Source organism: Haliotis rubra, unplaced genomic scaffold, assembly GCF_003918875.1.
Source record: "Haliotis rubra isolate DU_JTF1 unplaced genomic scaffold, ASM391887v1 Scf1724, whole genome shotgun sequence".
NCBI lineage: Eukaryota > Metazoa > Mollusca > Gastropoda > Lepetellida > Haliotidae > Haliotis > Haliotis rubra.
In genome coordinates this window covers 1-120958 of record NW_025765697.1, presented here as the reverse complement: position 1 = coordinate 120958, position 120958 = coordinate 1, and the positions used below count along the sequence as shown (strand labels likewise).

The following is a 120958-nucleotide window of genomic DNA, read 5'->3' as shown; positions in this document are numbered from 1 at the left end:
TTTAGCAGGTGGTATCCATTCTGGCTGCTAAGAGCCACCCACGCCCAATTGGTCTACTGTTAAGGTTTGAGATAGGCTTACATCCTTCTGTGTAATTTTGTACCTGTATGTGGCTTTACTGGTTTGTTGTGGTTTCAGATTGTCCTTAGTGATAATATTGACAGAACCGTTAGATGATAATTAGATGCATCTGTAAGGGTATGGTTACTGGATTTTTTACACTTCTATTGTCTTTGGTCTTGTTACTTTGGTGAAATGAGACTCTTGTTGAGTTATGTCTTTTAAGTTTTAACAGTGCTGGAAAGTCAAGAAGTTTGATCTTGGTCTGGGAAAAAAATGGAGTTGGCTTTGGTAGGATATATAGGATTAGTAGAAATTTGAACCCTGATAATTCCCATGTAGTCACATACACATAGTGGTAATTTACAACCTTAGACTTGCACCTTAAGTGTTGTTATTACTTTTTACAGCATCGCCTAATCCGCATGGAAGATAATCACCTTTGTGATGCTGATTAAAACAGACTATCATATAATGACATACACACTACAGTTACATGTGTAAAAACAATTGTATGGGAAGATAAACGTGTGCGTAGATCCACGCATTTGGGATAATGATGATATGCTTCAACTAAGTCACCGAGTTTGACCCCATTTCACTTGCTGGCAAATTCAAGGAAAATGCCACCAACCTACGTATACAGCATAATGACAAACCCTTTTCTTTCGAACTTTAATAAGTCGCCTGGTTGGATATCCTTTGCTTTGAATCACGATGAACATCCTGTAAGAGAAAGGATCAGTTGAAAATCAGCTTTGTTTAGGAACTACACTCATTGGCATGCGTATATGAATCACCGCCAAATAATGAAGATATACAGTGATGAAATAATGAAAACAAATGGTACAAATCAAAATAAATGTCTGAGCAAGAGTGAGGGTTAATATTTATTGGCAATATTTCAACCATATCGTGACGTGAACACCACTATTATATAGCAGGTAAAAAATAGAAATTAAAACCCTGTTGTCGAAGAACAATAACACTACTAGAGTATCGCAGATATTAAGGCAGTAGGTATGTAGGTACTAATATGTTATCATAAACGATAATTATCATAAGAAGATATTATCAAAGAGATCAAGACAATATAAAAACAGGCTATACACATCGCCACAACTAAAGGTAAATCACCATACAAGGGGATCATGGGGACTGTGTTTTATACAATATTTATTCATTATTAAATGAACGGATTTAAGTCTCCGAATACAATGCGATGGGAAACATTTTACATACATTCATCGTTACAGACAAAAGAAAACACCATTTGAAGAGTAAAGACTTAATGAAAAAGACATTAGTATAATTAACCAATTAGGTAAAAATCGTTTTGTTAAGGTAAAATAGTCATGTACAGATTTTACAATATTTTCATTGATTTCGTCAGAATTTGAGTAACTTCCACAGAATACAGATTGAATATTAAAACCATTTATGTAATAGAAACACTTCAATGGAATAGTAGTAAAATTTGGACAGATAAATAGAAAAAGAATGGCATCTTCATAATGAAAGACCACTCCGTTAACCCTTTTTCATTAGTTTGTGAAGAGTTATCCCCCTTTGTTGACTTGCTAGCGGACGGCATTTTCAGTGATCCTCAGTATGGATGATTTAGAGAAGAGGAAGTTGATTTGAGAATATTATAACAAGGACATCAGATCAGCTCAAGTGATTTCAAGTAGAACAGGCATCCCTTTGTCCACTGTTTATCGTGTTTTGAAAAATATTGCAAATGGATATGGCATTGAGCACCAGGAGGCCTCAGGTAGGACCAGAAAATTGACTGTCGGTGACAGGAGGCGGCTTGGTATTCTTGTTTCTAAACACAAACGAAGGAGTTTAGGAAACTTAAGGCTGCATATGATTGATAGAGGAAGTGTGGCTGTCTGTAAGGTTAGAACTGAGCTGCATGCAATGAGTTGGCAGAAAAGTCGAGGAATTCCATCACCGATCATGAAACCTGAACAAAAGGAGCGAAGGTTAAACTGGTGCTAACAGCATAGAAATTTTAACTGGGACAATGTGATTTTCTCAGATGAAAGTTCTGTGTGGCTGTTTCCTAATACACTGACATTCTGGACCAAACAAACTGAAAAACCTTTGTATCAGCGCCTAAAGTACAGTCCGAAATTTAACGTGTGGGTTGGCATATCTGTGTTAGGGGCAAGGCCCTTCTGTGTATTTGAAGGGAATATGAACAGTGAGCGGTACACAGATATTCTCCAGGGACATTTACTTCCATCTGCTCAAGTGTTCTATGGAAATGTTTGGATTTTCAAGCAGGACAACGACCCAAAACATCGTTCAAAGCATTCACAGGCCTGGTTTCGGACCCAAAATATGACATTATTAGATTGGCCAAGCTATAGTCCTGACCTAAATCCAATAGACAATGTTTGGGGACTTATGGCGGAAAGTGTCAATAAGAAGAATCTGACAAATATTGCTGAAATGAAAGAAGCGGTTGTCCGATATTGGGACAGCATGGACCACGACTTTCTAACTTCTTTGATCAGTAGTATGCCCCGCCGCATTGAAGCCATGAAGCCATGGTGACTTGGACAAATACTAACTGTTCACCTGTCTTTGAATCTTGAGTTATGTTCTGCTAATATTCACATTTAATACGTGAGTAATGAGTGGCGAAAAAATATATAATCTTAAATTCCTCAATAATTTCTGGTTGTAAATTGTATATATGCTGATAAGTGCATGTTTGTCGGCACCCCAGTTTGTTGCCGCTGATGGCTCGTAATACTAAGTTTAAATCATTTTGACAGGAGTTGACCAAGCTATGAATGTGGGTGTCCATGTCATATGGTGGCCAAAGGTTACCTAAAAAATTTGGCTTCTTTATTGAACCCACTCCCCTCTTGCTTATTTAGGTGTAGTTTTGGGGTATAGTTTTGCATACGCTGTGTTTTGAATAAGATGCCCACGGTTTTTTTTACATTAATATGCACAGTTTTGGATGCCGAAATTCTAACATTTTTGGATTTTAGTGGATGCCTGTTTAACTGAAGCAGAGTGGAAGTCCAAAAACGAAATATCCTCTGTAAATTTGGTTGTGGGATTTGCATTATTTATCGGGAAATATGTCATTAATCATGAAGTTGAATAAAGTAGGGGATAATATGCTCCCTGGGGGTTCCATCTCTAGATGATATGTAAATATCCGAGATGGTGCTGTAAGATTTTGATTGTTATTTGTCCTCGTTTTTAAGAAAGAGTGGATGAAATTCTAGAATCTCGGACCGTGTATGGCATGTCTGGTTGAGCTTTTGTAAGTAGGCCATTGTGCCAAATCATGTCGAATGTTTCTATTAAAATCAATGAAACACCATAGCCCATTGTTTTAAAAGGAGGGTGGGTAGTTGGTGGAGGTGCTTGTGTCCGAAGTAAGGCAGCAAATGCTAGCTTGGTCTCTTGTTTGTGGCCAGGTACGGAAAGCTAAGTGAGATGTATTTCTTGGGGAATGCCCTTTATGGCTTCTTTAAATTTCATTCCATTAGTCAGTCCTACTGTTACGATGAGGCTTCCGTCTTCCAGGGCAGGTCGTGAATTTTCTCCAATGGTTGATTTTTGCTGCCTTGATACGGTTTTGTCTTATTTCTGTAGTTTTGTTTAGCCAAATATAATTTTGTCTGTCCCTTTAGATTGGTTAAGGGCCTTTTTCTAGCCTTTCTGGCACTGATGATTTCTGAGCTCCACCATGGGGAATGTTCTTTTTTTGTGCAGGGGTTGAACCGGAATAGTGGGAATACATTTCATCCAGTGATGTCTAGGATGGTGGCTTGTAAGGTTGCTGTTGAATGTGTCAATGTCTGGGTAGTGGAAGGTTGAGGTGTATTTTGCTTGCAAAATGTAGTGAATTTGGCGCAGTCTATGCTTTAATAAGCTTAATCTGGTTTCTGTGGGTGTGAGGGGGAGATATGTGATGATGATGCAGATCTTGATGGGGCAGTGGCTCACCCCAGTGTCACAGGTATTGGGCACTCCAGATTCACGTGGCATGGATGTAATGTGAGGATGTCTATGGCTAAGGCAGGAAGTTAGCGTGGGAGAGGGGGTAATGGGTGTTGCTGTCGTTTAGAGAATTGAGATTATGTTTGTCTCAGACAGTCAGCAAGGCGGGTCCGCCACCGTAGTCGCACTGTCTGCCCCACAGTGCGTAATAAGCTTTGAAATCTCCGAGTATAATGGTATCGGGGCCTATGAATTTGTGAAAGTGTGTCCAAATCTTGGTTCTTGAGTTTGTTTACAAGGTCCTCTATAAAACGTTAATAAGTAGCGATTTCTTTGTTGTTGAGTTTAGTTTTGGATACCCGGGACTTCTCAAGTCTTGGACATGAATTGCAAACGTCACAAAGTTAGACCATCCCAAAACAAAACTTCTATTCTGCTATCAGTGCAATCAGTCACTCTCACGTTTAGAAAAGTGGGATCCAAATTCCACTCATCCAGCACGGACTGCCCTCTACGACATCCACACGCACCTCTCCACCAAAGGATTTCTGATCCACCACTTTAAATTCCAAACAAAGCAGCCTCTAATTCTTTTCCAGTTCAAGGTACTGGGCCATTCACCCCACGCCCAAAAGGTTTAAGGATGCACTTCTAAATTCCTATCAGCCCTTCTAACATACAGAGACTTTAAGGGTTCCATAGATTCATCAAATCTCCCCAAACCATACACTCACAGAAAAATGGAAGAGGAAAATGTTGCAAGTGTCTAAAGCTCACCCTGGAAACGCTTTAAATCGAAACAAACATAAAAAACGTCCCTCTACCGTAGAGACGCCCTGTAAATAAATAGAGAGATTCACAACTCCTTTGAACCCCCTGGAGATGGACGTAACTCCACCTTTCAGAACATGTTGATAGAGTTCTTCCTCACATTCGTGGAGAGACCAACAATAGAAATCCACCATGTGACAGAATCCCTAATCTAAATACAATGGAATTGCAGTAGAGCCTTTAAGCACCTAATTTTAATTATCTCACACGGCTGTCACAAGATTAAAACCATCAGCCTTTAGCTGCCTATTAGGAGACATACCTGAAAAGTAATACAGATAAATTTGATTTTCTGTCAGCACAATTCATTACATCTGTTTTCAATTCCTCCAGGTGAGAAAGCCACCGGTGGCTCTTTTCAATTTTTTGGTGAGGCAGGGTGACTTCATAGCCCTGTCCCCCTTAAAGGCAATTTTGTGGCCATGGTAAGCCGTCCGGCTCCTTTTACAAAATACCATTAACGCTTTGTCACCCCACTATACATTCCACCATTCGGCTCTTCAGTAGTCCGGACTTCTGTGGACCCTCTTTGACGCAGCTTCCCAAACTCTGTGGGTTATCAAGGAGTGATCTTAAACTGACACAACCCTTTGTGGGGAAATACCAAATGCTAACAATAGGGAAGGAAACCTCGAAGACTTCATTTCTAATAATAGCTTATGCATATTTAATGATGGATCAGCCACTTATTTACATAATAGATTTGGAACTTAGTCTGCACTTGATCTGTCCCCCATATCCCAATATTTATAACGAATTTGAATGGTCAGTCCACGATGACCTGTGTGGAAGTGACCACTTCTTGCCGATACTTTCAGCTATAAACCTGAATGTTGATCCACCTGCAACAAGGTGGAATTTTTAATAAGGCCAACTGGGCCATTATTTCAAACACTGTGTACTGACAACTTGAAATCTGGATGGTTTTACAAATGCTCTAGATGGAATTCAGTTATTCTCTTCGATACACTGGAAGAATATTGCTTTGATGAAACTTTATACCTAAGTCCTCCTGCAATTCCACATATTCGTAAACCATGGTTGAATAATGACTGTAAACAGACAAGAAAGAGTAGGGAAGAAGGCAGATATATATTTTCGCCGACATCCTACAGTCCATAATTTAGATAAAGTTAAAATTTGTACATACCTTCTACTATTACGACATGTAATAACGCAAGGAACCGATTCTAACGTGGGTTTGTTCCTGAACCAAGCTGATTTCCTCAAAACTGATCCTTTCTCAAGCAGGTTGTTTATCGTGATTCAAACCCACGAAAATCCAGGAAGGTGACATAGTAAAGTCTGATAGAAAATTTTATTTCATTTTGCTATATACACAGGTACGTACAATTTTCATTACTTGTGCAAAGTTTGGCCTGCATTTGAAAGGAGGACTATTGGGATTCGAGGACAAATACTCATGAAGTCAATCACTAATTATCTGGCCCATCATATAGCTGCTATTGCTGAGTGCGGCCCTAAACTATAATGAAACAACCAGAATAAACAATTGAAAAATGAGCACGGATCACATAATACCCCGCCTTCCTACTTTGGGACATGGAAACAGAGGAGTAGGAGTAAGTCTTTGTGAGCTACTGATTCTTGGTATCCTTTGTGAGACTTATATATATATATATATATGTAGTCCCTCACAAGGATCAGCAGCTCACAAGACTCTCCCTTGACTCAACCAAACTTTTATATGCATTTTAGATAATAGCTTTGCTCTTGCACTCATTTACATTAATAATTTATGGAAATATTATTTTTGCGGTTTCCCCTGACACTTGACATAACATTGAACTTTGACTGTCTCATGCTGTACATGATGAAGTGGACGTTGATGCAGAGTGTCACTGACTCTCAATGTAGACACAGAAAATACATCACATGCTGCTGGACATGGGAGGAAATACCTAATCTAGATACAGAGATCACATATTGGGCACACATTTAACAGCACCGTGAAAAGGAAGATCACACTTTAAATGGAATCATAATTGGCATAAGCATGACATATGTGGGCCATGATTTACCAGTGATTTACACCATCCTTCCAGCTATTGGTGATGGAAGAGAAATTCAGCCATAAATTAAAAGCAATACATATCTCTACTATGCCAAAAAGCGGCAAGTTTACTTTTAAATGTGTTAGATCTCTATGTACCCCCTCCTCAGGAGTGACAATAATTTTGCCAATATTTCAACCCCCTTTGATGGTGTACAACCACTAACAATCGAAGCTGCATAATCTCAACTAACGTAAACTACCAATTCAGGACACAGAGCGACAGCAGATTCCTAGGAAACTATACGCCGCATAGTCTCCTAGAGTCAGCTTTTAGACCAGTTGAGACGTAAACTCACACCTCATATCAAGTCAGAAAATATTGCAGTGCTGGCGTCCCCTCATATTTTGGGCCACGTATAGTATGAAATTGTATACACCCTCGATAAATAGACTAAGAACAACTTGAGGCACCCTGTTAAGTCGAAGATGCCTTCGGTAGTCTCGTGTTCCTGTCAGTTAAGAAAATCAGGATCGTTAACACTCCAGTCTGATCCACTTTCGCCTAGCAGGAAACCTTCTCCTCTTGTTCTTCTTGTCCGTGTAGGCTGGAATGGGGTTAAGCCATAGTTGCCTTCAGACCAATATGAAGAGTGGTTATCAAACTTGTGTGTTAGGGGTGATTAATATCCCTATCAGGAATATACGAGTTCTTGTCGAGCTAAAGGATAAAGAACGCTGGTTATTCAGGACGCATCATCATCTATAACACACAAGAAAACCACTTGATCATGTCTTTTGTCGTCCAAACCTCATGTTCCTGTGGACTTTCTTTCCATAGGAATATTCCCAACACAATTATACCCCCGCCTACGAAGTAACAGGGTGTATATAGCGTCTGTCCCTGTCCTTCCGCCTTTCAGTCCCGAAACATTATCCGAACATATCTCTTTAAAGTTTGCATGCTAGGTTCACCAAACTTAATACACAAGTTAATCATGACCCACATATGTGCCTTTATGCCAAATATGATTATTTAAAGTGTGTGATCTCTAATTTTCACGGTCTTGTTAAATGTACCAATATGTGGTCTCTGTATCTAGATTAGGTATTTCCTTCATGTCAAAGCAACATGTGATGTATTTTCTGTGTCTACATTGAGAGTCAGTGACACTCTGCACCATGTCCACTTCATCATGTACAGCATGAGACAGTCAAGTTCACGTTATGTCAGGTGTCCAGGGAAAACACAAAATAATATTTCTACAAATTATTAATGTAAATAGTGAAAGGCAAACTATTATCTAAAATGCATATTAAGTTTGGTGGAATCAGGAGGAGGCCTTAGGATAAGTTGATCTCGTGAGACTATATATAGTCTCACAAGGATCATCAGCTCACAAGACTTACTCCTTCACTCCGTAATTTCAATGTCCCAAAGTAGGAAGCGGGGGCATGTGATCCGTGCTCATTTTTCACCTTGTTTATTCTGGTTGTTCATTATAGTTTAGGGCCGCACTCAGCAATAACCCAGCTATATGATGGGCCAGATAATTCTAGTGATTGACTTCATGAGTATTTGTCCTCGCATCCCAATAGTCAATTCTTTCATATGCAGGTAAATTAATGAAAATTGTACGTACCTGTGTATATAGCAAAATGACAAATAATTCCTCTGATGAACTTTTAATATGTCACCTTCCTGGATTTTGTCTTGGTTTGAACCACGATCAACAACCTGTAAGAGAAAGGATCAGTTAAAAAATCAGCTTGGTTCAGGAACAAACCCACGTTAGAATCCGTTCCTTTGCGTTATTATAGTAATAGGTAGAAGGTATGTACAGGTACACTGCGATAGGTCAAGAAAACGCCCAATCAGCTTCTCACAAATTAATATGGCGACAATAGCCAATTCACTTCCACAAGAAACTGCCGAGGGATTGTACGATAATCACTATAGCATTGGCATGTGTTTATGAATTACCGTCATATAAGGAAAGTACCATGTTCATGGAAAGGTGAGCGTATCATGCTCCCCTGGTGGCACCGCATGTCATAAACACAGCAAGCAAAGGCCACTCAGTTGTTCACCAAATGAAAACATGTGATATGATACAAATCAAAATGCACCGGGCATAACCACAGGCCCTCGTGTCTTTGCAAAGATTAATCTTTTTGTTTTGTTGAGATGACCCCCGACTCAAAATGCCACACTCTACTATACATTATGACAACACGTCGGTATACCCCACCCGCTTGCTTTGCCGATCGCTACTCTACCATCGCATGTAATCGATTAAACGTAATGTGAACATGATCATGGATGAAAGGCCTATTGATCCCCACTCATGAAACCTACCAATTTTTTATTGTTATTTCAAGTCCACTGAAACACGATTTTGCCCCTCAACTAACGATCTTGACACAAATGGATGACGAGGAGTCCGCACAGAACGGGGGCGTGGTCGAATCAAGCCCTCTGATTGGTCAACGCATGCAAAGCGGCACATTCTCTTTAAATTCGCGGGAATTTTTCTTTTCATCGAAGGCTTAATGTAAGAATATTTTTCGAGCAATGGTTTCTCAAAAGAAAGCATCAGTTGTAAATGTCTCCTAAACAAGGATGAACCAACCAGAGGGCTTGCTTCGACCACACACCCGTTCTGTGCGGACTCCTCGTCAACCATTTGTGTCAAGATCGATTAGCTTGAGGGTCAAAATGGTGTTTCAATAGACTTGCAGAAATAACAATAAACAACGTCTGTCATGATGCATCAAATTTGGAAATGTCCTCAACATCTTTACAATAAAACTTTGAAATTCTTTTACTGAGGCCTTGAATGTTACAACCTTGATCGGTGAACGTCTGAGCAGGACAATCATACACATGTGTTCGATAAATTCAATTCACTCATTACTGTGTTTACATCAGTATTTGTTTGCACAGTTTCTTTTTGTGACTAGTATGAAAGCATTGGCAGAGTCAACTTGACTTGACTTAAATGCAGGAGATAGAGGAAACAGACACTGAATGATTCGTGGTACAACATCCACTTGGTACAAGACTTAGCTTGTAGATCTTGCTCTGAGAAATATTCCTTTCGAAATCATTTAAAGTGTTGAAAGAAATTATCAGTATCAACTGACATGGACATTTATATCATAAAACTATACACTATCACGGTTCATTGCTTTCAAGGCTAACCTATCGATTTGGTAACCCATGCTTGTCGTAAGAGGCGACTAACGGGATCGGGTGGTCAGGCTCGCTGACTTGGTTGACAAATGTCATCGGTTCCCAATTGCGCAGATCGATGATCATGCTGTTGATCACTGGATTGTCTGTTCCAGACTCGATTATTTACAGACCGCCGCCGTATAGCTGGAATATTGCTGAGTGCGGCGTAAAACTAAACTCACCCACTCAGAAACATTCCACATTAAGGCTCTATACCTTTTATCTGTACACCACTGGCATACACCCATACACAATGGGGACAGGGAGCCTGAAAGTATGGTGTAACAGCAACAAAGAAGATGATGTCGCACACAGAGAGCTATTATGAATTTATGATGTACGCACTTGGACAGAAACCTTAGTCAATATATCACAATATGTATTGCAAAATCTCTTGAATTATTGCAATAAATCGCAATATGAGAATCAGGGCAATATCCAGCCCTAGTCACTAGCTACTGGGTGGAGGGTGACCATGGTCGCGCGACCTGGAACCACTTTCAGACGGTTGGACCTCGCACTACAAACCACGTGGAAGGCTGGCACAGGAAGCTAGGTCTGCAGATTGCAGGAACCAGCCCCAGTCTGTTCAAGGTGGTGGACTTTTTGAAGCAAAATCAGTGTATGTGTTCAATTAAACTCACAATTGTTTTAATGCTTGTTACTGAGGCTAAGGACAACAAGGTGAACCTACAGACAAACTGCTCTATTTGAATCTGCTAGCACCATTTTCACGTCCATATTCAGAATATCTCAATAAACATATTTACACCACTCGCCTGTATGCCCCCGGCCTTCCCATATCTACACCAGGTTGCAAAATGGTCGCAGTTATTTGTGAAGGGTTCATAATCTTTCTCCCCCAGTCGGCTGCGTGCATTCTTCACAATCCGAGACTTACTTTTGGGTCTGAAAACACCGAACGTTCTGTTTTTAAGTTGACATTTTTCCCTCAGCGGAGAAGTAATGTCGGAGTTTAAATCGTAATATTATAAAGCTAGGTTAGCTAGAGGCATGTAACTACAAGTAGGATTTGTTAATAATAAATAATCAAAGAGGAATGCACAAGGCAAGGGTAGCTAGAGACATATAACTACATGTACATGTAGAATGTGCGGAATACATAAAGGTAAACAGAGTATGTACCGTCACCTGATTTGGTCAAATTAAAATGGTTCATGTGATATATGTTTCTGCTTGGAAAGTTTGTAAGTTTGTTTCGGTTCTATTCTATCTTGTGTGTACATATTTAGTGTAGAGATGGACAAGAGGATATGTTTCCTTCACAGGTGCTGGGTGAAGTAAAGGGTTTAAACCATGTAGTGGGACGACTCTGGTTCTCGTCGCCGTGGCGTTTCGGACAATAATCTTTACTCACTCAAACTAAAGATCTATTACTTTTTAAGATTAGTAAAATGGACTTCTTTGATTGGCATTCTAGAAGATGGGTAGATGAAGAGTGAGGGCTATTTTTATGGATATACAACTTCTTTATTCTGTATAGGCAACGTTTCGACATAGATTCTAATGTCGTTGTCAATCAAGCTTGACAACGACATTAGAATTATGTCGTAACGTCGCCTATACAGAATAAAGAAGTTGTGTATCCATAAAAATAGTTCTCATTGACAACGACATAAGAATCTACTTAATGTCCTCATCCGACATTGATGGATTTTAGGCATTGAATAAATCGATTCGGCACCAGAATTGTGCAATGAACTTGGGTCAGGACAACACTATACCGTTTGGTCAAATCACGTAATGTTTTACACTTATGTGACACTTGTCTCATATGACTTATTGTTAGTATTAGAGAAAACGATCAATTGCAAACCTCATTTCCTTATCCCGTCTGTTATCAATGTAGAAACTGCACTGCTGAATCACATCACTCAATTTTTCTCCCACAACTTCTTTATCCTTTGTCCGGTGTATCACCATTCCGTCACCTGAAATTATCCATAGATTTCTTCAAACACATGGCCTTGGAAAGAATTTTTTTCCAAATATGTCAGTGGGTTTCACAAAAGCAAAAAGCGTTTGAGACCTGCATCACTTTTGGCTCGCCTTTACATATAAAGCTGACACGCAGTGTTTTAAGCCAAATATTGTTCAAACCTCTACGCAATTATGTTTACAGGATTAAGTTCTGATTACGAAAAGAAACGTTCATAAATTAATTGTCTCTCATGTAATAAAGCAAATGCATAGAGGAGTGCAATATCAAGCGAGAAAGTACGTTTGTTTGTTTTTTGTTTAACGTCGCGCTCAGCTATATTCCTGCTATACATGGCGGCGGTCTGTAAATAATCGAGTTTATTATAGTGTCACGTCGATGTTTACATAATATATAAAATCTACTGTTTCACATATGAGACATCTGCCCGGCCTTTAAAGGCCTACGAGACACATAAAATCCATAAAAGAATGCATAGATAAAATATATCCCTATACACACATAGTAAAACTTAGAGATAAGATGGATGGTGTAAATAATCGAGTCACAGACAATCCACCATCATAAGCATCGATTCTATACAATTGGGAAACAATGACATGCGTCAACCAAGTCAAAGAGTCTGACCATCCGATCCCGTTGGTCACGTGATACGACAAGCTTGGGTTGCTGAGGATCAATTCTAATCCGGATCTTCACGGGTTTGAAACATACGAAGAACAAAAAATAAGGGAACCCTAGTAACCTGTTTATTGAACCAGGCTTTATATTCCAAAAAATCTTAAACACTTAGGATTTAAGTCATTATAGAGTGTGACCACATATGCAGCAACACATGCGCGGGCATACTTGAGATTATGCGGCGTATCGTTGCCCTAGGAATCTGCTGTCACTCATCCTGAATTGGTAGTTTAGATTATCAACTTTGATTGTTAGTGGCTGTACCCTCAAAGGGGGTTGAAATATTGTAAAATTATTGTCCTCCTGAGAGGGTCCTAACACATTTAAAGTAAATTTAAACTTGCCACTTTTTTAATGGTAGAATATGTGTGCTTTTAATTTATGGCTAGATTTCTCTTCCATCACCAATGGCTGAAGGGATGGTGTAAATCCAACTAGGGTCCATGCAGGTAGCAAAGGTACTGTAAGTCCCCATGGACCCTAGTATGGTGATCTACCTTCAGTTGTTGGTGATCCACCTTCAGTTGTTCGCGATCTATAGCCTATTTTTATATTGTGTTGTCCCCTATAGTTAAAACGTTTTAGATTTAATTACTAGTTTAACATACATATCTGTGATATTCTAGTTGTTTTACTGTCCATCGTCGGCAGGTTTTTATATCATATATATATATTTAATTTCAATATCAAATGTTCTCGTCACGATATATGGCTGAAATATTGCCGATGTGACGTTAAATATTAACTCACTAACTCATCCTGAAGCGCAACACCAAGTGCCTGGAGATTAGCAGGCCCTGGGTGCCGTGCACGAACTCTCCTACCCATCTATCGCACAAGTGTTCCATGGGCGACATGCCTTGAGATCCTGCAGGCCACTGAAGTGTCACAATGTCTTGTTGTCTGACAAAGTCAACCGCAACACGAGCCCTATGGTGTCTTGCTTTATCATCTTGAAAGATGAAGTCTTACTGTTGGACATCGGAGCAACAACGGGGCGCAAGATTTCGTTGACTTAACGCGACCTGTCAGGCTACCGGGAACAAGAAAAAGATCCGTCCTCCGATCGTAGGAAACACCTAACTAAACCATAACACTCCTTCCACCGAAAGAATCATGCTCCATGATCCTAGTGTTACGATTGTATCTCTCCCCCACATCGTCGACAGTTTGCGACCATCAGTAACTGAACCTGGAATCGTCAAAGAACATGAATTGACGCCATCCACGTAAAAGCCAGCCCAGACGTTGTTGACAACAGTGTCACAGTGTGCTGTAGGAAAGTCGTATCCCAGTTCAAGCATGGCATTCTCGCTTCAGTTCTGGCGTAGTAATGAACCGGTTACGAAGTGCAACAATGCATAGCCTTTCGATGGCGTCCGCGACCCCTCCTCATTTTAATGTCACCAGTCTGACGGTGTTGAGCAGCAAGCCTTTGAGATTACGCTTCTTCGACCTCTCTCGAAAACCTCGAAACTTGTACTCGATTCTGGGATTCTCCGGACAACATTCCTATACATTGCCATATTTTAGCTAATGTTAAATAGTGTCGCCGTGGCATTTTGTGTGTTGCGACACTCACCTGCGAATCTTGCCTTAAGTAGCCTTCCATACATGTAGTGCACATGCGCTCGTGATTTGAAAGCATTTAGGGAGACAGTAGTCAGTGTGAAATTGTTCTGGGTTTGGAGTCAGCTTTTAGACCAGTTGAGACGTAAACTCACACTCTCATATCAAGTCAGAAAATATCAGTGCTTGCGTCCCCTTATATTTTGGGGTCACGTTTAGTATGAATTGTATACAACTGATAAATAGATCATGAACAACTTGAGGCACCCCGTTAAGTCGAAGATGCCTCGGTAGTCTCAGGTTCCTGTCAGTTAAAGAAATCAGGATGCGTAAACATCTGTCTGATCCACTTTCGCCTAGCAGGAAACCTTCTCCTTGTTCTTCTTGTCCGTGTAGGCTGAATGTAGTTGTCAGTTGCCTCAGTCCAATATGAAGAGGTTATCAAACTTGTGTGTTTAGGGGTGATTACACGAGTCTTGCCGAGCTAAATAAAAAATGCTTATTCAGGACGTATATCATCCTACAACACACAAGAAAACCACTTGATCAAGTCTTTGTTGTCCAAACTCATGTTCCTGTGACCTTCTTCCATAGGAATATCTCAACATAATTATACCCCCACTTACGAAGTAACAGGTGTATATAGCGTTCATTCTGTCATTCCGCCTTTCCATCTCGAAACATTATCCGGAACATATCTCTTAAAGTTTGCATGCTAGGTTCACCAAACTTAATACACAAGTTAATCATGACCCACATACGTGCCTTATGCCAAATATGATTATTTAAAGTGTGATCTTCACTTTTCACGGTCTTGTTAAATGTACCAATATGTAGTCTCTGTATCTAGATTAGGTATTTCCTCCATGTCAGCAACTTGTGATGTATTTTCTGTGTCTACATTGAGAGTCAGTGACACTTTTCATCAGCGTCCACTTCATCATGTACAGCATGAGACAGTCAAGTTCAATGTTATGTCAAGTGTCCAGGGAAAACACAAAAAATAATATTTCCATAAATTATTAATGTAAATAGTGAAAGGCAAAACTATTATCTAAAATGCATATAAAGTTTGGTGGAGTCAAGGAGAGTCTTGTGAGCTGCTGATCCTTGTGAGACTATATATATAGTGTCACAAGGATACAAGGATCAGCAGCTCAAAAGACTTACTCCTTCACTCCGTAATTTCCATGTCCCAAAGTGGGAAGCGGGGGTATGTGATCTGTGCTCACTTTTCAATTGTTTATTCTGGTTGTTCATTATAGTTTAGGGCCGCACTCAGCAATAATCCAGCTATATGATGGGCCAGATAATTTAGTGATTGACATCATGAGTATTTGCCCTCGCACCCCAATAGTCACTCCTTTCAAATGCAGGTAACTTTGCACAATTAATGAAAATTGTACGTACCTGTGTATATAGCAAAATGACAAAAAAGTCTTCTGTAGAACTTTAATATGTCACCTTCCTTGATTTCGTCTTGTTTTGAATCACGATAAACAACCTGTAAGAGAAAGGATCAGTTAAAAATCAGCTTGGTTCAGGAACAAACCCACGTTAGAATCCGTTCCTTGCGTTATTATGTCGTAATAGTAGAAGGTATGTACAGGTACACTGCGATAGGTCAAGAAAACGCCCAATCAGCTTCACAAATTAATATGGCGACAATAGCCAATTCACTTCCACAAGAAACTGCCGAGTGGATTGTACGATAGTCATAATAGCATTGGCATGTGTTTATGAATTACCGTCAAATAAGGAAAGTACCATTTTCACGAAAAGGTGAGCGTATCCTGCTCCACTGGTGGCACTGTCATAAACACAAGCAAAGGCCACTCAGTTGTTCACCAAATGAAAACACGTTTTATGGTACAAATCAAAATGCGCCGGGCACAACTTCTGTCATGATGCATCAAATTTCGAAATGTCCTCAACATTTTTACCATAAAACTTTGAAATTCTTTTACTGAGGCCTTGAATGTTACAACCTTGATCGGTGAACGTCTGAGCAGCACAATCATACACATGTGTTTGATTCAATTCACTCATTACTGTGTTTACATCAGTATTTGTTTGCACACATTTTTCTTTCCCGTGTGCACAGTTTCTTTTTGTGACTAGTATGAAAGCATTTGCAGAGTCAAATTGACTTGACTTAAATGCAGGAGACAGAGGAAACAGACACTGAATGATTCGTGGTACAACATCCACTTGGTACAAGACTTAGCTTGTAGATCTTGCTCTGAGAAATATTACTTTTAAAATCAAATATTTAGTTACAGTGTTGAAAGAAAATATCAGTATCAATTGACATGGAAACGTATTTTAGTTATTTCACGTTTCCTTACATTCTGAGATATTTTAGGTATAAGTATGGTAAAACTTTTGAAGAGATTGTGTTTGTTTATTTCAATCCATTAGAAAATTAAGCTATGTGACGTCACTGTCCCCAAACTACTATCTTTGAGTATACAGACGGGTATTATGTTTGTTGCAACCGAATTGGATGTATGGTTTCTGATTTGAGCCATCGCTTTATCAGCCTGAAAAATCCATGTTCTAAATAATGTTAACACGACACTGCGATATGGTGATAACGCGCAAGGGCGGTAGGTATTGTGATATGATGACACGATTTGGTGATGTATCGGCATTGCGATATGGCGATCTTGCTCAGTTGCATGTATAAAAGCGCGTACGTTGATTCATACTTAACATCAAATAATAGGAGAAGTTAGGTTTAATACGCGCATGAATACGAATCGGCTGTTTGAGGCCACAGGTCCTGTCTCTGTGTGGTTTTTATTTCGTGGTTTTTCTTTTTAAATTACATTATGGGTAATAAATAGAATAACCAACTCGGTACGAGTGATTACGGGAGGTATGCCCTCGTTAAAATAATGTTCAGTGACTCGCCAAGGCTCGGCACTGTGAACATTATTTCAACTCGGGCAAATTTCTCGTAATCACTCGTACCTGGGTGGTTATTCTCTAAATAGGTCAAGTTAACGCCCCATCTGCTTCCCAAATTATCATGGCGACAAAGCCTTTCAACTTCCACATGATAGTCGATTGTGCGATAGCCACTCTCATTATTGGCGTGTGTTTAGAATTACTGTCAAATAATGAAAATACCATGTTCACTGAAAGGAGTGCGTACCAGAATTGATAAATCTCCTTTATATATATTTGAAATTCTACACAATGCAAAAGGCGGGTCAATAAACATTCTAGGCGTAGGAATACATTTTGTCACGTTGCATGAATTTGGTGACTGATAAATGTTCCCTAATGAAGGAACAAGGTTATCGGTATTGGGAGACACACCAAGAAACAAAATCATGACAAAACTGGGATTAGAACCAGTTACTAAGGATGTTGCACGTTGGACAATACAATCTATTAAATGTTACAAATTCGGTCTTTTTATAGGCAGATATATTATATTTGGGAAACGCTTTCTTTCAGAACTACAAACAATTTTGGGGATGTAGTCCAATCTGAGATTCAAACCCGAATCGCTTAATCACCAGTAAACAGTCAATTACATTACGCACTCAGCCATCAAGGCCTTCACAAAATGTGAGTCTGACAACTATTATTTCTGATCACGCATTTTGTGTAGCCCTCTGATAAGTGTAAATGGACACTGCTCCTATGGCCGAAAGCTATGGATGCGAAATATATGTCTATTCACAACAAACTTTGTCTTACAGCAAATACATATTAACTCCAAAAACATGGTTGCCTCCCTTGGATCCGTCCGATGCACACGTAGGTGTGAGACCTCTCGCCAAAAACGTCCGAAAGTGATGGTTGAATAACACTTGATGAATTGAAAGACACCAAAAAAAGTGAGTTCGTGTACATTCAAACATTATTTCTCCAAAAAGAATGAATAAAAGTCTTTGTAACGGCTTTCATATTCACACCTGTAATCAAGACAGGTCAAAGGTGAGACCGTGCAGTACATGCGGTTTCACCTGTCATATCACTCAATGCAACCTGACGACACGTTAATCAGTGCTGTGTAAACTTGGATATTGATACTAAAAGCATGGCTCCTAAAAAGTCTGAACTTGCAGAAGTAACCCAAGAACTTTCAGATATCCAACAGGCTTTGTCAGAAATGCTGAGAAAGTCGGATTTAGAGGAATGAATTACCTCAGCGGTGGACACAGCTGTACAGTCGATAAGAAACAGCGTCAAGGCTGAACTAAAACGTGAGCTTATTGATGAACTCGGAATTTACCAACTTTGTGACGAAATGTCCGACTTAAAAGCTAAAAATGACAAGCTGTCCGTACTACTTAATAATCAGCAGAAAGAAAATTCCGAATTAAGGGCACTCTGTGAACAATCAATCCACCAGTCAAATGCAACATTCCGCCTGGCTAATAAAAACGAGCAATCCTCGCGAAAAAATAACATCAAAGTGTTCAATTTTACACAAACCAAAGATGAAGATTTGTTTAATACTTTCTCACGTGTGCTCAAAGAGAAAGGTGGTGTTTCTGTTAACAGAGAGGAGATTGTGGCGATTCAACGCATTGATCACGCAGACATAAGTATCACCAAGCCTGTGCTAATCCAACTTATATCAACAGAAGTGAAAATGAGAATAGTTAGCACAAGGAAACAACTGAAAGAAAATAAAGCTTTCAAATTAGCAGATGACGTCACGAGAGCGAACGTGATGCTGATTAACCGACTCAAGTCACGCCGACGCATTAACAATGCATGGTACTTCAATGGTAGAGTGTATGGTGAATCAGTGGACGGGAAGAAGTTTAAATTTCAACCATTCGACAAAGTGGACGTTGTGTCCTTGGTAAACCTTGACCTCGAGCCATTTTCACGCTTGCATTTTACATTTTACGAACGCACTCAGGACTTTATTGTGACAATGACTTGAAATCGTTTGTCTACTGTTGTTCTCACAACGTTTCTATTTGTTCACTGCTCTTTAATTTTAATATTGAAAAATATTGTGGACATCTTTTCTTTTCGTATGCAGGTTTTATTCTTCACTCAAAGTTGGAGTTGTATAACGTGCGTATATAGTGGAGACATGGTTCTACCCGTCTACCTGTAAAACATTTCATGATTTTTTAGCTTTGCGCGCTTTTTTCTCTATCTCTCTCACACACTTTTTATGTTTTCTGATAAGCCAGACAAGCACAAGTATGAAGTGCTAACTGAGTGTTTAGTCTGATTGTGCATTATATTTTCCTCACCTAACACTCTTTTGTCACACTTGGTTATTTTATGAACGCATTCATGACATAATTGTTTACTTTATGAATTAATAATACATTGATTAATCCATAGGTTATCCATATGATATTCTATATTGCTATATTTTCACACTTTGGTTAGACAATTCATGCCCGGAAATACTAGTAGGTATTTTGTTCGTCTCGCCAGTTTGCAGTTTTTGACCTGCTCTTAACTACACTGACATTTAATCAGGACATTCTACAATTCTCATCTGCGTAAGCAATATGATAGTGTTTGTTTGTTTTGCTGGTTGTTTATTTACTTTATTGGGGTGGGGTTGGGGTGTGTGTGTTCTATCAAGATTTTGATATTTTGGACCGAATTATCTCTACATTCCATATCTCCCCATTCCAAATCGGAGTGCACTTAGCCATTCCTTTTATTTTTAATCTCCCTTCTTTCAATCATGCATCATACTTTTCAATTCCGTCTTTTATAAGGCTAGGCACACATTTTACAAGCACTCAATTAATTATTAGATATGGCTGACTTATCAATCCTATCTATGAATGTAAAGGGTCTCCAGTCTGATGCCAACAAGCGAAGAGATATATTTAATTTTACTCGTAAGAAGTCATCTATAATATTTCTGCAAGAAACGGACAATACTGCTAAAGATGAACATAACTGTGGTTATGTTCATCTGAATGGGGTTGTCGATGTTATTTTGCACACTATGATACTAATTGAGAATATTTTTGAGTATGTTATTCATGAAACCGTTCAAAATCCAAACGGACGGTTTATAATATAAGAAAAATATCGATTTTCTGTGTTGAACATTAATGCCCCAAATAGCGACTCCCCAAATTTCTTTGCACAGTTAGGGGAAAAGCTAGAACAACTACTAGGTGCCATTTTCTGGGCTGGCGATTGGAATGTTCAAAAGTATTTTTTAGATACATTTTATTATACACATAGGAAAAACCAAATGGATAATAAAAAGATATGCGATATACAGGAAAAAAAGGAACTCGTCGATCCTTGGAGAATATTAAATCCGGATAAGTGTCAATATAAGTGGAGACAAAAAGTAAATTAAAACGAGGTTGCTTAGATTATTTTCTTATCTCAGATGATATTATGTCTCTCGTCAAAAGTTGTTTAATATGACTTAGTTATAAATCGGATCATTTATTTATTACCCTCGAGTTAAAATTACACCCAAATGAACGGGACCCTGGATATTGGAAATTTAATTCATCTCTTCTTCGAGATCTTCACTACGCGCGGTTGGTGAAACAGGCTATAAATGATACTATAGGCGAATATAAGACAGCATATGTAACCGAGTTGAGCACCGCGCATGTCTACGCAGTAAATGATCAGCTTCTATTTGAAACTATTAAGAATAGAATAAGGTCTGAAACAATTATTTATTCGACGGCAAAGAAGAGAAGAACTGTCGGAAATAGAAAAAAACTGTTTATTTTCACATGTATCTCTACAATTTATCTCGTTGATATGTGAAAGTGTGAAATGTCTGTTAAAATAAGTTCGGCCTAACCACAGTCTCAGTCGTAGGGAGATAGGAAACGGGAAAAAAAGGATTTTACTGAGGAGAGATTAGTGCAGAAATGATCAATGCGTCCAAAACGACTTATTTGGAACAGACCATGGCTTTATGCAAATGAGTGTGTGATGATATTGTGTTACAAAGGACACTTTTTGAATGCCCATTTTGAAATTAGACTTAGCTTCATTATAAACTTTCATGCTGAAACTATTAAGGATGTAGCTATCATGAAGTCTCACTGTCACTATAAAAAGAAACAGATAGGAGGGGTCGTCTCAAAAGCAAAACCAGGACGAGTGCCGCAGACGATGGTTGGGGTCGGGCTGAGATATCAGCTATGATAAGATAATCCTTTAGGGGAATTATACTGGGGAAGTACACAATATGTGTGTCATAACAATTTACAAATAATATCCAGTCCTTTCGATCTTCGGGTGGTCATGCCACCTATATATTTTGAGACATTTAATACGATGCTTTTCAATGGTTATCAGGTATCATACTCTTTTACATAACTCAAAATTAACTTTATGAAGGAAAGACACGTAAGATGTTAATCAATAGATGAGACACATGAAAAAGCACAAAATATCTTTGAGATGACCCCTTGTGCCGTCGTCATACCCGGCTGAGCGACCTAATTGCCATATATAGTCTGATCTATTGTTTTCAGCAGCTATTCGTATTTTTTCTAAGTTCTTCCGATTATACGAGTAAACATGCTTTTCTGGATATCCTCTTACGCATCCCACTGAATGCCTAGTTAGGCCGAAGTGGGTTATTTCGACATATGCTGTTTGTAGTTGTGTAAATTTTAGGGATACTTTAGAAAGAACAATTAACGAAATGGAAACAATTTATAACTCTTTAGGGAACGATGAAATTAAAATACTTTTAGATTATAGAGGTGAGGTGGGGTGGAATTGGGTTTCACGTCGTGCTTGAGAATATTTCGCTCATATGACGACGTGCATGCGTGTGTATGTCTATGTGCGGCTGCTTGTACTAGCCCAGACTTAAGATGGTTTTATAGTGCTAGCCCACTGAGATACCATGCCGCAGTGAAGCATGAATACCCCACTCAGACACATTATACTGACTCCGAGCCGACCAGTCCTTGTTGTACCCATTAATGCCGAGCGCCAGGCAGGGACCAACAAGTACCATATTTTAACGTCTTTTGGTATGACGCGGTCGGGGATCGAACCTGCGACCTTCCACTCTCCGGGCGGACGCTCTAACCACTACTCCACGGAGGCGGTCTTTTAGATTATAGAGAAAAATTGGAAACAATAAGAACAGAGAAAAGAAAGGGCAGTATTTTTAAGAAGTGAGGGTAAGTGATATGAAGAAGGTGAAAAGAATAGTGAATATTTCCTAAACCTTCAAAAAAGAAATTAAATCAATAAAAATATGGCTGAAATAATCAACGATAGGACTGACTGAGTTCGGTTTTACGCCGCTTTTAGCAATATTCCAGCAACATCACGGAGGGGGACACCAGAAATGGGCTTCACACATTGTACCCATGTGGGGATTCGAACCCGGGTCTTCCACGTGACGAGCCATCGCTTTAACCACTAGGCTACCCCACCGCCCAATCAACGACAGGAAGGAGATACTTACTGATAAAATAGACATACTTAAAGAAAGTTCTTCTTTTTATGAAAACTTATATCAGACGCATCAGGATGATCATTGGGATACCACTATTAACAAATTCACTGATATTGACGTAAAACTAACACAAGAGGAACCAATGTCATGTGAAGGTCCGATAACTATAGGAGAATGTGACGAGGTTTTACAAAATAGAAAGAGTCCTCGATCAGACGGTTTCACGGTCGAATTTTATAAATATCTCAAGGTATCATTACTTGTATACCAAAGGGAGGTAGGGACCGCAGATATCTAAAAAAAAAAACTGGCGCCCAAAAATCTTATTAAACGTAGACTACAAAATCGCGTCCGGTGCATTTGCTCGTAGAATCAAAACGGTGTTACCAAATATACTAGCCACATAAAGAAACTGTGCATTGTCAAAATATTATCCCAGTTGATAAGTACGATAACAATGTCAAAGGTACATATAAACTTTAATTGAGGGATCATGAGACCATAACAAGTCGGGAGAATTTCAATTGAAAAGTCAATCACAATGACGTCACGAGTCCACAAGCGGGACAGGGGTCAAACGACCAAGTCACAAGCTCAATAACGGGTATGTCCACCATCGGCACTGAGAACAGCAGTGACCATCGACGACGCATAGAGCCTATCAAACATGCAAGGAAGGCTTGTGGGATGTCACGCCAGATTCGCTCAAGTTCTGTTGCAAGGTCAAGGACGTTATCTGGCGGATGAGGAAGACGGCATAGACGTCGATCCATCTCGTCCTAAACATGCTCTATTGGGGAGAGATCCGGTGAATTTGCAGGCCAAGGCAGTAAGTCAACGTTGTGGTGTTGCAAGACATCCATAGCAACCCTTGCCGTATGAGGGCGGGCATTGTCCTTTTGAATGTTAACCCAGGGCCATGACGTTTCAGAAAAGGATGTCACAGGTCGAAGAATCTGATCCCTGTAGCCCACACTAGTTAAGTTGCCCTGAACAATCACCAAAGGAGTTTTTTGGGGTGTTGTTATTCCACCCTAAATACACCACGGAACCACCACCAAAGCGATTCCTCTCGAAGACACAGGCCTGTACATAACGTTCTCCCAGGCGTCTATAGGCACGTTGACGTCCATCACTATGGGAAATGGTAAACCTGGACTCATCGGTAAAAACGACATTTCTCCACCAAAACAAGGGTCTGCGGACATGATTTCGGCACCACATTCGGCGAGCTTGTCGATGACGTTGTGTCAGGATAGGCCGTATGGCGGGACGTCGTGGTATGATCCCGTGATGACGTAAACGTTGTCGAACTGTGTTGGGGTGGATACGGCGAAGTCCTGGGATGGTTCGGGCAGTCATCACTGCAGTCTGAAACCTGTGGCGAAGATGGGCCACCCTTATCCATCTGTCCTGTCTTGGCGTTATAACACGTGGACGTCCAGAACGTGGCCGATCGATGACGTCATTTGTGTTCTGGTAGCGTCTCACCAGTGCAGAAATGGTGTTCCGGTGGCAGTGGAAATGTGCAGCCACTTGTTGAGACATTCCCCCCCACGGACCATCCCAATGGCCTCATGACGTTGTGCAGACGTGAGCCTTGGCATGCTATGCGTTTCAATAGCCATTGAATTTTTTGAACGATCGCAAGGGCAGGGGTTGAGCTTTCCAAAGTGACAGTACTGTGTGGCATTCATTTGCTCTGTTTCTCTTTCCCGGAATGCACGTGCAACAACGTTTTGCACGTCTCAAGGATGAACCCACTGACGTCACGGAACGTGGCACGTGCATGCATGTTGGATACATGTCACTAATCTCTGAGTTTAAATCCTTATGTGTCTACTCAGGTTTGATAAATTTAGATTTTAAATTTTTGTATGCACAGTTTCTTTATGTGCCTAGTATATAATAAGTGAAACAAAACCTGGTTTTATGAAGGGCATATTTATTGGAGAAAACACAAGACTTTTGTACGATTTGATAAATCACTGTGAAGTGCATAAACTCCCCGGACTTATAGTAACGGTTGATTTTGAAAAGGCATTTGACTCTTTAGAATGGGAATTTATCGATGAAGCGTTTAATTTTGGCCCCCCTCCGTTAGAGAATGGGTTCGACTTTTAACTCAAAATAGCCGTAGTGCTAAAATAAACTCGGGACATATTTCCATTTTTTCAGCCTGGGTCAGGGATGTCACAGGGGAGATCCTTTATCGCCTTACCTATTCATAATATGTGTACAACTGCTTGCTATTTCTATTAATCGTAACAAAAATATAACCGGGATTAATGTCTATTTTTCAATATGCAGATGATGGTAATTTCTCGCTAGACGGATCAGATCAAAGTCTAGCAGAAGTCATGAAGACTCTTAAAGAATTTGCTCAGGGTAAAAAGTCAATCATGACAAAAGTTCAGCCGTTTGGATTCGACCCAAAACTTGTTCGTCTGATAAACTGTCGCCTCATATACTTCTTTATTGGTCCAAAGAACCCTTTAAGATTCTAGGAATTACATTTTCAACAAATCTGAAGGAATTGTTAGATTTAAATTTTGATAAACAATTTACAAAGGCAAGAAAAGTGTTATTCAGATGGTCAAATAGAACGTTAACTCTGCGAGGAAAAATTGTTATAATAAAACCTCAAATTTTACCCTTATTTACTCACCTTTTTACGTCTCTACCTGATCCATCTCCTAAGTATTTTAACGAGTAAACTCCTTGCTATATAGTTTTATATGGTATGGTAAAAGAGATATAATAAAAGAACTATGTTGATTAATGACTATGAGAAAGGTGGATTAAAAATTGTAGATGTCTTATCATTTTGTACTTACATGAAAATAAAATGCGTGAAGAAGCTACTTTCCTCAAAGGAGTTATGGGAACACCTTGCCCACTGTGAATTATATCCACTTGATTATGTGAACATATATTCTCGAAAGATTTTATGAGACACTTAATCAAATTAAGTACATTCAAAAATTAGGCAATCCTCAACGTCAAAACAATTTTACAACTACCAATAATTAATTTCATTCCACACAAAGACATTAAAGAGTTTTCAAATTGGTTAAAACGTGGTGTAAAAGCAATGAGATATCTATTTGCAAGAATGGGTGAATTAAAAGATTTCAAAACTCTTTAAGCCAAATTTGATTTAAGTGGTACTTTCTTGCTGTACCACAGACTTTTAAAATATATTCCTAGAAACTGGATTAACAGGATGCAAATTTATCTTAGTAAAGAGCACAAACAAAGTTCGGATTCTCAAAACCTAATGCACAATTTGATATCCATTAAGGGTCCTAAGTTCATTTATCGGCAAATATGTGAAGATGTACAAAGTGATCTCTCTGAACTTAGTAATAAATGGGAAACAAAATTCAATACACCTGTAACTAAAGATTATCTGTCCAGCTGCTTTAAAATTAATCAATTATGTACTGGAGAAAACAAGCTGCGAAATTTCCGATATAAAATCTTACATAGCATTCTAACAACCAACGTTTTCTTGTTTAGATAATGATAATGATTTTGGCAGTTTTTGTAAGACTGAACGTGAAACAATAGAACATATATCTTTTGTGTGTGATAAAGTGAGTGCATGTTTTACCTGTTTCAGTAATTGGTATGATTATATTACAACTGAAAATATTAATATCTCTGACAGGGCGATCATTCTTGAAGACCCCGATAAGAGTATTCTTATCAATCATCTCTTTCCGATAATGAAAGAATATATGTATATTTGTAAGTGTAGAGAAAGTTCTCTACAATTAAATCTTCTCATTGCCCGAATACGATATTATTGTCGAATAGAAAAATATCTCTATCAAGAAAGAGTTTCATATATACACAAATGGTCTGTACTGCAACTTGACAAATAAGTGTGTTTAGTGTCTTTTTCCAATCATATGAACTTTCATTACCCTAGCCTTACCAGCTGGCCATCCTAAGCCACAGCATGTGTATATTTCTTTTCCGCAAAGAACCCACAATCTCTAGCCACGTGGATATGTGAGGAGCATTATATAAGCGTGGCCAGCATTTTCGCATTAATACAAAATTACAAAACGAATACATTCACACACATTCAAAAAAATAAAATACAATAAAACTTTAAACATTTTTTTTAAATAAGTAAATAACTCCACAAAGATAAGTTAGAAAACAAAGACTTTGCCCTCCATATCTTTCTTCATGAAAATGCTTAGACCAAATATAAATACACACCCGTACACCTTCTTCAGTAGGAGGGTGTCTATTGTCGTTCGCACCAGTTGCAGATGGCTTATGATTGGAAGAGTCGTCGGTGGCGGGTGGTGCAGAAACAGCTGATACGTTACTGTGTTCACCTATAGCTGTCTCTACTCTCGGACGGGAAGCCTCCTGCAGTGTAGTCCTTTCTGTGACAACATGGCAATCTAATAAACATGTTGTTTATGCAACATGCTCACTGTCTTTAATACTTTCGAGGGTTCTGTTAAAAACAATCGCACTAGTTAAAATATATTTGTAAATATTTAGACTTCAATTGGCTTTATTTATTCTTGCCTACGTATTCATTATTTCTGGATAAAACCGTTGCAAAAGTGATAATAAATGTCCAAACCTGTCTCAATGCCTTGTTCTTGGCCCTGGGAGTAAATAGAAACCCGATCGATGACGTCATTTGTGTTCTGGTAGCGTCTCACCAGTGCAGAAATGGTGTTCCGGTGGCAGTGGAAATGTGCAGCCACTTGTTGAGACATTCCCCCACGGACCATCCCAATGGCCTCATGACGTTGTGCAGACGTGAGCCTTGGCATGCTATGCGTTTCAATAGCCATTGAATTTTTTGAACGATCGCAAGGGCAGGGGTTGAGCTTTCCAAAGTGACAGTACTGTGTGGCATTCATTTGCTCTGTTTCTCTTTCCCGGAATGCACGTGCAACAACGTTTTGCACGTCTCAAGGATGAACCCACTGACGTCACGGAACGTGGCACGTGCATGCATGTTGGATACATGTCACTAATCTCTGAGCTTAAATCCTTATGTGTCTACTCGGGTTTGATAAATTTAGATTTTAAATTTTTGTATGCACAGTTTCTTTATGTGCCTAGTATATAATAAGTGAAACAAAACCTGGTTTTATGAAGGGCATATTTATTGGAGAAAACACAAGACTATTGTAGGAGTTATAAAGGAGTTATGGGAACACCTTGCCCACTGTGAATTATATCCACTTGATTATGTGAACATATATTCTCGAAAGATTTTATGAGACACTTAATCAAATTAAGTACATTCAAAAATTAGGCAATCCTCAACGTCAAAACAATTTTACAACTACCAATAATTAATTTCATTCCACACAAAGACATTAAAGAGTTTTCAAATTGGTTAAAACGTGGTGTAAAAGCAATGAGATATCTATTTGCAAGAATGGGTGAATTAAAAGATTTCAAAACTCTTTAAGGCAAATTTGATTTAAGCGGTACTTTCTTGCTGTACCACAGACTTTTAAAATATATTCCTAGAAACTGGATTAACAGGATGCAAATTTATCTTAGTAAAGAGCACAAACAAACTTCAGATTCTCAAAACCTAATGCACAATTTGATATCCATTAAAGGTCCTAAGTTCATTTATCGGCAAATATGTGAAGATGTACAAAGTGATCTCTCTGAATTTAGTAATAAATGGGAAACAAAATTAAAGATTATCTGTCCAGCTGCTTTAAAATTAATCAATTATGTACTGGAGAAAACAAGCTCCGAAATTTCCGATATAAAATCTTACATAGCATTCTAACAACCAACTTTTTCTTGTTTAGATAATGATAATGATTTTGGCAGTTTTTGTAAGACTGAACGTGAAACAATAGAACATATATCTGTTGTGTGTGATAAAGTGAGTGCATGTTTTACCTGTTTCAGTAATTGGTATGATTATATTACAACTGAAAAAATAATATCTCTGACAGGGCGATCATTCTTGAAGACCCCGATAAGAGTATTCTTATCAATCATCTCTTTCCGATAATGAAAGAATATATGTATATTTGTAAGTGTAGAGAAAGTTCTCTACAATTAAATCTTCTCATTGCCCGAATACGATATTATTGTCGAATAGAAAAATATCTCTATCAAGAAAGAGTTTCATATATACACAAATGGTCTGTACTGCAACTTGACAAATAAGTGTGTTTAGTGTCTTTTTCCAATCATATGAACTTTCATTACCCTAGCCTTACCAGCTGGCCATCCTAAGCCACAGCATGTGCATATTTCTTGTCCGCAAAGAACCCACAATCTCTAGCCTCGTGGATATGTGAGGAGCATTATATAAGCGTGGCCAGCATTTTCGCATTAATACAAAATTACAAAACGAATACATTCACACACATTCAAAAAAATAAAATACAATAAAACTTTAAACATTTTTTTTTAAATAAGTAAATAACTCCACAAAGATAAGTTAGAAAACAAAGACTTTGCCCTCCATATCTTTCTTCATGAAAATGCTTAGACCAAATATAAATACACACCCGTACACCTTCTTCAGTAGGAGGGTGTCTATTGTCGTTCGCACCAGTTGCAGATGGCTTATGATTGAAAGAGTCGTCGGTGGCGGGTGGTGCAGAAACAGCTGATACGTTACTGTGTTCACCTATAGCTGTCTCTACTCTCGGACGGGAAGCCTCCTGCAGTGTAGTCCTTTCTGTGACAACATGGCAATCTAATAAACATGTTGTTTATGCAACATGCTCACTGTCTTTAATACTTTCGAGGGTTCTGTTAAAAACAATCGCACTAGTTAAAATATATTTGTAAATATTTAGACTTCAATTGGCTATATTTATTCTTGCCTACTTATTCATTATTTCTGGATACAACCGTTGCAAAAGTGATAATAAATGTCCAAACCTGTCTCAATGCCTTGTTCTTGGCCCTGGGAGTAAGTAGAAACCAAACATATTAACAGCATTTATATGGAGATACAGTGATGCCTGGTAGCACTGTACTGCAATCAGACACTTATATCAGTTACCGTTGTCTGTGAGTGAATTTGGATCTATTCAACCAAATGATACTAGACTGTAATCTTATACGTATTGTTGTGAGAGTGTGTGTTTTTGAAATTTGTATTAACATTGATTAGGTGATAGTTATTATGGGTCACAATGTTTAAAGTTTTGAGTGTGGGTTGTTTGTCAAAGTCAAAGATGTTTATTGTACAAAAGGCCTCCGGGCCCATATACATTGGAGTTATACATATACATTATACATATGGTGCAATAAGTAGTACTTAGTGATCCAAACAGCAAATCATGATACAGTCAGTAAATTATGTACAGGTAGTGAAATACGATGGACCTACAACACCTTTTATCAGATTGTTACGTTTAATAAGCGCATAATTGATATAGTACGACAGCTTTATTATTACATGCTGGTCAGTTGATGAAAGAAGTAGTTTAAATGCTAATGTAGGTGGCTTACATAGATAATATTCAGCTATATATTTCGTACGCAAATCTTTATACAAAGGACATACAAGTAAAAATGGATTTCATTTTCCACAACTATATTACACAGTGGGCACATTCTCTTGCATCGTTCAATATAAAAACGTCTTCCTTCGTTTACCAGTATGTTGATCAAACCTAACCTAAAACGTATAAATGAATATCTTAACATATCTGATGTTAAAAACGACAGATATTTCTCCGGCTGGAGTAGTGATTTGTATATTCTATAAGAGTCGTACCGTGAACTATTATGTATTACTGAATACCATTCTTGATTAAACATATTAAGACTTCTTTCTCGAAACTGAGTTAAAAACAAACTTGCATCACCAACTGACTGACTTAACCATACAAAACCATAACCATGTGAAAACAGAAGATTTCTTACATAAGATGCCCACGTCACTTTACCAATGTTGTCCAAATGAACAAGTATAAGCCTTTTTGGGTAATCTATGTTCTTGCATACACAATATCTTAAACCAGAATTTTATACATCGAATATGAGCATTTATATACAGGGGATACCTCCCACATTCACCGTACACCATACAATACGGTGTAGTGGGTCCTACATTTAAAAATTTCTTACAGGCCATCAGATGTATTTTTTCTATGCATTCATATCTCTGGAATCCCCAAATCTCGGATCCATACAAAAGAATAGGCTGAATTTGACAATCAAATAGTTTAAAGTAAATACTGGGCGTCAACACACCAATTTTACACAAGGCAGATAAAAGACTTATCAATGCTTTCTTAGTTTTCAATGATAATTCAGTAACAGATGTTTTCCAGTTCATAGCAGACGTAAACTTAATACCAAGATAAATGTAATGATCAGAGACAATTACAGGTTGGTCATTAAAGGACCACCTTACTTTAAAAGATATCCGGCCACCTTTTCTAAATATAACAATATTAGTTTTATCTAGGTTAACGGATAAATCCCATGTTTTAGTATACCGTTCCAAACAGTATTTAACTGGGTTTGTAGTCCAACTACAGATTCTGATAAAAGAATTACGTCATCAGCAAATAAAAGAATAAAAAGTTCTAAGAGATCTGGAAATATTTGGATGCCATCCTTACCATTTGCGATAATATCGTAGTACAATTCGTTGATAAACAGGGAAAATAGAATTGGACTCACAACACATCCTTGTCTTAAGCCAACGGGGCAATCGAAAAAATCTTATCATCACCACAACGTACACAAGTTATCACATTAGTATACAATCAACGAAAGCTACATATAATTTGTTTAGCATCATGTATGTTCAATGGCAATGCTATTTTTCGCGGAAAGCCTATTGGATAGCGCTTTAGAGTTGCCTCCCTTGACTATCTAATTAACGGCTTTCATCATGTCGTAAACACGTTGCCGTTCGCGAAAGTACTGAGTGAATAATGATACAGCCATGCTTTGCTCGAATGGCACTGTGTCAGTATATATAAAGGGTGATTGTTGTGTTGACACACACGCACGGAATTACACGGGACGTTTCATATCACTGGAGATATACATCTGTCTGCCTTCGTCAACATCGTCTGACCCTGACACTGCGTGCCTGACTACTGTCACTGTAAACTACCTTCATTCAGTATATCTGCTCTAATTGTAAATGTCAAGACTCCCGTGAGTTGATATCTTATATTTGTGACCCAATACTTTAGATTTCTGACTCAACTGCATTGTACTAGAAATCTGTATTGTGATTCATTGCAGCTTGTTCATTGTTACCTCAATACACTATTAAATATTTTAGACTTGTCTATGTTATATTTTGCTGGTTCAAAGGGGAGTCTTAAACCTTTTGTCACGGCAATTTATTAACCGTAACAATATGGAAATGAGTATCATGACACCTATGCATTTAAACTCCCTTTTAGACAGATATATTCATATCATAATTCTATTTGTTTGTATGATTATTTTGACACTTTGGTCACACCATGGAATGATTTTAGATATGCACATGCTACGATCAAAGGCGAGCGTCACATGTAATACGTGTACCCGCCATTAACCAAAGATCAAGTTTCAGTTAACTGTTCTTACAGTGAAGTAATTTGGCCCATCAATTTGATTTCGTTGACAGCTGACAACTGTTCAAAGATTGCAAGTTATTGGTATGTGGATTGCTGGTGTGTGACTGAGGGTTGTTATAGGAGATGCTGGCTGTCATACATATATAGCCGATTGACCGAAATCATTATCAAAATAATGACGTTAATTAACAACACCTTCTTATTAGCTTCTGTTTGGCTACCGGCACAAAGGTGATACAATAGCCGTATTCGAAACTGCTGGCACCATTTGTCACTTCCATATTGAAAATATCACAATGAACTAATAAACATCACTCGCCTGTTGGCAGTCTTCATATCTACACCAGTTTGCAAAATGTTCGCAGTTTCTTGTGAAGATGTCATGCTCTTGTCTCCCCAGTTGGCTGCGTGCATCCTTCACAATCTGAGACTTACTTTGGGGGCTGAAAACACGGAACGTTCTGTTTTTAAGTTGACTTTTTTCCCTCAGTGGAGAAGTAATGTCCTACACCTGAACCACCACCAAGGACTTCACGTCGTGAGAGGAGACCACCGGAATGGCAGCGCTCAGGGGATTACGTCATGAGCCAGACCACAATCAACGACTGCGACCTAGTAGAGCGCTTGGCCTCAGCATGTGCATTTGAGCAATTTGGTGGTGCTATGTCACAGTTTGTTGTGAACCTTCTTCACCCTAGTAAGTGACAAGGACGTCATTTGTGTGGAGGGGGAAGTATGTGGCAGAGTCAACTTTGTGTATATATCTTTTATAGATATAAATACAAATGTATATAGTTTTGTGAATAAACATATGAATCTTTTATCTATATCTAACCATTTTATCAATTATTTTACACTCAACGCTCAACATTCAACATTAGCTTTCTAAACATCAATCTAATCTTAAAGTAATCCATTTCAGCAATACTCATGTAACAAGTACAAAACAAGTGTGTAACAAATACAAGTGTGTAACAAGTACAGAATATACAAATTGTAAAATGTTCTGGAAAAGCAATCTATATTAATATGTCTTGTCTTATGTTCCTGAATCAATTCATAATACTTTAAACAATAATACAATTGTCAGTGAAAAGGTTTACATTTTCACAAGTCCGTGATTTGTTTATAGTCATCACTGGGTCATGGGGTCGAAAGTTGTTCCTTTGCAAATTAGCCAAGTCTTAAGGAAGTCAGGTCTGCTGTCTTGTCCTTTGTTTTCATTGGCTGAAGATGTGCAGCATCTTGATTGGATGTTGAATTTAGTTGCATTTAGAAAGTGTGAAGTTTGTTCACTTGCTGTCTTTCTCCCAACCTGGAAAGGTGGTTTGAAAGTCATGGATGGAGGATTGTGACTGTGGTGAATTACAGGTTAGTTACATTTGGTTTTATATAAAAGGAATAAACACAAAAATATGTTAAATTGTTGATAGGTTAAGTCAGTATTTATTGTAGCTGAATTTATGTATTTGGTGGAGGTATATTTTGACCTATGGTTAGAAGTTGTTGGTGTCAATAATTTCACTTACAATTGATTCGGATTAATGTTTGAGTCCAAACGGATTGTTCGTTTACTTTATTGGTAAGAATTAGCATTTCCATGCTAATTAAAACATGCATATTTTAGGTCCTTGGTTGGTGTTTTGTTGGTGCCTCACAACATGTGGCCAGTTTGAAACAAGTTGTCCCAAAGATGGTAAGACACGCTGATAGTTCATTGTTTTGAAGATGCCATATGTGTTCCATAATTGCACTTCTAAGAATCTCAATATGTAACTGAAGCATTGATTTTGTCATGTCCATTTGTTTTGAGTTGTTGTTATACGTTCAATGGTAGTACTGCAATTAATAATGATCTGAACAATGTGCAATGAAATGAATGTGATAAAATAGATATTTTGATGGCGATTTATATATTCATATACATTGTTTCAGACTTGTATTTTACTATACAAACTACAGTAATAAACAAGGAACGAGCCATCCCCGTTACACTCATTTGCACTGCATGCTTTTCTCCCCGCAAACCCTTCTAAAGCATGTCTCTTGCTCAGGCTAGTGTGGGTTCTATTGTTCTCTGTCCATCCAAGCGTATACGGTAGTAAGGTATTTAAAGGTTATTTCATCTAGTCTCCTAGTCAGTCTCTTATGTGGTTGTGGTTTGTCCAAATATTATCTATCATCGAGATCATGGTGATCTGGAGTGTTTTACATGCATATATAAGGTTAGTAATCTCTAGTCTTGTGTATATATTTATTGTGGTTTTGTGTGTGTATTTGATAGTTGATGGTTTTATTGGTCATAGTTTAAAGTATGCTTCATTTCGGTATCCACTTTCTATTATGTATGAATATTTTATGTGGTGGCTACTCACAGTATAGTGAGTTATGTTATTGCCATTAGCGTAGATTGCAACTCGCATTAGAGTGAGTTATACTGTTGTTTTAGTATGTGTTTAGCTCACAGTATAGTGAGTTAGGTTAATGTTAAGATTAAGTTTTGACTCACAGTACAGTGAGATGTGTAAGTGTTATATTATATAATTATAGCATTACATATAATCATTAATTTCTATGTCATCTAAGTGTAATATTTAGCAATAACCTTACTTCCCATATTCCTATTATATTAAAGCATTATTACTATTAGCACTATTATCCCTACCGTAAATGAATGCGTGTGTGGATGTATGTGCGAATGTGTGGTAAGATGTGGTTGTATGTAGCTTTTACCGTAGTTACTGTTTTAATCATTTGTTGTAAATATCATCTGCACATGGCATTTATTCATCCTGCAGATGACATAAACACCAGCAGTGTCACCTATGAGTTGACTGCAGAAGCTCAAATCATACCAACCTGGTATGTTATCAATGTTATTTTATATGCATGTATCTTTGTACATTATGTGATACCTGTCACATGTGTAATATTGATAGAGTCTATGCCATGTAATATAATTAATACATTTGTATCATTCAAGTCTATCCGTAAAAAATGTGTTTTACCATTGTAATATTCATTTACATGTATATATCTATGTTGTCATGGTAATGTGCTAGCAACAGTAGTTACGATTAGTATGTGTGTGTGTGTGTGTGTGTGTGTGTGTTTGTGTATAAATATATATATATACGTGTTTGTGTGTGTTTAATTAAGTATTGAGATACGTCAATTATTATTATTATGTTTTACAGATTAAAGATAAAAATGCAGCAGAGAGAGTTCGGGTGATCCTGGCACAGTCAGGCTAGTAAGGCTCATCATCAGCTCAGGGCCCTTGCCTCCTCTACACGCAGCCCAGACAGCGAATGGGACTTCTCCCAGGAAACACTGCCTAGTCGAACCCACCAAGAACATTCTGGAGACTATATAGACTCCCCAACACTGCAGCCTTCTCCATTACGCAGAGTGTCAGAAGGGCTGTGCTCCCGGTGGAGAACCCGGGCACTCTCCTGATCTGCGCCAAGAGATCAGGAGGTACCAAACCAAGGGCACCGAGAACAATGGGGAGCCTGACGACAGTGTACTTGGGATGCAAGCGAGAAATTTCAAAGGCGAGGTCGGCATATTTATCATGCTTTTCCTGAATCTTGCCAATCGCATTGCTGTCAAAAGGGACAGAAAATTCAATGATATAAATAAATTCATTGGCTTTATCAAAAATACAAGATCAGGTTTGTTGGCAGGAATTCTTCTGAAGCTGTATATGGGCCTGTTTAACAAAACTTTGAAAGCATCATTTTCCATGATGCCCTGGACATGTTCAGGGTCGTACCATGGATGGATCTCGGAGTCAAAGCCACAGGCATGGCGAAGACGGTAGGAAAAGCAGCGAGCCATGCCATCATATCTCTTAAGATATGCTGTTTGTGCCAAGGAAGGGCATCCACTAACAAGGTGCTGGACAGTCTCCGTAAATTCATTACACAGTCGACATTTCAGTATTTTCATCACTTTTGGGCGATCATCAGTGGGAAGTGATCATCAGCCTGAAATTTCCAGATTCATCCAGTCCAAGTCAATTGCTATTCTGCCACACACTGCATGTACACACGATGCAGCTTCTCAGCTTTCCACAAAAGACATCTGGGCAGACTTGACTTCATGCATCCCATCGCTGTACCGAGCAGATCATCATCGATAAATAAATTTCAGATTCTGTCCAACAATCTTACACGCTTAAAATAGAATTCTTGCTCAACATGAACATGAGAGGATCATCCGATAAATAAATATGTGCAAAAACGTACACAAAAGAATTCTGTCATGAAGAGCCTCCACATTAATCAGACCCCGACCTCCAGAATTGATTGGCAATCATAAACGGTTAAGAGAGGAACGAGTGTGGTGGGCTCTGTTATCAGACATGATCCTTCTCGTCAGGCGGTAAAGACCCTGGATGTCTTGTTTTGTCCAATCAACTACTCAAAAGGAATAGGAGAGGACTGGCTCAGCAAAAGAATTGGTGGCTTTGACCTTGTTTCGAGCATTTAGCTGTGAGCTCCAGATTTTCTTTAATCGAGATTTGTACTCTGCCCGAAGTTTTTCTTGAATCTGGGCATTTTGGAGCTTGTCTCGAACTTGCATTCCAAGATAGGTGTAGGCCTGATCTTCCACAAGATGCTCAATAACTCCTCCCCCTTGTCACTTGACCGATCCATCATTAATTACCTTGCCACGTTTCAAATGAAAAGTATTACATTTGTCAAGTCCAAAAGTCATGCCAATATCATTAGAAAAGGACTCGACAAGGAGAACCTGCTTTTTCAAGTTGGTATCTCCTTTGGCCAGGAGCTCGATGTCATCCATGTAAAGGAGATGAGTAAGCGGTGTTGGGGATCTGTGCTGAGGAGGTCCAGGATGGTAACCCTCATCTCTATTGAGCAGAAAGCTCAAAAGATTTAAGGACAAACAAAAAAAACCAAAGGACTAAAGGAGTCCCCCCTGGAAAATTCCCCTTCTGATTGGAATAGATTCCGAAGTCTGCACCTGCCCTTGCGAGTACATCTCAAGTTGAGTCGTCCAGCAACTCATTAAAGACTTGAGTAAATCAAGTAGTCACTCCGTGAGGTCAATACAATGAAGAGACTTCAGAATCCATTCATGAGGGACAGAGTCGTATGCTTTTTTGTAGTCAATCCAGCACATTGAGAGGTTGCGATGATATGTTTTAGCCTCTTCCAAAGGCACCCCCAAGATCCCTTTCTCGCCCCCTTCTGCTCTCTGTAAATTGTATCATTGGAAGAGCAGTAAGATGACACGAGACTTGTTAAACAACCTGTGAAGATTGTATACTGTGTATTCAAACATGTGATAGGGCGGAAGCTTTTAGGATCGGTCAAGTCTCCTTTTTGTGGAAGGAGTATTGTGCGACCTTTGCAGAACCATGGAGGAACATCACCTGTGTCCACGAGAGTATTGAAGCAGTGAAGTAATGGTGTTTGGACACAGGGGAACAGTTTCCAGTACCGGCTTCGAATGCCATCAGGCCCTGGAGCTGCATTAGATTTGGACTTTTCTTATAACACTTTTCAGCCAATCTGGTGAGTTGTAGCAGACAAACGACCTAGTTAATTTCTAATGCACTGCATGGTCATAATCACTGACCCATGGTGCCTCCAGGTTACAGTCGCCGGGTACAGACCACAACTGTTTCCAGAAACTTTCACTGGCATCCATGGGAGGCCGCTTATCATGCTCACCATCACCGTTTGTTTTAAGTTGCCTGTAGTAGTGTTTTTCATTATTTCTAAAAAGTTTATTTTGCTTGATGAATTTATTTTTCTTTTCCCATTTTTTCTTAATTTCAGTCCAAACCTTTATTTTGGCCTTAAGGGAATCGACAATTTGGAGAAGTATTTTTTCTTTTGTTGTTTTGTATTTTAGTTTTATTTTTTTCCAAATTGCCTTTTGTCGTTTTGACATTGGCCTCCCTGGTGATCTTAACTTCAGGCCCAGCTCTATCTAGGAAATGTATTTTCTTGTTTCAGTTAATTTATTATTATTATGTCGTAATGCGATTGATGTCAATTGCTGATTGGATAAACTTATATTGTTGTTTTACCATGTTTCAGGCTAAAGCTTTTGTTTAATTACATTCTTGTAATAAATGCCAATCGCCTCACAGCCTAGTGGCTTTTTGGTTCTTGTAACTACATCCTAACACTACCGCAGGAGCTTAAATCGTAATATCATAAAGCTAGGTTAGCTAGAGGCATGTAATTACAAGTAGGATGTGTTATAATCTATCAAAGAGGAATGCACAAGGCAAGTGTAGCTAGAGACATATAACTACATGTACATGTAGAATGTGCGGAATACACAAAGATTATCACGATATCTACCGTCATCTGATTTGGTCAAATTACAATGGTTCATGTGATATATGTTTCTGCTTGGAACGTTTGTAATTTTGTTTCGGTTCTATTCCATCTTGTGTGTACAGATTTAGTGTAGAGATGGACAAGATGATATGTTTCCTTCACAGGTGCTGGGTGAAGTAAAGGGCCCAAACCATGTTGTGGGACGACTCTGGCTCTCGTCGCCATGGCGTTTCGGAAAATAATCTTTACTCACTCGAACTACGGATCTATTACTTTTTAAGAATTAGGTAATTGTTGCTGAAGGCCATTGATGGATTTTAGGCATTTTAGAAATAGATTCGGCACCAGAGTTGTGCAATAAACTTGAGTCATGACCAGGCCATACCGTTTGGTCAAATCACGTAATGTTTTACACTTATGCAACACTTTTCTCATATAACATATTATCAGTAATATAGAAAACGATCAATTGCAAACCGCATTTCCGAATCCCGGCTGTTATCAATGGAGAAACTGCACTGCTGAATCACATCGCTGAGTCTTTCTTCCACAATTCTTTTATCATGTGTCTGGTGTATCACCATTCCGTCACCTGAAATTATTCATAGATTTCTTCAAACACATGACCTTGGAAAGAGTGTTTTTTTGTCCAAATATGTCAGAGGGTTTCACAAAAGTAAAAAGCGTTTGAGACCAGCATCACGTTTGGCTCGCCATAACATTCTAAGCTGACACGCAGAGTTTTAAGTTCAATAGTGTTCAAACTCAACGCACTCATTGGCTCGAGATATACTTTAACACAGTCATGTTAGGTCACCTAGCTCCTATCTTGTTGTGCATCACTTAGTAAAACAGTCCTGCAAACTTGAAGTCTACAATTATGTTTTCAGGATTAAGTTCTGATTGAAAGAAACGTTCATAAATTAATTGTCTCTCAAGTAATAAAGCAAATGCACAGAGGAGAGCAATATCAAGCTAGAAAGTACGTTTGTTTGTTTCTTGTTTAACGTCGCGCTCAGCTATATTCCTGCTATACATGGCGGCGGTCTGTAAATAATCGAGTCACAGACAATCCATTAATCACCATCATACGCATCGATTCTACACAATTGGGAAACAATGAGATGTTTCAACCAAGTCAGCGAGTCTGACCACCCGATCGCGTTAGTCACGTGATACGGCAGGCTTGGGTTGCTGAGGATCAATTCTAATCCCGATCTTTACGGGTTTGAGACATACGAAGAACAAAAAATAAGGGAACCCTAGTAACCTGTTTATTGAACCAGGTTTTATATTCCTCCAAATCTGAAACAATTATGAATTTTTGTCATTATAGAGTGTTACTACTGATGCAGCAACGCATGCGCGGGCATACTGAAGATTATGCGGCGTATTGTTGCGCTAGGAATCTGCTGTCATCCTGAACTGCAACACCAAGTGCCTTGAGATCAGTACGTCCTTGGTGCCGTGCACGAACTCTCCTACACAACACATCCCACCAATGTTCACTGGGCACCAGGTCTGGAGATTAGGCAGGCCAAGGAAGTGTCACAATGCCTTGTTGTCTGAAAAAGTCAACCGCAACACGAGCCCTATGGTGTCTTGCTTTATCCTCTTGAAATGGAAAGTCTTACTGCTGGACATCGGAGGAACAACGGGGCGCAAGATTTCGTTGAGGTAACGCTGCCCTGTCAGACTACCGGGAACAAGAAGAAGATCCGTCCGCCGATCGTAGGAAACACCTAACCAAACCATAACACTCCTTCCACCGAAGTGAGTGAGTGAGTTAATATTTAACGTCACATCGGCAATATTTCAGCCATATCGTGACGAGAACATTTTACTTTGTAATTGAATATGTATATATTATAAAACCTGTCATCGAAGGACAGTAAAGCAACTAGAGTATCACAGATATATATATGTAAAACTAGTAATTGAATCTAAAACATTTTAACCATAGGGGACAACACAATCTAAAAATGGGCTATAGATCGCTAACAACTGAAGGTAGATCACCATACTAGGGACCATGGGGACTTACAGTACATTTGCTTCCTGCATGGGCCCTAGCTGGATTTATATCATCCCCCTCAGCCGTTAGCAATTAAGACATATCTAGCCATACATTAAAATTACAAATATTCTACGATTAAAAAACGGAAAGTTGAAATTTACTTTCAATGTTTTGGGACTTACGTACCCTCTCAGGAGGACAATAATTTTACAGTACTTTAACCCCCCCTCGAGGATACAACCACTAACAATCTATGTTACGAATTCAAACTTCCAATCATAAAATATTTAGCTATTTACAAATCTGTTAACAAATTTAATTCTTTTAAAAAAGCAATAATTAAATGAGGACTTATATTTAGTAAAAAGATCCTTCATAGTTCGGGATTTGAAATAGATATCCCTTGTGATGGAGTACTCAACACAGTCAAGCAAGACATGCTTGACCGTGATTCGTTCATCACAAGGGATACAAAACGGAGGATCCTCACCTTTTAATAGGTACTCATGCGTATATCTAGTGTGGCCAATACGACATCGTCGCATAATGACCTCTTCAAATCTGGACTGACAACCCAAGTAAGTGTAACCGATATAGGGTTTTATTGCATGTAATTTATTGATACCTACTTGGGTGTCCCACTTCTTTTGCATCAGATCACGGATATAAGATCTTATAGCAGCTTTGTAATCAGAGTATGGGATCAGAAGTGGTGTCACAGAATTGTTGAGTGCTGCCTTAGCAGCAATATCAGCCATTGTGTTCCCAGAAATGCCAACGTGGCTGGGTAACCAACAAAAAGACGATGTCGCATTGGCCAGTAGCAAGTTCATTGTACAATTCAATAATCTCTAATAAAAGTGGATGTTTGCAAGAAAGATTTTTAATAGCCTGAAGACTCGAAAGAGAATCTGAAAAGATGATATATTGTTTATATTTACGGTGTTTATTAATATATTTAAGAGCTGTTAGTATTGCGTTGCTTCTGCTGTGAAAATTGAACTGTCATTGGGTAGTCTGGAAGATATTGTTTTGGACCCAATGACAGTGGCACAAGCAACTGCGCCACCATCCTTGGATCCATCTGTATATAAGGATTTATAGGTATTATATTTATTTCTTAATTGACTAAATTCTTGTTTATACTGTAGATCATTAGTTTCTGATTTTTTAAATGTGGTTAATGTTAAGTCAACTTCTGGCCTCACCAATTGCCAAGGAGGAGAAGAAAGAAGACGAGAAGGAGATATATTCTCCAGCTCAATGCCAGCAGCAGAAAGGAATGGTTTAATTCTGTGCCTGTGCCCAAGAGGCGGAACAAGAGAAGGCTTTTTGTTATACAAAACCTCATAAAGAGGATTGAAGACACAGGTAAATGCAGGATTAGATTCGTTTGAATATAGTTTGGTAATATATTGTAAAGATAATTTAATACGGCGTTGGGAAAGAGAAGGCTCATCTGCCTCAACATAGAGACTATCAACTGGAGAGGTTCTAAATGATCCAAGACAGAGTCTTAGACCTTGATGGTGAACAGAATCAAGTAGTTTAAGGTTGCTTTTGCAGGCTCCGCCATATACGATCGAACCATAATCAAGTTTAGATCGTACCAATGATCGGTATAAGTGAAGGAGCGTAGTTTGATCCCTTCCCCACTTTGAATTGGAGACAACCTTTAACAAATCGAGTGCCTTCAGGCATTTAGCTTTAAGGGATTTAATATGTGGCAGGAATGTTAAATGGGAATCGAAAATTAGGCCCAAGAATTTGGCCTTCTTTACAACTTTGATGGGAGTGCCATTTAAAGATAGTTCAGGATCTTTATGCGGTTTATATTTTCTACAAAAGTGTAGACAATTAGTTTTGGATTTGGAAAATTTAAAACCGTTTTCAAGACACCATTTATTTATTTTATTTAAACACAACTGCAATTGCCGTTCAATAGTATGCATATTTTTACCACGACAAGAAATATTAAAATCATCCACAAAATCATCAATTGAGTCATTTAAAACCTTTGATAAACTGTTAATCTTAATACTAAACAGTGTGACAGACAAAATACTGCCTTGTGGAACACCCTGATCCTGATTGTAATGATCAGACAGGGTAGAACCTACTCGGACTTGAAAGTGTCTGTCATTTAAAAAGTTGGATATAAATTGAGGCAAACGGCCTCGTAATCCAAAGTCATGTAAATCTTTTAAAATCCCATGTTTCCATGTCGTGTCGTATGCCTTTTCCAAATCGAAAAAGATAGACACTGCATGTTGTCTATTAATTATGGAATTTTTAACAAAAGATTCTAAACGCACTAAATGATCGATTGTACTTCTGTTTTTACGGAAACCACATTGTATATCTGTTATGAGGTTTCCAAGTACCAAACAAGGCGATTATTTATCATGCGTTCCATGGTCTTGCAAACACAGCTAGTTAGTGAAATTGGTCTATAATTGGAGGGATCAGTATGATCACGTCCAGGTTTAGGGATTGGCACAATTATGGCATCGCGCCACGAGGAAGGAAAATTGCCAGATGTCCAAATGTCATCCAAAATATGTAAAAGTGTCTCTAAACATGAATCCGGTAGGTGTTTTAGTAGTTGATAATGTATACCATCAGCTCCTGAAGCAGTATCGTGAGCCTGATCAAGAGCCATGTGAAGTTCATGTATCGAAAAGGTTTCGTTATAATCTTCCCCATTATCTGAAGTAAAATTAATAGATTTCTTTTCTTGCTGATTTTGATATTTTTGGAATTCAGGCACATAATTAGATGAGGAAGAATGCTTGGCCAAAGTCTCACCAAGTTTGTTAGCAATATCTGATTTATTAGTCAATAATTGATTCCCATCTTTCAAATGGTGAATGCTAGATTTAGAACCCTTACCTTTGATTTTCTGGATCATGTTCCATACCTTTGACATTGGCGTACGTGAATTTATTTTTGAAACATAATTTTGCCAAGACTGACGTTTGTTTTGTTTAAAAGTATGCCTTGCTTTAGCATTAAAAATTTTGAACTTATTTAAATTATGGACCATAGGATGGGGACGGAAATACTGTTCAGCTTTCTTCCGCGCCTTCCTAGCTTGTTTGCAGTCAGCGGTAAAGCATGGTTTACGTATGTGTGGATTGGAAGAGGACTTCGGAACACATTCATCAGCTATTTTAAGAAATTCGTTAGAGAAGAGTGTTACAGGATCGGGAACATCAAGAAAAGCACCAGGTGTTAGTTTAGTAGAACAACGAATTTCATACAAATCCCAGTTAGCTTTAGCAAAGTTCCATCGTGATGATGGAGGAACATCAGAAGGTGTCACAGACTTCAATATGGTGGGAAAATGGTCACTTCCACAGAGGTCATCGTGAACTGACCATTCAAATTCACTCAGTAAAGTAGAGTCAACAATGGATAAATCCAGACAAGAGTAAGTTCCAGTTCCTGGATGTAGATATGTATGAGAACCATCATTAAATATGCGTAAATCGTTGTTTAAGAAAAAATCCTCCAGTACTTTACCTTTTGCATTGATGTCATTACTACCCCAAAGTGGGTTATGACCATTTAAATCTGCCATTATGACACAGGGTTTAGGGAGCTGGTCATATAGTGCCTGAAGATCGGACTGTTGAAGGCAAGTCGATGGTGGAATGTACAAAGAACATAATGTGAAAACAACATTTAATGTTATTCGAACTGCAACAGCCTGGAGAGGGCTATTGAGAGTAACAGGACTATGAAGGATGCCCTGCCTCACCAAAACAGAACAACCTCCAGCGGCTTTATCACCTGGGGAAGAAAAGCGGTGGTAAGAGTTGTATCGTCTTAAATCAAATTTATCGGTGATTTTAAGGAAAGTTTCTTGTAAACAAAGGGCAGATGGTTTTAAGTCTTGGATTAATAGCTGAAGATCAGAAAAATTGTTCCGAAGACCTCGGCAGTTCCATTGTATCAAACTGTGATGGCAGGTCATGGGGGCACAATAGGAGATCGTGTGTGAGAAAGTCCTTTACGCTGTAATGGCAGCGATGGAGTAACCTCCATATCCAGAGGTTCAAAGATATTATGAACCTCCAGAGGAACAGTCAGGGGTAAAGGTACCTCAATATGTTTGAGGCCCTTTGATTCTTTTTTCTTTAGTTTTCGTTTTTCCTTCTTTGTAAGCGAAGCGTTTCGTTTTATCTCAATAACAGGTTCAGATTGACTTTCGGTTTCAGGCACAGTTGTTGATTCGGGTATTGTTTTAGCAGACACGGTGGTTTGTGAAGCTGATGTAGATTTGGAAGGCAAGACTTCAGCATCTACTTCATAAAGAATGGTCTGTACATCAGATACCCAGTTAATTGATGTTTGACATCCTTGATCAACCTTGAGATTTGAGGAGGAAACTGCAGCAGAGTAGGACACTGTAGAAGTGGACGAGAAAGTCTCCTTTTCTACTAATTTCTTTGCCTCAGTAAAAGAAATATCTTTAGAATATTTGATTGTGAGAATTTTATTTTGTTGCACATAGCAAGGGCATGATTTTGAGAAGGACATGTGGTCGCCGCTGCAGTTTGCACACTTGACCATATCTGTGCAGTCGGTACTGTCATGTTTTTTACCGCAGCGGGAGCAAACTTGGGAATTACGGCAAGATTTTGCACCATGTCCAAACTGTTGACATCGGAAACACCGGAGTGGATTTGGTATATATACATCCACTCCGATGTTGAAATACCAAGCTTTGATTGATGAGGGGATTTTCGATAGAGCAAACGTGAAGAGGTAAGTATTGGTATTGATAATTCTCTCACCATCTTTCCTAGTGAACCTTCTCACATGCGTTACACCCTGACTTTGTAACTCATCTGCAATCTCATCCTCAGACATGTCCGAGAGGCACTTTGCACGGTCGCGTACAATACCTCTGCACGAATTTAAAGTTTTGTGCACTGAGACAACGATCTCAGTATTTGCAAAATGATGTGCTTTCAGCAGATTCAAAGACTGTTGCCTCCGCGCACATTCCACGAGCAACAAACCAGAACGTAGACGGGTAACATTCTGTACGGTACCGCATATACCTTCAATTGACTTAGAAATTACAAAAGGGTTGATTTTGAGGGGCTCACCATCAACACCTGCTACGACAAGAAATCTTGGCCAATAATCAGAATTATGTACATATTCCTCATCTGAAGAATTAGTAATATCAGAATCAACATGTCTTCTCTTAGTTTTTGACCGAGAACCAGTTAATTGTGGGGTAGCCATAATGAAGGAAAATATATTCAACAGCCCTGCTCCCCACCCACCATGGAGTGTCAACAGGGACGGCGATGTAGTGGAAGCCAACTACAGACATCAGGGTTACAGGGACGCTATACTCCAGCAAAGTGGACACAGGTAGCTATTTTTGCCAAACAAGGTAAAAGTCCGGTTGGTTCTGCCCTAGACAGATCCCTGAAGACAAACAGAACCCGGAGGTCAAAATTGCCAGATTGGCCCATGAGCCACCGCCTTCTGGCATAGGACTCTAGGCAATGTAGTAGAAGAATAATTTGATTACTGAAAATCGAAATGTCCAAGACCCAGTAACAAAAACGTGCAGAGAATAATCACCATGCACAGGGCTTGGCGTGACTAGCCGATTGATAGAACCGGGCCAGTTCTACCACCCGTCTAGGTGAAGTAAGGGCCAAAGTGGTGTGTTGGGCAAAAGGAACACGGTTCCAGGCTCCCAGTGCCCTCAACCACCAGACTACCGTCCTCCACCAACACAGGGGCGCAACCCACGGCAAACGGGTTGGTGGACCAAATATCCCCCCGGGTCCACAACGGGGGGTTGAAGGGCGCTTAGCGTGACCCAGCACCCACCACGAGGAGGTGGCCCTTCATGGGTGCCCCCTTCCACCGAAGGAATCATGCTCCATGATAGTGTTACGATTGTATCTCTCCCCCACGTCGTCGCCAATTTGCGGCCATCAGTAACAGAACCTGAAATCGTCAAAGAACATGACTTGACGCCATCCACATAAAAGCCAGCCAAGACGTTGTTGACACCACTGTAGACAAGGTTCATTCGCAGGAAGGCAACTTTTTAGTTTTAGCTCTTCGCACGAAGGCAAAACACGGTACCCTTTGATGTTTAGTGTTGTTACAGTAATGTTTGTGTAAGGGCTTACCGGGGGTGGCGACTAAATTTGTACTAATTTCTACCTGAACACAGTTCGTGGGTCGTTCATGCTGACACTGATTTTGTGAACATATTTTGCAGAAACTGTTATTTACAACTGATTGGCTATCATAAGAATTGTGAGTTCGTATCAGTCGCATAAAACAACAATGTCAACAGTTTCATATAAATATGCCGGTACAAGAGTACCAAGTATCAAGAACAAACAACAACCTTGAAGGTTGGCATGGGCGCTTGAAGAAGTTGGTTGGCAAGGAAATTAAATCAGCATGTTAGATGATACTTTGTACATATTTTAATGATTAAGAACGACAGTGGAAGTGCAATATTTTGTACATATGTATGTCGCCATCCTCTGGCATTAGGGTTCTTGTGTAAACAACCCAACCCATTGTTGCAAATGTCCACCCTTTTCGCACGAACGAAAAACGGCCCATGTTTTTACATGCCCCCCAAGAGTCGCTTTCCTGCGAAGACACCGTAGACAAGCGCGTCTATGGGCCTAGGACATGATAACGCCACGATGCCATACGTCCCACTAGTCATACGGGTTAAAACAATATATGGTATGGTTGACTGCGTCAACAACTACCTTTGTACTACTTTTGTAAAACTAAAGTGGAAAAATCCAGGAAACAAAATGGTCCAGGAAACAAATGTACAGCTTCAGATCTTCAGCATGGTATACATGCATAATCTGATCTTGAGCACAGTATACATACATAATCTGATCTTGAACATAGTATACATAAATTATCTATACACTTAAACGGTATCAGTAACACATTATTCTCTATTTGAAAACTTCAATAACTTCAATAACTTAAATTCACAATTTTGCAATTAATGGTGAGTTGGGTAGAGGTGGCCATCAGCATCCGGAAATTGAACTGATGTTACAGTCTCAGGTAACTTCCTAATTCTATATCTTGGAACTTCTTTAGCACCACTGGCGGTTTGCACAACGAACACGCTAAAAGCAATTTAGAGGTTGTGCAACACTGATAACACGACCCTTCAGCTGCCCATCTATCTGAACGAGACTGTTGACTGGGATGGGAGAAGCCATCTTGTTGTCGTCTGTGATTATGTTAACTTATCAAAATCTAAATTAATGTTTACTCATGAAGTTTGTATTTTTCTTGAAATCACATATTAATAAACATGTGTGAAAAATTGTTCTTCTGTAATAAAAGGGTTTATTACATGTGTGCAACATATGATTTTTATGTACTCGGTAATGTTTCACTGTATGGATAATAATTTACTTTAATAACATTTGTTTATGTTTTGGTTACCAAAGACTGGCATTTTAGTGTTAGAAATTAAACTAACCTCAGTCTCTCTAATTAGCGGACTAGTCCATTTTGCGCAAAGGGTATATGCCTGTTGTTGTTTTAATTACTCCCTCGTTTACTGTATGACTAGTGGGAGTAGGACTAATGGGCATGACCAGTCAAGCCTCACTGAGTCACAGTGTGCTGTAGGCAAGTCGTATCCCAGTTCCAGCATGGCAATCTCGCTTCAGTTCTGGCGTAGTAATGAACTGGTTAAGTGCAACAACGCATAACCTTTCGATGGCGTCCGCGACCCTTTCTCATTTTACAGTTACCAGTCTGACGGTGTTGAGCAGCAAGCCTGGAGATAACGCTCTTCGACCTCCCCAAAAAATTGAAACTTGTACTCGATTCTGTGTTTGCCCGGACTGCAACATTCCTATGCACTGTCATTTTTGAGCTAGTGTTAAATACTATGGCTGTGGCATTTTGTGTGTTGCGACACTCACCTGCGTATCTTGCCTTAAGTAGCCTTCCATACATGTAGTGCACGTGCACTCGTGATTTGAAAGCATTTAGGGAGACAGTAGTCAGAGTGTGAAATTGTTCTGGACTTGAAGTCAGCTTTTAGACCAGTTGAGACGTAAACTCACACTCTCTCATATCAAGTCAGAAAATATCAGTTTTGGGGTTCCCTTGTGTTTTATGAATTGTATACAACTGATAATAGATCATGAACAACTTGAGGCACCCCGTAAAGTCGAAGATGCCTCGGTAGTCTCAGGTTCCTGTCAGTTAAGAAAATCAGGATGCGTTAACATCTGTCTGATCCACTTTCGCCTAGCAGGAAACCTTCTCCTTGTTCTTCTTGTCCGTGTAGGCTGAATGTAGTTGTCAGTTGCCTCAGATCAATATGAAGAGGGCTATCAAACTTGTGTGTTTAGGGGTGATTAATATACCAAAGTCCTGTTCCTGTCTCTAACACAACATTGACGAAATACTATACGTACTCCTGGAATATGAGAATTAATAATATAACATCAGTAATGTTTCTGTTGGGTTGACAACAACTCCGACTAAAGCATGTGTTTTTCATCAGTGATAGAGAGAATCAGTGACTTTCTTCCATAGGAATATCTCAACATAATTATACCCCCGCTTACGAAGTAGCAGGTGTATGTAGCGTTCATTCTGTCCTTCCGCCTTTCCGTCCCGAAACATTATCCGGAACGTATCTCTTAAAGTTTGCGTGCTAGGTTCACCAAGCTTAATACACAAGTTAATCATGACCCAAGATGTGTCTTATGCAAAATAAGGAAGTGTGATCTTCATTTTTTACGGTCTTGTTAAAGGTACCATTATGTAATCTCTGTATCTAGATTAGGTATTTCCTTCATGTCAGCAACATGTGATTTATTTTCTGTATCTACACTGAGAGTCAGTGATACTCTTCATCGGCGTCCACTTCATCATGTACAGCATGAGACAGTCAGGTTCAATGTTTTGTCAGGTGTCCAGGGAAAACACAGTAACTAATGTTTCCATAAATTATTAATGTAAATAGTGCAAGTCAAAACTATTATCTAAAATGCATATAAAGTTTGGTGGAATCAAGGAGAGTCTTGTGAGCTGATCCTTGTGAGACTATGTATATGGCCTGACAAGGATCAGCAGCTCACAAGACTTACTCCTTCACTCCATAATTTCCATGTCCCTTAGTAGGAAGCGGGGGTATGTGATCTGTGCTCATTTTACACTTGTTTATTCTGGTTGTTCATTATAGTTTAGGGTCGCACTCAGCAATAATCCAGCTATATGATAGGCCAGATAATTTAGTGATTGACATCATGAGTATTTGTCCTCGCATCCCAATAGTCACTCCTTTCAAATGCAGGTAACTTTGCACAATTAATGAAACTTGTACCTACCTGTGTATATAGCAAAATCCTGAAACCATTTTCTTTTGAACTTTAATATGTCACCTTCCTGAATATCGCCTTGGTTTGAATCACGATAAACAACCTGTAAGAGAAAGGATCAGTTAAGTCAGGAACAAACCCACGTCAGAATCGGTTCCTTGCGTTATTATGTCGTAATAGTAGAAGGTATGTACAGGGATACTGTGATAGGTCAAGATAACGCCCAGTTATTATGGCGACAATAGTCTTTTCGCTTACACAAGAAACTGCCGAGTGGATTGTACGAAAGTCGTAATAGCATTGGCATGTGTTTAGGAATTACCGTCAAATAAGGAAAATACCATGTTCACGGAAAGGTGAGCATATCCTGCTCCACTGGTGGCACCGTCATAAACACAAGCAAAGGCCACTCAGTTGCTCACCAAATGAAAACATGTGATATGGTACAAATCAAAATGCACCGGGCACAACCACAGGCCCTCGTGTCTTTGCAAAGATTTTTTTTTTTGTTGTTGTTGGATGCCACATACTACTATACATTATTACAAGGCCGGACACGTCGGTATACCCCACCCGCTTGCTTTGCCGATCGCTACGCTACCATCGCATGTAATCGATTAAAACGTAATGTGAACATGATCATGGATGATAGGCCTATTGATCCCCACTCATGAAACCTACCAATTCTTTATTGTTATTTCTGCAAGTCCACTGCAACACGATTTTGACCCTCAATTAAACGATCTTGACACAAATGGATGACGAGGAGTCCGCACAGAACGGGGGCGTGGTCGAATCAAGCCCTCTGATCGGTGAACGTCTGAGCAGGACAACCATACACATGTGTTCGATTCAATTCACTCATTACTGTGTTTACATCAGTATTTGTTTGCACATATTTTTATTTCCCGTGTGCACAGTTTCTTTTTGTGACTAGTATGAAAGCATTGGAAGAGTCAACTTGACTTGACTTAAATGCAGAGAGAGATGAAACAGACACTGAATGATTCGTGGTACAACATCCACTTGGTACAAGACTTAGCTTGTAGATCTTGCTCTGAGAAATATTCCTTTCGAAATCATTTAAAGTGTTGACAGAAATTATCAGTATCAACTGACATGGAAAAGTATTTTATTTCACGTTTCCTTACATTCTGAGATATTTTAGGTATAAGTATGTTAAAACTTTTGAAGAGATTGTATTTGTTTATTTCAATCCATTAGAAAATTAAGCTATGTGACGTCACAGTCCCCAAACTACTATTTTGAGTATACAGACGGGTATTAGGTTTTTTGCAACCGAATTGGATGCAAGGGTTTCTGATTTGAGCCATCGCTTTATCAGCCTGAAAAATCCATGTTCTAAATAATGTTCACACGACGCTGCGATACGGTGATAGCCGCAAGGGCGGTAGGTATTGTGATATGATGACGCGATTAGGTAATGTATCGACATTGCGATATGGCGATCTTGCTCAGTTGCAAGTTTTGAAATGTGTAAAAGCGCGTACCGTGATTCATGCTTAACATCAAATAATAGGATAGCTGGACGTATGTGAGATAAACGGACTCGTAAAACAATCCCATAAACTGATATAGAAAAGACGAGGGCACGTTGGCAACCGTGACCAGTTCGTTGTAATTCCACTGCATATTTGTTTCGATCCTAATTGTAAGATGTGTAATGAGCCTTAACTAAGCGATTGGTCTGTAAACAGGCCCGTATCGTAAGTATACTCACTACCTGTAAGTTGATAATCTTGTTACCTGTATCTGAATAGCAGATCTATTTACACGTATTTCTTCTGATGCATTTCGGTATGCTCCATTTATATCATAAAACTATACACAGTCACGGTTCATTGCTTTCAAGGCTAACCTATCCATTCGTTGCTGGTCACTAACAGTAAAATCCTGTGTTCGGCTTTCTCGGCAATCGCATGTTCTAATATGCTGTCACATGAAACTGAATTCCTGAGGAACACAAAAAATCTCCAGAAATGCAAAACGCCGCAAACGTCTTTCTTGAACAAGTAAATAATGGACACGATGTCAGTCGACACATGCAGAAAATGACATAATGTGGCAGCCTGGTGAGATCCATTGCTTTGAACTTAGCACTTCAACTTGGAAGCAACTAAACTACTAAACTGGCAATTTTATAAATACAAGTTCAAATTGTTCATTCGTAACATACCCTTATAAATCTGGTGTAAGTTTGTACTACAGTGGAATCTGTCTATTACACACTTTTCCGGGACCGACGTTTTTGTCCGTTACCGAAGACACTAGTCGGCTTATATATGGGTTACACTTTCGTCAAACTTTTAATTCAGGGTAAGAAAACAACGAAAGACGATTTAGTCAGTAAAGACATCAAATTTGCAATTAAGCATCACTAGTCAAGATAATTTACCCTTTCAGTTCTAATTTGTTTTTGCTAGACATTGTCTTATATGCAGGGATTAAGATTAAGTCTCGACTAGTAGTATAATGGGAATTCTGCATTGGAGTATTTTTTTATATTTTTTTCAAAATTTAAAAATGTTTTCTACAGTTCCACTCCTGTGACTTAGGTTGTTTTGGCAAGGAATGGATCTAACATGTTGATAGGATGTTTTATTCCTACTAAATTGGTTTCAAAGAATAATTAACATGTTTTGAAGCGGAGGATGAAAAGCTTAAGCACTATTACATATCTCACCTTTCAAATCTTTTGTTAAAGGGTAGTAAAATCTCGTTATTTGTTGATATATAATGCTTTTCACTCATTCCGAAGTACAATGAAAACTTCTGTTTCTTTCATGTCTCTGAAGTCGTGATGAATAGTCTTCTTACTGATGTTTTGATAGAGACCTTTCAGTACTCTGAACCGACGATCTTATTCAGGGATGTAGCGTCCATCTGTAGACGTTGGACCGAGATTTCTAGAAGCCCACCACTTTGGTCGAAATATACTAGGCACATAAAGAAACTGTGCATACAAAAATTTAAAATATAAATTTATCAAACCTGTGTAGACACATAAGGATTTAAACTCAGAGATGAGTGACATGTATCCAACATGCATCAACGTGCCACGTTCCGTGACGTCAGTGGGTTCGTCCTTGAGACGTGCAATACGTTGTTGCACGTGCATTCCGGGAAAGAGAAACAAGCAAATGAATGCCACACAATACTGTCACTTTGGAAAGCTCAACCCCTGCCCTTGCGATCGGTCAAAAAATTAAACGGCTATTGAAACGCATAGATTGCCAAGGCTCACGTCTGCACACCGTCATGAGGCCATTGGGATGGTCCGTGGGGGAATGTCTCAACGACAAGTGGCTGCACATTTCCACTGCCACCGGAACACCATTTCTGCACTGGTGAGACGCTACCAGAACACAAATGACGTCATCGATCGGCCACGTTCTGGACGTCCACGTGTAACAACGCCAAGACAGGACATAAGGGTGACCCATCTTCGCCACAGGTTTCAGACTGCAGTGATGACTGCCCGAACCATCCCAGGACTTCGCCGTATCCACCCCAACACAGTTCGACAATGTTTACGTCATCACGAGATCAGACCAAGACGTCCCGCCATACGGCCTATCCTGACACAACGTCATCGACAAGCTCGCCGAATGTGGTGCCGAAATCATGTCCGCAGACCCTTGTTTTGGTGGAGAAATGTTGTTTTTACAGATGAGTCCAGTTTTAACATTTCCCATAGTGATGGATAGAGCATGTTTGGGACGAGATGGTTCGACGTCTACTACGCCGTCTTCCTCATCCGCCAGATAACGTCCTTGACCTTGCAACAGAACTTGAGAGAATCTGGCGTGACATCCCACAAACCTTCCTGGCACGTTTGATAGGCTCTATGCGTCGTTGATGCAGTGCTGTTCTCAATGCCGATGGTGGACATACCCGTTATTGAGCTTGTGAAATGGTCGTTGGACCCCTGTCCCGCTTGTGGACTCGTGACGTCATTGTGATTGATTTTCAATTGAAATTCTCCCCACTTGTTATGGTCTCATGATCCCTCCATTAAAGTTCATATGTACCTTTGACATTGTTATCGTACTTATCAACTGGGATAATATTTTGACAATGCACAGTTTCTTTATGTGGCTAGTATACATCTACCTCAATCTTCAAAGTTGTGTCTGTCTTTCAAAATCAGATGAGCATCATGAGTTTACCAACTATATACCAATATGCACCAATGTGGGGAAGCGTCTGCTCAATAGCGTACATTTATGCTCATTGCAGTCATTGCATGTGCTATAAAAGTTTAATGAGATCACCTTTTCCGTCTGGTTACATGACAACACTGAGGATGTATGTCATTGAAAAATTTTCATAATCTTCCCTTATCAGTAACCCAACATGTATTTGATGTTAAGATTTCACCTATCATGTTGTATGGTTGTGAAGTCTGGGGCATTCATCACTCACCTAACATTATTAATGTTTATGATAAATTTTGTAAGTCAGTTTTACATTTATAAAGGAACACTCCCAATGTTGTGAAGGGTGAACTTGGGCGTTACTCTGTAAAAGTTAATCGGTTTGTAAAAATCATGAAATATTGGTTATGGCGTTTGTCTCAAGAGAAAAATCTAATATTGAAACATGTTTATTATCAACGCAAGATGGCTTCCAAATGTATCAACTGTTGGGCTGTAGATGTAAATAATTTATTATTCAAATATGGATTTGGTCACATTTGGCTTGATCAGGGGGTTAATTATGTTGATTATTTTATTAGACAATTTAAACAGAGATGCATTGATAGTGATATTTAAGAATGGTTAAGTTCTTTGAAAGTTTATTCTAAGCTAAATTTATATTAGACTATCAAGTTGAGGGGTAATTTTGAAGAGTATCTGTCACTGGTTAAGGTTAATGTTTTCCGTTTTGCTTTGAGTAAGTTTCGTTGTTCAGACTATCCTTTAATGTTGGAATATGGGATAAAAATAAATAAAAAACAACATGAGCAATTCCACCCTCTGTGTATTGTACGTACCATTTAATCAGAGTACCACTTCTGCATTGAATGCACATTTTACTGTGATCTGAGAAACAACCTGCTCCCACAATACTACATAAATAATCGACGTGAAACTAAATTTATCAGCTTATTATTGTCTTGACTGACTGACCTATTCTCCCCCGACATTTTCTTATAACGAAGAGTGTAAGATTCACCAGAGTGTGTACTTTGATACTCTGAGGTTGTGTTCTTGCTTCAAATGCTTTTTAAATTTTCAGCGACATGTATTTGTTTTCAGAATAGAGCTTGTTGATAGACTGACTTACAAGGTTCTTTGGAAAGTTGTCCAAATGTTTTAATTTGTGTGATTTTGACACGACCCCTACCTGCTTCGCATCACCCTCACAATCTTTGCGTTCCAGAACATTTGTCAGTACCCTTGCTGATACTCCTAAAGCTTTTTCTGCCCGCTTACGGAATTTCTTAATGGCATAAAATGGTTTGCCCCTTTCGGCTTCAGCACGGAAAAAATCGTACACTTTCATCATCAACTGATTCACGTCAGCATTCAACTTCATTCTTCATCAGGCATGTGTATCCCGTGCACGACGATATACTGGCTGTTCCGTTTCTGCGGTTTCACCCTGCCGCGACAGATAACAACTTTAGCGTTTTCAATGATGATAGTTTCTTGAACGAACGTTTTGGCTGGAGTCCGGAAAATTTTCAAATATAAGAAAGCTGTTGGGTATTAGTAAATGATAAACATGTGTACTATTTATATTTATGTGGCAATTTTGTACAATGATAAAATTTGCAATTCATCGGTCCGTTTCTGACTCAAACGGACTGTAAGTCACTTTTGCAACTTTACAGGAGAGACGAAAAACGGTATTTTCATTTTTACCAGAGATAACGAGGCGGAAATGGGCTCAAATCATAACATGAAACATCATTTGTAACTTTTCATTACCCGCCAAAACAACCTAAGTCAGCACAAGTTTCCATGCCAAAACAACTTAGGTCATAAAAGTTACAAGCCAAAATAAACTTAGTCACTAAAATACTTAATTATTTTGATTATTTCAATGTAAATTACCCTGATTATGGTTGTAAGTATATTCATTGTTTTATTTCAATGCTAAATGATAACAGTGACAATAGAATAGGTCCTGGTATCGGCCTGTAAGCCTAATGGAATATGCAGTTCCCGATTCAATAATGATTGCCACTTAAAAAAGATGCCATTGTCATAGGAGGAGCCTCACACTGTGATAAGCAAGGTCATGGAGTGTGGAACAAATCGTTTCCGTAAAAAAATATGATGGAGTTCAACAATATATCCTGAATCTTACATTTGACTAGCGGTTGCTGAAAATGTGTACTCATGAGACAGAATCTTTTAGTACTCTGTCATTTCTGTATCAGTGTATTTTATTTCTGTAACCACAATATGGTCAATGACAATAAAAAACAGACTTTACAATAATGTAAACTTTTAATTTCCAGTTAGAAATATAAACAACAGCTCATCAAATGTCATAAAACAACAGGATTTCAGCAGTGTCTATCATGAAGGGTTTCAAGAAGTGTCTTTACTCAAAATTAAAGCAATGTATTTGAACACATTAAAAAGAAAATGCAGTATGTTTCTTTTTGTTGTTTAGGTAACAACAAAATAAGATAATGCAATACTAATTCAGTCTCGTAGAAAAATCCATTTGACATGACCTAGCCGCGATAAGGATCGCGATCAGGCTCCTAGACTGAAGTGCCTTCACGATTTCATTCTGCAGGTAACGTATAAAAGAACTGGAACTTACATTATTGAGGATGAAGATATAAACTCATCTTAAAACTTAAAACTTTACATTTCAAGAACTTTAAGAGAGAAAGTTTATTTCGTACAGGGGTCACCGACCCATTATACAATTACAAAGATGGCAATCGTATAATCCAGCGACATACATAACAGAAGCTATGTGCTAACATGTACAATGTCTCATTTAGTTTTATACTCTATATTCAGAAACTTCGCTCTTTCTTCCATAAATATCAACTTCGCAGGATTGTTTACAGTTGTAGGATTGCAAGACAATAATAAGCTGATAAATTTAGTTTCACGTCGATTATTTATGTAGTATTGTGGGAGCAGGTTGTTTCTCAGATCACAGTAAAATGTGCATTCAATGCAGAAGTGGTTCTCTGATTAAATGGTACGTACAATACACAGAGGGCAGAATTGCTCATGTTGTTTTTTATTTACTTTTATCCCATATTCCAACATTAAAGGATAGTCTGAACAACGAAACTTACTCAAAGCAAAACGGAAAACATTAACCTTAACCAGTGACAGATACTCTTCAAAATTACCCCTCAACTTGATAGTCTTATATAAATTTAGCTTAGAATAAACTTTCAAAGAACTTAACCATTCTTGAGTATCAATATCAATGCATCTCTGTTTACCTTGTCTAATAAAATAATCAACATAATTAACCCCCTAATCAAGCCAAATGTGACCAAATCCATATTTGAATAATAAATTATTTACATCTACAGCCCAACAGTTGATACATTTGGAAGCCACGTGCACCTTGCGTTGATAATAAACATGTTTCAATATTAGATTTTTCTCTTGAGACAAACACCTTAACCAATATTTCATGATTTTAACAAACCGATTAACTTTTACAGAGTAACGCCCAAGTTCACCCCTTCACAACATTGGGAGTGTTCTTCTATAAATGTAAAGCTGACTTACAAAATTTATCATAAACATTAATAATGTTAGGTGAGTGATGAATGCCCCAGACTTCACAACCATACAACATGATATGGGAAATCTTAACATCAAATATATGTTGGGTTACTGATAAGAGAAGATTATGAAAAATGTTCAGTGACATACATCCTCAGTGTTGTCATGTAACCAGACGGAAAAGGTGATCTCATTAAACTTTTATAGCACATGCAATGACTGCAATTAGCATAAATGTACGCTACTGAGCAGACGCTTCCCCACATTGGTGCATATTGGTGTATAGTTGGTAAACTAATGATGCTCATCTGATTTGAAAGACAGACACAACTTTGAAGATTGAGGTAGATATATACTAGCCACATAAAGAAACTGTGCATTGTCAAAATATTATCCCAGTTGATAAGTACGATAACAATGTCAAAGGTACATATAAACTTTAATGGAGGGATCATGAGACCATAACAAGTGGGGAGAATTTCAATTGAAAAGTCAATCACAATGACGTCACGAGTCCAGAAGCGGGACATGGGTCAAACGACCATGTCACAAGCTCAATAACGGGTATGTCCACCATCGGCATTGAGAACAGCAGTGCATCGACGACGCATAGAGCCTCTCAAACGTGCAAGGAAGGCTTGTGGGATGTCACGCCAGATTCTCTCAAGTTCTGTTGCAAGGTCAAGGACGTTATCTGGCGGATGAGGAAGACGTCGTAGACGTCGAACCATCTCGTCCCAAACATGCTCTATCGGGGAGAGATCCGGTGAATTTGCAGGCCAAGGCAGTAAGTCAACGTTGTGGTGTTGCAAGAAATCCATAGCAACCCTTGCCGTATGAGGGCGGGCATTGTCCTGTTGGAATGTTAACCCAAGGCCTTTACGTTGCATAAAAGGAATTGCCACAGGTCGAAGAATCTGATCCCTGTAGCCCACACCACTTAAGTTGCCCTGAACAATCACAAAAAGAAGTTCTTTGGCGTGCTGTTATTCCACCCCAAATCATCACGGAACCACCACCAAAGCGATTCCTCTCCAAGACACAGGCCTGTGCATAACGTTCCCCCACGCGTCTTTAGGCACGTTGAGCAGGGGTTGAGCTTTCCAAAGTAACAGTATTCTGTGGCATTCATTTCCTCTGTTTCTCTTTCCCGGAACGCACGTGCAACAACGTATTGCACGTCTCAAGGACGAACCCACTGACATCACGGAACGTGGCACGTGCATGCATGTTGGATACATGTCACTCATCTCTGAGTTTGAATCCTTATGTGTCTACACAGGTTTGATAAATTTATATTTTAATTTTTTGTATGCAAGTTTCTTTATGTGCCTAGTATATTTCGACCAAAGTGGTGGGCTTCTAGAAATCTCGGTCCAACGTCTACAGATGGACGCTACATCCCTGAATAAGATCGTCGGTTCAGAGTACTGAAAGGTCTCTATCAAAACATCAGTAGGAAGACTATTCATCACGACTTCAGAGACATGAAAGAAACAGAAGTTTTCATTGTACTTCGGAATGAGTGAAAAGCATTATATATCAACAAATAACGATATTTTACTACCCTTTAACAAAAGATTTGAAAGATGAAATATGTAATGGTGCTTAAGCTTTTCATCCTCCGCTTCAAAACATGTTAATTATTCTTTGAAACCAATTTAGTAGGAATAAAACATCCTATCAACATGTTTGATCCATTCCTTGCCAAAACAACCTAAGTCACGGGAGTGGAAAAATGGAGTTTACAGGCCTAAATTAATAAATTCAACGTTCAATCACAAATTTTGTATAATTTTGGTAACAGTGTTCATCATAAATTATCATTTCATATAATTTATACGTACCTTTAAGCTGTTTTAACTCCAGAATTGTCCTCATTTTTAGTTACTTATGCGATCGGAAGACTTTTGTACCTCCTTCCTGAAGAGTGTACGGCAGTTCCATGTCAAAACAACCTAAGTCACCACTGTTGTCAGCCAAAACAACCTTAGTCATATCAGTAGGTCATTTTGGCACCGAGTATCATATTTTAAAATCTATTTTCTCGGAAACAATAAAACATACCCCAACAACCTTATAATCATATGAAAGAGCTTCTCAAGCTGGAGATACCTCTGTTATTATTATAAAACTTCTATTCAAGATTTTCCTTGAATGTTTTGGCACGCAACCCTTCATTTATAATTGAAACTAGGCGTTTTAACTGAGCAAAACATATACTCCAACCTATAATTCTCAAAGCTATACCACTATGGATCCCGACTGCAAATGCCATAAATGTATACAACCAGCATGATTTTAATTTTCTGACTACATGTCATAACATCTATTTTCATTCAATATCATCTTTTCTTGTCATGATACTGTTTCATATATCTATGTATATTGGAGCGGTTTTCAAGTTCTTTTGAGCTTGTTCACCAATCCAGTTCATGAAATTCTGTGGCTGCTTTTTTCATGAAATACATATGTTTAAACTATAACGTAATGAACCAAGACCAGAGTGGCTTCAAATTCAATCCAGATCACTCTACCCTGGACAGCCTTGCCCGTCTAGATCAGGATATAAAGACAGGTGAACTTGGCCGCCAATACACAGTACAAAGCATATCGTCGCCTGAAAACCTGAAGTCACAAAAACCTATTTTCGAGAAATTCTATCTTGAAGTTTAGGACAACAATATCTTCTAAACTTTTCAATCGAATTCTTTCACATTTTGCACATGCATGTGACATGTTAAACAGTATCAGAAAATATCAAATTATATGCTCAAACTATTGAAATAAATAAGAAACTCACAAAACATGATTGGAGATAGACTGACTGAGTTTGGTTTTACGCCGCTTTTAGAAATATTCCAGCAACATCACGGCGGGGGACACCAGAAATGGGCTTCACACATTGTGCCCATGTGGGGATTCGAACCCGGGTCTTCGGCGTGACGAGCCAACGCTGTAACCATTAGGCTACCCCACAGACCCGATTGGAGATAGAACACTTGACCAAAGAAAATCGTGATTTTTCTCAAAACCAAAGTGTTATAAGTGTAAAAAAACAAAGCTAAAACTCAGCTTTATTATTATTATATCGATATTTGATTGTTATTTCTTTATAACCAGGTTGTATTTTTGTCGTTTAAACATATTTTACTTTCATGGGGACTATATTTAATTAAATAAAGCAGAAATAAGAACAGAGTCAAAATGTTCCATTTCCATGATGACTATCACTTCACAATTGGTAAATCTCAATGTCACGTGATCAAATTGTGCTTGCTCATTGGTCAATTGGCTACTTAGAACACTCGAAAATTAACAACTGTGATTTTCATGGAGATAGAGCAAAGCTTGTGTTTGAAAAACCACTTTCAACGCTAGATAGCACTGTAAAAAGGTGCTAGAGTAATAGATTATGCCCTAAAACCTACCCCGAGCATACTAACTCTTATTTTGTCAAAAGTGGACTTAGAACACTTTGGTTTTCTGGCGACGATATGGTATGGGTTGGCATAAAGGGCTACTTTAGTTTGTTTGTTTTGTTATCACCCGCCGCGCGTTTAGTGCGAAGCGGGGGATACACTATTAGGCTTCGTCCGTCCGTCTGTCCGTCCGTACGTACGTACGGACGAATTGGAATATCTTAAGAACCGGATTCTTTTCATATTTGGTACCTAGGTTCATCACAGTAAAAGGAAGGTCCCAGTCAGGTTTGGTGACCTTCACCTTCATTTCAAGGTCACAAGGGGACTTTAACGTTTTACCCTTGTCAGCGAGATATCTCAAGAACCGTACACTGGAATTTCTTCAAAGACTTTCAAGACTTCCCTTGAATGTTTTTCAATAAGCAATTTCTTTATTACTATTTTAGCATATTTCATGCACTAAGACATTCATGTCAAGGTCAAAGTGAGTCTTGAAAATGTTTGTGTGTTTGAACAACTACCGTGAAAGATATCAAGAAAGGTTGACTGGTCATGTTTTTGTTGACATTTAACTTTATCTTAAATTACAACCTTCACTTTCATTACTTTTAAGTTTGATTTCATAATTTGCGGAGGGGGTTATGTCACCTTAGTGACAATACTTGTTTTTTTTAAAAAACCCAGGCCTTTCCGGCCAAATGATAAATTATATCCACAATTTCCTCTCAAACCGCCAAATACATGTGGGTATAGATCAAGCACTATCGGACCAGTGTCCCCTTGAAAACGACACACCACACGGTAATATACTAAGTCCAACCGCCTTTAACAATATTGTAAACGGCGTCTTCGAGGAAATCTCCCCTAAAGTAAAAACTTAAAAATTTGCGGACGATGGTGCTCTTTGTATCCGCACCAGAAGCATTAAAAAAGCGAAATCCCCTTCTAACTAAGACGAGAACAGAGAACAGTTCACCATGAATTAAGGGGCATCAACCTAAACAAATCCCTTAATCAAACAACCTATGACTACTAATATAAGCAGCAAACTGCAAGCACTTGCTCACAACAACACATTTCTAACCCCAATATCGCAACGCATAACAAAATTCATAACTGAACACAAACTATATAAGCTTAAACAAAACACCACCCCATCCAGTATTGTAGTAGCTTGAAGAAAATACCTGGCGGTATTTGAAACACAACTCAAGTCGTCAATGGCGCATGTAAACCTCGTGTATTGCCGCCAAGTGGTGATCTCTTTGAAGGAAAACCACTCAAACCACCGGTGTGATAACATTTTCCTATGACACAACACTCCTCCCTCCTATACAAGAAGGAAGACCACCCAAAGGTGAATGCAATTAATAGTTACAGTCCAGAGTATGTGGTCTATATGACCTAATTAATAACATGAATCCTTTCTTAATTTTGCACAACTTTCAAGTCCATGATAGATTGTGTACACTGATCCGAAGCACGCCTCATCATATTAAACACATTCAAACTCCAAAGAAAACCAGTTCTATAACCTGAACCTTAGTTGCAAGACTGCACCTAAAGTCTCCAGAAGATAATGAACTCTGTCAACAAACAAGGTCATCAAAATCCTACAGATCTAACTTTACAACAGGTTTGCAGTCACGCTTTTGGATATCGCATACAAGTAGTTTGATCACTGTTGTCTGACTTGCAGTATCCTTTAGCTGGTGTTGGGTGTGAAAAAACTCGTCAGGTGAAGCTGTTGGTTCACGCACTGCAATGGGCTCGGGGAGATTCCAAAATCTGCACTGGTGGTGATGTAACAGACGCTTTCAGTTCAACTTGACACTGGGTAATAGCCGACACGAGATTATCAACATGTACATATCTCTTGATTCCTCCGCAGCGAACCAGGTCAGCAAGTGGTCCTAGTCTGCGGATCACTGCTCCTGGAATCCATTTGTTCTTTCCAGGTCTTAAACATCGAACTTGAACAAACTGATTGACCTGAAATTCTCTCAGATGTCTACCTTGATGCTTTACCACTTTTGTGTTCTGTTTTTTCTCTACAGTCTTGGCCAAGTGAGGTTTCAACAATGACAGACGTGTTCTTGGTTTCCTCTTTAGGAATAATTCAGCTGGAACAGTGAGCTTTGCTGCACCATTTGAAGACGGGTGATAAGCAAGGACTCTCGTATGTTTCACGCCATTCTGACGCAGAAAGTTCAGTTGCAATAAACAGCGGACCCTTGACACCCTGGAAACCAATATGCTGTAAAGTGTATACTCAGCACATCAATATTTTACTGTGCAGTAGTTGATGATGCCATGTGATAAACTTCTATCCATTTGCTGTTGGTATCAACTACATCAAGGTAGTGCTGTCCTTCTTTCCCTGCAAGCTCTATATGCAGCCTTTGCCCCACTCGAGTAGGCCAAAGACAGGGATGCAGTGGGGCTACTGGAGCTTGATTCATTAAGTTCAGACATGTACTACAGCCTTTCTGTGTCTGAATGTAGACAAGGCCACCATAGATAGCCTCTTGCATAAGTCTTGGTACGCGACATTCCCAAGTGTTCAGCATGTAACTCAAACAACAACAGTGTCTCACGTAGAGGTGGTGGAATCACCACCCTATTTCCCCACAAAATACTGACAGCTCATCTTTTCAAGTAAAATTGTCTTTATTCCTTCGTCCTGTTTGGTGAGAGGCAAACAAAGTTCAGAAGACTTGACATTACAGGATCCTTCCTTATAGCTTCTGCTACATCTAATGCAGTAACTGGCAAATCCTCTAAAACTGAGAACTGATACATATCTCATTCCAGTGACTGCTTATTATCTGTCGAGCCATAGCATCCGCACTGGCATGCTCCTCAGATCTTCTGTACTGAATAGAGTACTGATAGTCGCGGTAGCTGAGTAGGTTAGGCGGCTGACTTTGTGTGCTGGCGATTAGGTGCCTGACTCTCAGGGTGTGAGTTCAAATCCCGGATGGGGCTCAACTCAAAAGTACTAGAATTTGTACTTTACTAAGAAAGTGTAATCCCAAATATAACATATGATACAGAGTACTGATAGGCATACAGTAACAAGGACCATCGTTGCATTCTTGTAGCTGCCATTACCGGAACGCCTGTTTTTTGGACCTCATATTGTGGTGAAGGGCTTAAGTTCAGTTGACAGACTAACTGCCCTCCCAAACAGATTCTTGTGGAACTTCTTGATTTCAAAGATTATAGACAATGCATCTCCTTAACTTGTGCAAAATTCCTTTCACTTGCTGATAGCAAATGCAATCGGACGATGTATTCCATCCTGCACCTCATGAGAGAGAATTGCACCTTCTCCTCAAGGTGAAGAATCACACTTTTAGCGGACAGGTTTCTGAAGATCATAATGTACCAACAATTTGCCACTCATCAGCTGTTTCTTGCAGGTTTCAAATGCCGATTATGTGTTCGATCAAAACCATGGTTGTTCGTCTTTCAGTGACTTGTACAGAGGTGCCATCCTTGATTGTGAGATCTTATCTTTAGTTGGGTGGATGTCATCCTTATCCACCTTGAAGTCCAGGTAATCAACACGAGGAACCTTGAACTCGCATTTTGACCTCTTGAGTTAAACACGATAGCTTGCAAGGCGAGTCATTACTTCATCTAGAATACGATCATGGTCAGCCTCATTGATGCCACGTATCTAGATATTGTCAAGGTACCACACCACACCCTCAAGTACAGTGGCAACTCCATACATCAGTCTCTCTTGTCGGAGTGGAACATTGTGCATCAGGGTCTAAATCCAGCTGTTGGTAAGCATGTGAAAGGTCAAATTTTGTGAGCACCTTGTCACCTGCCAACATAGCTAACAGATCACTGACATTTAGGAAAGTGTATACCTGTTGTTCCAGGTGATGATTAACATGAATCTTGTAGTCACCACAAATCCTTAATGTATTATCGCCTTTTGGTACCAGAACAACTGGTGAACGCCAGACGCTAACAGCTGGTTCCAAAATACCATCCTGTACCTTGCGGTCAGTCTCCTTGTTGAATGGGTCTTTCATCGCATTGGTAAGTTCTTTTTTTGTTAAAGTCGGCTTTGCATTTTCCTTAAGGCGTACATCAGCCTTAAACAACTTGATTGGTGATCCAAACTCCTCAAACAATTTCCTGTGTTTGTCCAGAATAGCAGAAGGTTTTCTTGTTGAACCACTAACATCTTTTAGTTCTGAAGGGATTCACCAGTCACTGCCATAGTGTTGATACTACACAACCCATCAAGATGAAACTCTTTCAGCCAGTTCCGACCTAACAAGGGAGACTTGTCTCCTCGGTCACAAGAGGTAGTTCTTTCCTCTGTGAACCATATGTTACGTCCACATTAACCTAGCCCATGACATTAGTCATGTCACCAGAGCATGAACGCATTACCCTTTCAAAATGGGGCAATTTATGTCCATTCTGAGTGAGTGGTTTTCAAAAAGAAATGTGTGATCTCCAGCCTTTTGTATGGTCTCTACTATTTGTCTGATTTTAAAAGTTACCTGCTAGTTTTAAATCTCTAACTGTGATAATATACTATTAGATATGTTACTGTTCTTTGGCAACAGGTTTGTATAATTTAATTGTGTTTATTGTTAATTAATAATTTTTAAGTAACAATGTAGTACACTTCCAAAGTCAGAGGATTCCAAAGCTTTGGCAAACACTTTCAGTCAATATTTTGTTGAGCAAATAGAGAAGATAAGGACATTTCTAGACTCTCAGTCATCACGCCAATTTCAAGATGAACATATTGACTCTTGAGGTTGAGATTTTGCAGATCATCAAAACATCTAAACCCACAACTTGGGCACTAGATCCTGTTCCCACTAAGCTTATCGTGGATTATATTGACATTAATCCCAGCCTGTCAACTGGCTCTGTACCAACGGCCTTCAAGGAAGCGGTAGTCAAGACCTTACTGAAGAAGACAAACTTGGACAGTGCATCTGTGGAAAACTATCTACCAGTGTCAAATCTTTCAAATCTTCCATTCTTTTCAAAGGTCCATTCTAAGTTCAGGTTATCTGCTCATCTTTTTATTAAAATGACCTCTTTGACAAGTACCAATCAACTTTTACAGCTTCCCACAGTATGAAAACAGCTGTGTCTCGTGAATGATCTTCAGAATGCTGCGGACAATTGCCAAGTTGGTCTCCTTGTGCTATTAGATTTGTTGGCGGCGTTTGGTACAATCGACCATTCAACATTGACGTTTTCATCTTTATTGTACAAATTGTTTTCGTCCCAATATGGCTGAGATATTTCCGATGTGACGTTAAATATTCACTCACTAACTTCAACACTGACACACCAGTTAGAATATATTTTGGAGTGTAGCCCTGGATTGGTTCACATCGTATCCCTCTGATAGGTGTCAAACAGTACAGATATGTTTGGTGTCTTTGGCATACCCTAAGGATCCGTACTTGGACCTATCTTGTTTACGCTGTACATCAAGGCTCTTGGCGGATCAAAACGGATCAGGGTTTTTTTCCCCTCGGTGTTTGTTCGTTGTGCGACAAATGGAGAACAACTACACTACAATGTTTCATTTTCATTTATACACCTTTAAACTCTACATTCTCTGCATACCACTTTAGCCTAATATTTGTAGATAATCACATTAGTAATTTGTGATTACATTGTGGTCTGGGTCGAATGCAGTTGCATAAACCATGCCATAGCGTCGTCAAATCTCATCCACGGTATTTCAGAATGTTAGATGATATCAAAGTCTGTGCATTGTCCAAACACAGTGACTATAAATCAAGATACCATATACACCGTTAGCCCTAAAAAATCAATTCAGATACATATGTACATGCATACCTGGACTGAAAAACTTAATGAATCCTTTGTCATACACGTCATCACAGATCAAAACTGGTAGGTTACAAAACGCTGCATTGTGCTCAATCTCAAACATATATGCTCGTCAAAACAACTTGTAGCACTGTTCGTTTGATTCCTTTTAAAGTTGGAAAATGGTAATCTGGACAACTGTGACGTGCTGAAACGGGACACTACACTTACACACGTCACTACACTAACTCAAGTCTCTCGATGACCAGAACAAAGAATTTGAATCATAATGGACTCCATTCGTTTTAAAATTGGCTCTTTTGAATGGCCGTGATGTCTCTTTCGCAGCTGCCATAAAAATGGAGAACATGCATTTGCTCTCTTATCCTCATAAAGCATGAGCCACAAGCAATTCGTGTGCGGAATATGGCTTTAAACAGTCAGGTCGCTGTGAAATTGCATCTACTTCAACATGCCGTAACGCCAACACCTCACGATTGCAGAACGAGCTATTGAATGGCTAAATGAGGAGCGGGAGCTGCTTATAAGGTGAAATGTTAGCCCATCCGTCATCTGCAGATTGCGTCAGCAATTCCAACGAACCCAGACAGCACGAGAGAGACGCCCTCATCTGACAACAGGAAGAGAAGACCGGCACCTCGCTGTTGAAGCATTGAGGAGAAGAACCGTCACAGCAAACCGTCTTTGACGGCAAATGACGGATGCTACAGGAACAAACGTCAGTGACCAAACCATTGGAAACCACCTGAGGGATAGAAACCTCCGCCCCAACATCAAGCTGTTCGACCACGTCTTCATCCGCGTCACAGAGCAACCATAGACGCATTTAATTGGCACGGCATCATCGACAGTGGACAAGGTACAGTGGTCAACGAATCGCAGTTCTTACTACAGCATTACGACGACCGTATTCTTGTATACAGATGGCATGGTTAACGTCTTGCTGATGTCAACGTCCGTGAACTACAATCGTTTTGGTGGTGGCGGTGTCATGGTGTAGACCGCGTTCTCATTTCATCACAGAACCAATCTGTAGGTCATCAACGGGAATCTGAATGCTGTTCACTACAGGGATGAGATTCTGAGACCAGTGGTGATTCCTTGTCTTCATCGAGAATGCCCACGGCGGTTCACCAGGATGACAATGCTTGACTTATTCGTGCATGCATAGTCACTGACTTTGTGGGACAAAACAATGTTACTCGCATGAAATGGCCAGCATATTCTCCTGATATGGCACCCATTGAACACGTGTTGAATCTGTTTGAGAGAACCGCTCCCACCTCAAGATGTGCGTTAGCTTGCTCAATGGCTGAGTTTGAAGTGACAGGCTATCCAACAGAACACACTACAGTCATTAGTGAACTCCATGAGTCGTTGTATTGCATGTGTGAATACTTGGATCGCTCACACTCGTTACTGATTTTTTTCTCATAGCTTTGATTTACAGTCTTGACCCTGGGAACATTATTGACCACTTCAGTGATCACGAATTTCTCTTTATCTATACTCAGTAACAAATGAATTTACCACACATAGATCTGTCTTCTGTTCGTGTTTGGTTTTAAGTGCAAACATATCAGTGGTCCCTAACATTTGTTGAGTAGTGTAATATACCATTAAAAAAAAGTAGGGGATATTGGATTTACAAGATTGCTTCGACCACACCCCCTTTTTGTCCGGGCATATCGTCATCCAAGATCGTTTCGTTGAGGGTCAAAATTGGGTTTCAATCGACTTGCAGAAATAACAATAAAGAATCGGTGGGTTTCATGATGGTGATCGATAGGCCAATCATCCATCATTATGTTTACAGTAAGTTTTAATCGATTGCATGCGATGGTAGCGTAGCGATCGGCAAAGCAGGCGGGTGGGGTACACCAAAGTGTCCGGCCTTGTCATAATGCATTGTACTGTGAGGCATTTCGTGTCGGGGGTTATCTCAAAATAAATAATTTCTTAATCTATAATCTTCGCAAAGACACGAGGGCCTGTGGTTTTTAGGCATACTCTAGAAAGCGTCCTCTTTTGTGGCGTGTGTTCAACATACATTGAAGCTCCAAAATAGGTACAGTATAAGTTGTTCACTGGTCACGAGGGGGGACATGGGTTGAAGTACCATCGTTGTTTGTCTATGTTCCATAAGCTCTTAGAACGAGGGGAACATAAACAAACATCGAGGGTACATCAAGCCATGGGCCTGGAGGGACCAGTGAACAACGTATTTATCTTGTCGAACACCTCAATGTTAATTTTGAAATGTTTGAAGCACTGATACAAATCTTTTTGTAGCCATCGCTATATTTTGGTGACGACAAGAAAAACAGATTTAGAGTTATCTCCATTCCATCGATTAGCATTCGCAAAACATTGGTAATTTCCATACATCATACGTGATTCAATATTATTCGAGTAGTATAGACAACAGGGGTACGAGATCACTATGACCTGTAAAAGCTTTATTTAATCGGCACTTCTCCTGGTCATACCACTTTTGAACCCCAGCCAACTTCCTGGTTATGTTGTTTTCATGTCAGTTATATAATGTTGATATGGTTTTATATTAAATGTCATCTTTTGAAATCCTCATCATGTGTAACTTAACTGTTATCTCGCTATGTTTTGTGTGCATCAGGTATTATATTATTAGAACTAAAAATCACTTGTTACATTATAAGATGGAGTGCAACGAATTGCTCAAACAAATGTTGGTGTCGCCGGATAATAAGAGCGACGACAAGCGAGAAAGACTGGTGGTGCTGGCGGTCGGCGGCAAAGCCAAACAATACTTGGGCGGCGACAACACACCCGATAAAATTCAGAAAATGCCTCCCGATGAGATCGATAAGCTGTACGCGAGATACGAAACCCCGGCTCGGGGCCGAGATGACAAAAACTATAGGGTCTACCATGACACAGATCTATACCGGTTTAGCGTCGTACTTCCTTCCCATTCCCCCGGAACGTCGACTTTACCTGTGGGAAGATCTTGAGAAAGATCCGTTCATCGAACACGCTTTGAGCGCCGGCAGCTGTGTGTTGTACCACAAATACGGTATGTTTTTAGCTCCGTTGACGGCGGCGATCATCACAGCAAAGCATTGCCAATTTAAAGAGGGAAAAAAAAATAATAATAGAATATAAGATGGAAACTGCCCAGCAAGAAATGAGTCCGACTCCAACACTGGAGCAGGGGGAGGAAATACCGACACAAGTCACCAAGAAGAAGAACCCTAAAAGAGTCACCGCCGGTAGAAAAGGTGGTTTTGCTAAGCACCACAAAAAAAATTATACTCTGTGGGTCGCTGCAGGCGCAGCTGCTGCTGCCGTGACAACATTATTTATGTTATATAATAAACCACAAACAGCATAATGCCGATGTGACATAAAGCCTAACTCAACTCAACTCAACTCATACAGCACCAAAACCCACACCGCAACCACAATTAGAGGTCAACCCCCCATATTATGTTATAATGAAAAATAAATTATATATTATATACATAATGTCTGAAAGAAAAACATTCAATAACGACGCATACCACGGAACCGTGGTCGCCGGTCTAGCCATAGGATACACTCGTTTAACCAAAATGGTTCTCAAACAACCAACGATCAAACTCGATTTCGACCTGCAGGATATGGCCATGCTCATCATGAATTTAAGGATGGCAATGGTCACCAAGGACGTCCTCGTAAAACAAGGAATCATACCAGAAAATATTTTAAAGTAAAATAAATATATATAAAATGGCTACGATCGCTATGATGGTCGGCAGGGCTTTAGTCAACGCCCTGGCATTTTCCGGGAGTAATTACCTGTTCTTGAAATTACGTGAGTCGAACGCGGCCGAGGTAGAAGCAGAACGAAATAGGCATGATATAGTCGTGGAGAAATTACAAGCCGCGCAAACCGAGTACGCAAAAAAACGCATGCAGAGACACGATTTCATTAACGATCAACTTGAGCGTGAAAACCATGCCGTTCGAAGGTTCAAGAATGTCAATGACGCCGTGAAAGAATATTACCTGCTAACAAGTAAACAGCTTGAACCTCTCAATGAACCAACATTCTCCCAGTATAAGGTGCCTTCCCGGAACCAAAAAATCGAGAACTGGCCTTCGTCGCACTGGATCTAGCAGCAACCGTGTTAATTGCGAAACAATTAGACTAGGTACTCATATGAGTATATCAAAGATGAGACCCGCTCCGTATCGTTGTCAATACCTGCTTATGGGGAAAATCGAGACTTGTGGAAAGAAATGCAGGACTGAGTGGTACTGTTGTTTTCACATGAGGAGTGTAAGAAATGGTTTCGTGAACTACACGTGCTCTGTATGTGGTATTGGAGTGAAATGTCATTACCGTTCACGTGGTCCGAAACAAACTTATTTACGAGAAGAAAAAAGATGATTTGAACGAATAAATTCCTCAGAATAAAAATTTAAAAAGGCTTCATTTTTTGCCTGGCAGATAAGGCTGACGGAGTAACCTCCCTTACATAATGGTGGCACACTGAGAGATTGGCTTGCACCTAGGTATAACAATGACTACTATTCAATTTGCAGAAGATCCACTACAATTCATTCGAATTCCACCCCGAAAATCTTTTGGCCTGAGAAGCTGGTTGATGTTTCCAGGTAAACACAGTATTGACGACATCAGACCTCTGATCATTAGCAAACTCGAAGAGGAAATAAACGGCAACCCATCGTGTCTGTTCCCTGAGGTCTTTCAACACTGAGTTGAATTTCTGTGTTAGCACCCAAACGCTGTGCTTTGCGTGTCAGCCAGAAAACGCTAAATACGATAACATGTCTCTCTTTTTTGTTATCTCTTTATTAGCGCTGCAGTCGTCCAGGATAAACAGCGTCGACTCCCCTTTACTTTTGTTGTGATAAGCTTTCAACCAATCCTGCAGACGTGTTCCCGGGTCGACTTTGTGAACGTCCTGGTCTGTCATCACCCAAGGTCTTTCCGTGTACGTTTTGTTGATGTGCAGAGTAGGGCACATGATAACGATGTTATCGAAGGTATCCCGGTAGTATCCCTCCAGCATATTCAGCACAGCCCGTCTGCCTGCACACTATAGCGCAGTGCGGATCGCGAGGTAGATCAATAAACTGCCTGCACGAATCTTCCATTGTCTATATTAAGTTACGCGTCCATAATCACGTACAAATATAATTTTAATTTGCCTGCGGTTTGAGCCTTATTGGTGATCCACTAGCTGCCACTGTCGACGCGGCGGCCGCTGCCGCGTAGCCGGGCGTCATCCGTCGATCGCATGTCCAACCACAGCGCATACTTGGTGGTCAGGTATTCCCCGATCTGCACGGAGGATAGATGCCCTCATGCCTTGGCTGAACAGTTGGTTGGGCACGCCCTCGATGGTCACTTTCGTGATTTCGGGGTTGAAAAACTGTTCGCTGTCTCTTTTGAATGGTACGTATTCCTCCACGTACGAATCTGCTGTGCCAGCTCCAGGTTTGTTACCATGTCGAACTCCAGAGAGATGTTGTCGATGGAGTAATGACCAGCATCACCGTTCCGCGTACGCACGACTTTGCTGTAGTCGTTAAACACGAGTTTGTATTCCAGGCGATCGCCCAGCGCGGCCTGGTAAAACGGCGCATGTCCTGTGAGCAACTCTAAGTCGAGCGGCATGCAAAACCGGTTTCCATACGCTTCAGCGATGGCTTTTTCACCAGCCGGGATCTTGTCAAGCTTGTCTTGTGTGAAGCCGTACCACACGCGCAAACGAGTTGATTTACAGTTCTGTGAACAGATGCCTTGGTACACATCATTATCGCTTTCGCCCTTGCTTTTCCAGAGATCCATGTAACAGTAAAACACGAGCACACGTTTGTCATTGTCGGAAGTCAACGCGATGTTAAACGCCAGTCAAACCATGCCGGGGACGATAAGGTCATTCTCGCCAGGTTGGGGAATCGAACCAACAGGGATTGGGATTACGATGAAGATACCTTGCTTGCTGGAAAGGGCTGTGGGGTTGCGGGTCAAACCCTTGGCTCCGGGGATGACGCCACTATACCCGTTTCACCGGTATTCACCGTGGGTGTGGCGTTTAAGACGTTGTTACCCGGGTTGATACCCAACTTTTGATCGGTGGTGGCGAGGACTCGTTGTTGTAACCCACCACTTTATGGATTCTTAGTTGCATGTCGCTCGGGGCCATGTACAGTCCCACTCCGAACATGTAGTCGAGTTTCGACCGGGCATATTCCAACACGTTTTGGAAGTGTTGGATAGCACTCTGTAGATAAACTGGAGCATTGATAGCACCCTCAATGTTTGACATGAACTGTTTCTGTGCGTCGTAAGCCATCCCTTTACCCACGATGCTGGAATGCATTTGCGCCTGTGCGCCGAGCATTGCCCACACGTACGCTCGAATCGAATCGTTCAATCTGATGACACCGGCACGAGTAAACCCTTTCGAAGTGTCCAGCATGAACATTTTCCAATCGTCCGCGGGTCCCTGCTCAAACCTCCAAACACGGTAATCCTTGCTGTGGTCGAAAGCCATATAATCGTCGTTCCACTCGTTCGTCTTGACGTAATGATACGACTTGTAACCCCGATCTTTCACCAGCTGTTTGCTGGTTTCTACGAGGGGCATATTGTGAATGATAGGAATGCCCAAACCGTGGTTCGGACCCGGCAAACGCCAATCCATGTTCGGATGGATTTCGAATTCGTTGCAAATTCGTTCGTACGCACGTCAATCGTATGGATTGTTTACCGCATCCCATGCTTTGTCCTGTGGAAGTGGAGCGCTGAATTCTTTGAGGATACGTCTGATCTGATAACACACGTGGAACGTGAACACAGCCCGACCCAGTGGACCACGCCACTGAAATTATTCTGCCAGAACTGCATTGGGTTGTTAAACCAAGCGTGTACCATCTTAACGTTTGTCACTGAAAACCTGTAATTTTTAAACACATCGATAAATGGTGCTTTGAAATGCAACCCATCTGCAACCACGATCTTCATGTGTGTGAGTCGGCTCGAAGTCATGCTCTGGGATGTCACCTACTACCTGCGATGGACCAACATCAACAGCAAAAACAACAGGCTGTCAACAATGTCCGCAACCAAATAACCGACCGCTACTACAGTGTGTGCTCTCTCAACGAAGAAATCTTCAGACCCGTGGGAGCCGAACTCAAAATGAACAACTCGAACGGCACGGTCATGTTAGCCAACAATGTGAAAAACGACTTGAGATTCAGTTAGCCGTTGACTAAAACACTCGGGTTTACTTCGAATGACATTCCACCAAAAACCACCGTGACCGGCACGAAATTACCCGAACTCGTTCTGTACCATGAACTGTGCATTCACCTCGATCAGCTGAGCACGACGGGTTTCCACGCTGTTGACAGCTGTACCGGTGAAAACGGAAAAGTATAACGATGGCAGAACCGAATCGTTTTCATCACGGCAGAACAAGAAATTAACCCTAGGCACCATCTCGGAATTAAAAGTATCTGTTTTAGATATAAAACATAATCCTGTGAATATAGGATACCTCAGCGTGACGCTGCACATACGCTAATGACTAGCGCCCAAGGTCCCGGAATGCGTTTGAAAAAATGCGTTAATATCGCGGTCTCCGAACTCTGGGGCGTATCGTCATACAACTGGGATTGAAACCCTTACTGAGATTTATACCACCCTTAATAATAACCCCCCATAGGTTTCGTATAGACCAAGATTTACCTATTAGCCTTTCCCATATTTTCCTGTACGAGGATCTAAACTGTATAAGCCTCAAATACACTGAGCAAAAATTAAATGAAACCCAATTAAAAAATATCTTATAAAATATATTATACACACAGGATGGGGCTGTACCCAGTCGTAGAAGAAGTAGCGAAGACACTGGAAACCGTAGATATGTTTCGGTTGAGGCAGTTATGTGACGTAAAACGCCAACTAGAACAAGATCGAGACATATGGACAGCATTATGTAAGAAATACCATAAAGCTTTCAATTTCGTGGATGGGGCTGATACCACCCTTATGGCAAAGAGCATAGGATTAGGAGCAGTAGGTGTCGGTTTGTTGACCACCATCGTAGCCGCACCCATAGTGATGGGCAGCTTGAGTCATAGGACTCGTGACCAGGAAAGTGCCGATTCGCGGTCATAGTGACCAGGAAGTTGACTGGGGATTCAAAAGTGGTATGCACATCTGAGCGGAGAGAGATGAAACCAAAGAAATCATAGGGCCTGACAAAGATTTATTTATGATACTCTGTACCATGCTGATGCTAGTAGAACTAGGTTTTGTCACCAGGAAGTTGTAGTTTTTTGCACACTAGCCATTCCCAGATGTCCCGCTGTAGGGTTTTTTTCCGCTATACCATGGTTTAACCTTAGCGCTTCTTGCTGTAATGATTTCAGGACCACCAGTGATGCTATGCCTCATGTTATCTTTTCTTTTATAATAGGATCAACACGTAACAATCCCTGACTGTTTGGTTCAGCCAGTAGTGTTTCGCTGCAGGACTGGTCAGAAAGAGATTTGATTCACTCGGCTCCTCAGCAGTTTGAATCCAATCAGTTATTATTGCCAGGCCAGGATCACATTTCTGCTGATTGATTATCGCTTGGGTAGAGTTCCCAAATTGTTCTTTCTGCCCGTCAGCGGCTCCTACATCGTCTTAATGCCACTGGGGTGGTGTTCAATAAGAACCCCGAATCCCCATTGGATTGTATTTCCAGACAGGAGATACCTGCATCCTCCATAAGGTAAATTTTCCAATATTATTCCTGGTGTATTATTATGGCATTTATCCTCTTGTGGAATCGGGGTCCATGCAGGAAGCCAATGTACTGTAAGTCCCCATGGTTCCTAGTATGGTGATCTACCTTCAGTTGTTGGCAATATATAGCCGGTTTTTACCTTGTATTGTCCTATAGTTAGACTTTTTTAGATTTGATTGCTAGTTTTAAATTCAAATCTGTGATAATCTAGTTATTTTACTGTCCTTTGTTGACAGGTTTTTATAGTTTGCTATTGCTTATTATGCATAAAATTAATTGTTCTCGTCACGATATGGCTGAAATATTGCCGATGTGACGTTAAATTTTAACTCACTCACTCACTCTTGTGGAATCGGTGATAGACCATCCGCATTGGCAAGCAGTTTCCTTGACAATGTTTCACTACCATGTCATATTGGCTCAACTCTTCCAGCCTCCTAGCCAATTAGCCATTGGGATTCCGGAAATTTAACAACCAATGGAGACTACTGGGATCAGCCCTAACAACGAAACTCCGTTACAGCAGATAGTGTCAAAACTGCCTTAAATATAATTACTGCCAATAGTTCTTTTCTGGTTGTAAAATATCTCTCCTGTTCTGCAGTCGAACTGAGGCTGCCAAAACAAACCACTCTCTCTTCACCACTTTGAATTTGGATCAGCTCTGCTCCGATTGCTTCATCTGAGGCAACTGTATCTAGGATGAAGGGTCCTCCTTGGTAGGTAATGCCAACACAGGTGTATGGGTAAGAGCATGCCGGAAGAACAGAAAGATTGCTCCTGCTCATCATTCCACTGGAATGCCTTCTTACCCGTGATTTGATACAATGGGACTGCCATGGATGCGTAGTCCTTAATTAACATTCTGTGATAGTTGGCAAAGCCAAGGAACCTTTCGACAGCCTTTGTACAAGTAGGGCGAGGCCAGGTTAACACTGCTTTGAGGCACTCGTTGTTAGCTTCAATCCAATTCTGGCTAACCACACGACCTAGAAACTCTACCCTCCGCTGAAATAGTTCACATTCAGCTTGAGCTGGATAAGTTCGGAACCTCTCAAATACAGCTCTGAGATTAGTCAGATGATCTTCGACATCAGTGCCCATCACCACAATGTCGTCCAGGAAGGCCAGAGCAATATCCCATGTCAATCCTCTCAACACGAGATTCGGCACCCCTTGAAGAGCAACCTCCTCGTGGTGGGTGCTGGACCAGAAAGCCATGCTCGAAATCTAGGTGTCATCTTTGACTCAACATTAAGCATGGAAAATCACGTCAGTAACATCTGCAAATCTGCATATTACCACCTAAGGAACATCAGACAGATTAGCAGGTACATGGACACACCATAAGTACAATGCCTAACCCATGCGTTTGTGACATCACGTCTAGACTACTGCAACAGTCTATGGAATACAGCAGCAGTACATGGACAAGTTACAGCGTGCTCAAAACACAGCTGCCAGGCTCATCACAAGCACACATGTGTATATGCACATAACACCAATCCGGAAGGACTTACATTGGCTCCCTGTAAAAGACAGAGTTGTATTCAAACTTCGTGTGTTTTTTTACAAGTCCATTAATGGGCTTGCTCCGTTCTATATTCAGGAACTATTCAACCTTCACAAGCCTGGAAGGTCACTCAGATCAGCTAGTCAGCAAAGCTTACATGTTCCATTGGTCCGAACCACTACATACGGGGACAGAGCATTTAGCAGAGAGGGTACTTTACTCTGGAATGGATTGCTTGAAAATGTCAGAAAATCGGAAAATATCAACAGCTTCCGATCTTGTCTCAAAATAGGAAGGTGACCTTCGATAACGAGTGGTCAAGGTCAATCAGTGGAGTATCAAGGACGCGTAATAAACGGTATGTACTCAGTTACATGCTTGCTGAGAGACCGTTTGAAGTTGTTAAAGACCCTGCCATCAACTATACCAGATCATGGGATGTTGACATCACAAATGCAACATTATTGAAGCACTGGGACACTGGACGTAACGCCACATATACGATAAGAATCGCTGTATCGAGACACACTGCTCATAATCTCCATGTACTGCCGGCCTGATAATGTCTTGTGTCACGAATGCATTCCTCAAAAAGCTTGGTACAACGAACATACACGTTCATGACCTTAACAAACATGCATATTCTTCAATGGTGCCTTATCGCAATGGCGCTTCGTATTGCCACGTGGAATGTTCATGGAGCTCAGAACTGTCTTGCTGACACTGAAGTCAAGCTAGATAGCACTGCCGTCATGGCTGTGCGTGACACGCACTGGCTAGACCCATCTCAGTGCCATGTCCTTGTGACTCTACACAATGACTTTAAGGTGTTTACTAAATTCCATGTAGAACACACCTCAAAACGAGGTGCAGGCGGCGTTCCTCTGTTTGTGAGAAAGAATATGTTTCAGAGTATCAGTAGTGTAGATAGAGATGTAAGCAACCATATCATTAGTGCTAATTAATCAGAAACGGTACACCCCTCTACATTATTGGTGTCCGTCTACCGTCATCAAACGTCTTAGACAGTGTGTACTTTGATGTCATGTATGATATGCTAGACGTATATGACGAATGCTCTCTACAACTTGGTACAACTATCTTACTCGGTGATTTTTATGCCAATATCTGTGTATTTGATTCCTCAAAAGGTAGGGCAAAGACTCTAGCACGCGCTCTCGCAGCACGTAACCTTATTTCATTTGTTCCACAAGATAGCAGCTGTACATACACATTTAGGAGTAAATGCGGCACTGTTAGAAGTATGGTTGACTATGTGTTCATAGTCCTTGAACTTCGCAGTAGTGTTGTAGGCTATTACGTAGATACAAGTGTCCCATATTCTGTGTCTGATTACAGCCCTGTCTTAGTATGTTTTAAAATGGACGCTGATGATGCAAGTTATCATGGTGACTGGCTGAAAGCAAATTGTACTGATTTTATGCTATATCGGTATGAAATTACTTTAGAAATGTACAGTTTGATGTTTCCCATTTTTCATCTCCTGATGAATACATCGAGTATCACAATAGTTATATCACAGAATGTCTACATGCTGCAACTGTACTTGCAATTCCTACTTCCAAATTTCAAGCACAATTAAAGCCATACTCGAGGAAGTTCGAACTTAAAGGACATCATGATCATATGCGTAATTGCCGCAAAAATTGGATTTCTAACGGCAAAAGCCACAGCTCAGATGACAAATATTTTATTGAATATAAACAAGCTAAACGTGCATTTCGAAGAAACCACCGTTCAGTTAAGCAACGTTACAGAAATGAAACGTTTGACGAAATTTACCAAGCAGCTGAGGTTGACATCCAAGACGTAAAACGTAAAAGAGAGCAAACACAGTCTCCAACTTATAACGGTGACTCCTGTAACACGCAGGAAGGTGTATGTAATCTCTTTGCGTGGTACTTGCAAATCATGGAATGATGCAATAGAAAGGTGAAACATATGTACACACGATTAACAAAATTAAATGAAATGGTATTGAGCAATTATAGACTTACAAATCATCAAAAGCATGTACCCGTGAAACAGTCGTGCAAAATGTGCTGCATTGATGGAGCAAATTGTTAACATTAAAGTTCAAGTCAGTTTTGGACAGTGATGCAGTGTTCAGTAACGAGTATGACCACCATGAGCACAAATGCAAGCTTCTATACGTCTTTACATTGATCAAATGAGCCTTTAAAGTTGCTGTTGTGTAATGTTCTTCCATTTTCTCTGTAACGCCTGCTCAAGGTCATCAAGAGTCTGAGGGTGAACATGGTGACCGTAAACACGACTCTCAATAATGTCCTAAGCATGTTCAAGGGGATTAAGTGACCTTCCAGGCCAGTCCATATGTGTGATGTTGTTGATCTAAACAACAGCGTTAACAACTCTTTCTCATGCATTATCATCCGTGGACGGGCATTATCATCCATCAAAATGAAGTTAGGACCCGCTTGTTGTACCTTAGGTATGATTACAGGTCGGTTTACACCGATCAGGGTGCATGTGTGAAGAGTGGAGCACATTCATGCCACACATTTTGCATGTTGTTTCTGAGGGCGGTTGTGTTCGGGTGATGTTGTCAATGTTATCAGAGAAAGCAATTTGACAGTCCCTAAAGGTTATGTATTCTTTGAATATTTCCCTTTCAGCAACATGTCGGCAAAAATCGCTATCGAGATTGATAAAGATATTATACTGAAAATACTTGTTGCATATTTTTTGGTGAGGAGTATACCTCAGGGTTTAGAATGCTTTGATACTGGATTTACAGAGCACGTTGATAAGTTTGTAGAAGATGCTGTATGTAACCATTCTCTCCCCGGTTACTAAAGATGAGGTACTTGATACCGTAAAACGTCTTAAAAACAACAAATCTCCAGGTGCAGTGTTACTGACCATAATGTATTATTATTTAATCCCATTGTATCGTTTGAGTAAGTACCAAATGCATTTAGTGTTGGTAATGTTTTACCAATTCACAAAGGAAATGGTAAAAGCAAGCATGATCCAGTTATAGAGATATCACTCTTACACCTGTTCTCTCAAAACCTTTTGAAAGATTACTGCTCAAATGAACTGAAACATGGACAAAAGCTGAAAACGATTTCCCTCACCCTCTCCAGTTTGGTTATAGGAAGGGTGCCAGGGCGGAAACGGCAGCGCTTACTCCAACTGAAAGCATTGCCTACTATGTCGAAGGAAATTTACCATATATTAACGTATATAACAAATAACCCTTAACTGATTTTATGTATTACTGTGGTGAATACTGAAATGCATTCAAACCAGAATTTATATACATGTAATTTGCTAAAGAAAAATCTAGATTTTGAGAGGTTGTCAATATTTGTAGACTGAGCAGCAAGAACCAGTGTTTATGAAAGATGATGGTACAATTCATATTTTTCAAGATGTGCTTATGATTATCTTCTTTGAGATTTTGCTTATGATTATTTTCAAATTGAACTTCATATTTAATTGAACAGTAGTTTGCAGAATACAATTGGCGTCGTGACAAATTTTAATAGGACACTCATAACATTTTGGATGACAATCGGACACTCTTCCAGAAAATTGAATTCTTGATTTTACTACTTATTTCCACACCAGTAGTCTTGGTGCATACTTCTTGGAATGTATTTTTAAATACTTCGTGATATCCAGGTGTGTTGCTGCCAGAGGAGAGCACATGTGCGTGTATATCTCCCCGGTAAAACGTGGTTAAGTGGTGGACGATGCTCACTGACATGCTACCACGATCTGCGCAATGGGCACTGTCTTCCACGAGGCTAAGGATGATGCAATGGCTATGATCTCATGTGGCCGCAGTGACCCGCCATGGGACAGACAGGCTTAATAGTCTTGTTTATCCATGCAGCCACCATACTCTTGGTTATGTCTGTGTCAAACTGATCCTGACAAAATAACCAAAGCCTGCGATGCCCTCGACAAAAAAGCATCTGTCTTGTCAAGATACAAATCTTACCAGAGAAGGTATCTTTCAGACACAGTGACAATAACTTCAATGCTTATAACATATTCTTAGTGAAAAATGTCAATTCATATCCTAAAAGAAAATTACGCATTATTCATCGCCGTGGAAATGCATTTGAATGGACACAGGGCAACGGTGTTGTTGACACGGCGGACTGACAGGCTTCCCAATATAGAGGGATTTTACAGCCGCTTCTGTGTATTCAAGGAGGGTTGTGAGAACACGTCCGTTGTGTCTGACTGTTACACTCACAGTGAAACCATGGACTGACTGAGTTTGGTTTTACGCCGCTTTTAGTAATATTCCAGCAACATCACGGCGGGGGACACCAGAAATGGGCTTCACAAATTGTACCAATGGGGATTCGAACCCGAGTCTTCGGCGTGACGAGCCAACGCTTTAACCATTGGGCTACCCCACTGCCCCGTGAAACCATGGAAGTAATATCAGCTGTTACTGTACCGTGGCACACAGTCAGTGCTGTCACAAGTGTGATCTCTGCATTGACACCCCTGGTAGCAATGCTCGGGACTACATTGTGCCGGCGAAACATCTTTGCTCCATGGTTCACATACAGTACCATAGATATCAAGTAATTCAATTGTATAAATGGCAAGTTCATATAAAGGGACAACTTCTGAGAATTCTGTAAACTAGATATTTATATTCAAACTAATGCGGGGCGGTTGGGTAGTCTGGTGGTTAAAGCGTTCGCTCGTCACACCGAAGACCCGGGTTCGATTCCCCACATGGGTACAGTGTGTGAAGCCTATTTCTGGTGTCCCCCGGCGTGATATTGCTGGAATATTGCTAAAAGCGACGTAAAACCAAAACTCACTCACCCACTCAAACTAATGACTATTGCCTCGGAGACTTGTGCAGGTCTCACAGTGAGGCTGAAGCAAACGGTGAAGTTCTTCCAGACACAGACACGAAGACGGGTTAGAATTGATCTTCAGCAACCCATGCTTGTCGTTAGAGACGACAAACGGGATCGGATGTCAGGCTCGCTGACTTGGTTAACACATGTCATCGGTTCCCAATTGCGTAGATCGATGCTCGTGATGTTGATCACTGGATTGTCTGGTCCAGATTCGTTTATTTACAGACCGCCGCAATACAGGTGGTAATTGCTGGGTCCGGCGTTAAACACCAACCCACCAATCTTCCAGAAAACACTTCTGATACCTCCCGGTGAATATTAACCTGAAATTAGATAAACCAGCCAACGAAGTGGCATACCCAAGTAGGCATGAATAAAAGCAATCAAAACAACTGTAAGTTACACCTACCATGTCAAATATCCCTGTTAGCTTTTAAACTATATGACTCATTTAAGATATAAAATATCAATAGTTGTGACACCTTTTTTTAAATATTCCCAACATGTCTTAATAGTGTAGAACACATAATATTTATAAACACGAGACCTGTTAATAACAAATAGTATGAGTTATTCTCTCAATGTCATTTAATGAAATGGTATATATAATTTATTTCTTAGTTACCACCGAATTTGAATGTTGTTGTTCTATATTTTACGCAATGTATAATATGTCTTATGTCATGTGGTCTGGATAGATACTTAGTTCGATAGATAGACAGATTCATATGTATGATCAAATTCATGTTTCAAAAAGTCAGATGCGTATTTTTATCTTAGGTTCTGCCATTGTTCAGTTAACATTTTGAAATCCTAAAAAGTGTATATTTTATCGATAACAACCGTTATCAGCGCCCTGCTCCAATAAGCGCCCCTGCTCCAATAAGTGCCCCTAGCAAACACTTAGGTTTTAAATAGGTCCCTAATTAGGCAATCTTCTGGCTGACAGGGCCGCGTAGTACGAGGTTTAGGGGTCATGTGCGTCGTCATTGTAGAAGCCAACGTACACGTACACAATTGAAACATGTATTCGCGACGTGTGGTTCTTTTATATTGGGTGAATGAGTTAAGTTTTACGCCAGACTCAGCGATATTCCAGCTTTATGGCAGCGGTCTGTAAATAATCGAGTCTGGACCAGACAATCAAGTGATCAACATCAAGGATCTTGATCCTTGTAGATATATTGATTGATGTTTGTTGACAGGTGTTGAAAGTCCAATGTAGACGACGACTCTTAAGTAGTCGGTCTTGAAACGTCGATGTTAGCAGAAAGATGAGCATAAATGCAAAGTTGTTCCCCCTCATACATCTCAACAACCATCCCTTATATACCTATTATACAGTTCTGGAGAATTCTTGCAAAAGCCATGTCAAACAACGATCATCTAGAAATCGCTGACAGCTTCGATACCATAAGCAAATCAAACAAAGGGAGGCAACTCCCCAACCAACTCTTAACAGGTGAAATTACATAGCCTAAGCTCAAAGTGTGAGTTCAAATCCACACTTAGCGCTTTAAACTTTTGTGACCCATATATAAAAGTTAATGAATATGACATTATAATTAACAAAAACACATCCTCATAACACTGTATTGTGTACATATGTATGATCAGTAGATTGATTTTAGAATTTGACTTTTCAACTTTTCCACTTGGATGTCTCCGCCCGGAGAGCGGAAGGTCGCGGATTCGATCCCCGACCGCGTCATACCAAAAGACGTTAAAATATGGTACTTGTTGGTCCCTGCCTGGCGCTCGGCATTAATGGGTACAACAAGGACTGGTGTCTGAGTGGGGTATTCATGCTTCACTTCGGCATGGTATCTCAGTAGGCTAGCACTATAAAACCAGCTTCAGTCTGGGCTAGTACAAGCAGCCGCACATACACATATTCACGCATGCACGTCGTCATATGAGCGAAATATTCTCAAGCACGACGTTAAACCCAATTTCACCTCACCTCACCTCACCACTTGGATGTCACTTTTGAAAACAGCATCAAGAGGTCGGTAAGATTAACTGTATGGCATAGAAAATAAGCCTACTTTTCACTATGTCCATTGTTTTCCGCAATAAATCATGATCGAAGTAGTATACATCAAAGCAGTGTGAAATCTTGTCTTCGCACAGGAGTCGAATTTGTGTGCCTGGACGATTGTTGCCATTTTCGAAACAAACATGCCCAAACAAATCTAAAAATGGAATACTCGATCGTTTATATTTCGCTTGCTTCTAAAACTGGTCTGTTTAAAATGAGTGAGTGAGTGAGTTTAGTTTTACGCCGCACTCAGCAATATTCCAGCTATATGGCGGCGGTCTGTAAATAATCGAGTCTGGACCAGACAATCCAGTGATCAACAGCATGAGCATTGATCTTCGCAATTGGGAACCGATGACATGTATCAACCAAGTCAGCGAGCCTTACCACCCGATCCCGTTAGTCGCCACTTACGACAAGCATAGTCGCCCTTTGTGGCAAGCGTGGGTTGCTGAAGACCAATTCTACCCCGGATCTTCACGGGCCGTATGTTTAAAAGATTGTAATCATTATATTATAATAGAACGTAACTGAAATATGGATTCAAACGTTGTAGCTTTATCAGACAAAGACATAGCAACGATTTCGTAGCTTGGAGAGTTGGTGTTATGATTGGCGGGGTTTAACCTCCTCCGTTAACCACTGACACTTGGCCATCAGACGTTGATTCTGTCGATAAATGATTTATATAAAAATGCGTTATCAAATCCAAATCTTGCTCTTACCTAAAGATATGAAGGAAAGTGTAATGTACGTAATCTCTATGGAATACATACTCCATGACTTTAACACCGGTAATTTTGGTCACCATTACAATGGTAGTCCCTCCTGTAACGCCTGTATCCACATAACAGAAAACACCTTTAACTGGCTTCCTGTATTAAATGGTAACATACCGAATGGAGATTTGGACTGGAGCTGGTCTTCAGTATCCCATGCTTGTTGTAAACACAGAACGCAGCACAGAGCGAAAAGGAATATCCAGTCCTGACTATGCTCAGAAATAAAAGAACTGTGAAATAAATGTGATCAAATGAAAATCAGTTTGGTACCATGTATTTGTGAAAAGGGATCACGTTTACACAATTTGCCGAGAAATTATTTACTGTACGGCAGTATGTACAGGCTTACTCAACAATACTCGTGACATGCAACTGCATTTGTAAACAATCCAGGCAATACGTGGAGCAGATTCTAAATTTTGAACTGTATAGAAATTTAGATAATGCATTGCTTACAAATAAAGCAAGAAAAATGGGACTAAACATTTCTTTTGCAGTTGATTCAGCACAGACAATTGAGCCGCCTATGATGAAACTCGGGGCATTCAGTCAGCCAGCAGAGAAGCGTCGACCCCTTTGTGCGTATGTTTGTATATATCTGAACTACAGTTCTCAGTGTCGAATTTCATACACTGAATAACTACAAAATTTAGGTAGGGAAGCGTCTTGGTATAGCAAAGTGTTTGCCAGTGGTATTTCATGTTTTCCCAAATGATTGCAGAAACAAGTGGTGTGCAGTGTATCACTGTTTATTTCCAGAGAGTAGACAAGACATCACATATGAGTGGTTAGGTATGACACAAGATTAACTATCTTTGTAATATTGATAGTTGTTCTGGATTTAACAAAACCAGTAAAGACTATTTTAGTCATAAGTATATTTCATTGCTCTTTGGCTTTTGACAATGACGTACAGCCCTTGCAGATGTTGTCAGCACACTTATCCATGCTTCCTTTGGATGAAGTAGAGCCTTTACTGGCGTAGCTGACACTGACGAAGCCGCCCTTTATTTTTTCACCAATCTGTAAATAGCAAAACATAGACATAGTTTGAGACGTGGTCTTTATAGCAGGTTTGTTGTTTTTGTTTGTTTATTTTGTTTTTTTCTGTTTGTTTGGGTTTTGTTTTGTTTGTTGTTTGTTGTTGTTGTTTTGTTTTTGTTTTTGTTTTGTTTTGGGTTTATTGGGGGGTATACAGACGGAGTAGTTCTGATTTGAAACTTCTGACTGACCATTGAGAATCGAATTACGTACAAAATTCAGATTGTCCAAAGATGCAAGTCATTTAGTAATTTGGATTTGGTGCGAGGTTTGGGCAACTTGCTTGATTGCGTCTCATCTGTCCTATTAAGGCACGGTCGTCGCTGATTACTTACAGGAGACACTGGGACAGTATTCCTGAGTGCTACATTGAAACTGAACACGAAATAAAACAGTTGAACAAAATAAGCAGTTTGGAGTGAATCTATTCAATTAACCTAATAAATATTATAATGCGTGTTAGTTATAGACATATAGAACGTATAGACATACTGTTGTTGCATTTGAAAGTACTGGTGCCAGTTTTTGATGTATTGAGAATGTCTTAATGAACTCATTAACACCACTCGCCTGTTTGCAGATTGCCATCCCATATCTACACCAGGTTGCAAAATGTTCGCAGTTACTTGTGAAGAGACTATACCCTTGTCTCCCCACTCGGCTGAGTGCATCCTCCACAATCTGAGGCCTACTTTTGGGACTGAAAAGAAAACAAAGGAATATCAGTGTCCGTCTTCCGATTTTTAATTTATCTGTTTGCTTTGCACTGTATAACTCTGACGATTTAAGCAGATTATTTCCATGAGAATAGCCATCACTCGTCAGAGATATGACAAACTACTCACAAATGTGACCAGCTAAGCAGATTGTTTGTCGTTCAACTGCCTTTTGCCTTTCGGAGCAGGAAGAATAGACATCTGCTTTCCAAGTGTCAGTCTGACTTCGCAGCCTTACCCTGTTAGTCCCTGTCGGACTCTGTATAAACTGTTCGCCCTGTCTCACATAGTTGTATTGCGTAAATAAAAACACCTACTCTTTATTTGACACATGTTGACTCACAATTTGATGACTATGTCACTCTACTAAAAATATGACCATCTATGCAGATTATTTCTATGAAAATAGCCGCCACTCGCCAGGCATATGTCAAACTACTCACAAATGTGACCAGCTAAGCAGATTGTTTGTCGTTCATCTTGCCTTTAAAAGCAAGTAGGATAGGAAAGGAGGGGAAGGGCCAACAGACAGTCGGAAAGGTGCGGACAGACCAGCAGAAGGCAATGTGTGGAGGTTACATCCAGTCCGCTATGTCGGGTAGATTCTTTGTACGACTCATGTTGTACGGATACTGCCAGAGGTGTTACACCTCATAGTACCTTAAGGCACAGAAAGTTCTGTTTTTAAGTTGACCTTTTTTCTCCTCAAAGCAGAAGTAATGTCGGAGTTTAAGAACTCATTATACCATAAAGCAAGGATAGCTAGAGGCATATGACTAAATGTACATGTAGAATATGAGGAATACACAAAAATGATAATAATATCATCAGTCATCTGATTTAATCAAGTTAAAATGGTTCATGCAAAATATGAATCTGCTTCTAAAGTTTGGGAACCTCCAGGAATATGTGATTTGTTTCGGTTCTATTCCATCTGGCGTGTACAGATTAGTGTAGAGATGGAAAAGGGGATATGTTTCCTTCACAGATGTAGGGTGAGCTAATGCTGCCAAGTCCCCATTGCATTTCGGGCAATAATCTTTACTCCCTCAAACTAGGGATCTATTAATTCTTAAGGGGTACGTTATTCTTACTGAGGACACTGGTGGATTTTAAACATTATAGAAATTAACTCGGCTCCAAATGTCAGCAGTGAACTTGTGTTATGACAACACCATACCGTTTGGTCAAACCACTTAATGTTTTATGATTTATCTTTAATACTAGACAAAACGATCAAGTACAAACGTGATCTCCGAATCCAGGCTGTTATCAATGTAGAACCTGCACTGCTGAATCACATCGCTGAGTCGCTGTTTCAGAACTCCTTTATTCTTTGTCTGGTGTACCACCATTCCGTCACCTGAAATTATCCAAACATTTAGATATGGCATTGGAAAGAGTAACTTCGTTTCCAAATATGTCAGTTCCATGGCCGTTAGTAGTAGGAGTAATAGCGGTTTTGGACCAAGTCCAACAAAAGCCTCCGCCTCTTAGCTCTTAGCTCTTGCTACCATTGTATCTACTACTTTTGAGCCCAAGTTGATTTCCCGCCCTATAGAAAGAGAGAAAAGTAGTAAAATGTCCCCGGCAGCCACAATTCCCCAAGGGAGAAAGAAAGATGATGTTGCGCTTCTCCCAAGGGGAATTGCATCGGCTGCCTTTCTCTCGCCATGAGAGTGCCCCACTAAGGGATACCTTACCGAAACACCTCACATCACACAAAGTTGCAAGGAATCCACTGAGGCAACGGTGGGATACGAACCCACATGTATAGCTCGCGCAAACTATACATAATGGGCCGCACCACTCAACCGATTGAGCTACCGGGGGGACTTAGCTGAACAATCTCGGATTAACGGGTCTATCCTGAGATAGCACTTTCCTGATCACGTGACACTATGTCGTGTTGACAGGAGGTAACATTGTGTCGTACGGTACGATCAATAATTCCTGTCTAACGAGTCCTCTGCCTGGCTCATCCCTCAAGTAGTACAAGTTCGGCTCGTCTGCTTTGATGTCCACTTTATCTATGTTGTAAGTTTTGACTGACCATATTGGGTCAGTGGCTCGCTTACGACTATCACCCTCATGTTCCCCCGGCTGGTATAGATATCTAACTAGGGCCCTATCTGGTATCTGTTTCTCCTTCCCATGCAATGGAGCAGCCGACTCTGCCACTATTGATTTTAGTTTGATAGCGTCTGCCGGTTTCTTGCCGGTGAGACGGGTGACTTCATGGTTGATTGCCGACACCACCTTATGTAACCTCGCGACCCATTCAGTCGATCGCTTCCCGGGTTGGCCATCTCCCTAGCATACTGATGTCCAAATAAGCGCTCAGCCAAAGTCCTATTAAATCTCTCAACTATGGCTTGGCTGCGATGGGCTCCGGCCGTGCCACGCCTGACCTTTGTATCGTGTTTGGCTAGCAGTTGTGACACAACACCCATGAACTCCCGCCCGGGGTCAACTTGCAGCTCTGTTGGCCACGTCAGCGACTGCGTTTGTATATGCGTTCGAATCCTCTGGCTACCTGGGCAGAATCTTTCGCGGTCAAGGGTTCGGCTTCCTTGTAGCGACTGGCTACATCCACTACGGTTAAGGCATACTTGTACATCTTGTCGTGTGGTAGGAACAGTAGGTCTGCCTGGTGAACGCTATTGGGTATGTTAATACCAAACTTCCTTCTAGGCACGTAGCGTGGTGGTGGCAAATAGATCTGCCACAGGACTTGTTTTTCAAGCCACGCTTTGGCCTCCTTCGGCGGTACTCGCGCAATTTTAGCCAGCTTATCTACAGCTCTAGCTCCTTTCCAGTACCCACGCGGGCTATAGTAAATAGCCTCAAACTTTCTCTGGTTCCGTGACATGTCGCCCCGACAGGGTATATCCTGTTTATATATACCTATGTTCTTGGTTCAATTTTCTCATGCCCGTAGGCGTACGTGTTTATCCCATCAATAGCTATCCAACGCTTAGTGTCCATAGGCGACAGGGACGTCTTGTTTATAGACGGGTTCCGCTTGAGACAGTTATGTGATGTAAAACGTCAACTAGAACAAGACCGCGACACGCGGACAGCACTATATAAGAAGTACCATAGAGCTTTCAATGCCGTGGACGGGACTGATACTGCCCTAGATTCGGTCCTCGTAAGTTGGCTTTCTTCAGGATACTAAAAAATAGCTGACACACAGTGATTGAAGTGGAATATTGTCCAAAAACTAAATCCACTAATGGCTAAAAGATGCACATCATCAAAATCGTGTTCGGCCAACTCGTCTCTTGCTAGGCATCACTCAGCAAAACAGTCATGGATGCTTGGAGATTGCGTAAAGTCAACAATTATTGAGGATTAAGTTGGTTAAGAAACGTAAAGATCGATTTCCTCTTGTTCGGTAGAAGAACAAATAAATACATAGAGAAGAGCGTTATCATGCAATGCAATACAATATGAATATTATACAATTGATAAAATATACCAGGAACAAACTTGAGACACCCCGTCAGCAAGTCAAGTGGAATATGTCTCAGTAGTGTATGGTTCCTGTCAGTTAAGAAAATCAGGATCCTGACACAACTGTATGAGCTACTTTCGCCTTGCAGGAAGCCTCGTCCTTGGTCGTGTCCGTATCAGTTATTTATCCTTGGTTGGGAACAGGCAAATCAGGCTGGAGGTAGTTGTCAGTTGCCTCTAACGAATTTGTACAAATTATCACACTTGTGTGTTTAGAGCTGTTAAATATCCTGTGTTTTTAATTAGGAATATAGTTAGTTAGTTATTTCCTCTATTTAACGTCGCACGCCCAACTAATGTATTTCGGCGATGGGGTAGTACACTTATTCAGAAATCAGGGGAAACAAAAAATAGAAATTTTGAAAGAATGGTGTTATTAAGAAATGAGGGGAAACAAAAAATAGAAATTTTGAAAGAATGATGTTACTACCCCAAAAAAAATAAAATAAATAAAAACTGAGTATTAAGGGAAATTTAATGGGAGGCCGAATTTAAAAAAGTAAAAAATATGAAATAAGTAAAGAGTAATAGAGATTTGGAATTTTATATAGATGTAGTATAATAAACGGTTATTGTACTTTGTTAGTATATTTAAAACATATTTATTAAGTGAATAATGATGAACATATAAAAGGTTACAAAATGAAGTTGATAAAAAGAGAAAACTGATTTGAAAAGTTAAAAGAACATTTATGCATATTTATAAAAAAAAAAAATGGTAAAAAGTGGTAAAAAGTGGAATTATTATATTTTGAGCAGTAAAAGATAGTGTGAGCTATTGTTTCAGGAATTTGGCAAGTGATACATTTGCCGTTTGGATGTAGGTTGATTTTGTGTAGATAGTGATTAAGATTGCAATTTGCTAATCTTAGTCTGGTTATGGCAACATCAGTTCGGCGTGTTTATTGATAATTTTTACATTTTGTATTTAGTGTTTGTTGAATTTGGTAGAGTAGATAACGTTCCTCTATTTTTTGCCAGTTATAATTGAATTTATTTATTATTATATTGTTAACTTTGTTTGTTAGGTCTGTTTTGGAGTAAGGTATGTTTATTTTGTTTTTTGAGTGGAGTCCAAGTTTGGCAGTTTGGTCTGCCATTTCGTTGCCATGGACTCCGATCTGTGACGGGAGCCAGATAACATGAATTTGATTATTTGTATTTTGGTGGTATAGTATTCTTCTGTATATGTTATTTATTAGATCTGGTCTTTTTGTTGTAGAGTAATTATTGAGAGCTTGTATGGAGCTTAAGGAATCCGTAAAATGCAGATAGTGGTGTTTGTTTGGTCGGATGTTGTTTGCAAGGCCTGAACTATGCATATGGCTGCGAGTTCTGCTGTGTAGATACTGGAGTTTACTGGGAGATAATAGGATTGTTTGAGGCTTTTTTGGAGGGTGTATGTAGATACCAAACCAGGATTACCAGTTTGGTCCTTGGATCCTTCAGTATAAATGTGAAGATTATCTTGTGGATGATAATTTTGTTGTATAAATTCTTGCACTGTGAATTTATTCAAGGGATATTCCTGGAAAGGCTCCAGTTATTCATTTAAGTGCTTGGAATTGGATGGAACTAAGTTTGTTTTTATGTGTTTGTGCCATATCTTGTAATATTTCGCAGCCGTAGAGTAAGTTAGATTTGATGAGTGATAATTATATAGTAGTAGTAATGTTTGTTTGTTGCTACCCCATTTACTATGTATTAGATATTTAATAATGTTGAGATCCGACTTGCATTTTCTTTGTATGAACTGAGTGTGTTTGTTCCACGTTAAGTGCTGGTCCAGGATTAGACCTAGAAATTTTAATGTAAATTTTGCGGTATTTTTTGTTTATTAATATAAAGATGTACGTTTTGTTTTCTTCCATGTTGTGCTTTGAATACTACAGTTGTTGTTTTGGTGGTAGAGAGTTGGAACCCCCATTGGTTGGTCCAGTTTTCAATATGGTTAAGTGCAGCTTGACTTTGTTTTTGTGCTTTGTGTATATTTTTTCATTTACCCATATTGCTCCATGGTCGTCAAACTGGGATTTGTTTATATTTTTCCTGAGGTTGTTGAATATACCATCAACCATAACATGACCGCCTCCGTGGTGTAGTGGTTAGAGCGTCCGCCCGGAGAGCGGAAGGTCGCGGGTTCGATCCCCGACCGCGTCATACCAAAAAAGACGTTAAAATAGGGTACTTGTTGGTCCCTGCCTGGCGTTCGGCATTAATGGGTACAACAAGGACTGGTCGGCTCGGAGTCAGTATAATGTGTCTGTGTGGGGTATTCATGCTTCACTGCGGCATGGTATCTCAGTGGGCTAGCACTATAAAACCAGCTTAAGTCTGCGTTAGTACAAGCAGCGCACATACACATACACACGCATGCACGTCGTCATATGAGCAAAATATTCTCAAGCACGACGTTAAGCCCAATTTCACCTCACCTCACCTCATCAACCATAACATTGAAGGGGGTAGGTGAGATGATACTTCACTGGGGTGTGCCATTTTCTAGTGTATAGTTTGGGGAGATTTGATGGTCTATGGAGACCTTAAAGTCTCTGTCTGTTAGAACGGCTGATACCAAATTTTGAAGTGCACCTTCTAAACCTTTTTTTGTTGTAATTATTGGATGACACCCGGTCTCCAGAGCATATCAAAGGCCTTGGAGAAATCCTAAAAGACTGCAAGTGTGTATTTTTTGTATTCTGTACAGTTCTGCTGTTGTATTATATAGATTTTGTGTTTCAAGATATGGTGTGAGGCGGTTGTTAACCAGACCCTCCATGGTTTTGTGTATGGGTATGATAAGGGAGTGTTTCAAGGCGTTTGGTGTTTGACCGTTTACCAAAGCTGTTTTAGTAGTTGGTTTATTAATGGTTTGGGGGCGTTCTTTAACATGATATAGCTGGTATTGTATTGACCTGGGGCAGTACCTTTTAGGGGGTTGATTACGTTGTAAAGTTCCACTTCAGTAAAAGGTTTATTGTAGGTTAGATGCGTTTGGGTTTTTTGTGCGTTGCAGGCTGCTGCTTTTTTAGATTTGTTTTGAAATTGTTGACTGTAATTTGCAGTTCTGCTAACTGAAGCAAATTGGTTGGCGATGTTTTCAGCTTTTTGTTGTTTGTTTCTATTGTTTATAGTTTGAATATGTTGTTTTATATTTTTATCCCTCATTGAGTTATTTTTTTCCAGACTTCTCTGGAATTTGTTTTGAAGCTTAGGTTGCTGTAGAAATTGTGCCAGTCCTGGTCTCTGGCTTTTGTATTATTTGTTTAACATTTTGTGTAGCTGCCTGTGCCAGGGGAATTTTATTTTTATCTCTGCGTGCTTGTTTTAGTAGGGTTTTTTTCTGTTTTTCCTTGCTTTATCTATTTCTTTGTTCCACCAGGGTACTGGAGTGTTTTATGTGTACATGTATTTACTTGGTCAGCAGCAGTAATTAATATGTCTATTATTTGCTCACGAAAGTTGGTTTGTTCAACGTTTTGAATTTTTCCCAGTTTGCTTTATTAAAATTATATTTTTTTCTTATTTCTGTGTTTGGTGTGTGGGCAGTTGAATTTTCTTTAAGATTGCCATTTATATGTGTAAGAATTGGGAAATGGTCACTACCCCAGGAATCTGTACCAATATCCCATGAGCAGTCGTGGCCTAGTTGAGAGTTTATTATGTTCATAGTTTGATTATTTGCTATATTTATTTTTATGGCTATATTTTCAGTGATGAGTCCGCCCTTTGGGGGTCCTTTGATATTTGTGGTTTTATCTTTTCTGATGGTATTGTAGTGTGGAAAATATATAGATTTTCTTGTTGATATTCTGGTTTCTTGTAGAAGAATTATATCAGGTGATATGTTTTTCTTAGCAGAGCTTTTAATTCGTTTTGACGGGCGTTTAGCCCGTTGCAGTTCCACTGTAATACCCTTACCGACATGATAGTATATAAATTAAAATATGAATGGAAGCAAAAGTTAAATTGATGATGTGTATGTATTCGATATACCATATTATCGCCTTCGGGAGTAATAGCCTGGTCATTTAGCTCATTGAAGGTTAGAGTGTGAGACAGTGATAGTTACTGCCTTCTTAAACTGTTTGAGTGTTTTGGGATATATTCTGAGTTTTTTTGCTAGTCTGAAGATTGTGAGGATATTTCCTTCCAACATTTGTAGATTTATACGTGGGGGTAGATCTAAGTGCCACTTCCGTAATGAATTCAACCAAAGTATTGAAGTTGGGTTGATTGTAAGAGCTGTCATCTATTGTTTGGTACAGGTCATTTGACTGCTTGTTTTGGTTTTATTTTGAGTAGTTTAGTCGTCTTACAGCTTTAGATTTGTTTGTGTTTTCCACTTGTTTGTGGGTTTTATTTTGTTTTTCTTTGTAGGTGATGGAAGCTGAGGTTTGAAATGTAACTGGTTGAAGTTTGCCTTTATTTTGTGATTTCTTATGTTGTACCAGATATTTTTCAAACTCAGAGAGAAGTTTGTTGTTTTGTATTTCCCTGGAATCACTTAATGAAAGATCCATTTTGGGTAGTGTCTTGTTACTGTTTGGAGTTGAGATCAATAGTCTATCTTGTATATGAGTTTTATGATAGTTGTTGTTTGCCTGTTTAGTCTATTTGGTTGTCTTGGTTACATGTCTGTTGAGTTCAGCTGTGAGCTGTTGTTTATATCGACACTTATGGGAAAGTGGGCTACGACCTCAAATCCGGCAAAGGATGCAGTAAAGACGAGCTTTACATTTATCAAATGTATGGGTATTTCTGCCGCATATAGTACAATGTTGGTTTTCTGTACAAGGTTTTTGAGTATGGTCATATTGGAGACACTTCGTACATTGTGTGGGTTTTTTATGGATGAGGTTCTACCTTGCGGTCAATGTTGCCGGCAAATGTTATATTCTTTGGCAGAATAGTGCCTTCGAAGGTAAGAACTACATAATTCGTTGTTTTTTCTTTTGACATGATTCTGTGGCAGAAATAATTTTAGTTTGTGTTTTGTTGTTATTAGCTGTTTGGACGAGAAAATCTAGTTGTTGTTGTGTTATTGTTGGGTCTAGTTGTATAACCCCTTTTATTTGTTGTGTCCAGTTAGGGGTTACAACTTTAACTGGAATGTTTCTGATTTTGTTTATTGCTTTGTAGTTTGGTGCATAGGCTTTTTGTGCGATCTGGATGAGATATCCATGACCAGGTTTAAATTTAGCAGGTGGTATCCATTCTGGCTAAGAGCCACCCACGCCCAATTGGTCTACTGTTAAGGTTTGAGATAGGCTTACATCCTTCTGTGTACTTGTAATTGTATGTGGTTTACTGGTTTGTTGTGGTTTAGATTGTCCTTAGTGATATTGACAGAACTGTTAGATGATACTGATGTATCTGTAAGGGTATGGTTACTGATTTTTTTACACTTTTATTGCTTGGTCTTGTTACTTTGGTGAAATGAGACTCTTGTTGAGTATGTCTTTAAGTTTTAACAGTGCTGAAAGTCAAGAAGTTTTGATCTTGGTCTGGAAAACTGAGTTGGCTTTTATAGGATATATAGGATTAGTAGAAATTGAATTGATAATTCCCCATGTAGTCACATACATATAGAGGTAATTTACAACCTTAGACTTGCACCTTTAAGTGTTGTTACTTTTTACAGCACGCTCAATCCGCATGGAAGATAATCACCTTTTGTGATGCCGATTAAAACAGACTATCATATAATGACAAGCACACTACAGTTACATGTGTAAAAACAATTGTATGGGAAGATAAACGTAAAAAGTAGATCCACGCATTTGGGATACGATGATATGCTTCAACTAAGTCACCGAGTTTGACTCATTTCACTTGCTGGTAAATTAAGGAAAATGCCACCAACCTACGTATACAGCATAATGACAAAACCCTTTTCTTTCGAACTTTAATAAGTCGCCTGGTTGGATATCCTTTTGCTTTGAATCACGATGAACATCCTGTAAGAGAAAGGATCAGTTGAAAATCAGCTTTGTTTAGGAACTACACTCATTGGCATGCGTATATGAATCACCGCCAAATAATGAAGATATACAGTGATGAAATAATGAAAACAAATGGTACAAATCAAAATAAATGTCTGAGCAAGAGTGAGTGGGTTAATATTTATTGGCAATATTTCAACCATATCGTGACGTGAACAATTAATTATTATATAGCAGGTAAAAAAAATAGAAATTAAAACCCCGTTGTCGAAGAACAATAACACTACTAGAGTATCGCAGATATTAAGGCAGTAGGTATGTAGGTACTAATATGTTATCATAAACGATAATTATCATAAGAAGATATTATCAAAGAGATCAAGACAATATAAAAACAGGCTATACACATCGCCACAACTAAAGGTAAATCACCATACAAGGGGATCATGGGGACTGTGTTTTATACAATATTTATTCATTATTAAATGAACGGATTTAAGTCTCCGAATACAATGCGATGGGAAACATTTTACATACATTCATCGTTACAGACAAAAGAAAACACCATTTGAAGAGTAAAGACTTAATGAAAAAGACATTAGTATAATTAACCAATTAGGTAAAAATCGTTTTGTTAAGGTAAAATAGTCATGTACAGATTTTACAATATTTTCATTGATTTCGTCAGAATTTGAGTAACTTCCACAGAATACAGATTGAATATTAAAACCATTTATGTAATAGAAACACTTCAATGGAATAGTAGTAAAATTTGGACAGATAAATAGAAAAAGAATGGCATCTTCATAATGAAAGACCACTCCGTTAACCCTTTTTCATTAGTTTGTGAAGAGTTATCCCCCTTTGTTGACTTGCTAGCGGACGGCATTTTCAGTGATCCTCAGTATGGATGATTTAGAGAAGAGGAAGTTGATTTGAGAATATTATAACAAGGACATCAGATCAGCTCAAGTGATTTCAAGTAGAACAGGCATCCCTTTGTCCACTGTTTATCGTGTTTTGAAAAATATTGCAAATGGATATGGCATTGAGCACCAGGGAGGCTCAGGTAGGACCAGAAAATTGACTGTCGGTGACAGGAGGCGGCTTGGTATTCTTGTTTCTAAACACAAACGAAGGAGTTTAGGAAACTTAAGGCTGCATATGATTGATAGAGGAAGTGTGGCTGTCTGTAAGGTTAGAACTGAGCTGCATGCAATGAGTTGGCAGAAAAGTCGAGGAATTCCATCACCGATCATGAAACCTGAACAAAAGGAGCGAAGGTTAAACTGGTGCTAACAGCATAGAAATTTTAACTGGGACAATGTGATTTTCTCAGATGAAAGTTCTGTGTGGCTGTTTCCTAATACACTGACATTCTGGACCAAACAAACTGAAAAACCTTTGTATCAGCGCCTAAAGTACAGTCCGAAATTTAACGTGTGGGTTGGCATATCTGTGTTAGGGGCAAGGCCCTTCTGTGTATTTGAAGGGAATATGAACAGTGAGCGGTACACAGATATTCTCCAGGGACATTTACTTCCATCTGCTCAAGTGTTCTATGGAAATGTTTGGATTTTCAAGCAGGACAACGACCCAAAACATCGTTCAAAGCATTCACAGGCCTGGTTTCGGACCCAAAATATGACATTATTAGATTGGCCAAGCTATAGTCCTGACCTAAATCCAATAGACAATGTTTGGGGACTTATGGCGGAAAGTGTCAATAAGAAGAATCTGACAAATATTGCTGAAATGAAAGAAGCGGTTGTCCGATATTGGGACAGCATGGACCACGACTTTCTAACTTCTTTGATCAGTAGTATGCCCCGCCGCATTGAAGCCATGAAGCCATGGTGACTTGACAAAATACTAACTGTTCACCTGTCTTTGAATCTTGAGTTATGTTCTGCTAATATTCACATTTAATACGTGAGTAATGAGTGAAAAAAATATATAATCTTAAATTCTCAATAATTTCTGGTTGTACTGTATATATGCTGATAAGTGTATGTTTGTCGGCACCCCAGTTTGTGCCGCTGATGGCTCGCATTAAGTTTAAATCATTTTGACAGGAGTTGACCAAGTTATGAATGTGGGGTGTCCATGTCATATGGTGGCCAAAGGTTACTCCTAAAAATTTGGCTTCTTTATTGAACTCAATTTCTTGGTTATTTAGGTGTAGTTTGGGGGTATAGTTTTGCATACGCTGTGTTTTGAATAAGATGCCCACGGTTTTTTTTTACATTAATATGCACAGTTTTGGATGAAATTTAACATTTTTTGGATTTTAGTGGATGCCTGTTTAACTGAAGTAGAGGAAGTCCAAAACGAAATATCCTCTGTAAATTTGGCAGTTGTGATTTCAGGCTATTTATCGGGAAATATGTCATTAATCATGAAGTTGAATAAAGTAGGGGATAATATGCTCCCCTGGGGGGTTCCATTCTCTAGATGATAAGGGTCCGAGATGGTGTTGTAAGATTTGATTGTTATTTGTCTGTTTTTTAAGAAAGAGTGGATGAAATTTAGAATTCGACCGTGTATGGCATGCTGTTGGAGTTTTTGTAGTAGGCCATTGTGCCAAATCATGTCGAATGCTTTGCTAAAATCAATGAAAATGACCATAGTCTATTGTTTTGGAAGGAGGGTGGGTAGTTGGTGGAGGTGCTTGTGTCCGAGAAGTGGGCAGCAAATGCGTTAGCTTCGTCTTTGTTTGTGGCTAGGTACGGAAAGTTGGGTGAGATGTATTTTGGGAATGCCCTTTATGGCTTTAAATTTATTCCACATAGTCCTACTGTTACGATGAGTTTGCCTTAGGGTAGAACAGAATTTTCTCCAATGGTTGATTTTTGCTGCCTTGATAAGTGTTTTGGTTTTATTTCGTAGTTGTTTAGCCAAATATAATTTTGAACGGTCCCTTTTAGATTGGTTAAGGGCCTTTTTTCTAGCCTTTCTGGCACTGATGATTTCTGAGCTCCACCATGGGAATGTTCTTTTGTGCAGGGTTGAACCGAATAGTGGGAATACATTTATCTGTGATGTCTAGGATGGTGTTTGTAAGGTTGCTGTTGAATGTGTCAATGTCTGGGTTGTGGAAGGTTGAGGTGTATTTTTGGTTGCAAAATGTAGTGAATTTGAGGCAGTCTGCGTTTTTAATGTTTAATCTGGTTTCTGTGGGTGTGGAGGGGGATATGTGATGTGATGCAGATTTTGATGGGGCAGTGGTCGCTGCCCCAGGTGTCATTGTGTACCTCCCAGATTCAGGCTTGTGTAAGTATGGATGTGGTGAGAGTGATGTCTATGGCTGCTGTGAGTGAGTGAAGGTGGGAGAGGGGGTAATGGGTGGGTTGGTTGTCGTTTAGAGAATTGAGATTATGTTTGTCTAGACAGTCAGCAAGGCGGGTTCCGTTTATGTCGGTGAATGGTCTTGTGCCCCACAGTGCGTAATAAGCTTTGAAATCTCCGAGTATAATGGTATCGGGGCCTATGAATTTAGAAAGTGTGTCCAAATCTTGGTTCTTGAGTTTGTTACAAGGTCCTCTATAAACGTTAATAATGGTGATTTCTTTGTTGTTGAGTTTAGTTTTGATACCCGGGACTTCTAAGTCTTGGACATGAATTTGCAAAACGTCACAAGTTAGACCATCCCAAAACAAAACTTCTATTCTATATCAGAAAATCAGTCACCTCTCTCATTTAGAAAAGGGATCCAAATTCACTCATCCAGCACGGACTGTCTTCTACGACATCCACACGCACCTCTCCACCTAGCGATTTCGATCCACCACTAAATTTAAACAAAGCAGCTCTACCTTTTCCGCTCAAGGTCAAGGCCATTCACCCCACGCTCAAAGGTTTAAGGGGGGGGGGGGGCACTTCTAAATTTTGTATCAGCCTTTCTAACAGACAGAGACTTTAAGGTCTCCATAGACCATCAAATCTCCCCAAACCATACACTAGAAAATGGAAGAGGAAAATGTTGCAGTGTCTAAAGCTCACCTGAAACGCTTAAATCGGAAACAAACATAAAAAAACTCCCTCTACTGTAGAGACGCCTGTAACAATAGAGATTCACAACTCCTTTGAACCCCTGGAGATGGACGTAACTCCACCTTCAGAAAACAAACATAGGAGTTCTTCCTCACATTCTCGTGAGAGAACACCAATAGAACCACCATGTGACAGAATCCTAATCTAATACAATGGAATTGCAGAGGCCTTAAGACCAATTTTAATTATCTACAATTATTGTCACAAGATTAAAACCATCAGTCTTTAGTTTACAGGAGACATACCTGAAAAGTACAGATAAATTTGATTTTCGTCAGTACAATTCATTTCATTCGTTTTCACCTCCAGGTGAGAAAGCCACTGGTGGCTCTTCAATTTTGGTGAGGCAGGGTGTGATTTCATAGCCCTGTCCCTCTTAAAAGCAATTTTCAGGCTGTTGCTGTCCGCCTTCTTTACAAATAACATTAACGCTTTGTTCACTATACATTTCTCCATCTTCGGCTCTTCAGTAGTCCGATCTTCAGGATCTCTTTGATCAGCTTCCCAAACCCTGTATTATCATGAGTGATCTTAACTGACACAACCCTTTGTGGGGAAATACCAATGCTAACAATAAAGGGAAAATCCTCGAAGACTTCATTTCTAATAATAGTTTATGCATATTTAATGATGGATCAGCCACTTATTTACATAATAGATTTGGAACTTAGTCTGCACTTGATCTGTCTCTTACAGATCCCAATATTTATAACGAATTTGAATGGTCAGTCCACGATGACCTGTGTGGAAGTGACCACTTCCCCACGATACTTTCAGCTATAAACCCGAATGTTGATCCACCTGCAACAAGGTGGAATTTTAATAAGGCCAACTGGCCATTATTTCAAACACTGTGTACTGACAACTTGAAATCTGATTGTTTTTACAATGCTCTAGATGGAATTCAGTTATTCTCTGATACACTGAAGAATATTGCTGATGAAACTATACCTAAGTCCTCTGCAATTCCACATATTCGTAAACCATGGTTGAATAATGACTGTAAACAGACAAGAAAGAGTAGGAAGAAGGCAGATATATATTTTCGCCGACATCCTACAGTCCATAATTCAGATAAAGTTAAAATTTGTACATACCTTCTACTATTACGACATAATAACGCAAGGAACCGATTCTAACGTGGGTTTGTTCCTGAACCAAGCTGATTTTTAAACTGATCCTTTCTCTTACAGGTTGTTTATCGTGATTCAAACCCAGACGAAATCCAGGAAGGTGACATAGTAAAGTTCGACAGAAAATTTATTTTTCATTTTGCTATATACACAGGTACGTACAATTTTCATTAATTGTGCAAAGTTACCTGCATTTGAAAGGAGTGACTATTGGGATTCGAGGACAAATACTCATGAAGTCAATCACTAAATTATCTGGCCCATCATATAGCTGGGTTATTGCTGAGTGCGGCCCTAAACTATAATGAACAACCAGAATAAACAATTGAAAAATGAGCACGGATCACATACCCCCGCTTCCTACTTTGGGACATGGAAATTACAGAGTGAAGGAGTAAGTCTTGTGAGCTACTGATCCTTGTATCCTTGTGAGACTATATATATATATATATAGTCTCACAAGGATCAGCAGCTCACAAGACTCTCCTTGACTCAACCAAACTTTATATGCATTTTAGATAATAGTTTTGCCTTGCACTATTTACATTAATAATTTATGGAAATATTATTTTTTGTGTTTTCCCTGGACACTTGACATAACATTGAACTTGACTGTCTCATGCTGTACATGATGAAGTGGACGTTGATGCAGAGTGTCACTGACTCTCAATGTAGACACAGAAAATACATCACATGTTGCTGACATGGAGGAAATACCTAATCTAGATACAGAGACTACATATTGGTACATTTAACAAGACCGTGAAAAGTGAAGATCACACTTTAAATAATCATATTTGGCATAAGGCACATATGTGGGTCATGATTAACTTGTGATTTACACCATCCCTTCAGCTATTGGTGATGGAAGAGAAATCTAGCCATAAATTAAAAGCACACATATTCTACTATTAAAAAGTGGCAAGTTTACTTTAAATGTGTTGGGACTTATGTACCCTCTCAGGAGGACAATAATTTTACAATATTTCAACCCCCTTTGAGGGTACAACCACTAACAATCGAAGTTGATAATCTCAACTAATCTAAACTACCAATTCAGGATGAGTGACAGCAGATTCCTAGGGAAACTATACGCCGCATAGTCTCCAGAGTCAGCTTTTAGACCAGTTGAGACGTAAACTCACACTCTCATATCAAGTCAGAAAATATCAGTGCTGGCGTCCCCTTATATTTTTGGGCCACGTATAGTATGAATTGTATACAACTGATAAATAGATCATGAACAACTTGAGGCACCCCGTTAAGTCGAAGATGCCTCGGTAGTCTCAGGTTCCTGTCAGTTAAGAAAATCAGGATTCGTTAACATCTGTCTGATCCACTTTCGCCTAGCAGGAAACCTTCTCCTTGTTCTTCTTGTCCGTGTAGGCTGAATGTAGTTGTCAGTTGCCTCAGACCAATATGAAGAGGTTATCAAACTTGTGTGTTTAGGGGTGATTAATATCCCTATCAGGAATATACGAGTCTTGTCGAGCTAAATAAAGAATGTTTATTCAGGACGTATATCATCTATAACACACAAGAAAACCACTTGATCATGTCTTTGTCGTCCAAACTCATGTTCCTGTGACTTTCTTCCATAGGAATATCTCAACACAATTATACCCCCGCCTACGAAGTAACAGGTGTATATAGCGTTCATTCTGTCCTTCCGCCTTTCAGTCTCGAAACATTATCCGGAACATATCTCTTAAAGTTTGCATGCTAGGTTCACCAAACTTAATACACAAGTTAATCATGACCCACATATGTGCCTTATGCCAAATATGATTATTTAAAGTGTGATCTTCACTTTTCACGGTCTTGTTAAATGTACCAATATGTGGTCTCTGTATCTAGATTAGGTATTTCCTTCATGTCAGCAACATGTGATGTATTTTCTGTGTCTACATTGAGAGTCAGTGACACTCTGCATCAGCGTCCACTTCATCATATACAGCATGAGACAGTCAAGTTCAATGTTATGTCAGGTGTCCAGGGAAAACACAAAAAATAATATTTCCATAAATTATTAATGTAAATAGTGAAAGGCAAAACTATTATCTAAAATGCATATTAAGTTTGGTGGAATCAAGGAGAGTCTTGTGAGCTGCTGATCCTTGTGAGACTATATATAGTCTCACAAGGATCATCAGCTCACAAGACTTACTCCTTCACTCCGTAATTTCAATGTCCCAAAGTAGGAAGCGGGGGTATGTGATCCGTGCTCATTTTTCAATTGTTTATTCTGGTTGTTCATTATAGTTTAGGGCCGCACTCAGCAATAACCCAGCTATATGATGGGCCAGATAATTTAGTGATTGACTTCATGAGTATTTGTCCTCGCATCCCAATAGTCACTCCTTTCATATGCAGGTAAATTAATGAAAATTGTACGTACCTGTGTATATAGCAAAATGACAAATAATTCCTCTGATGAACTTTAATATGTCACCTTCCTGGATTTTGTCTTGGTTTGAATCACGATCAACAACCTGTAAGAGAAAGGATCAGTTAAAATCAGCTTGGTTCAGGAACAAACCCACGTTAGAATCCGTTCCTTGCGTTATTATGTAGTAATAGTAGAAGGTATGTACAGGTACACTGCGATAGGTCAAGAAAACGCCCAATCAGCTTCACAAATTAATATGGCGACAATAGCCAATTCACTTCCACAAGAAACTGCCGAGTGGATTGTACGATAATCACTATAGCATTGGCATGTGTTTATGAATTACCGTCAAATAAGGAAAGTACCATGTTCATGGAAAGGTGAGCGTATCATGCTCCCCTGGTGGCACCGTCATAAACACAAGCAAAGGCCACTCAGTTGTTCACCAAATGAAAACATGTGATATGATACAAATCAAAATGCACCGGGCATAACCACAGGCCCTCGTGTCTTTGCAAAGATTAATCTTTTTGTTTTGTTGAGATGACCCCCGACTCAAAATGCCACACACTACTATACATTATGACAACACGTCGGTATACCCCACCCGCTTGCTTTGCCGATCGCTACTCTACCATCGCATGTAATCGATTAAAACGTAATGTGAACATGATCATGGATGAAAGGCCTATTGATCCCCACTCATGAAACCTACCAATTCTTTATTGTTATTTCTGCAAGTCCACTGAAACACGATTTTGCCCCTCAACTAACGATCTTGACACAAATGGATGACGAGGAGTCCGCACAGAACGGGGGGCGTGGTCGAATCAAGCCCTCTGATTGGTCAACGCATGCAAAGCGGCACATTCTCTTTAAATTCGCGGGAATTTTTCTTTTCATCGAAGGCTTAATGTAAGAATATTTTTCGAGCAATGGTTTCTCAAAAGAAAGCATCAGTTGTAAATGTCTCCTAAACAAGGATGAACCAACCAGAGGGCTTGCTTCGACCACACACCCGTTCTGTGCGGACTCCTCGTCAACCATTTGTGTCAAGATCGATTAGTTGAGGGTCAAAATGGTGTTTCAATAGACTTGCAGAAATAACAATAAACAACGTCTGTCATGATGCATCAAATTTGGAAATGTCCTCAACATCTTTACAATAAAACTTTGAAATTCTTTTACTGAGGCCTTGAATGTTACAACCTTGATCGGTGAACGTCTGAGCAGGACAATCATACACATGTGTTCGATAAATTCAATTCACTCATTACTGTGTTTACATCAGTATTTGTTTGCACAGTTTCTTTTTGTGACTAGTATGAAAGCATTGGCAGAGTCAACTTGACTTGACTTAAATGCAGGAGATAGAGGAAACAGACACTGAATGATTCGTGGTACAACATCCACTTGGTACAAGACTTAGCTTGTAGATCTTGCTCTGAGAAATATTCCTTTCGAAATCATTTAAAGTGTTGAAAGAAATTATCAGTATCAACTGACATGGACATTTATATCATAAAACTATACACTATCACGGTTCATTGCTTTCAAGGCTAACCTATCGATTTGGTAACCCATGCTTGTCGTAAGAGGCGACTAACGGGATCGGGTGGTCAGGCTCGCTGACTTGGTTGACAAATGTCATCGGTTCCCAATTGCGCAGATCGATGATCATGCTGTTGATCACTGGATTGTCTGTTCCAGACTCGATTATTTACAGACCGCCGCCGTATAGCTGGAATATTGCTGAGTGCGGCGTAAAACTAAACTCACCCACTCAGAAACATTCCACATTAAGGCTCTATACCTTTTATCTGTACACCACTGGCATACACCCATACACAATGGGGACAGGGAGCCTGAAAGTATGGTGTAACAGCAACAAAGAAGATGATGTCGCACACAGAGAGCTATTATGAATTTATGATGTACGCACTTGGACAGAAACCTTAGTCAATATATCACAATATGTATTGCAAAATCTCTTGAATTATTGCAATAAATCGCAATATGAGAATCAGGGCAATATCCAGCCCTAGTCACTAGCTACTGGGTGGAGGGTGACCATGGTCGCGCGACCTGGAACCACTTTCAGACGGTTGGACCTCGCACTACAAACCACGTGGAAGGCTGGCACAGGAAGCTAGGTCTGCAGATTGCAGGAACCAGCCCCAGTCTGTTCAAGGTGGTGGACTTTTTGAAGCAAAATCAGTGTATGTGTTCAATTAAACTCACAATTGTTTTAATGCTTGTTACTGAGGCTAAGGACAACAAGGTGAACCTACAGACAAACTGCTCTATTTGAATCTGCTAGCACCATTTTCACGTCCATATTCAGAATATCTCAATAAACATATTTACACCACTCGCCTGTCTGCACTCTGCCTTCCCATATCTACACCAGGTTGCAAAATGTTCGCAGTTATTTGTGAACAAAATTGATAATCTCTCTCCCCAGTTGGCTGCGTGCATTCTCCACAATCCTAGACTTACTTTTGGGTCTGAAAACACAGAACGTTCTGTTTTTAAGTTGACTTTTTCCTCAGCGGAGAAGTAATGTCGGAGTTTAAATCGTAATATTATAAAGCTAGGTTAGCTAGAGGCATGTAACTACAAGTAGGATGTGTTAATAAACAAATAATCAAAGAGGAATGCACAAGGCAAGGGTAGCTAGAGACATATAACTACATGTACATGTAGAATGTGCGGAATACACAAAAATAATCACAGTATGTACCGTCACCTGATTTGGTCAAATTAAAATGGTTCATGTGATATATGTTTCTGCTTGGAAAGTTTGTAAGTTTGTTTCGGTTCTATTCTATCTTGTGTGTACATATTTAGTGTAGAGATGGACAAGAGGATATGTTTCCTTCACAGGTGCTGGGTGAAGTAAAGGGTTTAAACCATGTAGTGGGACGACTCTGGTTCTCGTCGCCGTGGCGTTTCGGACAATAATCTTTACTCACTCAAACTAAAGATCTATTACTTTTTAAGATTAGTAAAATGGACTTCTTTGATTGGCATTCTAGAAGTTGGGTAGATGAAGGGTGAGGACTATTTTTATGGATATACAACTTCTTTATTCTGTATAGGCGTCGTTACAAACATAATTCTAATGTCGTTGTCAAGCTTTATTGACAACGACATTAGAATCTATGTCGAAACGTTGCCTATACAGAATAAATTTCTTTTAACGAAGTTAAAAATCGTATTCTCTGGATTGCTTCGTTGCCATAACTGAATCTCCTTTCTGTCCTCATCCGACAAAGACATTGATGGATTTTAGGCATTGAATAAATCGATTCGGCACCAGAATTGTGCAATGAACTTTGGTCATGACAACACTATACCGTTTGGTCAAATCACGTAATGTTTTACACTTATGTGACACTTGTCTCATATGACTTATTGTTAGTACTAGAGAAAACGATCAACTGCAAACCTCATTTCCTTATCCAGGCTGTTATCAATGTAGAAACTGCACTGCCATGAATCACATCACTCAATTTTTCTCCCACAACTCCTTTATCCTTTGTCCGGTGTATCACCATTCCGTCACCTGAAATTATCCATAGATTTCTTCAAACACATGGCCTTGGAAAGAGTCAGTGGGTTTCACAAAAGCAAAAATTATCCATAGTTTCTTCAGACCTGCATTTTTGGCTCGCCTTTACATATATGTGACACGCAGTGTTTTAAGTCAAATATTGTTCAAACCTCTCTACGCAATTATGTTTACAGGATTAAGTTCTGATTACGAAAAGAAACGTTCATAAATTAATTGTCTCTCATGTAATAAAGCAAATGCATAGAGGAGTGCAATATCAAGCGAGAAAGTACGTCTGTTTGTTTCTTGTTTAACGTCGCGCTCAGCTATATTCCTGCTATACATGGCGGCGGTCTGTAAATAATCGAGTTTATTATAACGTCGATGTTTACATAATATATAAAATCTTCTGTATCACATATGAGACATCTGCCCGGCCTTTACAGGCCTACGAGACACATAAAATCCATCAAACAATCCATAGATAAAATCCCTATACACACACATAGTAAAACTTAGAGATAAGATGGATGGTGTAAATAATCGAGTCACAGACAATCCACCATCATAAGCATCGATTCTATACAATTGAAACAATGACATGCGTCAACCAAGTCAAGAGTCTGACAATCAGATCCCGTTGCTCACGTGATACGACATTCTGAGGATCAATTCTAATCCGGATCTTCACGGGTTTGAAACATACGAAGAACAAAAATAAGGGAACCCTAGTAACCCTGTTTATTGAACCAGGCTTTATATTCCCCAAATCTGAAACACTTAGGATTTAAGTCATTATAGAGTGTGACCACTTATGCAGCAACACATGCGCGGGCATACTGGAGATTATGCGGCGTATCGTTGCCCTAGGAATCTGCTGTCACTCATCCTGAATTGGTAGTTTAGATTATCAACTTCGATTGTTAGTGGCTGTACCCTCAAAGGGGTTGAAATATTATAAAATTATTGTCCTCCTGAGAGGGTACGTAAGTCCCAACACATTTAAAGTAAATTTAAACTTGCCACTTTTTTTTAATCGTAGAATATGTGTGCTTTTAATTTATGGCTAGATTTCTCTTCCATCACCAATGGCTGAAGGGATGGTGTAAATCCAACTAGGGTCCATGCAGGTAGCAAAGGTACTGTAAGTCCCCATGGACCCTAGTATATGGTGATCTACCTTCAGTTGTTGGCGATCTATAGCCTATTTTTATATTGTGTTGTCCCTATAGTTAAAACGTTTTAGATTTAATTACTAGTTTTACATACATATCTGTGATATTCTAGTTGTTTTACTGTCCATCGTCGGCAGGTTTTATATCATATATATATTTAATTTCAATATCAAATGTTCTCGTCACGATATATGGCTGAAATATTGCCGATGTGACGTTAAATATTAACTCACTCACTCACTCATCCTGAAGCGCAACACGCAACCTGGGTGCCGTGCACGAACTTCCTACCCATCCATCGCACAAGTGTTCAATGGGCGACATGTCTTGAGATCCTGCAGGCCACTGAAGTGTCACAATGTCTTGTTGTCTGACAAAGTCAACCGCAACACGAGCCCTATGGTGTCTTGCTTTATCATCTTGAAAGATGAAGTCTTACTGCTGGACATCGGAGCAACAACGGGGCGCAAGATTTCGTTGACGTAACGCAACCTGTCAGGCTACCGGGAACAAGAAAAGATCCGTCCTCCGATCGTAGGATCCAAACCATAACACTCCTTCCACCGAAGGAATCATGCTCCATGATCCTAGTGTTACGATTGTATCTCTCCCCCACATCGTCGACAGTTTGCGACCATCAGTAACTGAACCTGGAATCGTCAAAGAACATGAATTGACGCCATCCACGTAAAAGCCAGCCCAGACGTTGTTGACAACAGTGTCACAGTGTGCTGTAGGAAAGTCGTATCCCAGTTCAAGCATGGCATTCTCGCTTCAGTTCTGGCGTAGTAATGAACCGGTTACGAAGTGCAACAATGCATAGCCTTTCGATGGCGTCCGCGACCCCTCCTCATTTTAATGTCACCAGTCTGACGGTGTTGAGCAGCAAGCCTTGAGATTACGTTCTTCGACCTCTCGAAAAACCTCGAAACTTGTACTCGATTCTGGGATTCTCCGGACAACATTCCTATACATTGCCATATTTTAGCTAATGTTAAATAGTGTCGCCGTGGCATTTTGTGTGTTGCGACACTCACCTGCGAATCTTGCCTTAAGTAGCCTTCCATACATGTAGTGCACATGCGCTCGTGATTTGAAAGCATTTAGGGAGACAGTAGTCAGTGTGAAATTGTTCTGGGTTTGGAGTCAGCTTTTAGACCAGTTGAGACGTAAACTCACACTCTCATATCAAGTCAGAAAATATCAGTGCTTGCGTCCCCTTATATTTTGGGGTCACGTTTAGTATGAATTGTATACAACTGATAAATAGATCATGAACAACTTGAGGCACCCCGTTAAGTCGAAGATGCCTCGGTAGTCTCAGGTTCCTGTCAGTTAAAGAAATCAGGATGCGTAAACATCTGTCTGATCCACTTTCGCCTAGCAGGAAACCTTCTCCTTGTTCTTCTTGTCCGTGTAGGCTGAATGTAGTTGTCAGTTGCCTCAGACCAATATGAAGAGGTTATCAAACTTGTGTGTTTAGGGGTGATTACACGAGTCTTGCCGAGCTAAATAAAGAATGCTTATTCAGGACGTATATCATCCTACAACACACAAGAAAACCACTTGATCAAGTCTTTGTCGTCCAAACTCACTTTCCTGTGACCTTCTTCCATAGGAATATCTCAACATAATTATACCCCCGCTTACGAAGTAACAGGTGTATATAGCGTTCATTCTGTCATTTCGCCTTTCCATCTCGAAACATTATCCGAACATATCTCTTAAAGTTTGTATGCTAGGTTCACCAAACTTAATACACAAGTTAATCATGACCCACAGATTTGCCTTATGCCAAATATGATTATTTAAAGTGTGATCTTCACTTTTCACGGTCTTGTTAAATGTACCAATATGTAGTTTCTGTATCTAGATTAGGTATTTCCTTCATGTCAGCAACATGTGATGTATTTTCTGTGTCTACATTGAGAGTCAGTGACACTCTTCATCAGCGTCCACTTCATCATGTACAGCATGAGACAGTCAAGTTCAATGTTATGTCAAGTGTCCAGGGAAAACACAAAACTAATATTTCCATAAATTATTAATGTAAATAGTGAAAGGCAAAACTATTATCTAAAATGCATATAAAGTTTGGTGGAGTCAAGGAGAGTCTTGTGAGCTGCTGATCCTTGTGAGACTATATATATAGTCTACAAGGATACAAGGATCAGCAGCTCACAAGACTTACTCCTTCACTCCGTAATTTCCATGTCCCAAAGTAGGAAGCGGGGGTATGTGATCCGTGCTCATTTTTCACTTGTTTATTCTGGTTGTTCATTATAGTTTAGGGCTGCACTCAGCAATAACCCAGCTATATGATGGGCCAGATAATTTAGTGATTGACATCATGAGTATTTGTCCTCGCATCCCAATAGTCACTCCTTTTCAAATGCAGGTAACTTTGCACAATTAATGAAAATTGTACGTACCTGTGTATACAGCAAAATGACAAATAATTCGTCTGTGGAACTTTAATATGTCACCTTCCTGTATTTTGTCTTGGTTTGAATCACGATAAACAACCTGTAAGAGAAAGGATCAGTTAAAAATCAGCTTGGTTCAGGAACAAACCCACGTTAGAATCGGTTCCCTTGCGTTGTTATGTCGTAATAGTAGAAGGTATGTACAGGTGTACTGCGATAGGTCAAGATAACGCCCGATCAGCTTCACAAATTAATATGGCGACAATAGCCAATTCACTTCCACAAGAAACTGCCTCGTGGATTGTACGATAGTCATTATAGCATTGGCATGCGTTATGAATTACCGTCAAAAAGGAAAATACCATGTTCACGGAATGGTGAGCGTATCCTGCTCCACTGGTGGCACTGTAATAAACACATGCAAAGGCCACTCAGTGGTTCACCAAATGAAAACACGTGATATAGTACAAATCAAAATGCACCGGGCATAACTTCTGTCATGATGCATCAAATTTGGAAATGTCCTCAACATCTTTACCATAAAACTTTGACATTCTTTTAGCACAGTTTCTTTTTGTGACTAGTATGAAAGCATTGGAAGAGTCAAATTGACTTGACTTAAATGCAGGAGATAGAGGAAACAGACACTGAATGATTCGTGGTACAACATCCACTTGGTACAAGACTTAGCTTGTAGATCTTGCTCTGAGAAATATTACTTTTAAAAATCAAATATTTATTTATTAGTGTTGAAAGAAATTATCAGTATCAATTGACATGTAAACGTATTTTAACTTATTTCACGTTTCCTTACATTCTGAGATATTTTAGGTATAAGTATGTTAAAACTTTTTGAAGAGATTGTATTTGTTTATTTCAATCCATTAGAAAATTAAGCTATGTGACGTCACTGTCCCCAAACTACTATTTTGAGTATACAGACGGGTATTATGTTTGTTGCAACCGAATTGGATGTATGGTTTCTGATTTGAGCCATCGCTTTATCAGCCTGAAAAATCCATGTTCTAAATAATGTTAACAAGACACTGCGATATGGTGATAACGCGCAAGGGCGGTAGGTATTGTGATATGATGACACGATTTGGTGATGTATCGGCATTGCGATATGGCGATCTTGCTCAGTTGCATGTATAAAAGCGCGTACGTTGATTCATACTTAACATCAAATAATAGGAGTAGTTAGGTTTAATACGCGCATGAATACGAATCGGCTGTTTGAGGCTCCTGTCTCCCTTGGTTTTTATTTCGTGGTTTTTCTTTTTTTAAATTACATTATGGGTAATAAATAGAATAATCAACTCGGTACGAGTGATTACGGGAAGTATGCCCTCGTTAAAATAATGTTCAGTGCCGCCAAGGGCAACTCGGGCAAATTTCTCGTAATCACTCGTACCTCGGTGGTTATTCTCTAAATAGGTCAAGTTAACGCCCCATCTGCTTCCCAAATTATCATGGCGACAAAGCCTTTCAACTTCCACATGATAGTCGATTGTGCGATAGCCACTCTCATTATTGGCGTGTGTTTAGAATTACTGTCAAATAATGAAAATACATGTTCACTGAAAGGAGTGCGTACCAGAATTGATAAATCTCCTTTATATATATTTAAAATTCTACACAATGCAAAAGGCGGGTCAATAAACATTCTAGGCGTAGGAATACATTTTGTCACGTCGCATGAATTTGGTGACTGGTAAATGTTTCGGATGCCTTCGTAGAGTAGCATCTAAAACATTAAGAGCCTGTCAATCAAGGGAAGATGTAGAAACTGATCATGAACCACATCAAGAAACGAATCTGAAATACTGCTCAACAACACGTTGTACCAAGTGAGTGGGTCTGTACGTTGTACCAAGCTGCCCCTGGGAAAAAAGGTCGAGGTCATACAATTTTTATGTTTTTATTCACTTCAGCGATAATTCATTTGTAGCGATAAGATCGTTTTGTACAAAGTGACCTAGGAAGAAGGCGCCGACTTTCAAGAGTGGGATTAACCTGCCTCGTTGTCATTTTTTCACATCAAAAGGCGATCAAATTTATATCCGAGAGATATCAAAGCACGGAATGTACGTGTGACTGGGTTTTCACTGGTTTTACGCTTATTTTTTAACACTTGTCTGAATGTTGAGAGAGGAAACCCTGAAATGAAGATTACTACTTTGGCCTAACAAGGTTATCGGTATTGGGAGACACACCAAGAAACAAAATCATGACAAAACTGGGATTAGAACCAGTTACTAAGGATGTTGCACGTTGGACAATACAATCTATTAAATGTTACAAATTCGGTCTTTTTATAGGCAGATATATTATATTTGGGAAACGCTTTCTTTCAGAACTACAAACAATTTTGGGGATGTAGTCCAATCTGAGATTCAAACCCGAATCGCTTAATCACCAGTAAACAGTCAATTACATTACGCACTCAGCCATCAAGGCCTTCACAAAATGTGAGTCTGACAACTATTATTTCTGATCACGCATTTTGTGTAGCCCTCTGATAAGTGTAAATGGACACTGCTCCTATGGCCGAAAGCTATGGATGCGAAATATATGTCTATTCACAACAAACTTTGTCTTACAGCAAATACATATTAACTCCAAAAACATGGTTGCCTCCCTTGGATCCGTCCGATGCACACGTAGGTGTGAGACCTCTCGCCAAAAACGTCCGAAAGTGATGGTTGAATAACACTTGATGAATTGAAAGACACCCCAAATGTGAGTTCGTGTACATTCAAACATTATTTCTCCAAAAGAATGAATAAAAGTCTTTGTAACGGCTTTCATATTCACACCTGTAATCAAGACAGGTCAAAGGTGAGACCGTGCAGTACATGCGGTTTCACCTGTCTTATCACTCAATGCTACCTGACGACACGTTCATCAGTGCTGTGTAAACTTGGATATTGATACTAAAAGCATGGCTCCTAAAAGTCTGAACTTGCAGAAGTAACCCAAGAACTTTCAGATATCCAACAGGCTTTGTCAGAAATGCTGAGAAAGTCGGATTTAGAGGAATTAATTACCTCAGCGGTGGACACAGCTGTACAGTCGATAAGAAACAGCGTCAAGGCTGAACTAAAACGTGAGCTTATTGATGAACTCGGAATTGCCAAACTTCGTAGCGAAATTTCCGACTTAAAAACTGAAAATGACAAGCTGTCTGTATTACTTAATAATCAGTAGAAAGAAAATTCCGAATTAAGGCACTCTATGAACAATTAATCCACCATTCAAGTGCAGCATTCCGCCTGGCTAATAAAAACGAGCAATACTCGCGAAAAAATATCATCAAAGTGTTCAATTTTACACAAACCAAAGATGAAGATTTGTTTAATACTTTCTCACGTGTGCTCAAAGAGAAAGGTGGTGTTTCTGTTAACAGAGAGGAGATTGTGGCGATTCAACGCATTGATCACGCAGACAAAAGTATCACCAAGCCTGTGCTAATCCAACTTATATCCACAGAAGTGAAAATGAGAATAGTTAGCGCAAGGAAACAACTGAAAGAAAATAAAGCTTTCAAATTAGCAGATGACGTCACGAGAGCGAACGTGATGCTGATTAACCGACTCAAGTCACGCCGACGCATTAACAATGCATGGTACTTCAATGGTAGAGTGTATGGTGAATCAGTGGACGGGAAGAAGTTTAAATTTCAACCATTCGACAATGTGGACGTTGTCCTTGGTAAACCTTGACCTCGAGCCATTTTCAAGCTGGCATTTTACATTTTACGAACGCACACAGGACTTTATTGTGACAATGACTTGAAATCGTATGTCTACTGTTGTTCTCACAACGTTTCTATTTTTCAATGCTCTTTAATTTTAATATTGAAAAATATTGTGGACATCTCTCAATGTAGTTATCTTTTCTTTCGTATTCAGATTTTATTCTTCACTCAAAGTTGGAGTTGTATAACGTGCGTATATAGAGGAGACATGGTTCTACCCGTCTACCTGTAAAACATTTCATGTTTTTCAGCTTTGCGCGCTTTTTTCTCTATCTCTCACACACTTTTTATGTTTTCTGATAAGCCAGACAAGCACAAGTATGAAGCGCCAACTGAGTGTTTAGTCTGATTGTGCATTATATTTTCCTCACCTAACACTCTTTTGTCACACTTGGTTATTTTATGAACGCATACATGACATAATTGTTTACTTTATGAATTAATGATACATTGATGAAAGTATCGCGTTCGGGCGCATTTTGGGTTTATCTCAGGTTATCCATAAGTTATTCTATATTGCTATATTTTCACACTTTGGTTAGACAATTCATGCCCGGAAATACTAGTAGATATATTTTGTTCGTCTCGCCAGTTTGCAGTTTTTGACCTGCTCTTAACTACACTGACATTTATTCAGGACATTCTACAATTCTCATCTGCGTAAGCAATATGATAGTGTTTGTTTGTTTTGCTGGTTGTTTATTTACTTTATTGGGGTGGGGGTGGGGGGCTGTGTGTTCCATCAAGATTTTGATATTTGGACCGACCGATTATCTCCACATTCCATATCTCCCCATTCCAAATCGGAGTGCACTTAGCCATTCCTTTTATTTTTAATCTCCTTCTTTCAATCATGTATCATACTTTTCAATTCCGTCTTTTATAAGGCTAGGCACACATTTTACAAGCACTCAATTAATTATTAGATATGGCTGACTTATCAATCCTATCTATGAATGTAAAGGGTCTCCAGTCTGATGCCAACAAGCGAAGAGATATATTTTATTTTACTCGTAAGAAGTCATCTATAATATTTCTGCAAGAAACGCACAATACTAAAAAGATGAACATAACTGTGGTTATGTTCATCTGAATGGGGTTATCGATGTTATTTTGCACATCATTAATACGGCTGCTACTATGATACTAATTGAGAATATTTTTGAGTATGTTATTCATGAAAAACCGTTCAAAATCCAAACGGACGGTTTATAATATAAGACATCACATTAGAAAAAAATCGATTTTCTGTGTTGAACATTAATGCCCCAAATAGCGACTCCCCAAATTTCTGTTGCACAGTTAGCGGAAACGCTAGAACAACTACTAGGTGCCATTTTCTGGGCTGGCGATTGGAATGTTCAAAACTATTTGTTAGATACATTTTATTATAAACATAGGAATAACCAAATGGCGAATAAAAAGATATGCGATATAAAAGAAAAATGGAACTCGTCGATCCTTGGAGAATATTCAATCCGGATAAGTGTCAATATAAGTGGAGACAAAAAGTAAATTAAAACGAGGTCGCTTAGATTATTTTCTTATCTCTCAGATGATATTATGTCTCTCGTCAAAAGTTGTTTAATATGATTTAGTTATAAATCGGATCATTTATTTATTACCCTCGAGTTAAAATTACACCCAAATGAACGGGGCCCTTGATATTGGAAATTTAATTCATCTCTTCTTCGCGATCTCGACAACGCGCGTTGGTGAAACAGACTATAAATGATACTATAGGCGAATATAAGACAGCATATGTAACCGAGTTGAGCACCGCGCATGTCTACGCAGTAAATGATCAGCTTCTATTTGAAACTATTAAGAATAGAATACAAAAAGAAACAATTATTTATTCGACGGCAAAGTACTAAAAGTACTGTTGGAAATAGAAAAGAACTGGGGTTTTTTTCACATGTATCTCTACAATTTATGTCGTTGATATGTGAAAGTGTGAAATATCTGTTAAAATACGTTCGGCCTAACGACAGTCTCAGTGGTAGGGAGATAGGAAACGGAAAAAAAGGATTTTACTGAGGAGAGATTAGTGCAGAAATGATCAATGCGTCCAAAACGACTTATTTGGAACAGACCATGGCTTTATGCAAATTAGTGTGCGATGATATTGTGTTACAAAGGACACTTTTTGAATGCCCATTTTGAAATTAACTTAGCTTCATTATAAACTTTCATGCTGAAACTATTAAGGATGTAGCTACCATGAAGTCTCACTGTCACTATAAAAAGAAACAGATAGGAGGGGTCGTCTCAAAAGCAAAACCAGGACGAGTGTCGCAGACGATGGTTGGGGTCGGGCTGGGGGATAGAGATATCAGCTAAGATAAGATAATCCTTTAGGGGAATTATACTGGGGAAGTACACGGCATGTCATAACAATTTACAAATAATATCCAGTCCTTTCGATCTTCGGGTGGTCATGCCACCTATATATTTTGAGACATTTAATACGATGCTTTTCAATGGTTATCAGGTATCATACTCTTTTACATAACTCAAAATTAACTTTATGAAGGAAAGACACGTAAGATGTTAATCAATAGATGAGACACATGAAAAAGCACAAAATATCTTTGAGATGACCCCTTGTGCCGTCGTCATACCCGGCTGAGCGACCTAATTGCCATATATAGTCTGATCTATTGTTTTCAGCAGCTATTCGTATTTTTTCTAAGTTTTGCCCGATTTTACGAGTAAACATGCTTTTCTGGATATCCTCTTACGCATCCCACTGAATGCCTAGTTAGGCCGAAGTGGGTTATTTCGACATATGCTATTTGCAGTTGTGTAAATTTTAGGGATACAGAGTAACAGCCTAAAAACAGTTTTTTCTATTTCCGACAGTACTTTAGAAAGAACAATTAACGAAATGGAAACAATTTATAACTCTTTAGGGAACGATGAAATTAAAATACTTTTAGATTATAGAGGTGAGGTGGGGTGAAATTGGGTTTAACGTCGTGCTTGAGAATATTTCGCTCATATGACGACGTGCATGCGTGTGTATGTGTATGTGCGGCTGCTTGTACTAGCCCAGACTGAAGCTGGTTTTATAGTGCTAGCCCACTGAGATACCATGCCACAGTGAAGCATGAATACCCCACTCAGACACATTATACTGACTCCGAGCGACCAGTCCTTGTTGTACCCATTAATGCCGAGCGCCAGGCAGGGACCAACAAGTACCATATTTTAACGTCTTTTGGTATGACGCGGTCGGGGATCGAACCCGCGACCTTCCGCTCTCCGGGCGGACGCTCTAACCACTACACCACGGAGGCGGTCTTTAGATAATAGAGACAAATTGGAAACAATAAGAACAGAGAAAAGAAAGGGCAGTATTTTTAGAAGTGAGGGTAAGTGATATGAAGAAGGTGAAAAGAATACTGAATATTTCCTAAACCTTGAAAAAACAAATTATATCAATAAAAATATGACTGAAATAATCAACGATAGGACTGACTGAGTTCAGTTTTACGCCGCTTTTAGCAATATTCCAGCAACATCACGGCGGGGGACACCAGAAATGGGCTTCACACATTGTACCCATGTGGGCATTCGAACCCGGGTCTTCCGCGTGACGAACCAATGCTTTAACCACTAGGCTACCCCACCGCCCCATCAACGACAGGAAGGAGATACTTACTGATAAAATAGACATACTTAAAGAAACTTCTTCTTTTATGAAAACTTATATCAGACGCATCAGGATGATCATTGGGATACCAATATTAACAAATTCACTGATATTGACGTAAAACTAACACAAGAGGAAGCAATGTCATGTGAAGGTCCGATAACTATAGAAGAATGTGACAAGGTTTTACAAAAATATGAAAAATAGAAAGAGTCCTCGATCAGACGGTTTCACGGTCGAATTTTATAAATATGTCAAGGTATCATTACTTGTATACCAAAGGGAGGTAGGGACCGCAGATATCTAAAAAAAACCTTGGCGCCCAAAAGCTTATTAAACGTAGACTACAAAATCGCGTCCGGTGCATTTGCTCGTAGAATCAAAACGGTGTTACCAAATATAAGCCAAGGCAGTAAGTCAACGTTGTGGTGTTGCAAGACATCCATAGCAACCCCTTTGTGGTGCGAGGGTGGCATTGTCCTGCTGGAATGTTTAACCAAGGGCCATGACGTTGCAGAGAAAGGGAATCAGCTACGTACAATGAAGAATCTGATCCCTGCAGCCCGCCACCAGTAAAGTTAGTTCCCTGAACAATCAAAATTTCAAAGGAGTTCTTGGCGTGCGTTGTTGCTCCTACCTCTAAATACAATCTCATGGAACTATCACCAATTAAAGCGAGACTTCTCTCCAACACAGGTCTGGGGAAATAACGTTTCCCTCCTGTGGCGTTAATAGGTGTCGCCGATGCCCATCATCACTATGGTGTTTGGTAAACCTGGCCTCATCGGTGGTAAAACGACATTTCTCTCCCAAAACTCGGGTCTGCAGTAGACATGATTTCGGGCATCAGCATTCGGCGAGTTTATTCGATGACACGTTGTGTCAGGATAGGCTGCAGGCTTTTGTGGATACGTAGTCTTCGAGATCCCGTGATGACAATAATGCTTGTCGAACTGGGTGTTGGGGTGGATACGGCGAAAAGTCCTGATGGTTCGGGCAGTCATCACTCGCAGTCTGGAACTTGCGGTGAAGATGTAAAGCGTTCCTTATTCGACATCTGTTGTCCCATAGAGCATAGCACGTGGACGTCCAGAACGTATTGATTGATGACGCCATTTATAGGCCTGGGTAGCATGCCACCAGCGCAGAAATTGTGTTCCGGTGGCAGTGGAAATAGTGCAGCCAATTGTCATTGGTATTATTCTCTGTACTGGACCATCCTAATGGTATCCTGCTGATCTTAGGCAGATGTGAGCCTTGGCATGCTATGCGTTTCAAATAGCTATTGAATTTCTGTGAACGATCGTATGTGGCAGGGCTAGAGCTTTCGCAGTGATATTACAGTATCGGCCTGCATCTGGTTTCTCTTTCTTCCTGGAATGCACGTGCAATAATCGTTTTAAAATGTCTCAAGGGGATGAACCTAATGGACGTGTCTCGAATCTGGCACGTGCATGCATGTTGAACACATGCCACTAACTTCTGAGCTTAAATCCTTATGTGTCTATACGGTTTTGATAAATTTAGATTTTAAATTTTGAAGGTAGCCATGCTTCTTTATATGTGCCTAGTATATAATAAGTGAAACACAAACTGGTTTTTATGAAAGGCATATTTAGCAGGAGAAAACACAAGACTATTGTAATGATTTGATAAATCACTGTGAAGTGCATAAACTCCCCGGACTTATAGTAACGGTTGATTTTGAAAAGGCATTTGACTCTTTAGAATGGGAATTTATCGATAAAGCGTGTAATTTTGGCCACCTCCGTTAGAGAATGGGTTCGACTTTTCGCTCAAAATAGTCGTAGTGCTAAAATAAACTTGGGACATTTTCAATTTTTCAGCCTGGGTCAGGGATGTCACAGGGGAGACCCTTTATCGCCTTACCTATGCATAATATGTGTACAACTGCTTGCTATTTCTATTAACCGTAACAAAAATATAACTGGGATTAATGTCAAGGTAGACTATTCTATTTTTCAATATGCAGATGATACTAATTTCTCGCTAGGACGGATCAGAACAAAGTCTAACAGAAGTCATGAAGACTCTTAAAGAATTTGCTATTTGCTCAGGGTAAAAAGCCAATCATGACAAAAGTTCAGCCGTTTGGATTCGACTCCAAAACTTGTTCGTCTGATAAACTGTCGCCTTCATATACTTCTTTATTGGTCCAAAGAACCCTTTAAGATTCTAGGAATTACAATTTCAACAAATCTGAAGGAATTGTTAGATTAAAATTTTTGATCAACAATTTACAAAGGCAAGAAAAATGTTATTCACATGGTCAAATAGGAACGTTAACTCTGGTGAGGAAAAAATTGTTATAATAAAACCTTAAACTGTACTCTTTATTTACTCCACCTTTTTTTACGTCTCTACCTGATTCATCTCCTGAATATTTTAACGAGTAGACTCCTTGCTATATCGTTTTCATATGGTATGGTAAAAGAGATATAATAAAAAAGAACTATGTTGATTAATGACTATGAGAAAGGTGGATT

At 39.6% G+C, this 120958-nt stretch overlaps 1 protein-coding gene across 1 annotated transcript; it reads right to left on the bottom strand.

Moving 5' to 3' along the window:
• Positions 1–10897: 10897 nt before the first annotated feature.
• Positions 10898–111127, bottom strand: LOC124272761 (the record flags this gene model as incomplete). Its single annotated transcript, XM_046707963.1, has 10 exons — positions 111040–111127; positions 88086–88200; positions 32630–32753; positions 29654–29678; positions 29275–29447; positions 27357–27381; positions 26978–27150; positions 15739–15832; positions 11956–12070; positions 10898–11027 (listed from the first exon to the last, which is right to left on the bottom strand). Coding segments are annotated over exons 2-10 (966 nt in total), but the record flags the coding sequence as incomplete, so codon positions are not given.
• Between the last annotated feature and the right edge of the window lie 9831 nt (positions 111128–120958).